The sequence below is a fragment of the Macaca mulatta genome, chromosome 1 (genome assembly GCF_049350105.2).
Source record: "Macaca mulatta isolate MMU2019108-1 chromosome 1, T2T-MMU8v2.0, whole genome shotgun sequence".
NCBI classification, from domain to species: Eukaryota; Metazoa; Chordata; class Mammalia; order Primates; family Cercopithecidae; genus Macaca; species Macaca mulatta.
Window position 1 is genome coordinate 114,965,647 of NC_133406.1, and position 144,179 is coordinate 115,109,825.

A 144,179-nucleotide genomic window follows, 5' to 3' on the forward strand; every position below is an offset into this window, starting at 1 on the left:
GAGGGAGTAAATAAGGAATAAACTAAGTATTCAATTCAATACGTTAGAAAACTAATACACAAAACAGACCTAAGAAAAGCACGAAATTAGTCAGCTTTTTAAAAGAAGAAAATCTGGCTGAGCTCAGTGGCTCACACCTGTAATCCCAGCACTTTTGGAGGCTGAGGCAGGAGGATCACTTGAGGGCAAGAGTCTGAGACCAGCCTGGGCAACATGGCAAGACCCTGTCTCCATATAAATAAATAAGAAAAGAAGGAAACCTTGCCATTTGTGACAACATGGATAAAGTTAGAGAACATTACAAATACTGTATGATTCCACCTATCTGAAGTATCTAAAATAATCAAACTCATAGAGGCAGAGAATAGAATGATGGTTGCCAAGGGCTGGGAAGAGGAAACAATGAGGAATTATTTTCAATAGTTATAAAGTCTCTGTTATGCAAGATGAATAAATTATAGGGATCTAGGTACAATATAATACTTATAATATAATATAATACAATACAGTATTGTACACTTTAAAATACATTAAAAGGGCAGGAGAATGGCGTGAACCCGGGAGGCGGAGCTTGCAGTGAGCTGAGATCCGGCCACTGCACTCCAGCCTGGGTGACAGAGCGAGACTCCGTCTCAAAAAAAAAAAAAAAAAATACATTAAAAGAACGTATCTCATGTTAAGTGTTTTTGCCAAAAATAAACCACAAAAGAACACAAAGAAATTTTTGGAGGTGATGGATATGTTCAGTGTGGTTGTGGTGATGGTAATCACGGTGTATGTATAGGTCCAAATTTATCAAGATGTATACATTAAATATGTGTGTTTTTTAATATACCAACTATACTTCAATAAAATTTGTTTAAAAGAAAAGCAGGAAAAAGAAGATTTTTTTTTAAGTAGAAATTCAAGAACTAGAAAGCAAGATATTGTGGCCAAGTGGTTAAGGCAATGGACTAAAAAATAGCCATGGAATCGATGAACAGGCCAAAGAACTCAAGACATTTAATAAACAATTAAAATAATTAACAAAGAAGAAAAGACTAGCTAGTTAGATAAGATTAGATAGATAGATAGATAGATAGATAGATAGATAGATAGATAGATAGATAGATGATAGAAAGATACATAGATACATAGATGTCTATATATCTACAGATAGACACATAGATACCAAAAACATCTAGCTACAAGTACAGAAGAATAGACTTGTAACAATTATTCTTAGAAAGATAGAACACAAGGAAAGGAAAAAGTCTGGGGGGAAATGGATGATTTTTTTAGAAAAATTAATTCAAAAGAAGTGTAATCATAACCAATTTTAAAAAGTTGTCAAATAACTACCCTCTTACCCTTTAGGCAAGACAGTTTCACAGGTGAATGTTTTCAAATATTCACGGAACAAATCATCCCTACACTACTATTTAAACCATATCAAAGAATACAAATATCAGGAAAGATTTACGGTTTTTTTCCAAAGATAGCACAGCCCTTAACATCAAAATTCCAAAGCTCCCCAAAACTATAGATGAGTCCTACATGTAAGTATAGATGAAAACCCCCGAAAGAAATACCCAAGAGCAGTTTTTCTTTTCACTTGGATTCTATGAGGAAACACTCCATGCTACCACATATGGTTCAATTCAGAAGATCCCAGTTCTCTAAGAGAAACCCATTCATGCAACTCATTCTGAACTCAGCAGAGGAGAAAGCCTGTACAATTAGCTCTATGGAGACATGGAATTTTAAAAATACATGTTGTATGTTTTAATTTAAAATTATGAAAGCACCAGGTGTGGCTGCTCACACCTGTAATCCTAACACTTTGGGAGGCCAAAGCAGGCAAATGGCTTGAGCCCAGGAGTTCGAGAACAACCTGGGCAATATGGTGAAAACCCATCTCTACAAAAAATACAAAATTTAGCTGGGCATGGTGGCGCGAACCTGTAGTTCTAGCTACTCAGGAGGCTGAGGTGGGAAGATCACCCGAGCCTGGGAAGGTCAAGGCTGCAGTGAGCCATGGTTGCACCACTGCACTCTAGCCTGGGCAACAGAGTGAGACCCTGTCTCAAAAATAAATAAATAAAATTGTGAAAGGAGAACTCTATTTAAAATCAACAATGATAAAACATAGCACTAATTTTAAAATTAAGAAATTTCCTTCATTCCACAAATATCTATGCAGCACCTACCATGTGACAGACAATGGCAGGGCACAGGATACACAATGATGAAAGAAACAGCTTTGCAGCTGACAGGCTAGTGAGGATTGCAATTAAGATTATAAACTATAAGAGTTATGCAGGAAAAGAGTGGGCACTATAAAACAGAAAAACAAGGAGAACAAAATTCAGACTGGAAAAGGGGATAACAGAAAGCCTGTCTGAGGATGTAACATAAGAACAAGGATATGTTCTGTGTCCACAGGATTTTTCACTAATGCTGAAAAAACAGAAAAGAAAGAAATTAGGTACACAAATTAGAAAGGAAGAGGCAAAATGGTCCTTGTTTAAGACACCGGTATTTCTACTGAGGACATCTAAGAGAATTGACTGAAAAGGTATGAGATCCAAAAAGTTTAGTAACATGCAGTTATAGAACAAACTTCCCTCAAAAAAGTAACTTTCTTATATACCCATAAAAACCTAATAATTAATATCAGGGAAAGATTCTGTTTATCACAATAGTAACAACAACAATATAATATGCACTTAGGAGTAATTAATGTGAAATATGCCTCTGATACAAACTGGTTTAAAGAACATAAAGGAAACTCCGATTATATGTTTCCTTGTTCTGTTCACAGAGCCATCTTCTTCTTGGATGGGAGAATTCACCGTTATAAGGATGTCAGTTATCCCCTTATTAGTCAATACCTTGAACAGGAACTGTATAGTAATGAAGTGTTTGGAACTGTATAAAAATGATTCTAAAATTTATCAGGAAGAATATACAGGCAAGAGTAGTCAGGACAATTTGGGGAAAGGTGTCAATAAAACGGCTCATCCTATTGTATATTAAAAGTATCCTAAGCTAAAGTCATTAACATACTGTGATAGCCGTGGTAATAGGAATGAGAGGAAAAGTCAGTGGAACAATTAAAAGGCCAGAAACATATCCAAGTCCAGCTGTGAGAATTTAGCATTTAATGAAGGAAATATTTCCAAATCTGGAGGCTCACTTTTTGCAGAAGCTTGGCTGGAAAAGAAGCGGGAGACCCGACATAGCTAAATAGAGTCAGGATAGGGGAAGTATGGCAGGCTGGCTTAGGGCCGTTTATTTGGTGAGAAAAATGCAATACAGAGCAGAAAGCGGAAGATAAGCAAAGGGGATCATTGATGAATGAAGACTGAGGAGCTAGGTGGGAGGGCGTGGGGTCCAGGGCCTTGGGGAGGAGCAGGTCCCCTCTGCAGTGGGAAAGGGAGTGCAAACGGCGAAGGTGCAGACAAGACTGGATAAATGTGCTGCACAGGGGCAGGGAAGAGCTGGAGGAGTCGGCGCCTAACAGCTCCGTCTTCCCTGTGGTAGAGCAAACAAGGCCATCCGCCGAGAGAGACGGAGCAGCGAGGAACCTGCTGAATCCTGAGGAGAAAAACACCTGAGTAGCCCTGAGACTTGAAACCACACTGGGTGGCAGCTTTATTCCCTCCTCACCCAGCCCTCTCATGCCTCCACCTGAGGCCGAGCCCAGCTTCAGACTTTTTGAGTCCCCTCCAAGTTACATGTGTCACAACAGCGTAAAAGATATCGACCTGCATTGAACAAAACCCAAGAATACGAATCTATTCTATGTCCGTCATTGCAATAATCTTCTGTAGAAGCCGAGGGAATGACATTAAACCTCAACTCGTTGAAGGAGTTTCTGGGGATTTGGGGTTGGTTTGGTTTAGTTTAGTTTTTGAGACAGGGTCTTGCTATGTCGCCCAGGCTGGAGTGTAGTGGTGCTATCTAGGCTCACTGCAGCCTCCACCAGGGCTCAAGCGATTCTCACACCTCAGCCTCTCCAGTAGGTGGGACCACAGTAACCCACCACCACCCCTGGCCAGGAGTTTCTAAAACACCCTTCAGGTGCGATCTTGTTCTCTCCTGTATTGCAGGAGAGTTGCAAGCATTCGTTCCGTAGATATCGTTACTCTAGTGAATGAATCCTAACTTCTGTCCCTGCCCGTGCTATGCAAACATTTTCCCAGCCGCTCCACGAAATATATCTTCACCAGGCCCAGCCAGCTCACCTGCAATGTAAGTAGCCACTCAATTCCCCATTAGCGGCCATCCGGAAAGAACCCGGTCTTGGAGATGTGCGGCCCTCCGAACTTCTTGTCCATGGCTTGTGCGCCACCTGGTGGTGACTGCCTGCAATGTCTCATGTAGACCCAGCTTTAGGCAATAGCGAGTGAAGAAACCTCACTTCACTGCCCTGGTCTGGGCTGATGGTGAGGGGTTAAACCTTGTGTTCCTTCTTGGAATTTATTTTTTTTAATTGAGGCAGGGTCCCATTGCATTGGCCAGGCTGGTCTTGAGCTCCTAGGCTCAGGCGATCCTCTTGCCTTGGCCTCCTAAATTGTTGGAATTACAGACGTGAGCCACCACACCTAGCCCCTTCTTGGAATTTCAAATAGACAGCAGATTCTCTCCTTCTCATGCTCATCTGTAACTTAGATTTTAAGGCAAAGAGTGCTGCACAAGCCGTAAACTCAGTTCCTTTGGGGATACGGGGTGGTGTTCCTACTGCATTGTTAGATTGTAAAATTGTAAGAGGCATCATCAATTAAAAAGGAGCAATTGAGGGCAGGGGGTGACTATTACATTAAATGAGCACTTCAATTTTAAGACACGCCTGGATTTCAGAAATGTCAAAACATATGAATAAATGGGTATTAGAATATGGCTTTCATCTGTGAAATCTGGATAGGAGTGCAGTGTCTAGTACACGTTTATTTCAGCATCAATTATTCTATATTATAGCTAGCTCTGGTAGGCAACTATTTCAAAAATCCCTACCCAGAGGAGTCCTCCTGCCAGCCATCCTGCTGAAAAAAACAAAAAGACCAAGATAGAAACTGTAAAAACAGGCTGGGCATAGTGCCTCACATTTGTAATCCCAACACTCTGAGAGGTTGAAGTGGGAGGATTACTTGAGCCCAGGAATTCAAGACCAGCTTGGGCAACATAGCAAGACCTCGTCTCTACAAATAATAATAATAATAAATTAGCTGGGCATGGTGGTGCCCACCTGTAGTCTCAGCTAGTCAGGAGGCAGTGGAATCACTTGAGTCCAGGAGGTCAAGTTTGCAGTGAGCCATTATCGTGCCACTGCACTTCAGGCTGAGAAACAAAGTGAGACCCCCATCTCAAAAAAGCTGTAAAAATAACTTGACCTTCCATTAATGGAGTTGTGCAGAGCTGACAGCTGGCAGTTCATTTGCTAGGGACCAGGATTGCAGACTGAGAATGGGCTACCATCTCCAGCCTGCAGTTTGCTGAGCGGGAACCCACGAGCCAAGAATGAATGCCCCTCCCCACCCCATCCCTGCCACAGGCACAGACTCAGGCATGTGCTTAAGAAAGGAGAAAATGTTATTAAAATAACAAACTGTCTCTTCTTACAGAGTAGGACTGCCCAGAAAAATGTCTTGACATGAGTTCAGGGTGGAGGGTGACACCTGGAGGACTCACACAAGCAGTGAAATATGACTGAGAAACTGCTAGTCATGGGAAGAGAGGAATCTGGGTTGGTGGACAGGGGAGGAAAAAAAATAAGGAGGAGTCCACAGCTGGTGGAAGGCTGTGTGAGGTGTGATATGACCCCATCCAAGACTCCCAAGTCTTTAACACACACACATACACACATATTTGCATGGTTTGTTTTTTTTTGTTTTGTTTTGTTTTGTTTTTTGGCGGAAATCTAAGAGAAGAGGCTTAATTATCCATGTCAAGCAGGGAGATAGCCCACACTGGGAGGAGACAGCCATGAGAATGTGAACCCTGGGGACCCACTGAGCTCACCCAGAAGGACTTGGAACTTCTACTGGCATGGATTTAGTGTGGGGATGATTCATATTAATTTTATTTACTCTTGAGAATCAGAGAATCTCTGGATCACACTTGGGTAATATACAGCATGGGCTTTTGCAAACTCTTTGACTTGACGCCTTTAAGCCAAACTGACCAGCCCACTGATCAAGCACTCAACAGCACTGCTGACACTAATTGACAGATATGGGTGGGACCTTCCTCCCCGCTTCGATCCTATTCCAGTTCCTCCTGTCTGTTGGCCTTCAGTTTGATCTCTTTGTTCTAAACACATTCCCGCCTCTTCGATTTGGTGTGGTATTTTCCCCAGCTCTGACTCCAGCAGTCCCCTATACCAACTTAAGCTCAACCCTCTGATCCATTCTCTAAAGGTCTAGTGTAGCTGAAACCACCTTACCCTGAGGGGGCTGTAACTCCCAAAGCCCCCACAAAGTGGAGCAGGGAGTTGTGACCCTATAAAGTGCTATTCTATCAGTCATACCAAAGAGCCTCACCATGGGCTCTGGTGACCACCTCCCTCATAATCCCCTGTTGGTGAGTGAGAATTATTAACCTGCAGACTCTTGACCTCCTGAATCAGAATCTCTGAGTGTGGTGTCCAAGGACCTGAATTGTTAACAAGCTCTCAAGGTGACACTTGTGCACACTGAAGTTTGACAACCACTACCCTAAACAAGCATGATATTTTTCAGTGTTGACACTTGCACAGTGAGGTATGGGATGCTCTTGGTCAATTTAACACTCTGATAAAATAGATTCCAATTACACCATGAAACCATTAAAAATGACAAGGTAGAAGAATATTTAATGACAAGAAAAGGTATTTATAACAAATAGTTACGTTAAAATAATCAAGTCTTATCCCACTTTAGAGTAAAATATGAATGTTTATATGCACATAGAACACAAGTCAGGAAGAACATACCCTGGAAAATTAACCTGCATAATAAAATTGTGGGTGCTTTATTTTTTTTTCTACCTACATTTTCTACATTTTGCAAAATGTACACAAGTACATGTGCATATTGTAATGTCCGTGGGAGCGAGACTTTGTACTGCTGTTGTTGTTGTTGTACTGCACTGTTGTTGTTGTTTTCAGTTTACTCACTTCATTTTTCCTTATATTACAATGTGTTGCTAAGGCTTCATGATCTCACCTAACAGTAAAAACCAAAATCTGTTCTCATGTTTGTGCAACAGGAAGAACTGCATCACATAATATTTTGCAAGAACCTGAATCATCCCATTTGGCTAAAAAGGTATGACATTATTCTTTATCTCTTATAATGTTTATGCACCAAAATTTACTTGATACAGTTTATAAGTTGATTAATGCTAAAGACAGGTGTGTGTTACAGGGTGATTAGAAAAAAATAGATGGCACAGACATAAAAGCATTCACTGGATTGGCCACTGTAATTAATGTTTGTAAATCCACAAATGAAATATTTTGCAATTATGGAACAAAGAAGGTGGTCATCATCTCTTTAACAAAATTATAAGCCATCAAAATTTTTTAAAGTATTGCATTTTAACAATGAAGATGCAAGAAGAACCAGAAGCAATGCTAAACTAGAACCTATTACAGATGTATTTGAAATCTGGAGTCAGCTATTTACAAAATGGATATGTGCCAGGTTCATGCATGACAGGTGATGAGCAGTTAACTGCATCAAAATACACACACACATACACACACACACACACACAAAATAAGCAAATATGTGTGTAGCTTCAAATCTAGGAAATATGGAGTAAAAATTGGGGTTTGCTATAGCTAAATTCTTATTTATTTTCCTTTTTTTTTTTTTTTTTTTTTTGAGACAGAGTCTTACTCTGTCTCCCAGGCTGGAATGCAGTGGCGCGACTTCAGCTCACTGCAACCTCCTCCTTCCAAGTTCAAGCGATTCTCCTGCCTCTGCCTCCTGAGTAGCTGGGATTACGGACATGCACCACCATGCCTAACTAATTTTTGTATTTTTAGTAAGATGGGGTTTCACCACGTTAACCACCAGGCTGGTCTTGAACTCCTGACCTCAAGTGATATACCCACTTCAGCCTCCCAAAGTGCTGGGATTACAGGCGTGAGCCACTGCACCCGGCCTGTTATTTCTAACACAGTTTTGTTTGTTTTGTTTGTTTGGTTTTTTACTATTCTTACTTCTATAAGTTATTTATAAGATGAATCAAAAGATAGATGATAGATAAATAGACAGATAACAGATAGATAATTAAAAGCGTCCATTAGACCTAAATGGTAAAAGGTGATTATTTTTCCTGGTATTCTGAGGGTTAAGGCCTCACATGATTCCTCTAACTCTACAAGTTACTTGTTAGTTGAGTAAACCTGAAAGAGATTAAGAATTCGGTGGCCTTTGTGAGGCACTGCCCCACCCTGCCAACCAGGCTCTGCCGCTCCAAGGCAACTCCAGACACCTCCTCCCTCTCCCTGCCCCCAGCTGGTGAAGTCACCAGAACTGCCACCCTCTGGCATTGTGGGGCAATGAAAGTGGGTGGAGGGAATGAGGCACCACAACAGTATTTCCCTCTAGCAGCTTCTGGGACTGGGTTTTCTGGCATTTCTATCGCCCCCAAATATCTGTAACAGGCGGTGTTCATATCCCTAAATCAGAGTTCTGGCTGCTGATGTAGCAGGACTCAGACCCTGAAGCCAGCAGCCTCTAGGCACTCCACTCGCAGGCACAGTCCAGGGACCCACCACCCCGCCCTCCTGCAAGATAAAGGAAGCAGCAACTCAGACATCAGGGTGGATGAGTCACTTCCTGGGCTGTGGCTCAGGGCCTCCACTCTGCTCCAGGCCTAAAACCCCCTTTCCGCACAGATCACTAAAACCACTCGTTTCCTGTCCACAGTTAGATTTCTTTACTGGCCAGCCTGGCTTGGAGGGAGGTGCAGAGCAGCCAGCCTTAGAGAGCTAAGGACTGAAGTCTCTACTTCAGGACTCCTCCCTATTCCCCCGCACAGGCGACCAGATCCCGAGGCTGCAGGCAGAGTGTGCCTTTCTGCTGCCCAGCGCCCCCTCAGGCCCAGCAGCACATACTGTGATCCTCAACCTGCTTTGTTTCAAGCTTGCCGTTTAAAACGCAACTTGCTCTAGAAGGGCATTTATTTGCCTCTCTTCCTCTAGACAGCGCCCACCAAACCACAAGGAGAGGACCTGAAAAGTAACTGGAAAGTCACAGACCGTTCTGGCAAGCGGAGTTGATGAGAAACAGGTAATTCCTGCTCATGGGGCTGACTGCTTTTGTGCTTTGGCTCCCAATCAAGAGGTGACTGAACACAGAGGGGAATTTTACCAGGCCCCAGAGACTCGGATTGGAGCGAGAGATCTCCATGGGCTCAGCTGGGAAATGAGGCACAAGGAGCCAGCCCCGGCACAGAGACCCCTCCAGAGGTGACGGCTCCAGAACCGCCTCTTGCCACAACATTCGATGCCCTGGCTTTGATGTTTTGTGTCTCAGCCGACTTGCTGACTCACCAACTTGGGAGGTAACTTGCTTTCCCTATCAAAAAGTACTAACCCCGTGTCCAAGTGTTCTCATTAATAAAAAGAAAAATAAATAAATAAATAAATAAAATTATTCTTTTTTTAAAAAAAAAAAAAGTACAAACCTTGAGGGGCAATTTCGCAACAGCTATCAACATTTTCAGTGTTCATAATCTGGACATCATTGATTCTGCCTACTTTCAGGGGTTTTTCCTCAGATATGCCCAGACATACACATGATTTCTGGAACATTAATTAGAGAAAAAAATTGATACCATCTAATTGTCTTTCATCAAGAACCCACTATTTGGCTGGGTGCAATGGCTCACACCTGTAATCCCAGCACTTTAAAAGGCCAAGGCGGGCAAATCACTTGAGCTCAGGAATTTGAGACCAGCCTGGGCAACATGGGGAAACCCTGTCTCTACTAAAAATACAAAAAATTAGCCAGGTATTGTGGCACACACCTGTGGTCTCAGCTACTCCTAGGCTGAGATGGGAGGATCACGTGAGCCTAGGTGGCAGAGGTTGCAGTGAGCCGAGATTGTGCCACTGCACTCCAGCCTAGGTGACAGAGTGAGACTCTACCTCAAAAAAAAAAAAGAACCCACTGTTAGATATTTGATAGTCCATCTGTATTATAGAATATTATGTAGTCATTAAGAAGGGAGAGCCGGGCACGGTGGCTCATGCCTGTAATCCCAGCACTTTGGGAGGCCGAGGTGGACAAATCACAAGGCCAGGAGATCGAGACCATCCTGGCCAACATGGTGAAACCTTGTCTCTATTAAAAATGCAAAGAAAATAAGCTGGGCATGGTGGCACACGCCTGTAGTCCAAGCTACTCAGGAGGCTGAGGCAGGAGAATCACTTGAACCCAGGAGGTGAAGGTTGCAGTGAGCCAAGATCATGCCACTACACTCCAGCGCGATACTCCAGAGGGATACTCCGTCTCAAAAAGAAGGAGGAAGAGGTGCAGGAGGAGGAAAGATATTCACTGGTGTACAGATCATTCCGTGAAAACAAAGCAAGTGGCAGATGAATGTATACAGTGTGACTCCATACATGTAAATCAAACAAAACAACAATCTCTTAACAACAGAGACACTTTCTGAGAAATTTTGTCATCGTGCAAACATCATAGAGTGTACTTATACAAACTTAAATGGTATAGCCTACTACACACCCAGGCTATATAGTATAGTCTGTGGCTCCTAGGCTCCAAACCTGTGCAGCAAGTGACTGTACTGAATACTGCAGGCAGTTATAACACAATGGTAGGTATTTGTGTATCTAAACATAGAAAGGCACAGTAAAAATATGGTATAAAATATTTAAAATGCTACACCTGGCATCACATGGCATCAGCTGGACTAGCTCTAGTGAGGCTAGAGGATCCACTTCCAAGACAGCTCTCTCATGTGGCTGTCACTTTGGTACTGACTCTTGATTCCCCTCTACTTGAGCTTCCTCGCAGCATGGCGGATGGGTTCCATGAGTGAGTGTCCGAAGGGAGAACCAGGGAGACATCATCTCACCTTTTAGCATCAAGTCTGAGAAATCATGTAGCATTATTTCTGAAACAGTCACAAGCCTACCTAGGTTCAAGGGGGAAAAACATAGAACCTACCTCTTGATGGAAAGAGTGTGAAGGTCACTTTGTAAGAGCATGTGGGAGGCAGATATTGTTTTGCCCATTTGGGGAAAATACAATCTACCAAGCTCCTCAATATCAATTCCACCCCCAAACAATTCATCTTAGCTAATTAAGGTAATTTCATCCCTTTGGCCAACAATTGGTTCAGGGCTAGGCAGGACTGAACAGCTTTGGACAGTGAGACTCAAGAGAAACTTGCTTAGGGTTTTTGAGAAAAAGAAGTAAGTTTCTCCCACTTGAACAAGGAAATACATGCTCCTTATGTGCCGCCTGCTTCTGGTAGCCATCCTATGATTACGAGGGAAATGTGGATCACAGGATAAAAAGACTGAAGAGCCTCGTCCCTGATGACATCACTAAGATGCTGAATCAATCAGCCCTGGTGACTGCTCTGCCCTGGGACCTACTTTTACGGAGAAAATAAATAATAATTTTATGAATACTTAACCCTATTTGAGTCAAGTTTCTATCCCTTTTATCCAAAATCTCCTTAACTTACCCAGTTTCTTCCTAACATTCTGAACATTGCTGAGCTAACCTGCCCATCCCCAGGCCTTCCAAGAGCAGGAGGTGAGATATGGGAGCTAGGGAAAGGTGAAACTAGAGGAAGTCTTATCGCACAAAAATGATAAACCATCTAAAAAGACCACAAGAACCTTTAAATTCTTCGTTTGTCACATAAAAGTCCTCATGCCTGGTACTAACCGATCATGTCCTTGCCCTATACCCGAAGTATGAATAAGAAGAAGGTCTTTGAATGCCCTCTAGAAGGTGGGTGGTGCCACTAACAAAAGGTAGGATGGAGATGCTGGAGCCTGTCGTTAAGGAGCTGACAGTTTAACAGAAAAAAAAAAAAGGCTATAATTCAAGATTCACTATATAATTCAAGATTCACATCACAAGAAAAGTGCAGATACAGTGCTACATATCAATGAAAGATACCAATGAAGAGACAGATTTTTTTAGTTGGAAAAGATGAAAGCCCCAAGATAAGGTGCTTTTTGAGTTGAGTCTTCATATGGCTAGAATTTGGATATAAGAAGATGGGGAGAACATTCCAGATGGAAGGAAGGAATCACAAGAATAAAAATCAATATATGGGAAACAGATTCCTAAAGGCTGGAAGATATTCAAAATGTGACCCAGCACTGGCCAATTAGAACAGTGACCAGTCTGCAGGGCTGAAGAAAGTCCTAGAGACCCTCTGTCAAACCATGCATTAACCCTTAATGTTACTTGGTTATGGGAATTGGGTGGACCAGGAGAGGGACTGGGGTAGCTGGGGCTTCAGGCGGGTGGCACTCAGGGGTCCAAGCAAGAGGCTATTTAGCAAGTGATAGAGAAGAATTTCAATATTTTAACAACCAGTGTGTGGCACCAGTTCTTCCTAGTGAGAACCGGCTAGATAATCAACCCTGCCTACAGGAAACAGTGAAAAGTTCCACTTCACTAGAGTTCACACTGAATGAAGGGAAATCATGAAAAAATAGCTGGAATTAGGCCACAAAGGAGTTTGAATTCCAAGATGAAGAATTTGGACAAAAAAATTAAGCAATACAGATCCACTGAGAATATTTTGATGACACATTCAGATCAGAATGGATTGAACGTGGATCTGACATGGTGTGGCTTCCTCAGAGTAGAAATTTAGCATATATGTGACAATTTGCTGTGGGTCGTTGTGAAAGAGAAAATTCCTCAGGTCTCCCTAACTACAGTGAAGGCCTAAAAAAACTGTAAGGGAATACTTTAATGACTTCCAACCATCAGCATGAAAGATATCTAGAAGAAAATGAAGAGAAATGTAAATGTGTGCAGACAGTGGCAGAAAGCAAATGGTTAACTCCCACCAGCAATCACAGGGACTCGGCTGTTCCAAGATGCCATCCCACAGAACACCTGAGAGAGCAGAGGGCCAGGAATTAGAGCAGAGGCAGCAGGAAGTGAGAGGCGCTTGAAGGGACAACAGTAATGACCCTCCACATTTGCAAAGTGCAGTTTACAAGGACACTTTCTTTTAATGCACAGGGCAATACTCTGAGTAGTAATTAACATTTGTATAACACTAAACCATTGAAAGAGCCCTTTTATATTCATTATTTCCTTCATTCTCCCCATCTTACACCTGAGAAAACTGAAGCCATTAGAAAACTGGAACTCAGGTCTTTAGATTCCTTGTCCAGCATTTCCATTTACGCTAGTGTGGCCTCAGGGACTCTGGGGACTTAATCTTACAAATGTGGCCTCAGTGCTTCAGGCAGCAGCTGTAGGTTGTAAGAGAAACCTAAGTATCTACCCTTACAGTTCTCCAAGGGGTAAACCTTCTATCCCAGGACCTAAATAGAAAGAGCCTCACCCTAGAGACTGGGTGCACACCTCCTGGTGCAGAGGGCTCAAGCAGTTTCTGGAAGGATCCCATCCCATCCCTATTTTGTTCATCAAATTAGATCTGGGAATCCTTAAAGGCAAGAATCACGACTTTTTGAAATCTTCATATCCTCAGACCAGTTTATGGTACTTAACAAATATTTGTTGAATAAAAATGAATATATAAGTGAATATACATACAATACCCTTGGAAATATCTTGAGATTCCCCCTCTGCCCAGAAAAACAATACAAAGAGCCAAACAATTCTTGAAGCAACAAGTTATTTAATATTAAGTCATAAGTTTTTATTTTGTTTTGTTTTTCCAGACAGCGTTTCCCTCTGTTGCCCGGGTGCGGTGGCACAATCAAAGCTCACTGCAGCATCGACCTCCACTGCTCAAGTGATCCTCCCACCTCAGCCTCCCGAGGAGCTGGGACTGCAGGCACACTCCACCACATCTGGCTAATTTTTTAATTTTTGTAGAGATGAGGCCTTGCCATGTTGCCCAGGCTAGTCTTGAACTACGGGGCTCAAGCGATGTGTCCACCTCAGCCTCCCAAAGTGCTGGGATTACAGGCATGAGCCACCGCACCCAGCTCCTCACAGCTTGTTAACCTCCTTCATGTCCACTCCACTTAAACTGGAGTCAGTTTAGCACTCATCATGCTTAGATTTTGTCATCATTTATAAGGGCTCTGCCTACAACATGTTAAACTCACTGAAAAAGTAGATTATACCAATAACTTCTCACACCCCAGCTCTCTCCATCCCTCTTTTCCACTTACCTTGCTCCTTGATTTTGTGGAGCCTTCCCACCACCCACCTTCTGTGTCCTTGCTCCTTCCTTCTTTGTCCTGCATGCAGTGCCAATCAAGTGAATTCCTTTCTCACCCATGCCCTCACCTCCTTCACCCCTTTATCCTTTGTTTACACCCATACGCACACCCTTAATCCTAAATTCATTCCATAGCCCATTCTCTTGAATCTGATGACTAAACTTCGAAGCACACCTGGAAGAAGCCATACAGCCACACAATCACACAACCATGTGGATTGAAGTCACCACAAAATGATGGCTCCCTAAGCTTTCATACCACTCAGCCATTTTGGGTCAGCTCCTCTTTCCATTTCCTCTGAGACCACAGGACCTCCTCCAGTCCCCTACTCAATGCCTATGCCTTCCGTGCCCTCTACCCAATGCCTATGCTCACAGATGCCTTACTTCCTGCCTCATAGCATCAAAAAGGGCATGGGAAAGGACACCCCTGTGCAGCCCAAACCTACAAGCTATCTACAGCCTCCCTCCCACTCTTCTCCTTCTCCACCTCTGTGCAGTAATTCCAGTCACCCACGGCTCCTCTGGGGTCTTGCTTTATTGTTCACATTCTTTCAATCTGGAATCTTTGACTTCTCATTCTGATAACTCCTTCTCCACAGCTTGTAAACCTATATGCTTTTAAATCTATCCTTAATCCTAGATCCCCTCTGGCTGCCACTTTCTCCTTTTCTTCATATTCAATTTGATCAAATGAGTAATCCATACCCCCATGTCTACTCTTTATCTCTCTTCCTCAGTCCACTGCTATCTGTCTTTCTTCCTACCACCTCTCTAAAACTGCTCCGGCAAAAGTCTCCAAGGATATGATTGCCAATCAGGTGAACATATCTCAGCCTCCACCATACTCTGCCTCGCTGAAGTCTTTCACCTTATTGACCACTCCCTGTATATTGGAAGTCTCTCTTTATGGACTTTGATGACACCAGAGAAGCCTCCTCCTGCTTCCCTGATCATCTCTCCTCTTTCTTCTATGTTGGATCATTTTCCTCCATTTGCTCTATAAATATTGTTTATTCACCTAGGTTGAGCTTGTCGAGCAGCATCTGAACAGAGACTTCATCTGTCTTGTTAACCACTACAGCCTCCGTGCTTAGATAGCTCTGCACGCATGAAGATTCTTCTTATATATCTGCTCAATGAATGAGGGAATGTTGGAAATACTGGAGTGAACAGGGCACCACCTCTGCCCTTAAGCAGCTTGGAGTCCAGTGAGGAAGATGATTAAGTAAACATAAAATAACAGTAGAGTATGATACGAATTATGATACAACGAGCTATGGGAGAACATAAGATAGACACTGGACATGCTTAATTCCTCTAGCATCGAATTGTCCCACTTACCTCAGACTCAATTTGATCAATATCAAACCATCATCTTCCCTTAAGCCCCTCAAAATGTTATTCAGTTTATGTTCTCTATCTTGGGGATGGTACCACTACCACAGGGCTATCAAGCTAGAGTCCTAGGATTCACCCTTGATGCCTCCTTCTCTCTAATGCTCCACAGCTCAACAGTGGCCAAGTTAGGTTGGTTTTGCCTTTTCAGTATTTGGCAATTCCTTCTCCCCATCTCCATGGCCATCTCACCTTGGTTATTGCAACAATATTCTAATATTCTTTGCCTCTAGTCTTTCTTCTTTCTAGAACATGTTTTTTACACTTCCAAAAGTGAAGGGGATCACATCACTGTCCTGCTTAAAAATCTTCAGTGTTCCTTGATACATAACCCTCAGGTTACAATCCAAACTTCCAAGTGTATCTCCTAATGAGCTGACCCTTATCTCTCCCATCTCACATCCCACAGCTTCTGCCTCACATTTAGCATCACCCCACACCCTAAAGTCTGGTTCTACTGAACCACCTGCAAGTACTGAGAACATGAACAATGTTTCATCCCGAACCTTAATTCTACACAAGCCACTATGTAAAACTTCCTCTGAAGACAGTGCTGTAAGTCCTAAGCATTTTACATGAATTAACTCTTAATCCTCACAACAACTACTATTCTCTCAATTTTACAGATGAGGAAACTGAGACACAGAGCCAACATATAACTTGCTAGATTTCATATCACTAATATGTTGTGACAGCAACATATTAGTGACGGGAATTTGAACCCCAGTCTCATGGCAGTCTGTGGCTGTAAATACTGTGCTATCCTGCCTGAGTTCACCTATTTTCACTACCATGTTCATCCACCTGGTGAATCCTTATTTACCCTTCAATACCCACCTCAAGCAGCACTTTTCCAGGACACTTTCCTTGCACTCCCGGAGTTAACCTGTCATTTCTTTCCTGGCATTGTCATTGAATCTTTGTCACACCCTTGCTATTGGGTTTGTCACATTGTACTGTGTCCATTTCAGAATGAACCCAATGATACACAGAGATCAAATTGCACATAAGAATTACCTTGAGGCATGGAAGTTCCTACCTTTATTTCCTGAGCAGCCCTTTTAATCATCTGTATATCATTTTTGTCTCTTGCTGTCAGTTTACCAGCTCTCACTCATCCTCAGCTCCTTGCCGGCTCCAGCCCTTCAGTTCAATTCATTGTTTGCCTACTTTGTCAAATCTACCTTGCCTGCTACCTTTCCTGAACTCTCCCTCCTTTGACTGGTAACCTAGAAATGAATCCCTTTCAGCATGACCCTGGGGAGCAGCTGTCAGGCAGGCAGCCCTAACTGGGTGGGGCTGATCCCCCAACCTGGCTCTGGACAAGTCATACTTACTTGGTTTAGCATTTTTTCTTTTCTTTTCTTTTTCTTTTCTTTTCTTTTTTTTTTTTTTTTTTTTGAAACGGAGTCTCTCTCTGTAGCCCAGGCTGGAGTTCAGTGGTGCTATCTCAGCTCACTGCAAGCTCTGCCTCCCGGGTTCATGCCATTCTCCTGCCTCGGCCTCCCGATTAGCTGGGACTACAGGCGCCCACCACCACGCCCGGCTAATTTTTTGTATTTTTTAGTAGAGACGGGTTTTCACCCTGTTAGCCAGGATGGTCTCAATCTCCTGACCTCGTGGTCCTCCCGCCTCAGCCTCCCAAAGTGCTGGGATTACAGGCGTGAGCCACCGCACCTGACCTAGCTTTTTTCTTTGGTTTCATTTAAGCTACTTCATGGGGCTGAAGAGTTATTGAAAGAACAAATGTCATAGAGAAAATAAGAAGAACTAACAACTAGGTTTAGGAAGAACAAAAACGCTAATGAAGTCAGACTGCAGGCTCTTCACTCCCAGTGGTTCACCGTTTTCACAACTCAGCGAACACCCAAGTAGCTTTTTCTTTAATTTACAGTTAGCAATTGGCTTACATTCCCCTCTGTGTATTTCTTCCAAATTTCATAGCTTCCACTTACTCATGATGTCTTCTCCATAATTTTTATTTGCCATGACTTCATGTTCTGTCTATGCAAATATTCAGCTTCGGCTCTTCTAAATGCCTAATTCTCTATGTGCTTCTAATTTCAGCTTCCCAAGAACAAGAAGCTTTTCGGCCCTAGTTCATCTTTCCGTGTTATGTCATGAAACATCTACTACTGGCCATCCTATAGATGGGCAGTGCTGGTGTCCAGAGCTAACCTCAACCCAATCCACTCTAACAGGGTCACAGTGTGTCAAATCATGCAAAACTTGGCCACCTGGGCTGCCCCTTGAGCAGAGGCTGTAAGTGAGGCATTTTCTCTTAAAAAGAACTGTAGTGGCTGGGCATGGTGGCTCTCACCTGTAATCCAAGCACTTTGGGAGGCCAAGGCGGGCGGATCACGAGGTCAGGAGTTCCAGACCAGCATGACCAACATGATAAAACCCGTCTCTACTAAAAATACACAAAAAATTAGCAGGGTGTGGTGGCACACACCTGTAATTCCAGCCACTCAGGAGGCTGAGGCAGCAGAATTGCTTGAACCCGGGAGGCAGAGGCTGCATTGAGCTGAGATCACACCATTGCACTCCAGCCACCCACCTGGGCAACAAGAGCGAAACAACATCTCAAAAAAGAAAAAAAAGAAAAGAACTGTGGTGTGAAAGGCCCCATGATTGAGTGATGGAGTAATTTAGACAAATGATTCCTTAATATTTTGGGATCATAAATGTTTCTGAGAATCAGATGAAAGATATGGATTCTTCACCAGAAAAATTTCTCTTATGCAGAAAATTTACGTATAACTTTAAGGTATTAAGGAACCCCAGCAGCCACTCACGTAACACCCACCACCACCAAAGGTTTGAAGTCTATTACCTGGCACTTGAAAAAAATTGTGAGTCAAAAAGGCATTTAGACTCAGTGGCTCCAATGCTCTCAAGCAGGGAAAATGGTAGAGTGATAGTACCCTTAGCAAAGAAGAAGAGAAAAACAGGTTTGGGGAAAATTAGTTATTCTTGAACTGTTGAGTCTGAAGTGCAAGTGGGACTCTCAAGTGGATTCATAAACAAGTAACTGAAAATGTGGGTCTGGAGTAGCTGAGAACTGAGATGGAGATTTGTCTCATGTGCTCAGGGCACCTGTGAGAGCAGGTGCGGGGAAGCAGTTCACACAACGCCTACAGCCCATTATCTTTCATTCGAATCTACTCTGCAGTTTTTGGAGACCTTTCTAAGCCCTCACTTTACTTGACAGTCCTAACAATCTTATGAAACAGGAAAGGCCTATCTCAAGACCTATTACACATAAGGAAATAGAAGCTCAAAGGAGTGACAAGTCTTGTCAAAAGTATTGCAATGAAGTAACAGACACAAGACTGGAACGCAGGGCTTTTGATTATTAATACAACTCCCAATTTAGTTGCAAACAGCACACAGATAAATGCCTTACTAGCACAGATCAATTTTTAAGTGCAGTAGTTTGGTTTTTGGATTTTGTCTTTGCGGCTGTCCTCAGTTTACAGAAAAGTTTGAGAGAGAGGGGTGGCAGTCGTCCCTTGACAATAATCCCATGGCAATTGATTTGGCAATACTCACCACTGTTTACTGTTAAATATCTTCTTAAATATCTTCCCTGTGGAGCAATAGACAGCCCCAACTCCTACAAACTTGTCTACAATTCTGACCCACACTCTGTCCTAATGCTCTTGCTTTTGTTTTTTGTTGTTTGTTGTTTGTTTGTTGAGACGGAGTCTCGCTCTGCCGCCCAGGCTGGAGTGCAGGGGCGCTCACTGCAAGCTCCAGCTCACTGCAAGCTCCGCCTCCCGGGTTCACGCCATTCTCTTGCCTCAGCCTCCCGAATAGCTGGGACTACAGGCGCCCGCCACCACGCCTGGCTAATTTTTTGTATTTTTAGTAGAGACGGGGTTTCAACGTGTTAGCCAGGATGGTCTCCATCTCCTGACCTCGTGATCCGCCCGCCTCCGCCTCCCAAAGTGCTGGGATTACAGGCCTGAGCCACCGCGCCCGGCCCACTATTGTTTTTAAAAGATACCTTTCTGCCTATCTAACCTAAATGCCCAGAATGAGCTCATGAAAGACCCACGGACATGGACAGACTTCCTGAAGACTACTGTGCAAAACTTGTAAATCTACAAAGTCAAAAATCTTCAAGATTCACAGGACGGGGTGGAGAGGGCCGGGGGGAAAGAGGAGGGAAAAGAGGGAAAGGAGGGAGAGTGAGACTGCTTAAATCTCTGGAGAGGACGGTGGGTTTGATTCTTAAAGCGCAGTTCTGTGGTTAGCGCAGGCCGCCGTCCCAGGCCCAGCCCGGGAGGCGGGGCGGGGCGGGCGCGGAGGCTGTCTGAGTAAGGCCTGGGCAAGGCTGGGCCGGGAAGGGCGTGGGTCGGGGAGAGGTTGCAGACCCGCACGCCGCGCGCACAGAGCTCTCAGCGCCGCTCCCAGCCACAGCCTCCCGCGCCTCGCTCAGCTCCAACATGGTAAGCCTCGCTTTTCTTCTTCTTCGTCTTCTTCGTACATGAAAAGAAAAAGAATTTTAAAAAACACACACATACTTCCCAGCCGACTTTATCTTTGACTTATGTGTGGACGTGGCAGGAAACAGCAGGAAAAATCAGCCTCGTGGGATGGAACTAAGGGAAGAAGGGATGGAAGGAAGAAGCCCTAAAATCATCCCTGTGGTGACAGCCTAGGGTAGCAGCGGAGGTTCTTTAGCCTTCCCAGTCACGACAAGGCCCGGGGCTGGGAAAGAGGAAGTGCTGGCAGCTCACCGCGCGGGGGCGGGGACCAGTCCTGGGTCCGTGCCTGCAGCCCCTCGCCCGTGCTCTCCCGGGAGCCCAGGGACGCCTAGGAGCAAGTTGAAGGCAAGGGGCTGGAAAGCTGCGAAGGGTCACTAGTTATTTCTGTAGACCAGAAAAGGGACATTTTAGAACTTGGTCGTCTAGTCCCAGGAAAAATCAAAGTTTCAGTAAGCAGCCGGCCGACGGCCAAGACCCAACGGGACTGAAACTTTAGCCCGTCGCCGCCGGCAGCACTGCGGCCAAGAATGTGGGAGGAACCCGGTCCCAGCTGAGCCCTCTCCTTCCTCTTCCTTTTACCCCACCATCTTTTTAGGGACTCACTCCGTAACTTATTTTTCTCTTCTTATCTCCTTTCATCTCCCGGTTGAACTCGTATTTTCCATAATTACACCTCCAAAATCTCTTTCTTTACCTCTCCTTAGTGAAGAGAGCCAGCAAACTTTGGCCTGCGGGCCAAGTCGGGTTTTCTGTTCTACCCACAAGCTAAGAATAAAATTTACGTTTGTAAATGGTTGAAAGAAATCAAAAGAAGAAAAATACTTTCTGACATGTGAAAATTATGTGGAAATCAAACTTCAGCGTCTATAAATGAAGTACTGGAACACAGCCACGCCCATTCCCTTCCATACTGTCTGGGGTTGCAGTCCTGCTACAGCAGGGACAGAAAGCTCCGGAGGGTGTTGGTTAAGAATGAGAAGACAATAGTTGAGGTTTTTAAAATTGCTACTTCCTTTTCATTGTATTTTTTTATTCTTTCCTCAAATGTTGAGCGCTTAGCATGCATTTTAAAAATTATTTCACAGTATCCGTTTATCATAATGTTTGCTCCTTGCTATCGCCATCCCCACCAAATAAGACTCCAAGAGTGCCATGAGGTGTGGCGAGCACCTGTTCTCTCCTTCAGCCACGGCTCCACCCTGGGCAGAGCTTTTCGGTCTCTGGGCGTCCTCAGGACCCATCTCCAAAGTGCCCTGGAGCTCTAAAGATTATGCCATTACATTTTAGTAATTTGATAATTGTATTTCTTTCTTTCACTTTGGAGAATTACCTCTGGGAGGAAATGCAAAGAGGTTTTAATTTTCTTGTGGCTGATAGCAACAGCAACAGTTTTCAAAAGAAGGTAATCTCTAAATTACATCAAGACTGATGTTAAGGAGAGAAAAATGTGTAACAGAAAGGCACTGTGAAACTGGAAAACAAAACTGTCTGCATTCTGGAAGGAAAAGGGGCAGGGGGAGAATCTGTAGTTCCAGAGAAAGGTGACAAAGCCCACGCTCCTCAGCCTGGTGTGGCCTGCCAGCCAGCCTCCTTCCTGTCATCTGATACCTTAGTAAGACAGGGAGATTTTAGGCCTGATATAAAGGGCATGTTGTAACAGAACAAACACATCTGTTTCTAGGCTGTGGTATTTTGTTTCTCCCCTAAAGGCCCCTGAACCTACCAACACTTTTCTTTTTTCTTCAGGAAAAGTTCAATTTAGGGCAAAACAAAAATAGTCATCCTCCAACCATGTGATTCTTGGGTAAAAGTCCACCACTGTTAGGGTTCAGGGGTTCTAATGCTGTAAGATGCAATGGGAGGCAGGATCTCAGCTAGGATCTCTGTAGCATAAAGGCTGTACAGGAAGGAGGGATCAATCTGCAGCTGTGTAGCTAAGGGCTCAGATCAGTTCTTAGCTCGTGTGAATTACGGAGTGAGAAAGCCTGTAGCTCTGAGCTCCAGGAAGTCCATCCTAAGAACAAACGAAAGGCTAAATGCTAAATTGCAAATGTCACCATCCAAACATAAATCATTGTTAATGCTGGGAGGTGAAGTCTCAGAGGAAGGGTGTGGTCAGGCCGGTTTCCCAGGAAGTCTGTAATTGCGGCTTCTATCCACCAGAGGGAGCCCAACAGCTCCTCACTTTTGGGACCCCAAGTCCCTGCTGGAATAACCGGATGACTGGGCCCTGTAGAATTTCCCTGAAAAATTCTGCTGTGAGGAAAGATGAGCCCAGTACAAGATTTAAATATCTTACATTGTAGATGCTGTGTAAGCAACAACCTGAGAGCTTCCTGGTTTGGAGTGACCTCCAGAGAAGCTCCACCTTCTCTGTCACTATTTCTCACCAGGAAGTGGAAGCCTGCAAGGCTAAGGACTGCAGAACGGGACTGAGAGGCCCAGATTCCAGGGCTGGCTCTGTCATATCCATTCCCTTCTCCTGTCCGTTTTCTTACATCTAAGATTAATGATTCCTAACTCTTAAATATGAAAGCCATTTTCAAACATCTAAAAAGTTCTCTCTCCCACTGCATACACAATGATAGCTATGCTTTTAGTTTTCTCTAAGGAAATGTGTGAGTCCCAGGAATTTGGTATTGCTTTAAAAAGAACTGACATTTCATTAATCACAAAAGCCTCCATACACTCTTGGAAAGTTGGAAATTATTAACCTATAGACAGTGCTTGGTGTGCATATGGATTTGTGGATATAGAGTTACACATGTATTTATCCACACATTCTAAAAGTATGAGTAAACCTTGTCACCCTCACTCTCATCTAGGCAGTCTACTGCTTTTAAACATGCCGACAATGCCCCACATTTACCCTCCATATATTTCACCTGGAATAAACATGTGGAGGGGGTAGGACGGAAGGTCACAGAGTGTGACTTTTTGTGGTTGTCTTGAACCCCTCAGCCCCCTGAAAAAAATGACTCACTCTTTTGGGAAACTGCTTTGACCTGAAATAAGATTCCGTGGAGTTTTCTGCAGTATCCAGCCCTTGACATCTTCCCTTGTCTGAGCCCTGCATTTTTTTTCTCCAAAGGCAAAAGTCTCCAGCCCTACAGAAACTGAGCGGTGCATCGAGTCCCTGATTGCTGTTTTCCAGAAGTATGCCGGAAAGGATGGTTATAACTACACTCTCTCCAAGACGGAGTTCCTAAGCTTCATGAATACAGAACTGGCTGCCTTCACAAAGGTACTGGTCCCTGTCTCCCCCACTTCCCCAAAATACCCACATCATGAAACGAGACCCTGACAGAATGGCCAGGAATGAAAGACCAGCAACTGACGCCCCACACTCTTGCTTCATTTTAACTCACTCTAAGCCAGGAGTTTTTCCATTTAGGAAGAGAGATATATGAAATGGTATATGACATAATGGAATTGTTTTCAAATTTTATTCTTACACCCCAAAGGTTCTAGGGCAGCCCTGTCCAATAGAACTTTCTGCAGTGGTGGAAATACATTCTATATCTGCTCTATCCAGTATGGTAGCCACCAGCCACATGTGCCCACTGAGCACTTGAAATGTGGCTAGTGTGACTAACAGACTGACTTTCTAAATTAGTTAATTTAAATGTAAATGTAAATAGCCATATGTAACCAGTGGCTCTAAGTGTGTATCTGCGTTGGCAGCTTGGGCAAGTGGAGGATGAGATGATTAGGCAGGGCCTGTGGCCTTTTTCCACCTGGACCCGTTGCACTTTTATGCAGTTTATCTATTGGAGTTGCATGCAACACTTGAAAGAAGTGTTCCGCTGGCTTTACAAAACTGAATAGCCCCTAATGTCATAGAAAGAGCCCTGGACAAGGAGTGGGAAAACCTTTGGTCCAAGCCCCAGGTCTGCCCCCTAGGCAGGTCACTTTACCTCTTTTAGTCTGTTTCTGCATCTGGAAAATGGGAATATTAATAATCCCTATCCTGTACCTTATACTCCTGTGAGAATAAAATGTGGCAGCATATTTGAAAGCACCTTAGAAGATGCAATATAAAGGTATAATTATTATCATCTCTGCAGAACCAGAAGGACCCCGGCGTCCTTGACCGCATGATGAAGAGACTGGATACCAACAGTGATGGACAGCTAGATTTCTCAGAATTTCTGAATCTGATTGGTGGCCTAGCTATGGCTTGCCATGACTCCTTCCTCAAGGCTGTCCCTTCCCAGAAGCGGATCTGAGGACCCCCTGGGCCTGGCCTTCAAACGCATCCCCTTCCTTCCAGCCTTTCTGTCATCATCTCCATAGCCCACACATCCCCTGAGCCCAGCATACCAACCACCTCATGCAGGCCCCACCTGCCAATAGTAATAAAACAATGTCACTTTTTTAAAACATGAACTGGAGAGTTGGTGAATTTGTGCATGGGAGGGTGGAAAGTGGGAGGAATATAAATTAGATTGATAGAAGCTGCATAGTAAATAAGAAAAATGCATCTTGGGTGTATACATAATCATGACTAATAGTACAGCCAGATTCATTTCTAAATTGTTGACTGATGGAGAGATGTCACTTATTGTCATTGTTTACTCACTGCTACCCCTGTTGGCACTGTCAGATCCTGAGAATACAACCAGCAAGACAGACAAGGTCCTGCCTTCACTGAGTGTAACTTCTAGTTGCAGGAGGAGAGAACAATGACTAAATAAACAAAGGACTATCAGAGTATAATAAATCCTAGGAAGGGCAGATTACAATTATGTTACAGATTCATGGGGACAATGAGAGGGCACTATTCTGAGGACATGCCATTTGTGCTGAGATAAGAAGAACTAGAAAGAGCAAACATTTGAAAAGAAGGAGAAGGCATTTAAAGAGAAGGAATGGGAAGGGCAGAGGTCCTCCAAAGATGAGAAGGATCTGGGTTGTTTGTGGAATAGAAAGGAGGCTCGTGTTGCCAAGGTCTTCATGTTTGGCTTAAGCTAGTGTTAACACTAGTTTTAATTTTCTAAACCCTCTGATAAAGCAGCAGGGAAAGAGAGCCCAGAAAGAAGGTAAGAAGACTGACCCAGGGTTAAAGATGACAGATTAGAGGAGAGAGAAAGGGGCAGGTTTGTGCAATGTGCAATTATTCCTAAGAAGCACAGGGAAGAACTGATGTGTTTCCCGAAAACTTCTGATTCCTTATCCATTTATATGAGTTTTAACTAATTGGCAAAAATTTCTCTAGATCATGGTTTATTCCTTCATAAATTCAGTGAAATGGATTAGACCACATCTGAGGTCATTTTTGGCTCTGACATTCCAAAATGAAGGCCAGCGCCTTAGGGTGAGCCACTGCCTCAGCCGTTTACAGTTGTCTCAGCTATACCTGCAGCAACTGCAATTATCTTCAGCACATTTGAATCATCAAGTCTTTGAAAAGAATTCAATTTGACTTTCATAAAGATAAAAACTATCTCTTCACACCCATATTTTACTGGTTTATGGGATAATTAATTAAATTATACCTTACAAGAAAAACGGACCGGGTGCGATGGCTCACGCCTGTAATCCCAGCTACTTGGGAGGCTGAGGCAGGAGAGTCACTTGAACCCAGGAGGCGGAGGTTGCAGTGAGCCAAGATCGCACCACTGCACTCCAGCCTGGGCATCACAATGAGACTGTCTCAAATAAATAAATAAATAAACAAACCATGTTGTATTTGAGATGTGTTCCTTGTGTGTGCCTGCTCCTTGTTTTTGCAGCATCCATCTCCCCTTCTTCCTGAATCAAGCCCTGCTCTGCACTCCCCATCTCTTGGTGTTCTTAGTTTGGGTAGGGTTCTTCCCCAGTTCTAAGAGTCAAGGACACACCTATGCCGAAACTAATGAGTGCCCTGCATTCCTTTGGACACAGCAATTGGCCGAGGGTGGTCTTGTGATCTAAGCTGGTCAAAATAAAAGGAATCTCAGTACCTTCGCTGAAAATTCTGGGATAAAGGCAATTGCTTATTCCTCCTTCTCGGTGGATTGTAATCTGAGAGTTTGTAGCCTTAGACATGCCAATAGCCATCTCAAGACAACAGGGAAGGGATCTAAGAGTGGAGCCAACATTGGAGAAACGGAGCCAAGAAATTTTAAAAAGATACCAACTCCTAGTGCTACGCTAAGACCCTTGACCCACAGAAACTGTGAGACAGTGAAATTGTGTTGAGTAATTAAGTTTGTTGTAATTTGTTACACAATAACAGATAGCTAACACACAGTTGTAATTCTTAAGCTGTGCTAAAGCTAAAGCTGTGCCTTGACTGTGCAGCTATATGAGTCAATATGTCCCTGCTTTTGCTTAAAATAATTTAAATTGAATTTTCTATCACTTGCAACAATAAAAATCCTAGTTATGGGATATTAGGTCAAACAGATGAACTGGGAATTTGAGAAAGAGAGAGCCGAGCTGGAGATATAGAATAGTATGTCATCTGCACATAGACCAAAGTCATGAGTTTGGAGGTTACCCAGGGAAAATGAGCAGAGAAGAACTTCCCAAAACATGGTCTCTAATCCACCTGCATCAAAATCGTTTGGGGGGAGGGTGTTTTAAAGGTCAAATCAGGAAGTAAAGGCAGTACAAGGTAGTCTACTCCTTTGAAAAGGTTGTGAAGTGATGAGAAGGAAGAAGGTAGGATGTAGGGGTGGGACGGTATCTTCATAAATTTCTTCCAGTTCCCATTATGTCAGTGTTCCCATTCTAAGAGCTATCTTTACTCTTAAATTCTTGCAATACAGCTTGTGGTGAGCGAATGCTAAGATAACCCCCAATAATCCCCCATTCTCATATTTACATTCTTGTGCAATCTCCTCCCCCTGAGTGTGAGCAGGACACGCTTCTAACCATTAGAATACAGCAAAAGTGATGGTATGTCACTTCCACAATTTGGTTACATAGGACTGTCTTCCATCTTGCCAGCAGGGTCTCTATTCCCTTCTCAGCTTGTATGTTTTAATGAAGCAAGTCTAGAGAGGCTGACATGGCAAAGAACTGAGGATGCCCCTGAGCAACAGCCAATTACAAGCTAATGTTCCCAGGCTAACAGCCCTCGAGGAACTGAATCCTGCCAACAACTATGTGAGTTTGGGAGCGATTCTTTCCCAGTTGAGCCTCAGGTGAGACCCCAAGCCCTGGGCAACACCTTGACTGCAGCTTTCTAAGATACCCTGGGCTGTAAGCCCAGTTAAGGCATGCCCAGACCCTTGACCCACAGAAACTGTGAGACAGCGAAATTGTGTTGAGTGATTAAGTTTGTAGTAATTTGTTACACAATAATAGATAGCTAACACACACTTGTAATTCTTAAAATACATTCCCGATGATCCCCTAATAATTCCTGTAATGAATGTTATATTCCTTTACATTTTAAATCATCTTAAATTTATACTCTTCCTTAAAGGATTATCTGCTCTCTGCAACCAAAAAAGTAAAACAAAAGACTCCTCAACACTTCCACACCCTCGATTTGCTGCCTTAAATATTTCCCTTTCGTCAAAATTACTGCGCTTTTGTATGTATCTACACCAAAGGCTTCTATTTGCTTTATTACCACTCAGTCCTGAACCCCTTGAGTTCTAACACTTGCCCTCAGCATTCTACTGAAACGTTTCCCCTACTAGTCACTGGCCCAGCAGCCTTTGTTCATCCTTCCTGACCATTGCATCATGCAATGGATATTTGAATCTCTGTAATGTTTCAGACACTGTGCCAGGGCAAAGCAAAAAGAGTATGAGCGTTAGGAAGCTGCTGCAGTATCCAGATCAGAGGTGGTGGTGGCCAGGAGAGTGGGTGGCTGGGGATGGATTCAAAGGATATTTGGGTGAAGCGTCACATGGGCTTGGGGATTTGTTTGGATGTGAGGCATGAGAGAAAAGAGTCTGATGTCCAAGGGCAGGAGGAAAGGAAGGAAGCATCTAGCATGGGAAAAAGATGAAAGCCACAAGACTCAGCAAGCCAGTTTCTTCGTCCCGCTTTGTTCTAGCCACGCTGGCAGCCGAATGGATGATGCCAACCCACATTGAGGGTGGGTCTTCCTCTCCCAGTCGACTGACTCAAATGTGAATGTCCTCTGGCAACACCCTCATGGTAACACCCGGAAGCAATACTTTACCAGCTATCTAGGCATCCTTCAATCCAATCAAGTTGACACCTAATATTAACCATCACACTACCTGGTCTCTCTAATATGGGCACATTCCCAGGCCCTCATCTCTCTCTTTCTCTCTCTCTCTCCCTCTGCTTCTCAAGCTAGATCTTCTCTCCAAACTCAAACTGTGAATGCCCACTGGGCATTACTAACAGGACCAACACGATGTGCCCTCACTGGGCTCATTATCTCCTCCCCAAACCAACCCTTCCTGCTGGTGTCTCTCTCTACTACTCACTTTGCTTATAGGAGGTACTCCATAGGGGGTTGTTGATCTGAATCTTGAATTAGAAGCTTAGTACCATTAGATCTTACTTACCAAAACTTGAGGGCCCAAGTAAAGGATTTCTGGTTAGTTCCCTTTAGCCTGGTGTCTTAAAGCCATGGCCAGTGATTTCTTTTTTTTTTTTTTTTCCCGAGATGGAGTCTTGCTCTGTCACCCAGCCTGGAGTGCAGTGGTGTGATTTTGGCTCACTGCAACCTCTGCCTCCCAGGTTCAAGTGATTCTCCTGCCTCAGCCTCCCGAGTAGCTGGGATTACAGGCATGTGCCACCATGCCCAACTAATTTTTGTATTCTCAGAGACAGGGTTTCACCATGTTGGCCAGGCTGGTCTCAAACTCTTGACCTCGTGATCCACCCCCCTCGGCCTCCCAGAGTGCTGGAATTACAGGCATGAGCCACCGTGCATGGCCCAATTTTTTGTTAAAGTAGCAAACAGACCAGTAGGGTGCCTGATATTTTTCCATCTCTTCCCTAGCTCGCTGTTTTTTGGGGATAGTGATACTTCTTTTTTTAATACAGGGTGCACCTGCTAAAGGAATAACATGGAGACTTAACGACTCCTGATTTTTTCCTTCTTGCGCTGCTAATGAATTAAGGAACACATCCAAACCGTAGCAATAATTGTACTAAAATCCACTGTGAGTGTGATTTATGCAAGAAAGATAATATAGCAAAATTTTGATAAATATACATGTTTTAAGTTAAAGTAAATATTTTAAATATCCCTTTTATAAATATCCATTTTCACCAATATTTTTAACTTAACCAAACCAACTACAGGTCCCTACCCTTTAGAAAAGAGGACCGCTACCATTTTGCAATAAACTATCTTAAGCTTCTCCCTGTCCAGTTCAACCTCTTCCACTCCTTTCTCCACCCTGTGATCAAAGAAAGTTTTTAAAGGCAAATGTTCTGGTATCGCTCCCATGTGTAAAACCAGGCATTGGATCTTCTGAATATACAGGATCCCCTAGAGCCCTCAAGAGCCTTTGTGGTCTGCTCCCTGCCCACCTTGCCAACCAAGGCTAGAACTGATGTCACAGTGATGTGCCTCTGTGCTTTGACACACGCTCTTCTTGCTGCCCTGAAAGCCCTTGGCCCCCTTTCCATCTGTTTCTACTTGTCCTGTAGAGCAGTGTAACTATCATCTCCCCAAGAAGGCCTTTCCTAAGACCCCTATCCAAAGCTGATTTTAATGCTCTTACTCTATGCTCCAGAGCACTCCATTCTTGCCTCTATCATAGCACTTGCCACTCTACTTATAGTGGTTTTACTTGTCTGTCTTTTCTGTCTTGACTTTGCGTTCAAGAACAGAGACCTAATTAAAGGCATCTTTGTATTGCTAGTACTTAATGTGTACTACAATTACAGCCATCCTACAATAATAGCCATCCTAATGAATGTGAAATAGTATCTCATTTTGGTTTCCTTTCACATTGTCCTAATGATTGGTGATGTTAAGCATTTTTCAATGTGCTTATTGGCCATTTGTATATCTTCTTTGGAGAAATGTCTATTTGAGTCTTTTGCCCATTTTGTATTGGGTTGTTTGTTTTTTGTTGAGTTGTAGGAGTTCTTTTTATATTCTGGGTATTAAGCCCTTATTAGATATGTGATTGCAAATATTTTCTACCATTCTGTGGGTTGCCTTTTCACTCTATTCATAGTGTCCTTTGATGCACAAAAGTTTTTAGTTTTGATGAAGTCCAATTTACATGTTTTTTCTTACATTGCCTGTGCCTTTGGTGTCATATCCAAGAAATCATAGCCAAATCCAACGTACATTTTTTTAATGAAGAAAAACAAGAAGAAAAAAATCAAGCAAATATCTATCTCTTTTGATGGAGATTTGGGCCACAGTGGTAGGACTTCTGCCAAGATTTAGCATGGAGCAGCTATAGAAAGCCCCTTTCCTACCACAAATAATGCTGGATAACATAGAATCTTCCCCTTCCCCTCAAAAAGTTAAAATACTTGGTCAATCAAAAGGCAGAAAGAGAATTATTCAGGTGCCAGAAGCACAAAGGGAACTGATAGCTGTCACAGTGCCCCAGAGTGGAGGCCACGTGGCCCAGGCCGTGGTGGAGAACTAGAACTGAACTCTCAGTGAAAGGAGAGAGCTACTAAAGAGCTGCCCTATCACTGATGGAGACTGGAAAGCTCAATCCATCACCTCTTAAGACACAGAATGAGCCCTGGGGCGAGGCAAAGTCATCTGAGAGAAATCAGAGCACTGCACCTGTGTTCCCAGAAGGCATGGGGTACAAATACACACTATTAAAGAAATTAACCAAAAACTACCCCAGCGTTGTAAGGGCCATAAAACCCTAGACAAATGCAAAGCCACCTTGTGGAGACGCCTCCAGACATTTGGAGATGTCCACAGGAGATAAATACACTTAGAATGGGCTCACAGGCACACGAGGGATGACAAGTACATACAACAGACTAGAGATTTCGCACCGGGTAACAAAAGGGAGAGCAATCTGGAAGGATGTCAGCATAAGTGTGTTTAAAATGGTCAAATAAATAAAGCAATAGATCGAATGCATAAAACAAGAACAAAAGTATATGAAAAAAAAAAAGAACCTAGTAGAGACTCTATAATTGAAATATACAGCCATGCAAATGGACCCCGAAGCTGGGCATTCCACCACCAGTTTGTGGCCCAGCTCCAGCGATAGGGAAGAGATCTCTCCCTGCCCCACTGCACCTCAGGAAGACCTGGGTGACTCACTGCACCCACCCACCTTACAATGACCCTATTGTACCATCCAGCAACCTGGTGAGAGGTGTGTTGGGAATTCAGGCAGAGAGACTGAGAGGACCACACCTGTGCAGCAACCGTGATAATTCATGCTTTGTTTCTTGGCCCTCATTAATCTCCTAAATCTCTCCCAGTCACCACCAAGAAAGAAGACTGGGAGGGAGAGGCAAGTCTGCACTGGCTGCAAACTGGATTCTGAGTGATTTGAGCTGCCTGTAAGGTTAGACAGTGAGGGCGGAGAGAAGCTGCAGTAGTCCTAGTTCCTGGCCCCACCTCTCTCCACCGAGAGAAACATTTCTGTTAGCAGATTCATATTTTATCCTCACAATGACTTAGTGTCAACATTATCATTAAACATGATCTGCAGAGTCACTAGGGATTCTGGTAGGAATGCAAACAAAGACAATGACTCAGGAACGTTACAAGTCCAGTCCATAAAGAGACTAACTTCTGGCAAGGGAAGAAACACAAATGTGAAAGTTGGGGAAAGTATAAATATCATGTAGGAAGCGAAGGTTGCTTCATAAATGCTAGCTCACCGTTCTCCTCATTTCCTCACTACTAAGCATCCTCAGCTGCCTGCAGCAACGCTTTCTCCTCCCCATTGCTAAAATTGCTTTCCCCAGAATCAAACAAGTCCTTACCTACCTTATAGCCAAATCCAGCAGGCTGTTCTCAGCCGTCATCGTCCTTGATGCTCAGCACTGGTAGATGTGGTTCACAGCCCCACCCTCTTGATGCCTGCAGAGGTAGGCTCCGTGCGGCAGTGAACTGAGGATTGCTCACAATGGGGACCCTAGCCCAGAGAAGGGCCTTGCACCTAATAGCCAGCCTATGAATGCTCAGTGAAAGAAGGCGTGCACCACAAGGTCCTGGGGAACCAAGAATTCCACTGTGGCCCATACATTTTAAGTCCTAGAGGATCCTAGAATGGGAGATGTAAAAAGCCTTCAAAAAGGCCACTCTTTTAAACCATTATACTGGCAGCTGAGCCATGTTTCCCCATCATGGACACGTCTAGAGGGCAACGCCTAAAATCATACACATCTCCTCACCCAGGACAGGGCAGGGGCCTTAGCCTGGGGCATATGGGTGGGCAGAGGGGGATGAACGATGAAAGCTGAAGAAGAGAAAGCAGGTGGAAGGGGGCAGCAGGGTGGGAACAGAGAGAGAAAACAAAGGGGGCCAGGGAACAGGAGGGCAGAGGGGAGAAAGAGAGAGAGAGAGAGATACAGATCTAGCCACTGAAGAAAAGGCCAGAAGAGAACACTGTCCTCTACTGAAGTAAAATAACTTCCACTTGACCACGGCACTGCAGGTCCTGGGCAGCACACGCTGGCCATGCTGCAATGTTTAGGACCTATGACATCTTCCCTTCACATCCAAATCATAATAGAGAGAGGACTCTCTGTCCTCATTGAGCCAGCAATGCCTTGCAATTTTTACCTTTTGTATCTGGTAACTTTCTACGTCTGCCCACTTTGTGGGAGGTGGCCCTTGGTGCACCAAACCAGGAGGAATCAGTGTTAGAGCTATGGAGACTCCACTGAAAGCCCTGGACTCTGGGTGTGAGCAGCGCCCCCATGGTGTAGGCCAAGAACTTGCAGCACTGAGGCTACAGACACTCAGGTAAGAGTCAATCTCTTGGTGAGCAGCTAGGTCCCTGCAACCTTCATCTAGGTCTAAATGGGCATAGGGGTAGCTTTTCTATGGACAGGCCCTAGCCAGGTGTCCCAGGTGCCAGCTGCATCCTAGGTAATCCATTGCAGACCATAGGATTGCACCAATACTAATGCTAGTCTCTTTAGTGTTTTTAGGTGTGGCTTTTACTTCCCAATAGGCTGACTTCTGGTTGCAGAAATCTCACAGGAAGCAAAGACCACATGGTAAGGAGGGAAAGGCAGCAGCAGAGTGGATGCACCTGGAGTCCCACAAACCTTTGGCTCTGAACCTTCAGCTAAATGGGGGAATTTAGTGCTTTTCTTTGGATCTGGCCTGGCCTGGCCTCGCTGCTGCTCCCAGCTCCTGGGACCATGGGAATCCTTGTGCACCGCCCTCAGGGGCCACAAGAAAACAGCATGGTCCTTCCCCATGGAACTCCCCTGTAGAGAAGTGGGGCACCTGGAATATTCAAGTTCCCAGGAGACTGGGGGCCAGTTGTTAGCCAGGGGAGACTGGTGGTTCCTGACTTTTGGTCACCCCATATCCGAGCTTGGCCTAAGGCTCGTGCTGCCCTGGCCCCCAGGATTGGCTGTGGAGGTTCCATCCTACAGCTGGAGCCATCTTACTTGGTCTCCTCAAAAACAGATCCTAATCACATAGAAATACAATTATGCTTCTCCTACTGGTGTAAAGTCTCTCTGAGCAGACTGGACTGCTGATTTATGTAGAATTTGTGGAAAGTGTGGGATTCAGAGACTGGTGAAGGGCTCAGACATAAGTGAGCTGGTGTTGATTGGTTGGCACTCAAAGCTGCTCATTGGACTGAGTTGCTTTCAACTCACTGACTTTCAGAAGTGAGGGGCTAGCACCGACTGAGGGGCTTGCAGAAATTTGTTCACCGAAGTGAGTGGCTGCATTAGGAAAAATAAACTCCACTACAGGTGTCCAATCCTATTCCCTGGAACCTGTGAATGTGTTACTTTACATGTCAAAGAGACTTTGGAGAGGTGATTAAGTTAAGGATGTTGTAACAGGCAGATTACCCTGGAAAGCCCAGTGCCATCACAAGGGTGCATAGAAATGAGAGAGGGAGGAAGGACAGTCCATGTCAGAAGGATGCCATGTGACAATAACTTGAGTGTCCATGGCTGCTGTTGAAGGTGGGAGGGCTACCAGTCAAGGAATGTGGACAAACCCCACATGCTGGAAAATGCAATGACACGGGCCGGGCGCAGTGGCTCAAGCCTGTAATCCCAGCACTTTGGGAGGCCGAGACAGGCGGATCACGAGGTCGGGAGATCGAGACCATCCTGGCTAACACGGTGAAACCCTGTCTCTACTAAAAAATACAAAAAACTAGCCGGGCGAGGTGGCGGGCGCCTGTAGTCCCAGCTACTCGGGAGGCTGAGGCAGGAGAATGGCGTAAACCCGGGAGGCGGAGCTTGCAGTGAGCTGAGATCCGGCCACTGCACTCCAGCCTGGGCGGCAGAGCGAGACTCCGTCTCAAAAAAATAAAAATAAAAAATAAAAAATAAAATAAAATAAAATAAAATGCAATGACACAGTCTCCTCACAGCCTCCAGCAAGGAACGCAAACCTGTCAACAACACATTCACTGTAGTGCAGTGAGACTTCTTTTGGACTTCAGATCGTCAGAACCCTAAGATCATAAATATGGGTTATTTGAAGAAGTTGTTTGTGGTCATTTATTACAGCAGCAATAAGAAATTCATGCAGGGCGGGCTTGGCAATTCATGCCTGTAATCCCCAGCACTTTGGGAGGCTGAGGCAGGCGGATCACCTGAGGTCAGGAGTTCAAGACCAGCCTGACCAATATGGAGAAACCCCATCTCTACTAAAAATACAAAAAAAATTAGCCGGACATGGTGGCACATGCTTGTAATCTCAGCTACTCGGGAGGCTGAGGCAGGAGAATTGCTTGAACATGGGAGGCAGAGGTTGCAGTGAGCAAGATTGCGCCATTGCACTCCAGCCTAGGCAACAAGAGCAAAACTCCATCTCAAAACTCCATCTCAAAAAAAAAAAAAGAAAAGAAAAGAAAAGAAACTCATGCAGTGGACACAGATGAATTAAGATGATATAAAGATTTAAAGCCAGTTCTGGTGGCTATTTGTAACCGTGGCTTCAGAATAATTACCCTTTTTTCCAGGCATATAAACTTTAAAATTTTTTAACTGTCATAATAAGTAATTAAGATGACACTGGAGATTGTCCCAACTGTCCCTGTACAAGGAGTCTAAGCCCTTACCCTCTGCTCAAGGCATCACAATGTCTGGTAGTGTCTGAGGATAGGTTTTGCATGGGTGATGTTTGGGGGCAGGGTTAGGGGAGCTCAGTCACTGGATTTATCATGTTCCCCACAAGGATGGCTGCACAGTGTTAGGAAGATGAGTGTTCTTTGTCATCTAGGCCATCTTGTTTCTGATGTCTCTTTCCATGCATGAGGAATTTCCCATATTCCAAAACTATTAGGATCACATACTTGCTTTCTCAGCTTCCCTGGGGCCTGAGATGTGGGTAGATTACTAAGGTAAATTGAAAGAGCTACTCCAACTTTTGATGTGAATTGAGAGATTAAAGGAATCAGCACTGGGGAAATTCATTTGGGTCCCTGCAACCTAATAATCTCCACATCCCAAGATCTTTAATAACAGTGTCCAGGGCTGCAGACGCAGAGAGAAAGGCAGTGAGAAGGAAGGAGAGAGGTGAGAGATGAAAGGGAAGGAGGAATGAGGGGATGGAGAAATGGAGGCGGGAAGGGAGGTATGTAGATGACTCTCCCTAAAGTCACCTGGCGCTGAGTTCACCTCCAGGCACCCGCTTGATTCTTTTGAAGAGAATCACCTTCCACTTCTACCCAGTCTCTTCAAGGATCAAGTTACTCCACTCTCCATTCTGAAAATATAAGTTGGCTTTCTCATCCAGCCTCCGTCCTCCCAGCCCCCCGTTCTAACCCAGTCCTGAGGTTAGAGAGAGAGAAAAAAAAAACCCAAAATCTCAGTCTTAAATCAAACACCTCATCTTCTGTTGTACTTTAGCCAGCAACTTCTTCTCCTGAATTTTCTTCTCTTGTATTCTGTGTGGCAAGGAAAATTTAAAAATGGCCCTTTAGATACTATGAGAATGTAGAAGGAATGATGTACACAGAGTACACAGCAACTGGTACTACGAGCAGCAGCCCTGAGAAGCAGCCCCGAAGCTATGTATCTATATGCATCACACATGCTTATACTTTTATTTTGTCCATATAAATGGTATACTTTGCATACATTGTTTTACATCTTTTTTCTGTAAAGTTTTGCATTGGTGCAGCAGACAATCCTAGAATCCCTCTCCATGGTGAGTAACCTGGGAGAAAGGTTAGGAACACAAGAAGAAGAGAAAGATGCGTCATTATCCTGCCTAAGATACCTGGGCACAAGTGGAAAAGGATCATGACATCACCGGCTGCGGGTTGGCCATGTGGGCTGAGTGAGACTGAGAGGCGGGTGGGGGCGGAGGATGGGTTCGAGGGAAAGCAGAAGCCCTCGACGTCATCAAAGGGGTTTGTGTTATGTTGATGAGGCAGCGCAGGGGTTATCATTTAGCTGGCCACCTAAAGGCAATGTAATCCCCAGTGTTGTTAAGAAGAATTGTGTGGAATAGGATTTGGGGTGAGGCTTGGAAAGAGGGAGACCTCTGCGGAGAGTCAGGCAAAGTGACCAAGTGTGTACCACGACAGGAGTTTGAAGATGTGCTGTGGCAAAAAGTAACCCCACATTTTCCTGGTGGGGGAGATACTATGGTCAGTGAAATGATTTTTCCAGTTTAAGATTTATCTATTACAAATCCGCTTTCTTAACACCTTGGGTTTCCACAACGTAGGAAATGCAACTGAAGGACTTATATTTGGGGTTTGGGGGGTTGAATTCTTTCTCTCCTCTAGCAATCACTTTTTTCACATGGCACGCATTTCTTTCAGTCCACCTTGAAACATCTCGTGGATATGATCTGCTCAACTTTTGTTTGTTGTGGTTGCTTTCAAGGTTTCTATAACCACTCTCCGCACCCTACTCTAACACACATACGCATCTGTGCTACCCTCCTGTGAACACTTCAGCTGTGAATACTTTAGCGCCTGCAGATTCTGTCTCGCTGACTGGTGGCTTGCAAAACTTTGCTAACTGCAGCCAGGTTTTTCACATATCTCTCTTGCCCTCTTCTTCTTCCTGTTCCTCTCCTTCTCATCTTCTATCCTGGGCACAGCAGTACCACTAACTTACAGGCAGTACCTAGTGCTGTTTCTGCTGCTTTATACTCACATTTTTTTTTTCTGACAACAGAGAAAGAAAGATCCTCTGAATGGAACACTTTCCCTTTCTGAGGCTTCTTGTGGAGCAAGAAGGACCTAGGAGAGGCTCTGGAAATCTTTGGCCCTGCTTCAGGGCCTGGGTTGCAGCCACAGATCTAGCAAAGGTGGTATCACTCTCTTGCTACCCAGGGAGAAGTCAACTTGGGCCCGGTGTTACCCCTTAGGTCCCACTAGAGCTAACAGAAAGCTGAGACTTCCCACCTGGCTACTTTGATGTCATTGCCCGTCCTTACTGCGGAGGACCTTTGGAAGAGTAACCAAGATTAAGGCTAACATCTCATAGAGAGACACATCTCCCGAAGGACAGGTTTTCACCACAGACCTCACAGGAGCATCTGCTCAGCTCCTGGGGCAAAGGGTGATGGGCCTCCTGCACTCCTCCACATAGGGTCAAGCAGAAACTGTTTTTATAACCAGTAAAGTGCCTTTTAAATACAAGAATTAAGGGTTTTCTTAGTTCATGGTTTCACACAGTACAGAATTGTCCGGAGCCGCACGCCCCGGCCATAGCGAATAATAATTAAAGATTAAACGCCTGAGCTATATTCATTTCCACCCCACACCTTCTCCCTAGATTTACCTTCTTCCCTGTATTAATACCGCCATTAAAAGATGGCGCTCTTCCTGCTTCTTCTTCATTCATTTTTCCCGCGCCCGCGAAAAGACTACCTGACTGCGCAGGCGCAACATGACGTCTGACCGGAGAAACCGAAGCCTATCTGGCCACGCCTTCTGCAATGAGGTCATTTCCGCCTTAGCCCAACCCCTTCCCCTCCAAATGTATATAAGGCATTGCATTACCACCATTAAACGAGACTTGATCAGAGCACTGTCTTGTCTCCGTTTCTCGTGTCTCTTGTTCCCCAAATTCCCACCCCCTCCTCCAGGGCCTACACTGACTATCCCGCGGGCCGGGATACAGAATATATTCTGAATTCTCTAAAAGTTCCTATTCGGCATCTAGACTGACTTTTTCGTACTTTGATTTTTAGAAACAGGGGTGCTGCAACCTCTATGAAGTAACAGGAATTAGATTTTACTCTCCTACCAGGAATAATAAAGAAAAAAATAAAACAGACAAAATACACAAAAAGAATACGTTCAAGATCCTGGACATAAACCCTGAGACATGGGCACCTATCAGGTGAGCCCTAAATTGTTCTAACTTACTGCCTTGAGAGGGTTTCCAAGTTAGGCACAGGAAGGGGAAAGTGAAGAGAAGCTCAGTGAACCTTTTGAGTTGAGGACCCTGAGCTGAGAGTCCAGGGAAGTTACGGTATCATAGAGTTCACAGGAAGAGCACTAGGGAGGAGAGAGCTGCAGAGAGTAAATCGGGGTAACTGCAGAACATGACCCAGCACGCAGCACAGTGCGGGTCCATATGAGGGAGGGAATCAGGTTCAGAGGAAAACGCATTTGAAAAGATTAGAGGGAACGGTGCCTGGAGCTCATGCAGAGCTAGAATCATGCCTGTTTCCAAAAGGCAGACTGAAAAAAAAAAGGGCCTCAAAATTCACAAGGCATAGGGTAGAGAATTCAGGAAGGTTTTGTCTCTAGTAAGAACAGATTACCCCAGGACAGAGCACTGCTGTAGCCCTCTTAACAAATCATAAAAGCAAGACCGGAAATGATCAAGCTGTTTGCCAGCAACTTGACTGCATCTCTGAAGAAACCTCAAAATTTATAGGGACACAAAAATACGCAGCAACCAACAAGGTAAAATTCACAATGTCTGGCATTCTACCAAAATGTTTAGCCATATTAAAACAGGGAAATGACAATAATGAGACAAATCAATCATGTTAAACTGACTCAGAGCTGACACAGGTGTTAAAATTACCAGAGAAGAACATTAAACCAGGTATTATAATTGTATATCATAAGTCCCAAAAATTAAGGAGACAAAAGGAAGATACAAAAAGATCCAAGCTAGCATTAAGAAATAAAAACGCCGGGCGCGGTGGCTCAAGCCTGTAATCCCAGCACTTTGGGAGGCTGAGACGGGCGGATCACGAGGTCAGGAGATCGAGACCATCCTGGCTAACACGGTGAAACCCCGTCTCTACTAAAAAATACAAAAAACTAGCCGGGCGAGGTGGCGGGCGCCTGTAGTCCCAGCTACTCCGGGAGGCTGAGGCAGGAGAATGGCGTAAACCCGGGAGGCGGAGCTTGCAGTGAGCCGAGATCACGCCACTGCACTCCAGCCTGGGCGACAGAGCCAGACTCAGTCTCAAAAAAAAAAAAAAAAAGAAAGAAAAACTAGGGCTGGGTACAGTGGCTCATGCCTGTAATTCCAGCATTTATGGAGGCCAAGACAGGAGAATTGCTTGAACCCAGGAGTTAAGACCAATGTGGGAACATAGTAAGGCACCATATCTACAAAAAATAGAAAGAAGTAAAAACTGTGATATCTGAGAAGAAATGAACTGCAAGGGATTAACAGCAAACCAGAAAATATAGAAGAAAAAAATTGGAAATATTAAGGCATAGCAAAGAAAAGTAGCCAAAAAGGAATGCTGAGAAAAACATAATAAAGGAATAAGCATCAATGAGCTGTGGAACAATTCAGCTGACCTCAGATATGGGTGACTAGAGTTCATCAAAGGCAAACACAGTGGCAGCAGAAAAACTCTTGGAAGAAATACTAATCTAATACTTATCAAGCCAGGTGTGGTGGTACGTTCCTGTGATCCCAGTTATTCAAAGGCTGAAGCAGGAGGATCATTTAAGCCCAGGAGTTTGAGACCAGCTTGGGCAACATAGCAAGACCTTGTCTCAAGGGGGAAAAAAAAGCGACCTCCAAAGAACAAAAAACTAATCTTGTCAAATGTAATAAAACTATAAATCCACAGATCCAGAAAGCTCACCATAATCAAGCACTAAAAATATGAAGAAATGACACCAAGGTATATCATAAATTGCTCAATGATAATAAAGAAAATCTTAAAAGCAGTCAGAGAAAAAACACATGTGATTACATTGAAACAAAGATAATATAAGGATGACATCAGATTTTTCACCAGCCACAATGCACACAAGAATACAGTGGAGCCACATCTTTAAACACTCAGAGACTGAAATTGTCCACATAGAAATCTATACCCTGCAAAATTAGCTTTCAAAAAACAAAGGTGAAATAAAGACACATTCAAACATATAAAATGTGAAAGAATTTGACTGGGCAGGGAGGCTCACACCTGTAATCCCAGCACTTTGGGAGGCCAAGGCGAGGGGATCACTTGAGGTCAGGAGTTCAAGACCAGCCTGGCCAACATGGTGAAACCCCATCTCTACTAAAAATACAAAAATTAATCGAGTGTGGTGGTGTGCACCTATAATCCCAGCTATTCGGGAGGCTGAGGCAGGAGAATGGCTTGAACCCCGGAGGCAGAGGATGCAGTGAGCCAAGATCGCACTATTGCACTCCAACCTGAGCAACAGAGAGAGACTCTGTCTCAAAAAAAAAAAACAAAAAACAAAACAAAACAAAAAAAAGGGAAAGAATTTATTACCAGCAGACCTGTGCTCCAAAAAATGTTAAAGGACATCCTTCCTACAGAAGGAAACAGGTATGAGATGGAAATCTGGGTGTCCACAAAGGAATGTCAAGCACTAGAAATGGTAACACATGAACAAATATATACATTTCTTTTCCTTATTAGTTAAAACTCTTTAAAAGGAAATTGAGGCCATGCCTGGTGGCTCACACCTGTAATCTCAGTACTTTGAAAGACTGGGGCAGGTGGATTTCTTGAGGCCAGGAGTTAGAGACCAGCCTGGGCTACATGATGAAACCCTGTCTCTTCTAAAAATACAAAAATTACACAGACATGGTGGTGCACTCCTGCAATCCCAGCTACTCAGAAGGCTGAGGCACGAGAACCACTTGAACCCAGGAGGTGGAGGATGCAGTGGGCCAAGATTGTGCCACTGCACTCCAGCCCGGGCAGCAGAGCAAGTAGATTCCTAAAATTCATGTGGAACCAAAACAGAGCCCACATTCCAAAGCAAGACTAAGCAAAAAGATCAAATTTGGAGGCATCACATTATCTCACTTCAAAATACACTGTAAGGCCATAGTGGCCAAAACAGCATGGTACTGGCATAAATATAGGCACATAAACCAATGAAACAGAATACAGAACCCAGAAATAAAGCCAAGTACTTACAGCAACTGATCTTTGACAAAGCAAACAAAAACATAAAGTGGGGGAAAGACACCCTATTCAACAAATGGTGCTGAGAAAATTGGCAAGTCACATGTAGAAGAATGAAACTGGATCTTCATCTCTTACTTTATATAAAAATCAACTCAAAATGGATCAAAGACTTAAGTCTAAAACCTGAAACCATAAAAATTCTAGAAGATAACATTGAAAAACCCTACTAGACATTTGCTTAGGCAAAGACTTCATGACCAAGAACCCCAAGGCAAATGCAACAAAAACAAAGATAAATAGATGAGTCTTAATTACATTAAAAAGCTTCCACACAGTAAAAGAAATAATCAGCAGAGTAAACAGACAACCCACAGAATGGCAGAAAATCTTCGCAAACTATGCATCCAACGAAGGACTGTGGAATTTATGACATAAAAATAAAATTGTTGGCCCAGTGCAGTGGCATGCCTGTAATCCCAGCAAATTGAGAGGCCAAGGCAGGTGGATCACCTGAGGCCAGAAGTTCAAGACAAGCCTGGCCAACATGGTGAAACCCTGTCTCTGCAAAAAATATAAAAATTAGCCAGGCATGGTGACACACACCTCTAATCCCAGCTACTCAGGAGACTGAGGAACAAGAACTCCTTAAACCCAGGGGGCAGAGGTTGCAGTAAGCCAAGATCACTCCACTGCACTCCAGCCTAGGTGGCAGAGTGAGACTCTGTCTCAAAAAAATAAAAAAAGAAAAGAAAAGAAAATTCTTGTAACAATAGCACAATGGCAAAGAAGGGACATATGGAGATATAATATTCTAAGGCTCTTACTCCATACTTGTTTCTTTGTTTTTTTAAAACAAGGTCTTGCTCGGTTTCCCAGGCTGGAATGCAGTGACATGAAAGTGGCTCACTGCAGCTGTCACCTCTTGGGCTCAAATGATCCTCCCAGCTCAGCCTCCCAAGTATCTGGGATTGCAGGCATGCACTACCACACCTGGGTAATTTTTAAGCTTTTTGTAGCAATAGGGTCTCACCATGTTGCCCAGGCTGCTCTTGAACTCTTAGGTTCCAACAATCCTCCTGCCTCAACTCCCGAAGTGGTGGGATTACAGGTGTGAGCCACTGTGCCCAGCCCTACTCTATATTTGAAGTGGCATAATATCACTGCATGTTAGACAGTGTTAACTAAAAAAATATATCATATAATCCCTAAAGCAATCACTACAATGACAAAACAGTGATGGGTAATGGAAATAATAAAAAAATGGAATAATAAAAAATACTAGTTTAAAGCAAAAGATGACAGAAAAAGAAGGAAGAGAAGGGACAACTTGAAAATTGAGAGCAAGCTAAAACTGAAACCTAGCCCTTTCAATAATTATACTAAACGTAGAGGATCTAAACACACCAATTAAAAAACTGAGATTGTCACACTGGATAAAAACAAGATTAACTATATGCTGCTTACCAGAAATGCACTGTAAAAATGAAGCTACAAATACATAAAAGTAAAAAGATGGGAAAAAATATTCTATGCTAAGCATAGTCAAAAGGAAAGAGAAGCAGCTATATAATACCAGGTGAAGTAGATTTCAGGGCAAACCATATTTCCAGGGATAAAGAGGGTGATTTCATAATAATAAAGGAGTTAATTCTCAAGAAGATATAATTACCACCCCCCATGACAGAACTTGAAAACATATAATGCAAAAACTGATAGAACTGAAGGAGAAATAGATAATTCACCATATTGTCAGAGATTCCAAAGCCCCTCTCTTACTAATTGATACAACAGGTGGACAGAAAATTAACAAGGTTATAGCAGACATCAACAACACCATTAACCAACTTGTCCTGAATAATGTCTGTAGAACACAGCACCCAAAAATAGTATAAGACATATGTTACTCAAGTACACATGCACCACTGATCAAGACAGACTATATTTTAAGCCACAGAACAAGCCTCAAAAGATTTAAAAGAATTCAAGTCATAAAGATGCGTTCTATGATACCAATGCAATTTAGTTAGAAATCAGTGGAAGAAAGACTTTTGGAAAATTCCTCCAAATATTTGGAAAATGGGTAAAATACTTATAAATTACCCATTGATCAAAGAATAAATCAATAGGGAAATTAGAATTTTTTTGAAAAGAATAAAAGTGAAAACACAACAAATCAAAATGAGGAAGGAGGATTCATAGCATTAAAGGTCTATATCAAAAATGAAAAAAAAAAAAATGCTTTCAAGTCAGTGACCTCAGCTTCTACTTTAAGAAACTAGAAAAGAGCAAATTAATTTTCAACTCAGAAGAAGGTAAAACAAAGGTAAAAATGAAAATCAATGATACAGTTTTGGGGGTAGGGACTATGTTGTCATTCCATACTGTTAGCATACAGGTTCACAGTAGTTCTTCTCTGTGGTGCCTTCTGTTAATCAAAAGGTTGCCGGTTTGAGCTCACCTAGGAGCAGAACCTACTCAACCTATCAAAGAGTTTTGAGCAGCTTTTATGTTTCAAGCAGCCACTTCATCCTGCAACCCTTACTTCCTCCTCATGATTTCCTCCTTTCATCACCCAGGGTGTTCATGAAGCTTCTCCCTGCAAACTCATTTCCCCAGATCTTTACATAGTTCCACTGCTCTCCTTGCACTCCCTAGAAGGCAAAGGCTACCTTCACTCACCCCATCTACCCTCCAGATTCCAGGGGAACTGCCAGGGTCAGAGGCTGAAGGCACAGGCACTGAATCCCTTCCTCAAGCATGTGACATCAGAAGTCACCTTCTAAGTCACCATTTGCTCTCACTCCAGGTTGTTGCATCTCAATACGCAGTGTTCATCACAGGATCACAGGACACCACAACCCTTTGATTTAGGGCTGTCTTGTCCTTACCTTCTTCTTTTCAATTAAATTTACATACAATAAAATTGACCCATTGTAAATATATGATTCAATTATATGGAGTTTCTCAACCTGTACTACAGTCCACTTTTAGAACATGTCCTTTACCTTCCCAAATTTTTCCACTGCCACTGTAGCAAATCCCACTCCCTCCACTAGGCTCAGCCAACAATTTTTCTATTTTGTCTGTAAATGTATCTTTTTCTAGATATTTCATATAAATGGCATCAAACAATATGCAGTCTTTTGTGACTAACTTGTTTTACTTAGCACAATATTTTAAGATTCATCCATACTGTAGCAGGTGTCAGATTTTTGTGCTTCTTATTGCTAAATAGAATTCCATTGTATAGATAATACCACATTTTATTTATCCATCTACCAGTGATGGACATTTGAGTTGGAGCTAATTTTTGCTATCATGAATAATACTGCCATGAACATTTTCGAAGAAGTTTTCCGTGGACCTGTGTTTTCATTTCTCTTGGATAGAAATGAATTCTTTTAAATCTGAACACACCAATTAAAACGATTTGAATTCTTTTAAATCTTTTGAGGCTTGTTTTGTGGCCCAAAATATAGTCTGTCTTGATCAGTGGTGCATGTGCACTTGAGTAACATATGTCTTCTGCTATTTTTGGGTGCTGTGTTCTACAGACATTATTCGGGACAAGTTGGTTCATGGTGTTGTTCATGTCTGCTATATCCCATTCTAGGGATGGAATAGCTGAGTTTTATGGCAAGCTAAGGTTTAACTTTTTAAGATACTGTTGAACTAGGTTCCAAAGTGGTTTTATCATTTTACAGTCTTCCCAGAAATATATGAGGGTTCCATTTTCTCCACATTCTCAGTAACATTTGGTGTTCCCTGTATTTTTTTTAACATAGCCACATTAGTGGGTATAAAGTGGTATCTTATTGTTGTTTTAATTTGCATTTCCCATGCAAATCAAAACCACAATGTGATACCACCTTACTTCTGCAAGAATGGTCATAATAAAAAAATAATAGACATTGGTGTGGATGCAGTGAAAAGAGAACACTTCTACACTGCTGGTGGGAATGTAAACTAGTACAACCACTATGGAAAAGAGTGTGGAGATTCCTTATAGAACTAAAAGTGGAACTACCATTTGATCCAGCAATTCCACTACTGGGTATTTACCCAGAGGAAAAGAAGTCATTCTATGAAAAAGATGCTTGCTCACGCATGTTTATAGCAACAAAATTCACAATTGCAAAAATGTGGAACCAATCCAAATGCCCATCAATCAACGAGTAGATAAACTGTGAGAGAGAGAGAGTGTGAGAAAGAGAGAGAGAGATCTCACAGTTTTATGTGTATATAAATATCATATATAAATATGATATATAATCACAGTTTTATATATATAACTTATATATAACATATAAATTATATATATATCCTATATATATATGAATGATGGAATACTACTCAGCCATAAAAAAATGAATTAACGGCATTCGCAGCAACCTGGAGGGGACTGGAGATTATTATTCTAAGTGAAGTAACTCAGGAATGGAAAACCAAACATCACATGTTCTCACTTATAAGTGGGAGCTAAGCTATGAGGATGCAAAGATGTAAGAATGACACAATGAACTTGGGGGACTCAGGGGAAAAGATTGTAAAGGGAGTGAGGGGAAAAAAATCTAAAATTTGCATTCAGTGTATACTACTCAAGAGATAGGTGCATCAAAAACTCACAAATCAGCTGGGGGCAATGGCTCATACCTGTAATCTCAGCACTTTGGGAGGCCAAGGCGGGCGGATCACGTGAGGTCAGGAGTTCAAGACCAGCCTGGTCAACATGGTGAAACCCTGTCTCTACTAAAAATTCAAAAATTAGCCAGGCGTAGTGACGAGTGCCTGTAATGCCAGCTACTTGGGAGGCTGAGGCAGGAGAATCTCTTGAACCTGGGAGGCGCAGGTTACAATCAGCCAAGATCATGCCACTGCATTCCAGCCTGGGAAACAGAGCAAGACTCTGTCTCAAAATATAATAATAATAATAAAGTTTGCATTTTCCTATTAACTAATGACATTGAACACCTTTTCATATGGTAATCAACCATTTATTTGTCTCTTTTGTAACAGGCCAATTCAAGTCTTTTGCTGACTTTTAAAATTGTGGGTTTTCTATTTTTTTTTTTTTTTTTTGAGACAGGGTCTCACATGGACTGCAGTGGCACAGTCTCAGTTCACCCCAACCTCCGCCTCCCAGGCTCAAGTGATCCTCCCACCTCAGCTTCCCTAGTAGCTGAGAGAGACACCTGCCACCATGCCCATCTAATTTTTTGTATTTTTGGAAGAGACGGGGTTTTGCCAGGTTGCCCAGGGTGGTCTTCAACTCCTGAGCTCAGATGATCCACCAGCTACAGCCTCTCAAAGTGCTGGCATTACAGGCATGAGCCACCACACCTAGTCAGTTGTGTTGCTTTATATCTTTAGGTATTGTGATAGAAGTCATTTTATTAAACATTTAATTGCAAATATTTCCTCCTAGTCTTTGGCTTATCTATTTTTTTCTTAATAGTATCTTTTGAAGCACAAAATTTTTAAATTGTAATAAAATCCAACTAATTTTTTTCTCTTATGGCTTATGTTTTTTGTGTAGCGTCTTAGGATACTTCGCTTAACCCAAAGATTTTCTTCTTTGGATTCCTCTTGAAATTTTATATTTTACGTCTATCATTTAGGTCTGTGATCCATTTTGAGCTGATTGCTGTGTATGTGTGAATTTAATCCCCAAAGTCCCCTTGGGGAGTTTTGTCCAGATGTTGGCAGGGGAACTTGGTGGTAAGTGAAGTTTAAGAGTTATACTCCCCTAGCCCAGGGAAACAGATTTCATACCCCTGCACCTGTTAGTGATTGGCTAAGTGCCTTGGGAGAGGAGAGATGAATGGGACGTGTGGGTCCCTTACTCCAAGGTATGTCTCATTCTTTGGGAACTGGGTAAGGGGTTAATATCCAAAATATATATGAAACTCACACAATTCAATAGCCAAAACAACAAATAACCTGATTAAAATATGGGCAAGGGATCTGAATAGACATTTTTCCAAGGAACACATACAAAATAGCCAACGGGTATATGAAAAGGTGGTCAACATCAGTAATCCTCAGGGAAATGCAGATCAAAATCACCCTGATGATATAACCATTAGGGTGGTTATTATCAGAAAAACAAGTAAATGTTAGCAAGGGCCTGGAGAATCGGGAACTCTTGTATGTTGTTGGTGGGAATGTAAATTGGTGCAGCCATTACGAAAAACACTGTGGAGGCTCCTCAAAACATTCCAAACAGAACCACCAAACAACCCAGCAATCCAGCTTCTGGGTATATAATCAAAGGAAATTAAGTCAGTATCTCAAAGAGGTATTTGCACCCCCATGTTTATCACAGCATTCTTCACAGTAGCCAGGACATGAAAACAGCCTAAGTGTCTGCCGATGGTGACTGAAGGGTCACCTCAGAACTTACACCCACTAGGAGGGCATGTTGAAAGCATGCCCACTTGGCCACTTTTACAACTTTCTTCTGATCAGAAAGGCACCACCTCAACTGTCCAGTGAATAACTGCCTGGGAGCAGGGTGACCCCTGTGCTTGCTCACTTCCCCATTTACCTAATAAAAATATCCACTTTTTGCGCCAATAGTGAATTGACACATTTAAAGCGGGATGTTTTGTGCTTCTTCCCCCAAGCTACCTTTGGAAATAAATTGACTTTTTTGTAGCAGGCCTCATGCTTAATTGGACTCTACATGCGGTGAGCGACTAACCTGCTTTTGGTTACAGAATGAGTTTTAGAGATCTGATGTACAGCATGAGGACTATTGTTAATGCTGTATTATATACTTGAAGTTTGCTAAAAGAGATCATTGGTGTTCTCACTACACTGAAAAAGGCACTATGTGAGAAGGTGAGTATGCTAATTAGCCTGATTGTAAACACCCTACTATAGGGGTAAATAGAAGCCCTGAAGGGAGCGGAGCCATTAGTTCATTATATATATGTATATCAAAGCATTATGTTGTAGACTTTAACAATATACCATTTTAATAAAAGATTTCTTTCAACAAACATTAACAATACCATTAAAAAATATGAACTACATAGCAAAAGATGTGAACACCTGTACACTGAAGACTACAAAATATTGCTGAGAGCAATATAAGATCTTTGGAGGCCAGGTGTGGTGGCTCATGCCTATAATCCCGTCTAGGAGGCCAGGGCAGGTGGATCACTTGAGGTCAGGAGTTTGAGACCAGACTGGCAAATGTGGTGAAACCCCATCTCCACTAAAAATGCGAAGAATTAGCTGGGAGTGGTGGTGGGTGCCTGTAATACCAGCAACTCAGGAGTCTGAAGCAAGGGAATCATTTGAACCCGGGAGATGGAGGTTACAGTGAGCAGAGATCATGCCATTCCACTGCACTCCAGCCTGGGTAACAGAGTAAGACTCCGTTTCAAATACAAATTTTAAAAATTAAAATAAAAAAGATCTTTGGAATAGGAGTTATTTATTCTTATTATTCAAGACTCTTTTTGCTATTTGGGGATACTTGCAATTTCTTCTGAATAAAAAGTTCTGGGTTTTTTTTATTTCTGAAAAAACAGGCCACTGGAATTTGAATAAGATTGCACTGAATCTGTAGGTTGTTTTGAGCTGTATTTCCATCTTAACTATATTAAATCTTCCAACCATGGACACAGGATGTCTTTCCATTTATTTAGTTCTTCTTAACTCTCTTTAAGCAATGTTAGGTAGTTTTCAGTGTACAAGTATTTCACCTTCTTAAATTTATTCCTAGGTATGTTATTCTTATGGGTGCTATTGTAAATGAAATGTATTAATTTTCCCTTAAGATTTTTTCATTGCTGAGGAAACTGGTTTTTGTTGGCTTATTTTGTATACTCCAAGTTTGCCAAATTAGTTTATTAACTCCAGTGGTGTGTGTGTGTGTGTGCGCGCACGTGTGTGTGTTATTTGGTATTTTCTCTATATAGGATCATGTCATCGTCAAATTGAGATAATTGTTTTTTCTTTCCAAACCATTTTTGCTCACCTTCATTTCTGAAAGATATTTTTAGTGGGTACAGAAATTCTAGGTTGACTTTTGTTCAGTACTTTAAAGCTATTGCAAACTTCTTGTTTGTAATGTTTCTGATGAGAAGTCGGATGCCATCCTTACATTTAGTCCTCAGGATTTAACATGTTTGTTCCCCTTTTACTCCTCTTAGGATTTTCTCTTCACCACTGGCTTTGATAAATTTGAGTGTAGTGTTCCTTGGTGTAGTTTTCTTCATGTTTCTTGTCCTTAGGATATATTATGTTTCTGGGATATTTGTGGCTTACGGTCTTTATGAAGCTTAGAAAGCTTCCATCCAGAATGCTTTAAATATTTTTCTAGCCATCTTACCCACTCCATTCCCCTCAGGGATACCATTTACCCCTACAGTAGGGTGCTTAAAGTTTTCCCACTGATGGGCTTTTTATGTTTTCAATTCATTTTTCTCTGTGTGTTTCATTTGTGTTAGTTTCTACTACTACTCCTTCTAGTTCATTAATCTTTTCTTCTGCAATGTTTAATCAAGTGTATTTTTTTTAACTTCAGACTGTAAATTGTAGTTTTCACTTATGGAATTTGATATTAAAAATATCTCCCACATCTTCAATTAATCAAAGTTATAAAAACTGCCCTATTGTCCTTGTCTGCTATTTCTAATATGTGAGTCATTTTCAATTGAATTATTTTATTCTTCATTATGTCTCATGTTTTCCTGCCACTTTGCCTGTTTGAGATTCTGAGATTTGATGCCAGACATTTGATGTCACTGCCCAAATGGGTCTAGTGACACAACTCGGCCTCAGTGTCTGTGCACACCAAAGCTTGTGCAGCAGGAGAGGCAGAGAAAGCAGAGACGAGTGTGCCACACATGGGGGTAGGGAGTACCCCACTTGTGCTTGGGGCTTTCTTCTTCCTCATTGAAAAAATATGTGTTCCTTTTCTTTTCCATATTTCAAGCCCTATCCCTCCAATGATAGGACAGTCCTCTCTCCAGTCTCATCCCCTCCAATGGATGGACAATGGTTCAAAACAATTCAGGGGAGAAAGCATTGTCTTGTTAACAAATTCTGCTAAAAAAAAAAAAACAAAACTGGACATCCATAGGCAAAAATAGAAAAAAATCCACAACAGATGCTGGCAAGGCTGCATAGAAAAAGGAATGCTTTTACACTGTTGGTGGGAGTGTAAGTTAGTCCAACCATTGGGAAAGACAGTGTGGCTATTCCTCAAAGACCTACAGGCAGAAATACAATTTGACCGGTAATCCCACTACCAGATATATACCCAAAGGAATATAAGTCATTTTGTCATAAAGATACATGCTGGCATGTGTCCATTGCAGCACTATTCAAAATAGCAAAGACATGGAATGATCCTAAATGCCCATCAATGATAGACTGAATAAAGAAAACGTGGTACATATGCACTATAGAATACTATGCAGCCATAAAAAGGAACGAGATCATGTTCTTTGCAGGGGCATGGATGGAGTTGGAAGCCATTATCCTCAGCAAACTAACACAGGAACAGAAAAAGAACACCACATGTTCTCACTTACAAGTGGGAGCTGAATGATGAGAACACATGAACACATAGTGGGGAACAACACATAATGGAGCCTGTTAGGAGTCAGAGTTGGGGGGAAAGAGAGCATCAGGAAGACTAGCTAGTGGATGCTGGGCTTAAAAACTAGGCGATTGGATGATTTGCGCAGCAAACCACCATGGCACACGTTTACGTGTACATCCTGCACATGGACCTCTGAAATTAAAAGTTGAAGAAAAAAACAACAAAAAATTTAAAAATCCACTTAAACCTCCATACTTGCACTAAAAGTAACTCAAAGTTGATTACAGAACTAAATGTAAACTGCAAAACAAGAAAACTTACAGTAGAAAACATGAGAGAAAATCTTCATAATGTAGATTTAAGGCAAAGTATTCTTAGTTATCACATCAACACAAACTATTAAAGAAAACATTGATAAATTCAGCTTCATCCAAATTAAAAATTCAAGGTCAGCACTAGACACTGTTAATAGAATAAAAAGATAAGCTACAGATTGGGAGAAAAATGTGAAAAGCACACACATCACAAAAAGTTGTGTGACGGTTAAAAATTGTGTGGATCACTGTGACTGAGCCCCAGGGTGCCAGGACATTTGGTTCATCATTATTCTGGGTGTGTGCTGGAGGGTGTTTCTGGATGCCATTAACACCAGAATAGGCAGACGAAGTGAAGCAGATTGCCCTCCCTATGGTGGGTGGGCCTCATTCAATCAACCAAAGGCCAGAGGAGGAAAAGGCCTAATAAGAACGAAATGTTTTCCTGGGTATCCACCTTTCCATCTTAGGAATTTCCGCCTCCATAATCTCATGTCCAAATTTATATATACACACACACATACATGCCATATACATATACACACATGTATATTAACATATATGTACATACACATTACATAGGTTAAGTAGGAAGTTTTGTAGTTTTAAAAGTTCAGCTATTCAATGATCATTGTTGAAGCTGGCCAGTGATTACAGGGGTGCTCTATTATATAATTCTGTCTCCTTTTTTATACTATTGAAGTTCTGCCTTCGAAGAATTAGGATAGGATAATAGCTGAATTTCTCCACATACATTTCAAAGCCCTAAGGATTAACACAGAGTCAGAAATCCCACCCATAACCCTGTCCCCCAACAACCAGGGCTAGGGAACACTGTGGCCCTCAGATGATTTTAGTTAGCCAGGTCTGGGAGCCACACAACAGCAGAGGGAGCAGGAAATACTATTCAAATAAAGGCCAGGACAGCGGGGAGGGCCTGTTCATGACAGAACACAGGAAAAGTCATCCACAGAAAGAGAGTGTGGAGAAACACAGACCATGCCTGAGACCTGGTAGATTAGAGACCTGCTGCTGAGGAATTGAAAGGAAGGGAAAAGGAAGGGGAAATGTCAACCAATTAGGGGTGTAGTTTTAAAAGTTCAGCTATTCAATGATAATTGTTGAAGCTGGCCAGTGATTATGGGGGTGCTCTATTACATAATTCTGTCTCCTTTTTTATACTATTGAAGTTCTGCCTTTGAAGAATTAGGATAGGTTAATAGCTGAATTTCAAACTAACTCTTAAAACTTAACCAATTAGGGGTTTCCTAATTGAAAGTAACAAGTGCAGAGGACCACAGGTGCCAACCTCAGAAAGGCAGAATTGCAGGGAGAGGGAAGGAGAGGCCTGGACAAAGGAATCACCCTCTGGAGACTCATAGTGAAGAAAGTGAATGAAGTAACTGGCAGAAATTAGAGGTCCTGGTAGAACAAAGTAGAATCCCAGAATGAGAACACACCTCATGCCTGTACCCAAAGCAAGACAATATTTCCTAAAACCTCAAGAAAAATCATTTTTGGCAAGTACCTTAAATCCAGTGATGCGATCCATGTACCAAGGTAGCGGGAAAAGGTGATTAAGCAAAACTCAGCGAGACCTGATTCCCTGATGAGGACTCTGTTAAGGATGAATTCCTCTCAACAAGTGATGCCTAGGACATGCGCTTTTGCATAGCTCGTGAGCATCTATTTCGTTGTGGATCTAAACCAAAAGCCAAGGTGGAGACAAGGTGGGAAACACAGGCTGTCACTGGTATATGCTTGGGTTGAGCTAACACTATAAGAAATGGCAGGTAAAGAGGTCAGAGAAGAGGAAAATAATGTCTTTGATTGTCATAGTGACAAAGATTTGAAGATGAAAGATATAATTTAACATTTATAAACCATATATTAGTAGTGTGTCAAGTTAAAAGGGGACTAGTGACGTTAAAATGTTTTTAGTGCACTGTTAAGCATGCGCTATACAACCCTTCCTAAATAAACAAAAGGCACACACACAGACACACAAACACACACACAAAGAAAACAAATCACATCAACAAGGAAATACAGTAAATACACTCTACAACATATGGTAAATATAGACAAAAATATGAAAGAGTTTAGATATAAACAGGGAAATAAGAATGTTTTTATTAATCCATATTTTTATCCACCAAAACCAAACATTATAGTAAAAGCTTAAAATATTATATGTAAAAAATCCACCAGGCCAGAGTGATAGGCAAAAACCTTTTAATTAAACAGATTTAAAACTTAAATATTCTTTTTTTTTTAACAGCTGGTAATCAATTTATTAAAATAGTTGACTTAAGCATCTGCAATGGTGACTTCCGCCTCAACTTCTGGCTCAATACTGACGGAAGTAATCTGCTTAACAATCTCAGAAGGACTCTGCAAGTCAATGAGTTGATTGTGTATTTTCATCTGGAAATGATCCCATGTCTTAGAACCTTTACCACAAGTAGTTTTTCTTGTAATGATTCTCAAAGTCTTGGGAGGCATTCGAACTGGTCATTTCACTTTGAGATTCTTTGCCTTTGCTCCTCTGATCAAGTCAGCACACACCTTCTCCAGGGATTTTACATTGCAGCTGATTAGAGTAATTCGAATTTGGTGAATTCCACCTCCAGCTCCATGGGTGTTTTTCCGGTCTTTAAAAGCCATGGCTGCTGCGCGGCTTCCTTACCGACTTGTTCCTGGGTGACAGCAAACAGCGGTGAGCCAGGAGCAGGAGCATGCAGATCAGGGATCTGCAACACCTATGACCGCGTCTTCCTCAAAGAGCAAAACTTAAACATTCTAACATTAACAGACTAAAATTAATTTGGGATGAAAGTTAAAATTTGTGCAGGGAATATTCTTTTTATGACAGAATGCCAGCAAAAACAAGTATATACTAATCATTGAGATAGAAAATTTCCAATGTACAAACATAAATATAATAGCTGACACAGGCAGGGATGATTGATGATAAACTGTTCAGAGGAAGATCGTTAGAATACACAATATTTATACTTTTTCATGCCACTTTCCAAATTAATTATAAATAAGGTGCCTTTACAAGCGAAAGATCTCCTAGACCCCTCCTTAACCAAGTGACCAGTCCTAGTATCACGATAATGGCGATGGACATACTGGATCTTCCCTGCCCGCAGATGGGCTGAGGTAGGAAACTCACAGTAGTGACTCTGCAGTGTTCCCAGCAAAATATTTAGGCTGAATTTAATCATGAGGACATTTTCAGATCTCAGAATGTAGAACATTGAGCCAGACAGCTGACCTGTCCTCTACAAACAAGTCCATGTCACCACAATCAATGACAACAACAAAAAGATGAGGAGATACTTTGGGTTCAAAATAACTACAGAAGTGTAGCTACATTATCTTTCTATTCTTTTTAAACCCAAAATGTCTCTTCTCCTTTTTGTTGTGTGATTAGTGGTGACATGGACTGTGTGAAGGAGACAGGTCAGTTGTCCTGCTCAGTGTTCTACATTCTGCAGTTGTCTGGTGATTACCTCCTAAGAAACTCAGGCTAAGCATTTTCAGCAAGAACACGGCATTGTTCATACTCTGCACTGGCAGAGTCCTAGGTGACACACTGTCTCCTGCCAGGAGCTCCTGAGTCCTGTTCTCTACAGGATAGGAATTGAGAGAAGCAGGGTTACGGCCTCTCAATGCTGTTTGTCCATCTGGGCATTGGTCTCCTTAGATACTGATCACAATTGATCACAATTGGAGGGGGAAGGGCTGTGGCTTCTCAAATCAAAGGGGCCCAGTGGGTTAAAATCATCAATAGCATTTCATGGTCTTAAGTTCACTCCTCAGCAAAGGATCCCTGCAGTGTTGTGTTTGATCTTGAACTTGCTTTGCTGTTTTAGTCTTTTTCAGCAAGTGAAAAAACTACTTTGATGACATCTTTTCATCCTTTTCATCCTTTCAAGTAGTATTTGGTACCTGTAGGGGAGAGGGAGAAAAAAATCAAATGAGCATCTTTGTCTCATCCTGTCTGGTTGAGTCTGGAGGGACTGCTAAGTGGTGATAACCCAGGGGCAAACTGAGCTCCGCTGGGAGGACCAGCTGAAGGCCAAGCCTCAGGCTGGCTGAAGTGGCAGGTGCCATCCACAAGTGAGAAGAAACACCCCAGAACTTGCAGTCAGCCTGGGGTGCAGAATGTAGGGACCCCACCAGCAACTGGTAACATCAGTACCTTCCTTCCTGATTAGCTCTGTTTGGAGCAAAGTGATTGCTCTTCACACTTCCCAGTGAGGATGTGCTCAGCATCAACCATGCATGCTCAGAAACAGAGCACTGCAGAGGGAGAGGACCCTTTGCAGAGAAACCTACCCCCTTACAACACCATGTCCCAGTCTTTTAAGGGAGGAGTGGGAGGGGCCCGGAAAGAATCCTGGATGTGAGAATTAGCAGGGACCTCAGACCACATCTACGTCCAGTTCTGCTTTTCACAACACAGGAGCAGTGATGCCACAGGGCTAAGATTAAACTAAGGCCACATGGGTTGCTATTAACCACCTGGGAACTACAGCCCAGCCTCAGGCCCTTTCAATAGCGTTTGGAAGGAGGGAGAAAAAAAGCTCCAGTCTGGAGGTCTCAACAGTCATGAGAGGCTGTTGGGTCACCTTGGCTAGGACAGGAATAAAGTTTTACAAAGAAATATTATTTCATTGCTGCTTGTTTGGTTGGTTACAAATAAAACATGAAAAAAGAGAAATATAATCATAAGTATTCTTTCCAAGGGGCTCAGGAAAGAAAGGAAAAACAAGAGAGTCTACATGAAGTTAGCAAAGAGAGAGTGAGGATTGTAACCTTGGCCCAACTTATTTTCCCAATTCCCTGAAGTTGATTCCACACCTGGTTACACCTTAAGCCATTTTAGCAATATTCTCAATATCTAGACCAACAAAACTCTGAAGCGAGAGGGACTCCCAAGACAGTAGCAGTGGGAACAGAGCAGAGTTCAGAGAGCAAAGAGCAGATGGAGATGGGAATGGAAGGTCTTGGCAGGGTGGCAGCCCATGAGACACAGAGGTAAGACCAGTCAGACGTGATAGCAGTTGCTGGAGAGAACAAATAGGGAAGAGAAAAGCAACAGGAGAATGAGCTGTCATCATAGACAGAAATAAGGAGCGAGTGCAGCTAACAGCCATAGATGTGATTACCTTCGTACCCTAAGCTTGCAGGCCAGGGAATCTGCATGCCAGTCTCCACTTGCTGAACAGCAGTTTTCTTTTGATCATCTTTGGTTTTAGGACACTTGCAGCATGAATGTGGCCAATGACTTGATGCTCATGTGTGTTGTCAGCTGAGCCTTCAAGAGCATCACCTTCTAGCTGGGGAGGGTTCTTCATTCCAAGGGAAAGCTCTAAACCCAGCTCTGAAAATGAAACCACACCCAACAGCGTTCACTGTCATCCATGATCTTACTGTGACTTTCTCTTCCACCCAAGAGGAACATCAGAGAAGGAAAGTGGCCTTGGGCAAGAAAGTCCAAGGGGTAAAGGGAAGCCAAGGAATACATTTTTGTATTTTCTGTATTGTTGATTTTTCATGCATCACCCAGTAATGACAAGATTGCCAGGAGGAAAAGGTGATCCCAATTGACAAACATATTCAAGAAACTTAGGATTAATAAACACAATAGCTTCCAGGTAGATACGGCAAAGGCAAGGAAATCACACTGGAAACAGGCTGTGTTTTGGGAGGGAGGAGATTCGAAAAATCAAGCAAAATCAACGTTAAATGAATATATGAGAGAAAAGAATTGGGAAGGCTAAACGTGGGATATTGATGAAATGATCATACGTATATTGCATATATATACATTTTATTAAAAACACATGCCAAATATGCATAATGTATATGACAAATGACATAAATGCATATATTTATATATAAAAATCTATTGGAAGAAATTACACAGGGATGTGGAAGATGTTGAATTAACATTATAATCACTAACATTATAATCTGGTCCATTGAAATTCAAAAAACTTTTAGAAAAATAAGACGAATGAGAGAGGGAAGACGTGGTGAGAAACAAATGCCCTATTAGACAGCAGGGAGAAGTCACCAGGTAAAGGAGAATGAAACAAAAGGCATTCACTCTGTCCTCTTGCCTGGAGCCTGGTTAGTGCTCTGGACTCCTGGGGAAGCCAGCAGGTGAGAGTGTTGGAGCCAGAGGGATGAGTCCTGACTGGGAATCCATGGAGAAGCAAAAGAGACATCAGTGGGAAGAAATCAGTTTAAATACTAGAAGTTATCAGGGCACGTCAGGGACTATGCATCCCCCGACACTCACTGAGCATCTTCCGTGTGTCCTCTGCAGGGACCCAGATGGTGCTCATTACCTCACGTGACCCTCCCTCCTCCTGAGGACTTGGGTCTCCTTATTCCTCAGTTGAGGGCATTGCCTGACAGATGAGCACAAGGCAGCCTCGGGGGCTCCAGGAGGAGATATTGAGTAGGACAGAGAGTAAGATGAACGCGACCCGGGTTTTAAGGAAATCTGAGCAGAAGTGGATCCCTGTGAGAATGAAACTGAGGATATGACTGTGGACATGAGTGGAGATGATGAACTAAATGGAGTTTCAGAAAAGACACAGATTTGTACACTTTCCATGAGAAGATTGCCCTTTTATTCCTTTATTTCAAAATGCGGGGAAGAAACAGAACAAGAAGCTGGATATGCCAGGCAACTAACTTGCGGGCCCAGGGTTTGAGCTTTTACTGAATGTGCCTAATATGTTGTTATTGAAAGTGCTCGATAGCGGAAAATTGACTTAAAAAGGGATGCTGACGAAGAGGAAGAAAACTGGCAAAAGAGAGTTTCTAAGAAAACACAGGAAGGAGGTCCCTAGAAAGTAGAGATCCTAACAGTTACTCCTCCTCAGATGAAACTGCATGTGAAGTCATGTCCTAAATGCTAATTTATCAGAAAGATAACAGAATTAGATAACATGTATTCATAGATTTATTGAGTAATTTTTATTGAATTAGCCCTTTGGTAATTATCATAATTAATGCTATCAACAATGATTGAATGTAGATGTTATTTTTCAGGCCTCTCAGATGACAGAACTGAGATGTAAATGCCAACACCACAAATGACTTGGCCGAGGTGAATAATGAGTAAGGGTTAAACCCAGGACCTGAGAGCAGATTTGATCCTAAACCCCCAGGCTCTTGCTCACCTCACTAGGTTGGAACATTGTGGATTTCTACCTGACTCTGAGGGAGCACGAAGAGACCCCATTGCCTCCTCCCCTCACAGCACCATGATCACCAACACCCAGATTAGAGCTTCCTGGTCCCCTTTCCTTCCCTACCTTGGAAGGGCCATTGCTTCCCAGCATCAGCGTTGGCTGTGAAGCTGCAGGTGGCGGAGGAAACGCCCCGCCTGGCTAAGCCATAGCCACAGTCAAACCCTTGATCCAGCTGTGGTCGCAGACAATTGGGCACCAGGGTTCTCGGCTCCAGCTGTGCCTGTGAAGCCTGCACTTCTGACAGGTGGTGGCTCAAGTCTCCACTCCAAGGCCCGTAAGGACAGGCCGCCTGGGTGGGAGCTGAAAGGAGAAGGGGCTTCAGTAGGAACGCTCTCAGTTTTCCCTTTCTTAATCATGCCCAGAACACCTATCTCTTGTGTCCCTGCCTCTGAGGTGAGCCACCCAGTGGCCCAGGCCACAAAGACAGACATCATGTAAATGGGTGATGTCACTTCCTGTCTGTGCCTGGGGATGCTGAGATGGAAGGTACCCAGGCTGGATGTCCCTGAAGTGAAAAACCCCCACTTCAGCCCAGAGGGCTTTGGATTGGCTAACAAGACCATGCCGATTATTCTGTTATTATTAATCTCCATCCTGCAGCCTGGAAAGAATGTTCTGGAGAGCCTTCAGAGCATAGGAAATGCTGTTTTTCTCAACACACAGGAGTATAAGAACAGGGGAGGACTCAGAGCCTCCAGGCTTTGGGAAGGAACCATAGAAAAGGGTTTTGGGACACTGTAGACCACAGTCTCCAAGCTTCTTTGCCCCAGGGACTGGTTTCGTGGAAGACGATTTTTCCACAGACCAGGGGTGGTGGACGTGAAAAGAGGGGGATCATTTTGGGATGAAACTGTTCCACCTCAGATCATCAGGCATTAATTAAATTCTCATAAGGAGCGCACAACCTAGATCCCTTTCATGCACAGTTCACAATAGGGTTTGTGCTTCTATGAGAATCTAATGCCACCACTGATCTGATAGGAGGCGGGGCTCAGGCTGGAATGCTCGCTTGCCGGCTGCTCATATCCTGCTGTGTGGCCTGGTGCCTAACAGGCCCAGGACAGGTAGCTGACCACAGCTCCAGGGGCTTGGGGCCCCCTGCAACAGACCAAATACTACATGAGGCAAACTTTTTAGAGTTCTGAAACATTTTGAATTTCCATTGCCTATAATTACTTTACCACCTGCCCACACATATACATCTTGTTGCCATATAGTGGGTGTCCGCAGCCATAAGCAATGTTGTAGAGGGACCAGTCCCCTCACGGACACTTAGGGGCCACAGGTATTACCGATCAGCGTGTGTGGTTCTGTAGGGAGATAACACCGAGCACAGTCCTCATCTTACCTGCTCCTCCAGTGGGGTCCGGGCAGCACCCCTCATAAAAATTAGCGCTATTTCCACAGGAAGGGGAGATCACACTCTCAGAAAGTGGACTAAGGAAAGACTTCCGGTGGCCTCACGCCAGTCCAGATCTGCCTCAGCAGAGGGATGGGGCCTGCAGGGCTTGATCCACGTTGCTGCAGGGCTCCTCTCTCTCCTCCCCTCTGCACATCCTCATTCTCATCAAGGTTTCTCTAGGCTTTCTTAAAAATGCCTTCCGTGTATCTGTTCTCCTTCATCTTCCTGAGAGCACAGTGTATCAGACTCATTACTGATGCCTGGCTTCATACATGCCCCCAACTGCTATCTCTGATTCTGCCATCTTCACACTAGCAATTGTCTCAGTGATTTTATTGCCCAGAAGTCCCATTCTTTCCACGTCCCTACTCTGCTTCTGAAAACTCTCCACTGCACACCGTGCAACTCTCCCCCCTTGCCCTGCCTTTGTGCTCCTTCTAACTTCTGTCCCATGTTCCTATCCAGCATCACCTCTCACCACTCCCTCATACAGACTCTTCCCTGGAGTCAGGCTGGCTCCTCCCCCGCACAGCCCTGCACGGTGTTCCTTCCAGCATCTGGGACTTGGTGCCCCTGAGCCCTTCACTCCACCTCATGTGGCTTCCTTAGCTGCTCAGGGCACAGTTTACTGATCATTAACCATCACTCAGGACACTCAATGCGACTTCATGGTAGTTCATATTGGGCAGTCGGGGAAACATCTCAAAAGGACAAATCTGGTTGGGGAAGGCTGGTCAAACCCAGGCTTCCCATTCTTGTCCTCTGCATGTGTGATTTAAAATCAATGTCTAGGAATGTTTTTAATTCTAACTACTTAATTTCGTTAGGTCCTCTTATCTCTCTTTTTCAGAATACTAAGTCTTCTTAAAATTATACTTTGAATATTGTTTGCATTTTCAGGAGAAAATGAAAAACATGTTCTCAAACTTCTGAAGTACTCTACATATTATTAGCTGAGCAGGTGGGGAAAAGTCCTAATAAGTGATCAAGTTATGATTTAGGTTGTATTCTCGCTGATTCTACTGTGACTTTCCCTGAAGCGAGAGGATGGGTGGAGCACATCAACTCCAGCACCACTGCTGGAGTCACAGCTGTGAACAGTACAGACTCTTCACAGGTTATCATCGGAACCCACACACAGATGCCTCCTGGTATAATTGAGACAGTGCATTCATGCATCTCAGCCTGTCTGCATGGATGAATATGGCCTCTCCTGGCCCATGTTTCATGATGCCCTGGCAGAGCTGGCCCATATCACAGGCATCTCACTTCTGAGACATGTGTCTGAGCATTTCTCTTCCTCCTCATGGGAGCCTGGTCCTGGCTGGGGTCTGAGACAGAGCCCAGTAACTTTACAAGGGCTCCAAGACTGCCATGTTAAGAGCAGAAACCCACATGATACAGGGTAGGAAGAGACCAGCACCTTTCATTCCCTGAGAGCCTTCTGGAGCTGTAGGTCCCCCTGGAGGGACTGGAGGAGCCACCGGTTCTGCTCACAGACAAAGTGCACCAAGGTATTTATCACTGGGTTACGCACGTGAGGGGCTACAGAAGTTCTTTGTACCAGACCAGCAAATTTTGTGTTTCAGCTTGAAATTATTTCCAACAAATTTGCTACAAAGGGAAAATGCTTGAGCAATCATCCTAGCTGAGTCTCTGAGAGATCCCACTGTAGAGAAATGACAGCAATTGCACCATGCAGTCACGCAGACATGGGGCCCATGTTCTCCCTGTGACTAGTAGGGGCATCCTGGGTGAGCAAAGAGAACTTGCTGAGCCTCAGCATCCTCAGCTCTAACATGGAGATGCCACCACCCACTTGCGAGTGCCCCATGAGCACTGAATGGTTTATAGCAAGGACAGAGCTTGCTTGGCCAGGGGCAAGGCATATAACAGGTGCAAGGGCGATGTGTATTTTATTTCATTTTATGAATTGCTGTGGGCCAGCTGCGATGGCTCACACCTGTAATCCCAGCACTTTGGGAGGCCGAGGTGGGTGGATCACATGAGGTCAAGAGTTCAAGATCAGCCTGGCCAACATGATGAAAACCCATCTGTACTAAAAAAATACAAAAAAAATTAGCCTGGCATGCTGGCAGGTGCCTGTAATCCCAGCTACTTGGGGGCTGAGGCAGAAGAATCACTTGAACCCAGGAGGTGGAGGTTGCAGCTAGCCGAGATTGTGCCACTGCACTCCAGCCTGGGCAACAAGAGTGAAACCCCGCTGTCGTGGGGTGGGGAGAAGGGGGAGGGATAGCATTAGGAGATATACCTAATGTAAATGATGAATTAACAGGTACAGCACACCAACACGGCACATGTATACATATGTAACAAACCCGCACGTTGTGCACATGTACCCTAAAACTTAAAGTATAATAAAAAAAAAAAAGAGTGAAACCCCATCTCAAATAAATAAATAAATTGCTGTGATCCTACAAAAGCCTTTGCTTATTTGAAACTCAAGGGGAAATGAAAAACACGAAAGAGGATGGTTCCAGCAGGAAAGGTGTTTACTGACCAAAATAGAATGGAGGACAAAAGTTTCGGTCACTACTCTCATGACAAAATATTCAGATGGGGGACACTACAGAGTTACTTGCTCTTTCTACAAGAGTTTTGATGGGTAAAACTAATAATCCACATGAAATTCCCAGAATAATGGTACAAAAAAAACCAGAATGAATGAGAAGAAAAGAAAATTGTTTTTTTTCTTACACACCCTATGAAACAGCGACCTCAAGGGGCACTTGCTCACGGGAAGGGTTTGCCGGAGATCATGGGGATGAGAACCACTGTGCTTTGCTCATCAGTTAAGCCAGCACCTGACCAGGGACACTAGCTGTTGATGGTTTACATGAGAACATAGCACTGAGACAACACATGATTGAAACCACAAACCCACACATGAAAGAAACCACGGGGCTCTACAGAGGATGCAAGCCATGGCCATGCACGGAGGAAGGGACGCTAACTGCTTCAGTGGAGGGAAGCCACCTCAGAGGAGGTAGTAGAGAATCTGGCTTGAAACATAGGAATCACGAAACAGCCCTCCAAAATAATGGGGGAAAACTGCTGGCACAGGTGGATGGCCAGAGAGAAGGGCGCTGTTCAGGATATGTGATGAGAAGGGCACTGTTCAACATAATGTCTGAAAAGAGAGATGCCCTATCTTAAGGAATGAAGTCTGTTATATAAAATTCTCCAGGTGAGCTGTTGTGGCTGAGAGTATGCAGTGATCCCTCATCATTCCCCTCTCTGGCCTGTTTTGATACCTACCGCCTGCTCTTGTGAGAAGGGGTCGGGTGACAGAGGAATCACCTGCCACAAGAGAAAGGGGTTCCACCCATTGAATGTCTAAGCTTAAAACTGGATCCAAGAACCAGATTCAAAACACTCTGAATTTACAGGGCCTGGTTGCAGAGATGATCCATCTCACCTGCACAAGTTACAGGAAACAGAATATATAGAGGCTGCCTGGGAGAACAGTGGAGCTTTGTGACCTTCAGGCTGGAGTACTCACAGGCTACATCGAGAGCAGAGCAGGCGAGCTGATCCTCCAATGAGCACAACGTGCTGCTGTAAGGCTGCTGCCAGTCAGAGAGGTCATGGGGAAGGGAAGGAGTCAAGTAAATTTCATCCAGAGAGCCCTGCGGGACGTCCTGCTCCTCCACCTCTGGCAGCTCTGGGCTCAGCCTGGTGGGTGAAGAACACAGAAGATAAACATCAAAGGGAAGAGAAACCACAGTGCCCAGCTAGTTCTACAGAGAGGCCAAAGGAGGGGCCAGAGGAAGCAAAGGATAGTCCCCTCAGAGAGAGAACAATCCTTCTCTATCTCCAGCAGGAGAGAGAGCAGCAGGTGCTCAGTGTCCTGGGTAGACAGTGAGCTGGAAAGGAAGGAGACGGAATGATCCCAGTACCAAAGAGCTGTGACATGGCACACGCAACAGGCCCCTGTGTCTTCATAGACTGATAGAGTTACTATGACCTCAACATCTCTTGTTCTCAAAATTTTAGCATGATATAAATTGTTCGTATTTACATTCCTGCTCCCAAATATTTGCAAATATAAAGGGAAAGAGGCAGATATCAGATGAGCATCTCGAGTTCACTTTAAGCCAAAAAGACTTAAAGTGAAAAGGAAACTGCAGAAAATGTGATTGAGCGGTTCAACCAAGTCAACTGAATAAAGATTAGTATAATTTTGAAGGAATTAACAAGAGAAACAAATACAGGTGTAAAATGAAAAGAGGTCACTTCATTAATATTCACCAGTAATATTAATTTTAACTAATAATCCTGCTTAATAATTATTCCACATTGACAATCTTAACATTGCTAATATGGCTATTTCATGGTTGGCTGAATGAATGAACAGGTATGTTCTGTTTTCCCTGGATCTGGCATCTCCAGATGTCAACAGTAAGTTAAATGTCCACAATTACTCAAAGTTACCTGGGGCATGGTGAGTCTTGATCTTCTTCCTCTTCTTGATCCTTTTCAATTTCTGCAATTAGTCAGACAGGGATAGACACATTAAGATGATTCCCCTATTCATGTAACAATCCACTGTCCAATCCTAAAACAGGAATATCAGTCTCCTTGGCATGAGAACAGGACACTGTGACAGATATACTTTACGAGGCCTGAGGGTCTGTCCTGACAGAGATTCCTTTGTTTTCATCCCTGAGCCTATGGGTGAAGTATTCCTATTCTGGTACATCGTTATCCCAATATCGTGTGTCCCAAATTTGTGCAAAGGGTTATGCAATATTTTTCCAATCAATTTAAAGCAAATGCCCCAAACAATTTCTAGGAGAAAAACTGCAGTATTCAGCCCTGTCTCATCAAATACCCAGCTTGTTCCTGGTTGCAAGGATTTTAGACACTGAAACTAGAACAAAGGAGGAAATCTACAAATCCATGAGTCAAAATCACAATTGTGTGAATTTGTCACATCTGCCTGGGTCCAATGTCTTGAGAGTGGGCACAGGTGTGGTGGTGAACACTTGTGGTCCCAGCTACTCAGGAGGCTGAGGCAGGAGAATCACTTGAATGCAGCAGGCTGAGGTTGCAGTAAGCCAAGATCATGCCACTCCGCTCCAGCCTGGGCGACACAGTGAGACTCCGTCTCAAAGAAAAAAAAAAAAGAAAAAGAATCTGCAATGCTACAAAGAAACATCACATCAGCCATTGATGGGGTGGAGAACCAGGGCCCAGCCTTACTTTATGGAAACATATCAGCAAGGTAAAGAAGAAATGTTTCCGTCCAGGTTTCAAGGTGACTGTGCAGCTAAGCAAGTTAACTTAAAGGAAATCAAGACTGAAGCTGAGAACACTGAAACCTGGGGAACAATATCTCCAAATACAAAGGAAAGGCTGCCAGTTTCCTTAAAAAGGAATAGAAACTCCATGGACATTGTTTAGGGACAGATGAATAATTACACGTGATGACAGATACTGAATAAAAACTGGGAAGCCTGACAGGTACTTCCTTCACACCTCCTGCACTCAGGTGAGTATGAGTTTGTCACACTTGCCTGGGGTCCAGTAACTTGATACTGGGCCCAGGGAGACAGAGGCATGACATGGGTGGAGCAGGAGAGGAAAATTCCCTGGTAAATGTATTTAGTATCCCATCCTAGTTTTTGATTCAAACCAATTTGTGTGTATAGAGCCTATCTTCAGAGTTGATCTTCCTCAGCCTAGACAGAGGTACCAGGGACAAAGAATACAGAGGCTACCTGGGAGAATGTTTAGAGCTTCCTCCGCTTCATCATGAGAAGGTTCACTGTCTACAACCAGCGCAGAGTCAACTTGGTCTTCCTCAAATGTGATTTTGGTTTTCCTGTGAGGCTGGCTGGAGTCAGAAGGGCCGTGGCTATTTGAACAAATGAGAGCACATTCCTCCAGTAAGTCCTCTGGGAATTCCTTCTCTTCAGCCTTCTGTACCTTCCTGATGAGCCAGGTGACACAGACATGACAGAAGATTAAATAGAGAGGGATTGGACTCCAGGGAGTCCTAGCTAGTTTTGACAGGAGGCATAAGAGAGTGGTCCCAGAAAGCAAACAGGAGGTTCCCTTTAAGAGGGAACAGGCACCCCTCCACTCTCTGCAACAGAGCATGGCTGCTATGGGAGCCAAAGAGGAAGACAGTAGTTGGTGTTCATTGTACTGGGCAGATAGGAGCTGAGGAGGATGGAGACTCAATTATCCCTGTATGGTACAGGCATGACACTCAGCACATACAGAGAACCATAACAGCTGCCACATCCTGTGTCTAAGCTGGGTTGAATTTAACATACTGTGGCCAGGGGAATGCAGGCTTTTGGCCCATTGTAGTTGCCAGAGAGGGTGTGCCTCCTAGACCTTTTTCATATTTTACCATCCATTATTTACCGGGGGAACCCACCCCCGATAGTCAACGTGGGTTCTTTTCTATTTCCCTAAGCATAGGCTGGTCTGAGAAATAAAGGGAAAGAGTACAAAAGAGAGAAATTTTAAAGCTGGGTGTCGGGGGGAGACATCAGATGTTGGCAGGTTCCGTGATGCCCCATGAGCTGTAAAACCAGCAAGTTTTTATTAGCAATTTTCAAAAGGGAGGGAGTGTATGAATAGGGTGTGGGTCACAGAGATCACATGCTTCAAGGGTGACAAAAGATCACAAGACAGGAGGTCAGGGCGAGATCACAAGGTCAGGGTGAAACCAGAATCACTAATGAACTTCCATGTCCAGCTGTGCACGCATTGTCATTGATAAACAAGGTTCAAGAGCAGAGAACCAGTCTGACTAGAATTTGCCAGGCTGGAATTTCCTAATCCTAGCAAGCCTGAGGGCGCTGCAGCAGACTAGGGCGTGTTTCATCCCTATCTACATCTGCATAAAAGCAGACACTCGCAGAGCAGCCATTCAGAGGCCTCCTCTGGGAATGCATTCTTTTCCCAGGGCTGTTAATTATTGATATTCCTTACTGGGGAAAGAATTCAGCAATATTTATCTTACCTGTTTTTGGTAATAACAGAAATATGGCTCTGTTCCACCTGGCCCACAGACAGTCAAACTTTGAAGTTATCTCCCTTGTTGCCTAAAAATCGCTGTTATCCTATTCTTAAGGTGTCCAGATTTCATATTGTTCAAATACACATGCTCTACAAACAATCTGTGCAGTTAATGCAATCATCACAGGGTCCTGAGCTTACGAAGATGATGGGATTAAGAGATTAAAGTAAAGACAGGCATAGGAAATCACAAGAGTATTGACTGGGGAAGGGATAATGTCCATGAAATCTTCACAATTTATGTTCTTCTGCCGCGGCTTCAGCCAGTCCCTCCGTCCAGGGACCCTGACTTCCCGCAACAATTATTGCTCGTGATTATTCAGTGTTACCTGGGGGCGCATGATTCCCGTACTTTCTCAGCCTCCTCAACGTAAACATCGTCATCCACATCTTCATCATTTTCTGTGAATACAGAAGTGTTCGTTCAGATATTTCCTACTTCACACTCTGCAAGCACAGTCAGCCCAATGTGCACAGAGACATGAACATCTAGGCATGGGTCACCATTCAACTGAAAGCTCTCATGTTTTATCTTTAACAAAATGCCCTGGCGTCGTTTCCTGATCCATCAGGCAATGCATTTCTGATCTGGAGGGCCACCATCAAGATGTGGCCAAATATTGAAAAGACCTTTTGGTCCCCATATCACTGGAGGCTTGTGCAGCCTGTCTCTGGACTTTGGCAGCTGTCTCCCCCATCCCGCCACAGATCTGATTCCCAGGCACGGGCTTGGTGTCCTGTCACAATTCACATTTAGAACCTAATTCTTTCTCTTAGGAGAGGACAAACAAACTTGTCCCACAATCTTCTATACATCAGGGTACTTCACCGGCCCTCCAAGTGGCTTCTGCTGTGTTATTCAGGGACATTCTCTGCATGGGGAGTGCTCCAGTCTGAAGCCCTTCCTACCACCAAATGCCCCCACATCAAGTGCCTTCTCCAACACCACATGGCGAGGGGCTTCACCTCATTTTGAAAAGCAGTTGTGGCCGGGCGCGGTGGCTCAAGCCTGTAATCCCAGCACTTTGGGAGGCCAAGACGGGCGAATCACGAGTTCAGGAGATCGAGACCATCCTGGCTAACACGGTGAAACCCCGTCTCTACTAAAATACAAAAAAAATTAGCCGGGCGAGGTGGCGGGCGCCTGTACTCCCAGCTACTCGGGAGGCTGAGGCAGGAGAATGGCGTGAACCCGGGAGGCGGGGCTTGCAGTGAGCTGAGATCCGGCCACTGCACTCCAGCCTGGGCAACAGAGCCAGACTCCGTCTCAAAAAAAAAAAAAAAAAAAAAAAAAAGAAAAGCAGTTGTAAGTGTTCCCACATTTGGATGCTTCAGGCCCTTGCAAGAGACAATTTGCCTGCCTTTGCAGATGGAGAGAAACCCAGGGAGGATAAATCAATCATTCACCAACAGTTACTAAGGACATTGCTGAAGATAGAGCCTGGGAACCTTCATTCTTAGTCCAGAGCTCTTTTCACTCTAACAAGTGCCTTCCCATCACAGCCTCCTTCCTGTCCTTTAAAACTAGACAGATACTGCCTCTTGTTCCAAAGACTACCTTCCATCAAGGAAGGAGGGATATTTGCAATACTGTGACCTCCAACCCCATGGGTTTCCCAGCTCTGTTCTTACCCAGGAAGTCCTGGTCATGTCATGGCCACATATGTTTAGTGGAAAAAAACACCACCAATACAACTGTCATTGTGGAGGTCTGGAGGTCTGGAGTCTCTCATAAGCCTGGGGTTTTGGGTCATCAGGGCCTGTGGCCACCTTACCTGCGCTGAGTTTGTGGATGAGGTTCTCTGTTAGCCTGCAGCCCTCAGCCAGCTGCTCTCGGAGATCCTGCCCCTGGGAGTTGTCAGGCTCATCCAGAGGGAGGAGGGCCTGGAGATGCTGATTCAATGAGCAGGAGGCATCTCTCCCTTCCCGTAACTTCTCCCTTAACCGGGCCAGCTCTCGTGACTGAGAGTGAACCAGGACTTTATATTGCCTAAGGTAACACAGTAGAGAAAATTTAGTAGTGGAAAGGGATGAGTGATCAGTTCTAATACTGCAACAGAGATTTCTGAGACAATGTCCTCAAGGAGACCTCCAAGCAGAAGGTCAACACATGTTTGGGGAAATGCCTGTGACCAAGAGAAAAAAATTTTTTACAGGTTTCCTCTATATCAGAGAGTGCAACTGAAAGATCCTCGACAATGCTGCATTCATCTTTCTCTTTTGTAAACAAAAGTAGGTCTTTCTAAATCAGTTTCAAAAAGACATCCTTTCAGTTCCTCACCCTGGCCACGGACATTTATTTCCATGTGAAAATACACATAGTGCATCTTGCGGCGATTAGATACAAAGCCATGTACAGAAATGAGGCCGGGTGCAGATGGGGCAAATTGAAAAGACAAAAGAAGAAAAGAATGACAGGGTCAAGAAGGCAACACTGATTGAGTGAAAGAATGAGACGCCGCAGTCAGTCAGGAGGTACTTGTGACTAAGGGTAAGTGGGGTGGTGATGGCACACTATTTTGAGTATACTGAATGCTGCTGGGTTGTTCTACTCCTTTGGTTAATTTCGTGTTATGCAAGTTTCACCTCAACAGTTACTTGTTTGAAAAAGAGAAAACAAGGTTCTGAGAAAAAACTGCAACCCATAACTTATTATTATCCTGTTCTCTGATAAATATTTGTGTGTCGTGAGCCTGCCATGGCAATTCCTGCCCTTCCTCTGGCCTAGCTTAGCTCTTACTTCTCCCCGCCGAGCTGCTGTACTTTAGAGATTTACACACCTGCCCACCTGCCTGCCCCCACAGGGCCCCCTCACCTGAGCTCCTCAGCTTGCCCAAGCTGCTCTACAAGCTTCTCCTCCTTGACCTGCAGCTCATCCCTCAGCATAGATTGTATGAGGTCTTTGCATTCTTCATACTCTGAGAAAAGACAGACACGCCTGCCTCAGTGGAAGGCTGGACATGCTGCTGTGGTCACTGCCTACAAGGCAGGAGGCAGGTCCATCCCAAGGACAAAACTGTCCCCAGTACCCGGCTCTAGGCAGGGATTTCCACATCTTTACTCTTCGGTCTCCCGACTTTCTGGCATCTGATCCTCCAAAATTTAGAGATGAAGAGAGAGAAACTCAAGGGCACACCAACTAAGTTGACAAGATGATTCAGCCACAATGAAGTGGAGTCAGAATTCACAGCCCCTGAGGTCTGACTCTGAATCCTGGGCCACTTTCCCAAGCCTTCAGCCTCTCCTGTAAACACTGCACTGGGCCATGAAGTGATTTTCCGTAGAGTCGGGAAGGCCCCTAGGACTATGGGACTGATGGTTTCCCTTTTACTGGGAATTTCAAGCACAACTATGTCAAAGATTTTAAAAATACTATCTGGATAAATTGCATAAAATATGAAGCATAAGACCATAAAGCCATGAAGGAAGTATGCCCAAATACTAATCAAGTTTCTGTTAAGTTACAAACAGTAGAATGAAGAACTAATAGTGCTTACTCTGTGCCAACAACTGTTCCAGGAGGTTTACAAGAAACAGGTCATAAATCATTGCAGCAACTTATAGAGGTAGGTATTATTATAGTACACTATGGATGGATGAAGCAGCTGAGGAACAGAGAAGACAAGCAACTTGGATGGAGCCCAGGACACTGGCCCAGGGTCCCTGCTCTACACACTGCTACCTTCACAGAGTCTTGGGTGCCATCTTTCTTCCTCTTTAGGAACAAGAGCCAGGGCCCCAGGAAGCAGGACTTCCCTCTCACCAGGGTACTCCCGCCTCTTGATGCTGTCACTTATAGATACCACAGGTTCCATTAGGAGCAGAGTTCTCTTTAAGCTCCTCAGCAGGAGTACTGTGTACTAACACCACGTTTCCCCCAGGGTCCCCAGAACAGAGCTTTGCCTATTGGGCCTCAACAGAGACTTGAACTGAATGGAAGTTCGTGAGTCCCAGACATTTAGACCAACAGACTAGATGCTACTTGTCTGCAGAATCTTTTATGGTACAGAGAGGATTCTAGTAACATGATTTAGCCTCTTGCTGAGAAAACAGGTGGTGCTGTACAGGTGTCAGAAATCAATAACTGGGATTTGAACTCTAGTCCCACCGCCACCTGACTGCAAACATGGAAAGTTGCTAAATAATTTGGTACCTCTGTCTTCCAACCTTAACAAAATGTTAAAATTCCCATTTCTGTTTTCCTAGAAGTACGGGAAGGAAGAAATTATTTTTGATAGAGCATTTAGTTTCTCAGAGAGAAGACAGGACGTCATTCATCACTTTCGTGACAGTGAGCCTATAGATCTTACTGTATTTGTTCTGCCGGCTGGCCAGGAAGCAGGCCACTTGAGTTACAAGGAATTTCTCTTTGATGTTTTTGAACTGCTGTTTCTTCTCTGCCAGCTGGGGTCGCAATTTCTCGTTGATTTCTAGAATGTTCATCTCTGCCTTCTCACTGGACCAAGGGCCAGCAGATACCACCATGCTGACGTTTGTGGCAGAAGAGGTGGAGCCAGGGACTGGGGAGAAGAAACGCAAACACATGATGGGTTAAAAACTGGTGAAATCAAATAGGTATAATCAGGACTGAGAGATGTCAGTAACTGAACTTCTTAACTTACTGTTGAGAAAAACGTGATCACTCCCCACAGCACTTTAGAGTCCTTAACTGCAAAAACAAGGTTTGATGAGCTCAGAGCTGAAGGCACTGCCTGTAGCTCAGACTCTGACAAGAGTGAGGGAGGTAGCAGCCAGCGTGCCAGGTAACGGTCTGCAGTTGCAATAACAGAATTAGAAGGTGGGGGTGTCATGGAATCTTAGGAGCCCTGTGTTCCAATTGCCCAGGCTTTGCTGAAACACAGGCGCCATGGTCTCACCTGAGGTCACCACCGATGGGGATCAATCCTTCAGCATTCACTCTCAGTATATGTGTACCCTTGTGACAATGCCACAGACCCATCTCTTTCCCAGTACATCTAAGCATATTCCTCATTGTTCATCTCTTGTGTGTATAAAATCATCAAGGCAGAAATAGTTTCCCAACAGATTATATTTTCTACATGGTAGTCATGAAGTCACTCACTCCACCTTCTCTTATGTTAAAATAGAATTTAAGGCTTTTCCACAGTGTAAGATATCAAACTTTTAGACTGCCATGATATCCTGTGGGTCTTCTGCAGTTTTTTCTGTATTCACTAGAAAGTGAATGAATAATTCACTTTTTTAAAATGTTTTATTTCCTGTCTCAGTATTCTTCTTGCTGCATCCCATTGTTGATTTCTTTTTTCTTACTGGGGCACCACCTTGGCTTTTCATTACATTTAAGACCAGTTTGACATTCCTATGTCCAAAGCTCTTCCTCTGTGTAGGATGATTTGTTTTTTAATGTGACTGAACACTACATTTCATACTTGTCACTTATGGATGTCATTCTGGGCCCACGAGAGCTCTTTTCAAGGTATCAAGTGATCAAAATCATTTATACAGGGATCTCCTGAAAACACATGTGACCATCTATCTTGGGAAGTCTTGCAAACCTGATACTATTTTGTTGTTTTCATTCAGTTTGCCCATATATTGAAAAGAACAGGGCCATGAGCAGTTCTTATGGAATACTGCTTGATATATATTTTTCTGAGTTGGACTAACACCACTGATGTGTGGTTGCATTCCACTAACAGAACATGGCAACATCAAGGTCATGGTCTTGGTGATAGTAGTTGGTAGTTGATGATCCTCAGTGTTGCTGTGCAGTTAGGTGAGTTTGAGGTGAGAGGAACGAGTAGGAAAGAGTGGTCCCTGAACCACTTTCTCAGCTTTCATCCCCACCTAGGTTTTGTGAGCCTGGAACTTGGGAGACTGTTCTGTAGCCCGAGTCTCCTCAGTTTGGCTGCTGGACTAGCCTGAGTTGAAGGTGCAGTGGGTGTGACCCTGGGCTGCCCAGCATTCATGTGGAAGTGAAGGAAGGAGGACTGGATCAATCCCATTTGAAAGCATCCCTCTCTGCAGCCCCCACCATCCTCCGACTACACTGTGTAAGGATACTGCTTTGAGATCTATCAAAGGCTTTAAGTCAGTGTATTTTCTGGTGTCTGGGAGACCTGACATTCTGTGGCAGAATGAAAATCTGTCAAGTTTTTTCATTTAAAAAATAATGAAACTGCAGGTTCACAAAGTTACGTGGCTTACTTGAGGTCACACAGGGATGAATTTTGAGCACTGCCAATAAAAGCAATCACAACAATTATTCAGTAATTACTCATGGGATACATAAATTCAGTAAATATTCATATAATTATTCAGTAATTATTCATTGACCAATTCGTACCAGGCATTTTGCTCAAAACTGCACATATTTGGACATCGTATCTTCATCATAATCCTTAAGGTAATGCTATTATCCATAAGAATCAGCCAAGAAACCTGAAGAAGAGGGATAGCAAATCATGTATTTGGCCATATTTCCCTTTTTTTGGTTTTTGTGATGCTGGAAGAATGACCAGAATGAGTCACGGGAAGAATATACATTCCCGTATTATTTTCCAAGTCAGAGATGTGCCCTCCTAGAGTACTGGGACCAAAATTCAGAAGTGTCTGCAACCTTTCTTTAACAGTATGGGAAATAACCTCTATCACCTGGAATTTCCCTGGAACTTTGGAATATACAATAGAAGTATGAGACCTGGGTCTTCCCTTGACTGTATTTAATTTACTCTTCTATGGAATACCAATGATTTTCACTAAGACTTTTGCCTTTTTATAATCACAATGTATGTTTTATGAAGAAGATTTTACTGTTTGCTCTATTTAGAAAGAATAAATATAAGCTATGGTTTAGGTTTTATGCCCTGGACTTAATATTTTTGTGATTTCTGTTTTGAGATTAAATTCTCATGTAAATAGAAAAATACTTGTTATTATTTATAAGAGCAAATTATTGGTTTGAGTTTTTGAAGTCGAAGCACAAACTTTTGATTTTATGTTTGTTTGTCCTCATCAGTGCCACTCATTGTCTCTTGGTATGACCTGGTTGTGCCCCTGCACTTACCTTTGTTCTGCTGAACCATTTCCACGAACTGTCCAATTCCATCAGTGATTCGGGCTCCTCCCAAGGCTGCCTGAAATGGGCACAGGGATCAGGACGTCAGACACAGTCCAGACACAAAGGCAACCCATACTGTAGAGCAGGCAGCTGTGTTCCCACTTCCTGGAGTTGGCAGCGATGTCCTAGGACAGGCAGGAATGCTTTCTCTTTTAATAGGCAGTCCGTTCTTCATGTCTCAGTGCCTCTCATCTAGTGAACACAACTGTCCTGAACATGAATGAACTTGCTAACTTTCTGGTTTCTTGCTAGGAGGCTAGAATAGATTTATAAGACTTCCTTATTTACCCATGTCTGCTGAAGTCTGAATTCTTAGCAGTATGATTCCTTTTCTTGTAAGGATCAGCTTAAGGAAGACTGGCCCCATTGCCATGCGAAAGAGGTAAAGTTAATTTCTACTCAAAGCGTACTTGAATTTGAAACTAGGTCTTCCACTGTTTCAAAGTCAGACTGTCACTGCTTCAGGCATGTGTCCTGAAGGGCTTGTGTCTCTGCTGTACTCAGGATAAAGTTATTTATCATCATGGCAAGTTATAATTAATTAGCCATAATATAATTAATTATCAAGATAAAGTTGTTTATCATAATGGCAAGAACAAATTTAGAAGACTTATTAAACTTACTTCTTTATTTCCCCAGCTGGCCAGGAAGTAGTCAGTAGCTACTGATATCATTAGTGTCCTCTGAATACCTTAGCTGTGTTAACTGCTTTGACTCCACATGGAGCTGAGGTGTTGGCATACTATACCTTGAGATGCTGAAATATGGCTGAAGTCCAGGATCACTGGCCCAGGACAGGTCATCCAGCTGTTGAAAACAACCAGAAGGGAAACCAGGCCATCCACTGAGGTCATCTCATGTGGCATGCATGGGCCACTGGTTCCAATGAACCCAACATCACTACACTTCTCATGACTCACTGGTCACTAGACTGAGAATTCTATGAAAGCTGGGATCCCATTTTACTCATCTCTCTGTTCACAGTTCTTAGCTAAGGGCCCAGCACGGAGGGGCCTCTCAGCAGTGTTCATCAATGATTGAATAAAAGTGATTGCAAACCTCCAATCCTCTCACCTACATTTTCTGTCCCAAATGTCTTGTAAGGGATGCTCTTTCTCTCAGGATGCTGCAAATCCCCTTCCCTGGAGAGGCACCTGCTTTACACCATCCATGCCCCAGGATCATCCCCTGTGGAAGCTTAGAGAAAGACTGGTCTGTCCTGAAAATTTTCTCTTATGGTTCCCCCTGTCATTAGGAGCAATGCCCTTTGGCATACCCTCCCATCCTCTGGGCTGCTACAACACCTCAGTTTGGTAGAACTACCATATTTTGTTGAAATGATCTGCTTGTGTTCTCCCACTCACTGGCTTGAGATCCTCTGGGGAGACATTAAATATCTGACTCCCAAGTACTTAGCACAGTATAAAGAAAATTAAATACCCAGTAAATATTTATAAGAAACCTCCCTCAACTGTAAGGACAGAAGAATATTATTAGTATCAGTGATTCATATACAAGCAAGGGACAGTTACTCTGGCACCTGACCTAGGGCAGAGCTGTTTAATGTAAGAATGGATGTCTCCAACCCTTCTCCCAGCATGGTTATTCTCTCTAACCCACACTGACCTGAAGAGCATCCACTGCTACGGCAGCCCCAGGCTCAAGGCTCCTGGGTCTGGGGCGGGGGCTCATGGTGGCATCCTCCCCGTCTTGAAGTTGCTGCTGCCCTTCACTATAAACCAGCTCTGAGTCAAGAGAGTAAGTTTCTCTCTCAGTCCCACTGCTCAGCTCACACTGCTCCCTGACAGCATGGATGATGGTGGGCATTGCCCATTTCCCCTGAAGCCTCTGACCCAATTTGTCCTTATTCTCCCCTTCTTTGGTTTTCATTTACCAATGGCTTGTGGTTATTCTCTTCCCTTAAACCTGCTGACTTTCTTTCTTCCATCTGTTCCCTCAATTCTGGGCTTACAGGGTGTGGACTCAGCTCAGGCCCCTGCAGGAGACACACAGAATCAGGTCTCAGCTTCAGGTCCTGGGCAGCATTAAAAACCATCTCTGCTCCTCAGAAACTCAGAGAAAACACAGCAGGAAGGGACCTCAGAGAGGAACAATAAGCCCCTACTTTACTGACAAGGAAAGTGAAGTCAAGAAAGACTAAGACTCTCCCAGGCTCCGTCACCACATGGTGGCAGCAGATTGACCACACAAGCCTTGGCCTCAGCCTCCCTGTCCAAAGCACCTAACTCACCCTCCAGGAACTCACTGCTGCATTTCAGAAAACTTTGGATCAAAAATAGCAATTTCCACTGTGAAAACAAAAATACTAAAAGGGCATTTCCTTGGACAAACCCTTTATCACTGTTCTGTAGTCCTAGTACTTATACTTGGTCAGTTGTCTTTCGCTGGCTGGTAGATTGGGGCAGGGAGCACATAAGGATTAAATAGTGCTTGACACAACCTGCTTTCCCGGCCTGGGATCTCAGCCCCTCCATTCTTTTTCAGAAACTTTCCTCTGCTGTAACTGCTGAAGAGTCCAGGCCCTCATGTGGGTCATTTCTCGATGAAGACCCCTGTTACTTTCTTCCTCTCTTGAAGGGCAGAGATTGGTTCTGGGACCCTACAGTCCTAGGTTTTCTTCTAGGCCAGCCAGATCAGCTGAAAGCAATCATGACTGAGAGAGGTCAGGTCAGCAAAGAGAGTCCCAGAGGAGCAGGGGGTCACAAGGACAGCCCCTCATGGAGATGGTCAGGACCATGACATGGGCAATATCTGACCAATTCTGCTAGGGAAGATGCGCCAGGGATTAAGGGGAGGATGCTGCCATAAGGAGAAAGGTGAAGAACCAAAGGAGTGCCAGAAGAAGGAAAATAAAATGATTTGAATAAAGATAGAAATGCAGAGCCCAGAGGCAAAGCCCCACGTCACACACAGAGGGTTAGTTCCAGGCTGTGGATCCTAATCAACAAATTCCTGCTGGATTTTGCTTAGCCCCATTTCAAAATGATTTTGGATCAGTGACTTTGTTCCTTCCACTTTCCTTCTTTTTGAACAAGAATCACTAGTGTTGTTATTCTATGACTGTCCCACCATTGCACGTTGAGGGCAGATAAGCTTTGTTCAGTTTCACAGGTCAGCAGAGGTAAGGGAATTATGTCAAGGATTTGTACTTGGGCCAGGTGCAGTGGCTCACACCTGTAATCCTAGCACTTTGGAAGGCCAAGGCGGACGGATCCCCTGAGCTCAGGAGTTCGAGACCATCCTGGCCAACAGGGCAAAACCGCATGTCTGCTAAAAATACAAAAAAAAATTAGCTGGATGTGGTGGCACATGCCTGTAATCCGAGCTTCTCGGGAGGCGAAAGCAGGAGAATTGCTTGAACCCAGGAGGTGGAGGTTGCAGCGAGCCAAGGTTGTGCCGCTGCACAGCATGTGCAACAGAGCGAGACTCCCTCAAAAAAAAAAAAAAAAAATCTGTACTTAATGGACAGAAGCCTCATTCACGCTTGGTGTAGATGATTTAGATGAGATTTTAAACTTTTGATCAGATTAGATCTACATGACACTTTGAACTAATGCATTAATGACATGAGACTTGGGAACCTTAGGTGAGAGGGTAAGCGTATTTTGCATCTGGGAGAAACGTGAATGTGTGGGGATGAAAAGTTGAACTGTGATAGGCAGAATTTCTAAAATGGTCTCCAAACATGCTGTACCCTTATCTCTGGAACCTGCTACGGTGATGAGACATCATTCCTGTGATTATGTTGTTACATGGCAGTTATATGACCTTAAAGAGTGATATGGTTTGGCTCTGTGTACCCACCCAAATCTCATGTTGAATTGTGATCCTGACTGTTAGAGGTGGGGCCTGGCAGGAGGTTATTGGGTCATGAGGGTGGTTTCTAATAGTTTAGCACCACCCCCCAAGTGGTGTTTCATGATAGAGTTTCCATGAGTTCTGGTTGTTTAAAAGTGTGTAGCACTTCCCCCTTCTCTCTCTCTCTCCTGCCAGCCATGTGAAGACCATGCCTGCTTCACCTTCCGCCATGATTGTAAGTTTCCTGAGGCCTCCCCAGAAGCAGAAGCCTGTACAGTCCACAGAACCATGAGCCAATTCAACCTCTTTTCTTTATAAATTACCCAGTCTCAGGTAGTTAATTATAGCATTGCAAGAACATACTAATACAAAGGCTGAGCTTTCCTGAGTAGGCCAGATCTAATCACATCACTCCGTAAGTGCCAGAGCTTTCTCTAGTGGGTAGGAGAAGATAAAGTCAGAGGACGGGAGCTTGAGAAAAATTCCACGAGCTGTTGTTGGTTGGAAGGTGGGAAAGACCAAGTGAGAAAGAATGCAGGTGGCCTCTGGAGTCAGGGTGTCTCCTGGCTGAGAGCCAGCACAGAAGAAGGGATCTCAGTCCTCCACCCACAAGAAGATGAATTCTACTAATACATCTGTAGTGAACTTGGAAGAGTAGCCTGAGCTCTAGATGACAGCACAATCAGCCCATAACTGGATTTCAGTCTCCTAAGACCCTGATCATAGAACCCAATCATTTCATTCCTGATTTCTGTGGTTTCAAACCACTAACTTGTTATAATGTGTTAATAGGCAGCAACAGAAAACTAGTTACAGATGCATATCTCCACTCTTTTTTTCTTTGAGACAGAGTCTCACTCTGTCGCCCAGGCTGGAGTGCAATGGCACAAACCCAGCTCACTGCAACCTCTGCCTCCCTGGCTCAAGCAATTCTCTGCCTCAGTCTCCCGAGTAGCTGAGATTACAGGCATCCACCACCACACCCATCTAATTTTTTGTATTTTTAGTAGAGATGGGGTTTTATCATCTTGGCCAGGCTGGTCTTGAACTCCTGACCTCGTGATCCACCTGCCTCAGCCTCCCAAAGTGCTGGGATTACAGGCATGAGTCACCGTGCCTGGCTTCTACTCTTGATTTTATATTTTCACATACTTATGCTAATCCTTGTAAGCACAAAAAAGTAAAAAAGTACAGGACTACAGTGAAATGTTATACTCACCTTTATGTGAGTACTGTAAGGGCTGTTCCAGAGCCCTTGCAACCTGAAAAGATAATGAAGGGCATTTCAGGCAGGTGAGTAGTGTCTCTTCAATGTTACCAACCAAATTTCCGAAAGAAAAAAGATGGTAAAATACTTAATTCCTGGCCGGCCATGGTGGCTTATGCCTGTAATCCCAGCACTTTGGAAGGCTGAGGTAGGTGGATCACCTGAGGTTGGGAGTTCAAGACCAGCCGGACCAACATGTAGAAACCCCATCTCTACTAAAAATACAAAATTAGCGGGTCTTGGTGGCGCATGCCTCTAATCCCAGCTATTCCGGAGGCTGAAGCAGGAGAATCGCTTGAATCCGGGAGGCAGAGGTTGCGGTGAGCCAAGATCGCGCCATTGCACTCCAGCCTGGGCAACAAGAGCAAAACTCTGTCTCAAAAAAAAAAAAAAAACTTACCTCCACATAACATTATCTGTAAATTCATCATCTACATTTCTAATAGAAGATTTTTTTTTAGCTCTTTCACTTGTGCTCACCAGATAAGGTATGAGAGCAACTATCAGTCACCAGCACGAATGAAACCATTCAAGGAGAGCAATAAACAGGACTACTATTAAGTTCCCCCAAAGAAAGTCCTTAGAATACAATATCTCTTCTAGTTGCCACAAAGTAAGACAATGGTCCATTATATAAAATTCCAATCTAATAAAAGTTTAAATTTAATGTTGTCTGTTTTCCAAATTTTTATTTTGTTCAGGCTCCGTCATGGTGACCAGGGATTAGAAAATGACTACAAGGAGGCTCTGGGGGAATTTGGGAAGGTAAGAAATGTATTCTAAGAGGGGATTGAGGTGATGGCTGCAAAATTCTATATATCTACTTAAATGATTAAATTCTACATTTACAATTAGTGACTTTTATTACAAGTGCTTTTTTAAATGAAATTTCCGGTTTCTACTCCAACATGTAAAAAGTTAGGAAGTCACCATTTGTCCTCACAATAAGAAAAAAGCTGAACAAACTGAAAATGATCAACCCTTCTTAGAGGGACTAGAGGAGAGGTCACAGGGCAAATTGCCATCCTGAAAACTAAAAAGACAGGCAAATACAGGGAATCAGAGGTTAGCAGGAAGAGAAGATGCTGAAGCCAGCAACTGGGAAGAGCACAGAAATGGTACTAACAGTTTACTAGAAGCTGAGGGTGACCTGGTTTGAGCATTAAAAACTCCTTGGGGCCCAGACTTAGGGGGATCTCACACTTTTCTAAATTTTACCACCAGGAGCCCAACCAGGTTCTCATAGTAAAGAGCAGAAAAATCCCCAGAGAACTGACACTGCCAACTTCAGTACTAATTATAAAGCTAGAGTAACCACAACTGTGTGGAATTGGTGAAGAAAGAAAAAACAGACAAATAGGTCACTGGAAAAGAATACAAAGTTCAGAAATAGACCTACATAAATAGTCAACTGATCTTTGAGAAAGGCACAAAGGCTATTTTACAGGGCAGGGATAGTCTTTTCAACAAATGGTGCTAGAATGACTAGACATCCACATGCGAAAAATAAATAAATCTAGGCACAGATTTTACACCTTTCACAAAATGGATCTTACACCTGAATGTAAGGTGCAAAACTGTAAGACTCGGGCCAGGCACGGTGGCTAATGCTTGTAATCCCAGCACTTTGGGAGTCCAAGGCGGGCAGATCACAAGATCAGGAGTTCAAGATTAGCCTGGCCAACATGGTGAAACCCCGTCTCTACTAAAAATACAAAAATTAGCTGGGCATGTTGGTGCACACCTGTAATCCTAGCTACTCAGGAGGCTGAGGCAGGAAAACTGCTTGAACCCAGGAGGCAGAGATTGCAGTGAGCCGAGATCTCACCACTGCACTCCAGCCTAGGTGACAAAGCAAGACTCTGTCTCAAAAAAAAAAAAAAAACTGTAAAACTCCTAGACAATAACATAGGGGAAAATCTAGGTGACTTTGGGTTTGGTGATGACTTCTTAGATACAATGCCAAAAGCACAATCCAGGAAACAAAAAATTGATAAGTTGAACTTCATTAAAATTAAAAGCTTCTGCTTTGTGAAAGACACTGTTAGGAGAATGATAAACAACTTATAGTAAAAATATTTGTAAAATACATATTTGATGAAAGACTGGTGTCCAAAATAGATAAAGAACTCTTAAAACTCAATCATAAAAAAGCAAACAACCCAATTTAAAAATAGGCAAAAGATCTGGACACTTCACCGGAAAAGATATATGAATGGCAAATAAGCATATGAAAAAGATGCTCAAAATCATTTGTTACTAGGAAATTACGTATTAAAACAATGAGATACTACTATACACCTAATAGAATGGCTAAAATCCAAAGAAGGGACCATACCAAAGGCTGTCAAAGATGCAGAGCAACAGGAACTCTCATTCATTGCTAGTGGAAATGCAAAATGGTAGTCACTTTGGAAAACAATTTGGCAGGTTTTTTTTACAAAGCTAAACATGGTCTTGCCATACAATCCAGCAATGGCAGTTTTAGGTATTTACCGAAGTCATGTGAAAACATGTTTGTTTACTCAAAAACTCACATCCAAGTATTTAAAACAGTTTTACTCATACTTGTCAAAAACTGGAAGTAACCAAAATGTCCTTCACTAAGTGAATGGCTAAACAAACTGTGGTATATCTATCTATACAATAGAATATTATTCAGTGATAAAAAGAAATGAGCTATCAAGCCATGAAAAAACATGGAGGAACTTTAAATACATAATGCTAGGAAGAAACTAGTCTAAAAACTCTATACACTGTATGATTCGAACACTAGGACATTCCAGGAAAGTCAAAATGGTAGAGATAGTAAAATGATTAGTGACTGCCAAGCGTGGAGGAGGGATGAATTGAGTTGAATACAAGGAGGTTTTCAGCAGTGAAACTATTCTGTGTGATACTGTACTGGGGATTCATGACATTAGGTAATTGTCAAAACCCATAGAACCGTAAAACTCAAAGAATGAACCCTAATATAAACTATGGAGTTTAGTTAATAATAATGTATCACTATTGATTAATCATTGTAAAAATGTATCACACTAATGCACAATACTGATGATAGAGGAAATTGTGTGCTGGGGGACAAGGGAGAAATTGAGCTATACTATCTGCTCAATTTATCTGTAAACCTAGAACTACTCTATAAAATAATATCTATTAAATTTTATTAAAGTTAGGATGCAACAGCCCCAAATCAAAATTTTGGTGGCATCCTGTTATTGCGTGGTTAATACTGGGCGTTGAAGTGCACCAACCTGGAGTCAGAACAGTTGGAGATATCAACACCCGTGCCTTCAACCTCTGGCCCTGTGGGTGTCCCTGGAATCCAGAGAGCAGATCAGTTAGCTCGAGACAGCCTCAGTGCTCCAGACAGCACAGGCTTCTGGTAAGATCAGGGAGAAACCATCTCAGGGCAGAACTCGGTGAAGACTAGGAACCCCTGAGACTCAGCAGCTGCCCCAGTGATGCCCAGAGATCAAAGAAGAAGGAGGCTGGGAGGAGCTGAGGGCTATAGGATGAGCTCCCTGCCTGCCTAAAGACACAAGCAGTGTCCCTGCCTAAAGACTGGTAAATTTTGAGACAGAATCAGAAGCCAGAAAAAAAAAAAAAAAAAAAAAAACCTTAGGTTTCATTACAGAGTGGGCAAGAAAGGAAAGGGGGAAGGGGAAGGAAAGAAAAGGAGGTAGGGAAGAAAGGAAGGGTTAGGGAAGGGAGGAAGGGACAGACGGAGGGAAAGAAAGGAAAGAAAGGAAGGGAAGAAAGGGAAGGGAGAGAAGGAAAACAAACTTGAGTGAAGGCTAGAACATCGTGGGTGGGCTTAAACCACCAGAATTTTCCATAAATAACCACGTGCTAACCAATTATAGTACAGAGACACAATAATGTTAAACCATATACTGTTACCATAGGTTGAGAGGGGGCTCCCCAACCCCTCTATACTCCTCTGAAACACATTCAAAATCGGCTGGAGCCAGAGACATTGAGTTTTGCCTTTGGGCAAGTTTGGACATCCCCAGGAATGAGTTGGGGCACTGTGACAAGGAACACCAGGCCACGACTTTCCCTGCTGCTCCTCATCTGCCTCAGAAGCTGCCCCGCTGCAGGTGGGGGCCTCAGCCCTGGGTCTGGAGTCATCCAATTGCCTTTTTTTTTTTTTAAGACGAGGTCTCACCGTATCACCCATGCTGGAGTGCAGTGGCACTATCTTGGCTCACTGCAGCCTCAACTTCCCAAGCTCAGGTGATCCTCCCACCTCAGCCTCCCAAGGAGCTGGGGCCACAGGCACATGCCACCATGCCCAGCTAATGCCACGCTTCACAGCATTTCACTGCTTGCACTCGCTTCCAGTTCCCCAGGATGCAGTAGGCACGCACCTGGGAAGGACACAAACTGGCCGTGCCCCTATCTCTCTGCCCACTTTTGATCCCTACAGAGGTGGGCTCCATGGGGCAGTGACCTGAGATTTGCTTACAATGGGATCCCTATCACAGAGTAGGGCCTGGCACCTTATAGGCACCCCATGAATGCTCGGTGAAAGAAGGCATCCACCACAAGGTCCTGGGTAACCAAGAATTATTCAACTGTAGCCTATAAATTTTTAATCCTAGAAGATACAGGAATGAGAGACATGAGGGGCTTTCAAAAGTGGCCAGCCTTTTAAACCATTATACTGGCAGGTGAACCATGTCACTTCAGACTACGCCTTAAGTAGCCAGGATGTCTAGTTACATCTATATACAGATAGATAGATATTAGGTGATCTAGACATAGCCATATATATAGCTATGGAGTTACAGGGCTATAGATATGTCATCAAGTGTATTTACCAAAATATGCACAATGGTTGTCTCTGGATATCCTTTTTTTCTTTATATGTTTCTGTATTTTTCATTTTTCTCTCAGTGGACACTCATTAACTTCATAATCAGAAATATAAATATGTAAGTGTTAAACTTTCGATGTCTCCTCACCATACTCAAAAAAAGGCTCAAATGTCTTTACTCGGCATCGGAGGCTCTTAGTGATCTGGCCCTCTGTGGTTTCCATGTCCTGATCTCCAGCAGCCTCCGAACACATACCCCACGCACCTACAAACCTCCAAATCATCTGTATTGCTCCAGGGGCTTCTCCCTTACTTCATTTTCCTCACCTTCCTTGACTGGCTCTTACTTATCCGTCAAGATTATCTTTAAGTACCTCCTCCTCCAGGAAGCCTCCCTAACACCCACTCAGGTCCAGATATCTCTGCTTTCTGTTCTGCACTCCAGCAACAATCAGAGTCATCCCGGCCATGATAATAAGTAAGTGTTGCTTTATTTGTCTGCCTGCCCTGTTAGACTGAGATTCCCAAAGGCAGGGACTGTATCTTTATTTCTGTATCCACAGTGTTTAGGTAGTGCCAGGCATACAGTTGGCACTCAGCAAGTACCTGAATAAACACAGACAATCCCTAACCTACAATGGTTCAACTTAATGAAGACTTTTTGACTTTCTGATGCTGCAAAAGCAATACACAACCACAAAGTTTCAGACTTTAAGTATTGGTGATTCTTTACCAAAAAGTCTCTGGGCTGAATTTTCAATTTACGATACTTTCAACTTATGATGAGTTTACCTGGACATAACCCCAAAATAAGCTGCGGAACATCTGTATACAAAAAAAATGGATTTGTAAAATATAATGGGTTTCTCAAGTAGTTGTTATTATATATATATACATATATTCATATTCACTTTGAATATGAAGAAATAGGTGCAGTGAGGTTAGGTGACTTGCCTTAGGTCACAAAGCTAATGAATGGGAGAACCAGAGCTCAAATCAATTCTCTAATTTGCTTTCCACTTCACCATAGCTGCCACCATGAAATAGTAACAAGAAAAAATATGGACAGGTGTCTCATACCAGGAAGCTTTTCTATCAGGAATAGACCTTTACAATCGTCACGGATAATGTATTTACTGTTATGGTTTAAGAACAGATTAAGCTAAAAAGTTTGAATGTGTTTTAAAACATTTTAACTAATTTCTTTGCTGGAATAGATGATACATTTTAAGTCATGTTTTTCAAAAAAGAGAAACTGAGCATGCTCAAGCTGACGTGGGCTATAGGGATATTTCCATCATTGCACTCTTCCCTTCCTCAGATGCCTCAGGACCACTCTTTTTTATCATCCTGTGTTGATTACTGATTTATGGTTCCTGCCAAAATCCACTGAGAGCATACTCTGCTCAGAACACACAACACACCAAGAGAAATCTCTCCCCAAGGAACCAACAAGCATAAAGGGAGACAAATGAGCAGATAGGCAATTTCCCTACTCTATGATAAGAGCCACGAGAGGCTAAGGGAGCCACACCCAACCCCGGTGTAGGTGAGGTTGGGGAAGCTTCATGGTGGAAATCACATCTGGCCAAAACCTAGCAGCTGTCTGGTTCTACAATCTGTCCCCAGCCGGTACGTCTACCTTCTGGCCTCCTTTCACTGCCTTCCATCACGACTTGTCTCCTCGCCTGGAGTGTGAATTCCTCAAACACAAGGACCGTGCTGCCTTCATCTGTGCGTTCCCCACAGCACCCAGCCCAGCAGCTACAGCCAAATGACAGACTCCCAGTCTAATGCCCCCATCACTAGATGGCTGAGCCTGGCTGGGGAAACTATGCTGAAGCCAGGCATCCTGCCAGAGTTCCAGCCTGACTGTAAGCTGTGCAGGGAGCCATAGAGTGTTGCTCAGGAAAGAGTTATCTATGAACTGACAACAGAGAGGACCAGTGTCTACACACTCTTCCTTGCACGTCACCATGTCAGGGGTGGGGCAAACAATTTAAGACTAATCACAAAGCAGGTTGTTTTCACCTAAGAAACCCCACCAGCAGCTTGGCAGCTTGGCAGCTTAGTCTGCACCTTCCTTCCCAAACCAGTGCTCCTCCCTGCATTTGGCAGGCATCAGAGCACAAGGTGTCCAGGTCTGGAAACTGCTAGGCAGTTCTGCTCCTTCCTCTCCCTGTGGAGCTCAGTAGCAGCAGCCTGCAGATTCTTCCTGTTCTTTCTCTCAAATCTATACCTTCTCATCCACCCTTGCCACCATCATTCCAGGGCAGGCCTCCCTCATCTCCTGGCCCTCATTTTCTCCCAACTCCACCCCATTCTCACATCACAGCTGCTCCCTCCTCCACAGCTGGCCGTGGTTCCTCCCTCTATGATTTCACTGTGTCTACCATTTAAGTTTTTAGCCTGCAATTCAAAAGCATCAATAATCTAGCCCTCATCCCTCACCCAATCCCCCTTTCTAGCCACTCTTGCTGTTCCTCTAGTGTGTCCTGTGCATACTCCCTGCGGCATCTTCCCTCGTGTTACTCCTCCCTCAGGACTGCTCTTCTCTCAGCTCCTGTCCCATATGCTCAGTCAAGCCTATTAAATCTGACCCAACCTGCAAAGCTCACTTCAAATCCTATGTCACCCATGAAGTTATTCTTAAGGATCCAGCAAGCGGGAGCCTGCTGTTCTGAAGTCCCCCGTGCAGCACTGGCCACACACGCTACCTCCCCTCAGCGCTGGCTGTGAACACTTCTCATGTTCCTGCCCAGATTGTGGTTATGTTCCCAAGCAGCTGTCATCGCTGTGGTTCTACCAAGAGTAAGGCAGAGTGGGGTGGTGGCAAGAGGGGAGGCTTTGGGACTAAGCTTATCTGGGTTCCAATAAGACTATATCAACGCCCTTAGGGAAGTGATGTAGCCTCTCTGAGCTTCCTTTCCACATCTGAAAACAGACTGGGTATCTATTTCACAGGGCTTTTGTCAGCTTTACAGATAATATACGTCAACCACAATAAATTATTACTATAATCATAGCACTAATCCACCTAAAACATTTCTTGGAGTGATAATAAGAAACAAATAAGATAACATATGAGACAGAACTTTGTAGAATATAAAATTATTGTGTTAATTTTTAACTAGAAGACTTGGAGTACATTTGTTTTATTTGTTTTTTGTTTTTTGTTTTTGATGGAGTCTCGCTCTGTCACCCAGGTTGGAGTGCAGTGGTGTGATCTTGGCTCACCGCAACCTCCACCTCCTGGGTTCAAGTGATTCTCCTGCCTCAGCCTCCCAAGTAGCTGGGACTATAGGCATGCGCCACGACACCAGGCTAATTTTGTATTTTTAGTAGAGACAGGGTTTCACTATGTTGGTCTGGCTGGTCTTGAACTCCTGACCTCAGGTGATCCGCCTGCCTTGGCCTCCAAAAGTGCTGGGATTACAGGCATGAGCCACCGCGTCCGGCCCATTTGTGTTCTTATATCATATGACCACATGTTGGTCATATGACCATACGTTGGTCACATGATATAAGACCTCACAGATGCCCCACTAATTACCAGCCAGTGCAACCTCCAACAGCTAAGCACTTTGACTTTCAGAATATCTGTGCTCAAAGCTGTTAGAATGAATTCACTTAAAAGTCAACCAATAAAACTGGTGGAATCCCATGCCCAAACTGAGGTTTTGGTCCATATGGTACCAGACACTAGTTCAACTTAACATCTTATTTTCACCTTTTTTTTGTTGTTGTTACATTGTACAAAGAGCATTACTTTTCTCACTGCTGAAGCCCAGAGAAATGCTGCCAAAAGCAAGAGAAAATGGGGTAGGATGTCAACCTAAATCACAGCCTCCATCTCAAGCCAACTGGGTAATCTTTCCAGTCCCATATTCAATCCTCTGGTTTGCAGCCAAGGCTTCCTGCCTGGGCCACTTAAGAGAAAGCAAAACCCCACTGCCAAGCTACTCCCACTGTGGCCACCAGAGGGTCCCACAGCATTAGCTACAAAGCAAGAACACACCCTTTCCCAGTAAATTGTCCATTTTAATATTTCCAGAAAGCCTCACAGCAGCCTCCCCAGCTTCTAGCCAATAGGACTGCCCAGAAACCCCAGAGCTAGCTGCTGCTAACATTGTTGAGGCATCAGTTCATACCAAGCAGCCAGCATTTCACAAGGGGTTTGAGTCCCTGGGGCCCCACAGAGTCCAATTTCTGTGGGTCTGAGCCCTCCCCAGCCACATTCCAGTATCATCAATGAACAAAGAGTATATGTGGCTTCAGTAACTGTTTCCCTTTGACACAGCATCCGAATAGTTTCCTGGAACACCACTTGCTCTCAAGTTTTAATGAAGAAAGGAGAAACACACCTTATCAGTCTGGCAGACCACAGCCCATGATGGGCAGGTCACGTCTTGCAGAGTTCTCCCCCAGTGCCAGATCACTTCACTGAAGGTGCAGAGTAAGTCATCTCCTCCTTGGAAAACGACATGTCCAAGATCACACAGCTAATGGGCAGAGAAAATGTGATTTCCTCCCAAGCCTGTCTAAAACTCCAGAGCCTGCACTTATAACCACTATATGGCATAGTTGTTTTATTTTTTCCATTACCAACAAAAAGTGTTGACCAGATCCCTGTAGCTCAGTTGTACTCCCTCTCGGCCTCATCCCATGTCACACCCGCCTTGTTTCAGACACACTGGTGGTTTTTCAATTCCTCTAACAGACCCAGCTTCTCCTCATCTCTGGGCCTTTGCATGGGCTTTTCCCTCCCCTTGGGACACTTCCTCCCATCCCTCCTTTATTTGCAATCCTAGTTTCTCTTCCATCTCTAAGTCTGGGTTTATGTATCCCCTGCTCAGAGAAGCCTTTCCTGATTTCCTACCTAAAATGGGTCCCTTCAATTCTCTCACTCAGATTCTTGATTTCCCATGTTGCCACTCATTACAAACTTACCAAATTTTTGTATTAGTTTCATTTCCCCCTCTTTCTATTTTATTTGCCTTCCTGAGGTAGGAGGTGGGACTTGACGCCAGAGGCAGAGCTCAGACACCAGACCAGATTGAGGACTCGCTAAAACAGGGCTTAGGCAAAAGCAGCTTTCAATCAGACACACCCATTAGTGTGCCATGGCAATACCCGGGCAGTTACCACCCCTTTCCATGGCAATGACCCAATGACCCAAAAGCTACTACCTCTTCCCTAGAAATTTCTGCATAAACCACCCCTTAATCTGCATGCAATTAAAAGCGGGTTATATAAATATGACTGCAAAACTGCCCTTAGCTGCTGCTCTCTGGCTACTGGGTAGCCCTGCTCTGTAGGAGTAGTCATGGAGCTGTAACACTGCCTCTTCACTAAAGCTGTTTTCTTCTACCTCTGGCTTGCCCTTGAATTTCCTGGCCAAAGCCAAGAACCCAGTGGGCTAAGCTCCCCTTTGGGGGTTGCCTGCATCATTTCCCACTATAATGTAAGGCCTGTGAGTGCAGAAATTTGTCTTCGTCATTGACATATCTCCAGGACCCATAACATGCCAGAAATTAGCAGGTATGCAGTAAATATTTGATAGATTATAATTGTGAGAATTTGCAGCTCACCTGTAGAAAAAGACAGGTGGTTTTCAACCCCAATCTAAGAGCTCTCCTATGTTTTAAAAAAAAAAAATTAAAAATCTACACTCCTTCAGCTTTTGCAGCTCCAAGAGATATGTGAGCACAGCGAGCACAGCCTCGGTGGAGTCCTCCCTGTCCCCTAGATGGAAGTCTGCTCAAAGACGTTCACGAATCACACACACTAGAAACCCTGGGCGACAGAAAAGCCCTGTTTGGCTTCCTTACAACTGCCCCTCCACAGGGTGGGAGATCACACAGAGGAGGCGGGGATCAGCTTTCCAGAACCTGCTGCTTGCTGAGCTGGATGGCTTCATGTTCATTAGATGGTTCAGTCTTTTCCATCACCCCAGAAGATAGGTGGAGACCCAGGTTCATAGTGGTGAAATCAATTGCCCAGAGCCATGCCGCTAATAATGCCCTTTTTCACATTCTTCAGCGGCTCCTATTACCTTAGGAAACTCCTTAGCAGAATATCTCAGGCACCCCAGGAAAGACACCTTCTCTCAAGACTCATCCTCATCCAAGGCTCTAAAGGACGCTGCACTCTCCTCATGCAGAATTGTGGGCAGTTCCTGGCACAGACATAGTACCTCACAACTCCATCAGGCACATGCCTTTCCCTCCTGTCTGCCCCCACAGAATGGGGCTTATTCCTACTTGTCCCTTAAAATCCACATAAATAAATGAATAAAGATAGCTCCTGATAGAAACATATCATAAGGAAACAAACATGTGGGCAGATATATTTATTCAAAAGTAGTCTTTGACATATAGTTAGTTTTGACAGTAAAAAGTTAGTGTTCAAAAAATATGGGAAACGTTTAACAAATTATAGTATTTCCCTATTTGGGGGCTACTAATACAACCATACCTGGGTTGGTTGATTTGTCTTCCTTTTTGGATTGCCAGCAAAATGTCTTGACCAGATTACTGCAAATCAGTGATTCTCAACCGAGGAGGCAGGAAGAAGTGCTGAGACTCCTTCCCAAGGCATTGCAATTGGTAGGTAAAGTTTTTACAACTATGATTCAGGCTGTTGACGTGGTATCTGGGCAGACAGAATGTTGAGCTGGGTTTTCACAGGCTTCCATGTGGTACAGGGCACAGCTTGATACACATCAAGAAACAACGACACTATGCATTTGTAAGACCTGTGAGAACTTTGCTTCATGAGTATCTAAGAGAGTGACCAGGGCAGCAAGTAGTTCTACTCAAACAATGACACTATGCTGAGGTGTTGTCAGTTTAATAGTGTAATTACTACACATGCAAATTAATCCTTTCAAATGTGCTGCCAAAAATACTAGCACTCAATACTAGCACTTTGTTAAGGTTATGCTGTAGCAAATAAATACTCAAATTCCAAGGTTCTTTCTCACCCACATAGCTAGTCCAATGAGGATGTTGCTGCTCAGCAAGTGATTTTCCTCCATACGGTGATTCAGGTACCCAGGCTCTTTCCAACTACGACTCTTCCATCCTTAGAACCTTGGAGTTCTGGCAGGTGGAGAGAAAGAATATGGAAAAGTCACCTCTTTACTGCCTTGGCCTGCAAGTGACACATATCACTTCCAGTCCCATTGTGTTGGTGGCTAGTCACATAGTTCTACCTAGGGGCATGAGGTGGTAGGAATACAATCCCTAGCTGAGCGGCCAAAACTCTACACCATGAAAAGAGGAACACACATTTCTGGTAGATAGCCCACCTTCTGTGCCATAGCCACAAACCCAAAAAAGTTGAGAACCACAAGGTAACAGGATTTTGTGGCTGTGCCACATGGAGAAGTGGTAAAATACCTAGTACTGCCTAACTAGTGGATCAATCTCTCCAGCTCCCAGCATTTCGTACATTGGAACCTACCTCAGCCCTGGTAGAAGATTTGAACATTGCCTTCTCATCATTTCAGAGATCACATGGATGGGGCCTCTGCTCTCATTCCTCCAATGGCCATTCAGTTGGCTACCCTCCTGCTAGGACACTATCCTTGCTGGGCAGCTCGGGCTTAGGCACTGGTCCCTGGTGCCATCAGCTGTCACTAGGGAAGCAGAGCGGGCTTCGCTGTATGCATGTGGTTGACAAGGTATAACTACTTCCTGGAGAAAGAACTGCCTAGGACCCCTTTTCCTAGAGAGACTATAAGCATGGCTGATACTTGAAGCTTTATGGACCTGCCAGTCCATAGAGTCATTAAGAAACCACATGAGAACAGGAAGAGCAAGATGTGCTGACCATTTTCACCACTGTATTCCCAGTACTTAGCACAATGTCTTAGAAACCCTGCAGCATCCTCTTGGAGATGACTCAGGCCTCAGAGCCCTGCTGGCAGATTGGAGAAGAGAGAAGAGAGAAGCCACAGTACAGTACAATTGAACAGTTACTTGTCAAATAAAAAGGTGAAAAGAATCAGTAAATGAATAAACACATGTTCTTGATAAATATTTAGTAACATAGGAAAGAGTAAGAACAAAAGGAAAGAGTATGGGATAAAAATAGAAACAGTCAGATGTCACTTAATGATGAAGATACATTCTGAGAAATGTGTCCTTACACGATTTCATCCTGCAATCATCATAGAAGGTACTTGTACAAACCTAGATGGTATAGTCTACTACACATCTAGGCTGTATGGTACAGTCGAGGGCTCCTACTACCGGTACAACCCTGAATAGCATACTGTAGGCAATTATAACACAATGGTAAGTATGTGTGTACCTAAACATGGAAAAAGTGCAGTAAAAATATGGTATAAAAGATTTAAAATGCTGTACAGATAGGACACTTACCATGAATGGAACTTGCAGGACTGGAAGTTGCTCTGGGTGAGTCAGTGAGTGAGTAGTGAGTGAATGTAAGGCCCTAGGACATTACTGTACATTACTGTAGACTTTAGAAACACTGTACACTTAAGGTTACACTATGTTTAAAACAGTTTTTCTTTTATCAATAATAAAATAACCTGGTCAGATGCAGTGGCTAATGCCTATAATCCCAGCACTTTGGGAGGACAAGATGGGTGAATCACATGAGGCCAAGAGTTTGAGACCAGCCCGGCCAACACGGTGAAACCCCATCTCTACTAAAAAAACAGAAATTAGCCAGGCGCTGTGGGATATGCCTGTAATCCCAGCTACTCCAGTGGCTGAGGGACAAGAAGCACTTGAACCCGGGAGGCGGAGGTTGCAGTGAACCGAGATTATACTGCTGCGCTCTAGCCTGGGTGACAGAGGAAGCCCCTGTCTCAAAAAACCAAAATAATAATAATAAATTAACCTTAGATTACTATAAATTTATGTTATAACCTTGGAAATTCTTTTTTCTGCTTTTTTTTTTTTTTTGAGATGGAGTCTCGCTGTGTCTCCAGGCTGGAGTGCACTGGTGCAACCTCGGATCACTGCAACCTCCTCCTCCTGGGTTCAAGCGATTCTCCTGCCTCAGCCTCCCAAGTAGCTGGGACTACAGGCACGTGCCACCACGCCTGGCTAGTTCTTTCTCCGTAGAAACGGGGTTTCCCCATGTTGGCCAGGATGGTCTTGACCTCTTGACCTCGTGATCCGCCCGCCTGGGCCTCCCAAAGTGCTGAGATTACAGGTGTGAGCCACCGCACCCAGCCTAACTTGTAAATTCTTTAAATGTTTGACTCTTTTGTAATAGCACTTAGCTTAAAGCACACATTGTACAGCTGTAGAAAATGTTTTCTTTCTTTATATCCTTCTTCTGTAAGGTTTTTCTATCTTTAAAATTTTTGTTTTTTTATTTTTTAAGTTTTTTGTTAAAAACTAAGACACACACACACACAAAACTAAGACACAAACACATGTATTAGCCTATGCCTGCACAGGGTCAGGATCATCAATATCACTGTCTTTCACTTCCACATCTTGTCCACTGAAAGGTCTTTGGGGCAACACACATCTCCTATGATAACAATGCCTTCTTCTGGAATACCTCCTGAAAGACCTGCCTGAGGCTGTTTTTAAAACTTTTTTTTTAAGTTTTACTGTTTTTTTTAATAAGTAGAAGGAATACACTCTAATATAATGATGAAAAGTATAATGTAGTAAATACATAAAGCAGTAACATAGTCATTACCAAGTATTGCATACTACATATAATTGGTATGTGCTCTATTTTTATACAACTGGCAGCACAGTAGTTTGTTTACACCAGCATCACCACAACACATGAGTAAAGTACTGTGCTAGACAGCTACAAGGTCACTAGGCAAATGGAATTTTTTAGCTCTATTATGATCTTATGGGACCACTATTGAATGCATGATCCATCACTGGCTCAAACATTGTTATGCAGTGAATGACTGTACTTAATTTTATAATCAGTATGATCACAATTATGCAAATATTTGTTACGTATGCATAAAAAGACTAGAAAGAAATATGAAAATGTTTATCTTTGGCTCATGTATTTATAAATCATTTTTTATACATTATATATTTTCCAAGTCTTCTAAGAATGAAATCTTTGTACAGATTAAAAAGTTACAATAAGTGTTATTGTTGTTTTCAAATTTCTACCCAATGTTGCTTCCTGCAGAAATTATCCTGTGACCACTCCAAGAGGACTTGGAAGTCCCTCCTCAGTGTTCTCCTAGTATCCATAGTATCCTCTACCATTCACTGAGCACACTGGATTTTAATTGTTTGCTTATCTAACTCCCAATACTTGGAACTCTTCAAAGGAAGAGATCCCTCAATTCCCAGGCCTACCACACACACTAAAGCACTCCTAAGGTCTGTGGACCAGATGAAGAAATTAGATGAGTAGGGGTATGCAAACCCATGCATTCCCATTCTAAACCCAGTCGCACTGCAATCCCTGCAACAAAAGGGATTCAAGATTTCCTCCACTGGTGACTGTGACCTGGGGACTGTGAAGTACTGTATACAGGAAGATCTCGAAGAGCTGTCCCCTTGAATAGTCAGCACCAGGATCGCAGGGAAAGTAATAGCTGAAATCCAAGTTGGGTTTTCCTGGCAACAGCCAAGATTAGTCAGAGGTGGCACTTGGAGGATTCCCCAAGTCTGCTCATTCCTTTGGGATCACTCATTCCTCCCAAGGCCTCCCGTGGGAACAAAGGAAAACCCCAGAGTTTGGCACTGGGCTCTTTTCCACCAACAGCTGCTAGTAGTTTGTATTTAACCCTAAGTCACAATTAAAATAAAAGGGAGTGAGGGGGAGGGGCGAGGAGTTGGTAAGCATCCCCTAGGAAACACTTAGGTTTTCTCTTAATTTATTCCAGAAAATTATTCTAAAGGACTTTTAAGGACCACAGCATAATGCCTTGGAAACTTAGTTTTTAACTTTTTTTTTGAGACAGAGTCTCACTCTGTCGCCCAGGCTGGAGTGCGGTGGTGCGATCTCGGCTCACTGCAACCTCTGTCTCACGGGTTCAAGCGATTCTCATGCCTCAGTCTCCTGGTGGCGCGCACCACCACTCTCGGCTAATTTTTTTATCAGTAGAGACAAGGTTTCACCATGTTGGCCAGGCTGGTCTTGAACTCCTGACCTGAGGTGATCTGCCCGCCTCGGCCTCCCAAAGTGCTGGGATTACAGGCGTGAGCCACCGCGCCCGGCCAGTTTTTACCACTATTAGCCACACTGAAACTGAACTATTGATCAAGTGAAGCCACAAGAGGGGTAAATCCCCTGTTCAACAAAGGGTTTGTGACGCTCTGGGTGCTGACAAGCCAAACCGCACCCTCCCTGCGGCACCTCGCGGGCCGGCGGGGCCGGGAGCCCGGCTTCTGGGGAGGTGCCGCCCCGCCACGGGTGCAGGCCGCCGAGACCCCCGGACGGACCTCCTAGGGCTAATCTGATAGTGCCTCTGAGGTTGATAGGACTCCACGTGCAACTCCCTGCAGGGTCATCCAGCAAGTAAGTCCTAGACTCGTAGGTGCCCACAGAGCCGGTTACCTCTGGTTCTGCGCCAGCGTGCCCCACCCGCAGGACTGCCGGGTTCTTTGATTTCTACACTTCCTAAAACCAAACCCGAGAGGAAGGGCAGGCCCAGGGTGGGGATGCCCTGAAATATTCAAGAGCAGGACCGTTCCTACTGAAGAGAAGTTTACAAGAACGCTCTGTCTGGGGCGGGCGAGGCCTCAGCGAGGCTGGTCCGGTAGCGAGGGCAGGGCGTGGGCCGCGCGCCCGGGGTTGGGGGAGTAGGGGGCAGGAAGAGGGGGAGGAGACAGGGCTGGGGAGCGCCCTGCCGAGCGCCCGCCAGGCTCCACCCGCTCCCGCGCCACCTCCCTCTCCCCACCCGCCGCACGTACTAAGGAAGGCGCACAGCCAGCCGCGCTCGCCTCGCCGCCCCGCGTCCAGCTCGCCCAGCGTCCGCCGCGCCTCGGCCAAGGTGAGCTCCGCGCGGCCCACGCGCCCCTCCTGAGTAGTCCCCAGCCCCGGACCTGCTGCCCGGGGAAACCCCCGCACCCGGCTTCGCGGGGCGTCCCGGGCACCGCGGAGCTGGGTGGGGAGCGGCTGGTGGGGAATCCACTGCTTAGTGCTCCAGGCCACACCCAGACGAGGCCAGCAGCGCCCCTTCCCGGCCCGGGCGCGGCCACCCCCAGACCCACGCGGACCAGAGGAGGGGACACTTGTTCTTTAGGAGGGGACCGTGGTGAGCCCCTGAACCTCTTCCCTCCTCACTTTATGTTTGCCTTGCATTACTCCCACCTTTCCTGCTTTCCCACTCGTCTCTCGGGTTACCGAACCCCTCCTGCACGCCCCTGCCCTGGCTGGCGTGTTTCTTGGTGGGTTCCGCCCGCAGGCCGGGTCTGCACGTTCGTACGTGGTCCCGGCTGGACGGCCCAACCGGGCGCGGGTAGGACAAGTAGGCAGCTGGGGGCGTCCCTTCCGTACCCCTTAGTCCCTCGGCCAAACAGGCGTTTCAGGTTGGGGCTTCCTGTTGTCTGCTCGACGGGAAGGGTCTTCCTGCCGAGGGCGGGAGGTCCACTTGTTTCTTTCTAAAGCAGTTTGGCTGGGATGTGTGGGAGAGGGCCCTGTGTGACGTGGTTTCTCTGCTGAAAGGGTTCCCCTGCTCTCTTAATAAGTGGAACCAGAAAGAGATGGAGGAAGAGCAGTCTTGATGAAGGATCTTCCAATCATAGATTAATTTGGCCCGGCGCAGTGAGACAGACAGACGTGCCATTGGTACTTGGTTCACCACCTGTGCTTTGGCCGAAGGAATGGCGCTGCCCCTAGCCGTGGACACTGCTGCCCTGTCCAGCCTTGGTCCAGCTCTACCTAAGTGAAACCAGGAGTTCTGCCTTGTTGGCTGGGGGTGGAATGCAGAGAGCTCCAAGCCAGGCCAGCACAGGGGAGCCCTAAGCCAGATTCTGGGATGCATTAAGCCCACCCCGCCTTCCGCCCCCACCCGGTTCTGTCCCTGCGAGAGCTTCTGCAGGGCGTGGTTAGCACAAAGGGCTCCAGGATTCTCCTAGTGGTCTGAGGCCTGTGACTCAGCTGTGAGACCATGTGGGTGTGGCCGGTTGCAGATACTCTCGGTGGATGATTTGGACAGAACACTCCCTGAAGGAAAAGGAGAACTGTGCCATCTCAGAGGGCATTTTCCAAGAGGAAGTGAGTCACACCTGGACTGGCCGCCAGTCTTCAGGAGAGGTTTCTTGACTGAATTGCGGGTGAGGGCAGATAATTAGATCTGTAGGGCCTTGGCGAAACCGCTTTTCGTTATCGGCCAGTATGCGCCTGGCAGCCTGCCTCAGCCTTACTTGGGAGGTAGCCTTTCCCGTTAAGAGGTTTGCTGTTGTTGCGGGTATTTTTCCCCAGAAGCTTGAGTTTCAGTCTCCAGGAGTGAAGTTTTATGTTGTGTGTTTTAGGTGAGGCCAGGCTCATGGAAACACCCAGGCAGTGATCTTTGCCTCCAACATGTTACAGCAAATTGCAAAAGATAATGCCAGGGGTTGGAGTGGGAATGAGTTCATATAACTTATTGGAAGTTTCTTAATCGGCCCTGCCCCCACAGATTCCTATCCAGTTTCTGTTTAATCATCCCTTGCAAATGGTGTATTTGTTCCTTCACAGCCAGAGGGTAGTTTCTTCACTGTGGCCCTTGATCCACCATTTGGAGTTTCTTATATCGGTTCTTCCAGTTTTTTGGTCTACTGGGCATGAAGCAATTTTTGGGTCTCACCCTGCTTTCTAGGTGATGCTCTTCCTAGCTTTTCTCAGGCATATCAGATAGGCCCCTTTCCTCTAGTGTGCTGGCCTCTGGCCAGCCTCCTAAGCAGCCACTCCAGTGAGGTCAGGCCTGAGCTGGGTGGAGCTGAGACTGTGTGCCTCCCTGCTTTCTACTGACAGTTCAAAAAATGTGACTTTTGTAGAGCACAACCCACTTGGTATACCCTTGGACACAGTCCAGTCTTTTAAAGCGTAAAGTTGAGAGAAACAATGGAATTCTTTCAGGGTTATAATGTATAAATTAGCACTCAAAGTGCTGAGAAAGCTGGACTAAAATTTTAACATCTTAAGTTTCTCATTTTTCTGGGGACTCAACAAATTTAGGAATCTCACATCAAAAGCAAAAAGAGAATTTACTTCTTTTAAACAATTTTCAGCACTTTCTATCCCTTTACTAAATATGTACCACCCATCCTACCAAAGGATTTAACAGCAGTTGTGACAATAGCTATGTTGGCTGATCAAGATGATGCCTGAGCATTCTTTAAGGAAAAATTGATGTACTCGGTTAGATTGGAGGAGGTTTCTTCCAAGATCTTTCTTCCTATTGAATTGCATCTGAAACTTTCCTTTGCTGCCCAGTTCTTTAGTGGGCAAGTTTTATTTGGTGAGAGGTGAGAGAGACAGACTGGATCCAGATCCATTGCTTCAACTCATTTTTTTCTGAATTTCCTTCAGAGATCAAATTCAGGAATGCCTTCTGGGTTCAATTTTTAAAAATCCAAAATTTCCAAAGCGAAAGGAAGGAAACCTCAAACATTTTAAATAACAGATGTTTGTTTTTACTGATGCTCTGCCGTTTATTTTCTGGGTGGGCTGTAAGAAAACTAGGGTATGGACAAGATACAGAGGAGCAAAGAGTGAGTCCAACTCACTCTTCAGAAGTGTCCTCTTTGAAACTGCAGCCAGGATCTGGGCATAGGTCCAAAGCAAACATTTGAGATTGTTCAGGAGCAGATACTTTTCTGAGGAGGACTCCTGCTTCCCTGCTACTCCCAGGAAAACCAAAATACATTATTATCAATTTCTTAACAATTCATTGAGCAGGCTCTATGAGGGCTGGGGCACTGGCTACTGGGACCCTGCTCAGAAAACCTGCAACCTAGTGAGGAAAGAAACAGAAACACAAATAACTAGAATTCAGGCCAAATGCTTTAATAATATTCCGTTAGCTGGTGAACGCCTCAAAGGCAAGCACCATGGAGAGCTTTGTGTGTGTGCGTGGGTGCATGTGTGTGTGAACACCCTCATGCCTAACACCATGTCTGGGACATTCAAAGTAGGTGCTCAGGGTAGGAGAACCTAAAAATGGAAAATTGAATTCCTCCTATGGTAACTACATTTGTGGAGTCCAGAATTGTTTTCTGTAGAGAAAACTATGCAGAGAAAGATGTCAGCCTCCCTTCTTAAGACCTGTTGCTCAGGCAAACGTGTAGAGGGCATGTATAGGCATCAGAATAGAATAATTCAATAAAAGGTGAGTGGACAGCAAGGCTGTTATATCCTGTGGAGCTCAGCAGTGAGACAGCAGCACTAGAAAAGCATAAAGTAGAAGACAGGATGAATGAAACATGAGAAAACAGCAAGTGTTAGAAGAGAAGGAGCACAGTCATGTCATTCTGACTAGACCTGTTTAGCAGGACACGTATTTTTCCTTTTGCATATGGAATGTGCACTCCTGTGTACTCTGCTGTTCCGTTCATAGTTGAACACTTTTGGGGCCCCTTTCCTGGCCCTTCCCAGCTCTCACATTGTCCTCCTGAGCTCTGAGCTACAAGGCTTTCAGCCTAGTCCTGGGTAATGACACCTGTACCTCAGCTACTGCCCAAGGGATCGTGTGGTTCATTTATGCACATACCAGTTATATAGTGCTCCATGAATAAAAGCAGAATAATTTGTAGTTCTTGATCAAGAGAAGCTTAAATCTCAGTCAGACGAGTAAACAATTAAATGGAATTGAATGTTTCAGGTACAAGAGTAAGTTATTGGGAATAGAAAGGACACTGCTGCCTCTCAACCCCAGCCCCGAGCCCTCCTGTCAAAGTGTGTCTAACCAGGATGCAGGAAGCCCACATCTGCCCAGGAATAGAGCTTGCAGGGTGGCTAGGTGAGGGTGGAAATGCCAGATTGAAGTCCCTGAAGAGCTTCAGTTTTAGCGGCTAACAGTCAGTGTTGCAGACAGCCCTGCCCAGGCAAGCCCTACCCAAGAACGGAGGGCCAGGCAGGGCTGACTCAATCGGGTAACTGTTGGCTGCAGTCATGATTCATCCTCTAGCCAAGAGAACAGTTTTAATCACAACATTTCCCCCTTTACTTTGTCTTATTTTAGAGCCAGTGTGCAGCTCCTTCAAAACAGAGTTCCTTGCTGTGGCCCTGGTCAGTGCCCTTTGGGGCACTGGTTACTGAGGAGACAAAGGCTTCCCCCCTAGTTTTCAATGCTATTTTCACCTCCTGGCTAGCCCCTGCTCTGCATCCTTATTGCAGAAGGTCTACTGGACACATAGGGAGTCAGCTGGCTGCAGTATTCATAACCCATCCACTGAATAAAACAGCTGGGGGAGGAGGGGAGGGGAGGACACAGTGGGAGAAGGATGTAACTTCAGAGAGGGAAGCTCCATCACTTCGTAATGGCTGTGGGCAAGAGAGACATGGGACTGAGTGACTTCAGACCTGAGCACTCACTTGCTCTCTTGAAGAAGATACTCAAGGGTGGCCAGGATTTCCTCGACTGACAACTTGTATTTCTTAGGAGCTCCTAAATTCGCCTTTTTAAAATTTAGAGGTCCTTACCCTGCTGCATTCCCTTTCTTAATTCTGCACTTTCCTTCTGCCCTGTCATCTGAAAAAGGTAAACTAGGTACCCCACCCAGTTCCAATTTCTGGGATCTTTGGGAATTGATCCTGAAGTGCTCTGCTGCTCTGAACTTGAGCACAGTTATTTTTAAACCTCTGTGGTGTCTGACTCCTTTCCTGAGTTATTTAAGAACTGGGGTGAGATCTCATGTCCTTCTCCCAGAGGTGACTCGCCCAGGTCAGTTCTCTTAAATTGCTGGACTTGGAGTACCAATCTAGGCAAGGCAGACTCTCTGTAAGCCCACTGCCATCTGAAGCCCATATGAGGGATGGGGGATGAGCCAGATCTGAGCTGTGTCAGAAGAGAAGGAAAAGGGTGTGGTTCCCCTGGAATTCATCTCACAGCAGACCCTGAAGCATTAATTTGCAGCTCTCTCCAAGATAACTAACTGCCTTTCAGATGACTCATGCCAGATTTTGATTTATAGCATTCTTTGGCCTGCTGGTTCCCATACTTTTCTGGAGATTAATGGGTAGAATTTACAATTCTTAAGTGTTAATTGCTCAATCCTCATGTTTACCAACTCCACCTTCTCCTCTGTAAAAGAAAGCATTTGAGAATCAGTGTTGAATAGGCATCTCTCAGAGACAGGAACCAGACCAAATTATGTCTCAGGTTCCTGTTAGAGTTCTTCAGCAGAGGAATTTGCCAGCCCTTCAATCTAAACTCAAAGCGTATTCTTGTGATTTATTTATTTTTATTTTTTAGTGCTATATTACAGTCTCCATTTGTGTTCACCTGTTTCCTATCCAGTAGTGATTTTAGATGATATTAGCCAAAGCTTATCTGTTCTGGCCAAATGATTCCTTCCAATTAAGCCAAAATTCACTGAGGTTCTATTAAGTACCACATACTGGGTCTTGATGAGACATATACCCCTAGTTCATTATGCCTGAATGTAATGATCTGACATGTTTCCTTTCCTTTCTTATAAATGCTTCATGATGAAAGCTCTTGCTCTCCCAGTGTACCCCAGACTGTGAGAGCAGCGCATCTGTCTAGTGTCACTAAAAACATAGAAGACCCTCAAATGAGTTAGGTTATAGTATTACTTGTTGCTTCTCAAGTGAAGTAGACAATGGACTTTGAGTAGTTTTTTTTATTTGGGTAGATCAACTGCATTTTACTGCCAGAGATGCAGCTGTCTTTATTGCAATAAATAACAAGTTCAGAACTTTAGTAAAGAATACATATATACCCAGCAGATAAATTCATTTGTAAGCAGATTTCTAAACCCTAGAATCAGACTGAACCAAGTTACCACGTTAAGCTTAGAAGGTTGAAGTTTTCATATTCACCAGGCTTGACTGTGTGTATTGTTAGTATCAGCCATATCTAAGAATCCCATTTACTAGTGCCAAGAGAAATTATGAACTATCTGTTCTTTCAGTAGGTGCTTTGTCAGTAAAAAGAGGAACACTGGGCTGGGCGCAATGGCTGACGCCTGTAATCCCAGCACTTTGGGAGGCCGAGGTGGGCAGATCACCTGAGGTCAGAGTTTGAGACCAGCCTGCCCAACATGGCAAAACCCCATCTCTACTAAAAATACAAAAAATTAGCCAGGCGTAGTGGCGGGCGCCTGTAATCCCAGCTGAGAGATTACAGGAGATTACGGGAGGCTGAGGCAGAAGAATCGCTTGAACCTGGGAGGCGGAGGTTGCAGTGAGCCGAGATCACACCACTGCACTCCAGCCTGGGCAACAAGAGCGAAACTCCATCTCAAAAAAAAAAAAAAAAAAGAGGAACACTGATCTTGCTTTTCTAAATGATTAGAGTTTCTGTTCTTTATTAGGTTATTTATGCAAATTAGCTGGAGTTAGATAAACCCCTTTATTTACAGCACCAGTACCTGAGGTGTCTATTTCTACCAACAAGAGACCCAGACTAGGGTGGTCTGGCTCTTAGATTCATTCACTGAATTTTAAAGCTGGAGAGGATCAGATGAATGATCTCATCTCCATCATTCCAATTATCCTAAAAAGGTTGGCAATACATATGGCTTAAAAGTTAATGTAAACCCACCTAGATGAACCTGGAGGACATTATGCTTAGTGAAATAAGCCAAGCACAGAAAGACAATTACCAGATGATCTCACTCATGTGGAATCTTAAACACTGAATTTCATAGAACTGAAGAATAGAATGGGCTGGGGTGATTGCACTGGAGTGATGTTGAGGCAATGTTAGTCAAAAGATACAAAATTTCAGTTAGGAGGAATAAGTTTAAGAGATCTACTGTACAACAATGTGACTGTAGTTAATAACAATGTATTGTATTCTTGAGAAATAGTTAAGAGTGGCTAAGTGTTCTCACCACAAAAGTGCTAACTATGTGAGGTAATGCATATGTTAATTAGCTAGATTCAGTCATCCCACAATGTATATATACCTCAAAACATCATGTTGTACACGTTAAATACATACAATATTATCTTTCAATTTAAAAAAAAAATAAATTCATTCATAAAGTCTGCCAAAAGAAGTTAATGTAGACCCTGTTTCTTTACATCCTTTAATAGGCTTCAACAGACCACACCAAAATGCCGTCTCAAATGGAGCATGCCATGGAAACCATGATGTTTACATTTCACAAATTCGCGGGGGATAAAGGCTACTTAACAAAGGAGGACCTGAGAGTACTCATGGAAAAGGAGTTTCCTGGATTTTTGGAAGTAAGTGTTGAAAGGCTTACAAAGAACCAGACATAAAAGTCAGTGCTTCTAGGCCTTGGTTCCTTTTCCTTCTTGTTTCCATCCCTTCCCTGTGGAGGTCACCACTAGTGAATGAATGAATGTAGTCACCTGAAGGAAGGAAGGAATGAATGAGGTCATTCATTCATTTATTAAATAATATTGAGTACCTGCTATTTGTAAGATACTGTTGAGGAAATAGAAAGTAATGAAGACACGGCGCCAGCCTTCAAGGAGCTTACAGTCTGCAGGTGAAATAAGACTACATACAAATAACTACGATGTGAGCTGTTTGTTGGAAAATCCCATCTGGTTATCTGTGTCTGTTGTGATGATGTTGGGGACAGAGTTGGGAGAAAGAAAGCTTTTCACAAAAGAGTAGTCAACCAGAAAATGGCTATCTTCAGGTCCAAAAACCTGGTGGTGGAGATGCCACATCCTGGTCACATTCCATTTCGAGCAACTTGAATCTCACTTCTTAAATCTCTTCAGATAAAGGGATTGTTTTTACTTTTTCTAATACTGAAAGGAGCAGCGTCAGTCATCTACTGAATGAGAGGCACATGTCACTCCAGAAATAACTGCTTTTCACGTAATAATGCTCTGACAGCACAGGAGCAGTTTATGTCTCACCTTTGACAGACTGAGAGATGCATGAAGACCGAGAAGAGGACTCTGCCATTAGCTCAGATACATGACTCAGGACATGGGGCCACAAGGCACAGTTGTCCTTTTATGTTCCAGGTTCTTGAGAGATGGCTGTTGGATTCAACTGAAGGTGAAACACTGCATGACAAAATAGTAGGCTGAAATGCAAGCCCTTCTTTCCCTACCAAAATGGTAGTTACCTGAAAAGATTGTTTCTGTGCTTGGTGTTGAGTAATGCATTAACCTCTAAAGGGTGAGAGGAGATACGGTAAAAGGTTGGGTCCTGCCTCTTGTCATCTGCCTCGTAAATAGCACGTTAGTCAAGCCCCCCTGACTCCTGCAATCAATAAACACGAGGCTTTTTAGTATACTATAATTCACATAGCATCAATATCAGTTAAATAAGCAGATATAAATAGCCTAACTACTCTCTCAGAGAGTTATTACCTAATGCTATCCCAGAATGAGCTGGAATATGCAGGTCCTCTGCTTTTGTAGAGTCCTGTGATGTAGCCCCAGACCAGGAGTTAGAAGATCTGGCTCTGCCTTAACTAACAACGGGCAGGTTGCTTCAGCTCTCTAGTCTTCAGTTTCTCCCCTGTAAAATTGGAGAAGGCTGGACATAATTATCTGCAAGGTCACTTTCACTTTCTATGATCAGTCAAGACAAGCATTTAAGACGCAAGGACAAAATGTGCTCATTGTAAGCCTGCCCGTCCTATGGACAAAGGCATTCTCAGTATGCTAAACACTTGTTAAGAGTGTTGTTAGAAGCCCGAGTGAGTATCACATAAGACACAGACCCTTTCTTCCTAAAGGTTTTGTGGCATGAGACACATAAAGGGTATATGTAGTGTGGAGCACTAAACATGGCAGGGTGATTTATTCCAGGCACAGAGTCATAATTCCGGAAACACCTACACTCACTGCATTAACAGAGCGTTTTGTTTCTAAAGTAGACCCCTTATGTCATCCAGATTGCACTCATTCTGACCATAGCCAGGAAGCTGAGGGTGAAGCCAGAATTAGCCGAAACCCACCAAGAGCTGCATAGAGCGGGTTTAGCTAGAGTAGGAGTTTGCAGTGCTTATGTGGGAAATGCTGCTGCTATACTTTTAGGAATTTCCGAGTGCTATTTAGAAACATCTAGTGCACTCTTGAAACACTGTGTATCATTTCTCTCACTCATGAATATAGTCATCAGAATTCATAAATACTTTACCTGAGCCCTTTAACAACCTAAACAGGCCATATTTCTCTCTCTGGTTGATGGCATGGACCCTACAGGAAAAACCACAGCTTACCACTTCTGACCAGCATCACTACAAAAACGAGTGATGAAGCCAAAAGCCAATCACCATGGAAGCCAGATAAAATCAAAGGGGATCTTGCCTTCCCATCTCTGTCCCACACATTCTTACTAGGCACTGAGAGCCATGGGGAGTTTAAGACTCCATCACACATACTCCTTTTGAAACTGGTCCGATGTACAACGTCCGGTGAAGAGTATAGGATGGCATAGACTTACCAATTCAAAGAATGGAAGGATTCTAGAAACATTATAGTCCAGCCTCCTCAATTCATCGTTGATACACAACGGCCCACTAAGTGGTTCACTCAGCATGACGTGGCTAATACAATATGAAGCCACACTAGCTTGGCCTCAGCTGTGCCAAGAAGAATGAGAGCTGTCTTCTCCAAACCTAAAACAATCCATGGCATCATTAGCACTTCTTTAAAATCCATAGGACAGTGATCGAAAACTTACTCCCTAAATCCAAAATATCTTTTCATAAGGAGTTTCCTTTGCAAGGGATTTGACCATGCTATTGGGAATAAAATTTTAATAAGAGAATGTAAGTTTAAACCACAAAATGAGGAACTTAGGGTGGTTCTTAGGCAGAATCTAACTATGAAATTTCTGAAATGCTCCCTCAAGGCAAAAAAAGAAAAATACATTTAGATGACCTCCAAAGGTTGCTTATGACCTAAAACAAGAGCTCAAGTAATTGGGAGGTATGTACACAGTTCTCAGCAGTACAAATCAAATAAGCTCATCATTGCAACCTTCGATATTTCTTGCCTTTGTTCTTTGTTTTTCAGAATCAAAAAGACCCTCTGGCCGTGGACAAAATAATGAAGGACCTGGACCAGTGCAGAGATGGCAAAGTGGGCTTCCAGAGCTTCTTTTCCCTAATTGCGGGCCTCACCATTGCATGCAATGACTATTTTGTAGTACACATGAAGCAGAAGGGAAAGAAGTAGGCAAAAACGAGCAATTCCCTCCTCCCTGATAAGAGCTGTCCCAAAGGGTCGCTTGAGGAATCTGCCCCACAGCTTCCCCCATAGAAGGATTTCATGAGCAGATCAGGACCCTTAGCAAATGTAAAAATAAAATCTAACTCCCATTTGACAAGCTGAGAAAGGAAAGTTAAATACCAGATAAGCTTTTGATTTTTGTATTGTTTGCATCCCCTTGCCCTCAATAAATAAAGTTCTTTTTTAGTTCCGAATTTGAGACAGAATGTTTGTTGCTCCCTCAGAAATGCTTGTTCCCCAAGAGGCAGCTTGCCAGCACACAGCAGAGCTCTTCTCACAGAACTGGCAAAATGAGAAAACACTCTTCATTCAGGCTTGGAGTCTGACTTCTCTAATTGTTCTACCCTTGTAGCTGTGTCTATTTGAAGGATTGGGAGAAGGCTCTACAGGAATATGTTCTAAGTTTATAATTACTGGGCACAGTTTTGCCCAGTTAAATCAGTGCTTTTCTAGCCAGGACTTTGCATGCCTGCAATGTCTGAATCGTTTTTCATAGCAAAGTGTCAGCAAACCTAAGGCAGAACTAGGAGAACCAATCGAGGAGAGGGTGTAACTTGACACCTTGGTAATAACATCACATTAGCATCTATTAAGTCAACTCTCAGATGTCAGGAAATGCGGTAGGCATGACTTACATACGGGGCAGTGCATTTTTTTTGAAAATGAAGTGTCAGTACTGATGTCTTGATAGACAATGCAAAATGTTTCTCCTAGCCCTTTTTTTGTGCCTGTTAGGCACAGGGTATATGTGCATCACATGCTGTATGCTTATGAATAACACAGTACTGTATGCTTTTATGGAGAAGTGATACATGACTTCCATGAATTGGCACATAGCATTGTTCCAAGTAAATTAAATAGGTCAAAGAAGATGGAATATTTACTTTTTTTTTTTTTTTTTTGGAGACGGAGTCCTGCTCTCTGTTTCCCAGGCTGGAGTGCAGTGGTGTGATCTCGGCTCACTGCAAACTCCGCCTTCCCAGGTTCACACCATTCTCCTGCCTCAGCCTCCCGAGTAGCTGGAAATACAGGCGCCCGCCACCATGCCCAGCTAATTTTTTGTATTTTTAGTAGAGACGTGGTTTCACCGTGTTAGCCAGGATGGTCTCGATCTCCTGACCTTGTGATCCACCCACCTCAGCCTCCCAAAGTGCTGAGATTACAGGCGTGAGCCACCGCACCAGGCCTGGAATATTTACTTTTATGATTGGACACATCAATATAACTCTGGGAAAAACTTCCATCTCACTCTGGGAAAAAGTGCAATATAAGGTTATTGATAGTCACAAGGAAAAGCATGCAAAGAGAACAGGATAGTTCAAAACTAGCTTGGTAGAAAGAAATCCATAATAAAATCAAAGTCAAGGAAAACATTCCAACGATTTTATCTCCGTCAACAAATGAACAATGTAAAACAAATGATAGCTTTGCAGCTGAAGCATTGTATCAGCAAGTTTACAAAGGGGTTTATTACAAGAGTATTAATGAAGGAGGGGAGTTGATAAGTTAAAGGAAGTGACTCTGGATTGACTCCAGGAATGACTTCCAAACCCATGCTACAGAACTGGGCCGCCAAGGAGCTGCTGGCTCAGGAAGCTGCCTGCTGAATGAGGAGCCATCGCCATAGCTGGCTGCTCCAGAACCACACAACCATGGCACAGTCTGCACAAGCAAACGCACATCTCATCACCCTCCCTCTTTCCACATATGGCTGGGCTCTCATATCCAAGTCTCAACCAGGTGCAGATGCCTCAACCACAACAAATTCCTAACCGCAAGGGACTCGGGGAAATAAAGTGCTAACATTTTCCAACCTTTGCACACCAGCGACTGATTCTACCACAGTGACAATTCCAATCCTACGCGAAGTCTTCCAACCTGGAAGTTAAAGAAGTTGTGGCTCTAAGGAAAGGAGGATCTGGAAGATAACATCTGTAATAGATACAGAGACAAGAAAACAACAACCTGGCCCACCACAGTAAGGCAATCTCACATCCATGAGAATTTGTGTCAGTCCAGATTCACCCCTTTGGCTTACCTGCCTCCTGGGCAACTATGTTTACTGGGTATTAGGAAGATTAGTGGTCAACTCACAAATGAACAGGGAAAATTATAAGAGGGAGATATTATTATGCGCTCACATGTCCTGAAATCTATAGCAAACTTTCACACTCTAAGCCTCTTTTACCTGAAAACAAAAACACAACTATCCCAGGAGGAGGGAGGCTCTCAGTGTAGGAGAAAGGAAGCATCAACTCCTCTTCACAGTGGGTATGTAGATTCACAACAATTCTGAAGCAATGTGTTATTCCCAGCAGATTACCCCAGACTCTCATTCAGAAAGGCGCCCAGTGCCAGGGAATGATCTGAGTCACTGTATTTGGGACGGATGTGTATGTGTGTTTAGGGGAAGGGTTATGACACCTTCCTCGCTTTGGCCTCATTGCTCAAAGCATTTAGTACGGAGCTGTATGAGGAAAATAAAGATGGTATTTATGGCTTGAAATCCCACATGGCTCTTTGTGCCAACAAAAACACACGGATCCCACAATCTGACCTGCTGAAACTGCTGTCTAGGCTTCAGGGGTTGCAGCCCAATGGCTCCCAGGGGGAAAAACTGCCATTATGCCAACAGTCATCGAGAGGAACCATCTGGAAAATTCCACTCATTCTGCTACATGGCTGAGTTGTAAAAAGTAGATCCCGCCCCTCCCCACACCCAGTTATGAAAAAAGAATGAACAGCAGTGCAGAAAGTCAGTTTCAAACCCGCTGCAGAGCTGACCCTGAAAAACATCCTTTTTCTCTCTTGGACCCACTCCCTTGTCCAAGTCCCCTGAACAGCGGCCAACTACCTGTGATTTCATAGTTTTCTGCCTAACCCATCTCACTAGGAGACCGAGGACAACTCTACAAACCTCTCTCTTTCAAATTTGACCAATTTGAAAGTGATTGTTCAAGTCTTCTCCAGCTCTTAACCCCACAGGGATAGTTGTGAGTAGAAATTCATTCACTTGGCAAATATTAACAAGGGCTACTGTGTGAATGGCACCAAGCAATGTTCTGTATAAAAGGCAGGTACGAAGAAGCAGATGACCACAGTGCCTGCTCAAGAAGATTACACTCTAAATTGAAAGATAATAGATAAAGCAGACAAAAAGTTAACTAACAACACAACAGAGCATTGGCAAGGGAGACGTGATGGGCACCTGTGGTCACTGTTGATAGGTATGTAATTTACACAACCTTTCAGAAAGGCAAAAGTTGGCAATATGTACCTGAATCCTTTAATGTGTTTTCTTTGACCCAGTATTTCTATTCCTAAGAATTTATCTTAGCAAAATAATCAAAAATACATATGATATTCATATACAAAGCTATTTGATGCAGCATTATTTAGAATAGCTAAAACCTAAAGAAAACCTCAGTGTCCAACAATGAGGCCATGGTTAAATAAGTTATGTTTAGATTGTTTAGATGTACATGGGATGCTATATGGCCCATCAAAACCCTCACTTTGAAAAATATTAAATGAGATGGGGAAATGTCTATGTAAAGTAAAGCAGACTGCAAAATTGGTATATAATAGAATTCCTTTCTTTTCTAAATATGCGTGTCTGCTTGAGTGCATGCCTGCACACACACACACACACACACACACACACACACAGAGAGAAAGAGAGAACGCGAGCGAGAGAGAGAGAGAGAGAGAGAAACTAAAGGGAATACAGCCAGCTGTGTTTAGTTTCCAGAGTAGGAGTTACTGGCTGGGGAAATTGTTGCTCCAGAAAGATGTTTATGAGACTATTATAATTTTCTTTATATACAGTGCTATATTATCTTAATTTTCTATGCAGTTCTTTCCTAGCCCACCTATATGCACTTGCACTTTCACAATCCATAAAATTTTAAATAATATACTTTGAAAGAGCATGTATATTTATTGAGGGTCTACTATGAGTCAGGACCTGTATGAGATACTTTTTAAGCATTTATCTTACTTGGACCTCACAATAACCCTGTTAAGGTATTATAATACCCGTTTTACAGATGACAAAACTGAGACTTAAGTAACTCCCTCAAAGTCCCACAGCACTTACTGTTTTAAGATTTAAACCCAAATATCAAGATAGTCTCCTTCCTTCCTTCCTTCCCTTTCTTTCCTTTCCTTCTTCTTCTTTTTTCTTTTTTAGAGTAAAGTGAAAAGCAAGGAAAGGAATAAAGACCGGCAACTCCATAGGCAGAGCAGCCTGTATTCTGCAGTTGTCTCAAGGTGCTATTTGAATAAATTAACTATCAACTGTGTTATTCTTTCAGAAGAGTAAGAGATTTCATGGGTTAGATGAGGCTAGTCAGAGAAGATTTTGTGTAAGAGATAAGATGTTATCTGGTCTTTGAAGATTGGAAGAAATTTAAATTTGGATACCAACACTGAGTTCTTACTACATTGCTGGCTCTGTTCTAGTGCTTTACAAGTATTAACTTGTTTGTTCCTTCCAACAACTATGAAGTCGGTACTATTACTGTTCCCACTTTACAGGTGATTTGACCAAGGTGGAGGCAGGATTTGAACACAGGTGGTCTAAGATTTTAACCACTCTTCTCTGCTGCATCCCTGGACATAGTAATGATGGAGCAAAGGAATGTCCAGGACGCAGAAAACTCAAGAGGCCACGTAGAATCCAGCATGTCTAAAGTGGCATGTGTTCACTGCAGAAAGTGTGTGTAGGTGGGATAGGACAGGTAGGAGGTGTTAAAGGAATGATAAATGGAAAGAATCAAGGATATGTTGTGGGCGAGGTTGCTCAATAAAAATCTCTACAGGTCCTAGGTTTGGGTTATTACTACTCCTTTGGGAAAAAGAGATGCCCTTGTCTAAAAGGAGACAATCAGACAGTATGTTCTTGTGAATGTTCAACCCACTGTTCTCCATTGCTCACATTCCAATCACATTCTGCCTACAAAAGATAAAGCAGGGTGGGGATTCACTTTTATCTTTCTAAGAAGCTCTAAGTACAGAGGAAAAAAATTTGACCTCTGGCAAGTCATGCCAAAATTGAAAGGGAAGAAAAATCAAGATGATAGGGCCACAGCATCTAGGTGAGAAAGGCATCTGATACAACATTAGTTCATCCAGTTTCCCACTGAGATTCCAACTCATCTGAAAAATGCTATGTTCACTCTAACGGCAGCTATTGTATGTTTTTTTAAATGCATATTACAAATTTACATTTTTTTTAAAAGTGGGAATTAGCCGGGAGTGGTGGTGCAAACCTGTACTCCCAGCTACTTGGGAGGCTGAGGCAGGAGAATCACTTGAACCCAGGAGGTATAGGTTGCAGTGAGCCGAGATCATGCCACTGCACTCCGGCATGGACAACAGAGCAAGACTCCATCTCAAAGAAAAAATAAAAATAAATGCATGAAAGTGGGCAAAGTCTGGAAGGGGTTATATAACATGAAAATAAATTTCATAACATGGAAATAGTCATGTTATCAATGTTTTCTTTAGCATCGTTACGTTGTCCTTTCAATAAGGGGGGAAATAATTTCAGTTAGCTCTCAACACAGAACTTGACCTGCTCAGTGTAAAAATCATATTTGCCATGTTACCCAAAGCAGCTAAACAACAAGCAGCCCCTGTATTGCCGGCTCTTCCTGCAAAAGCTCAGGCTACTCCCTTCAATCTCTTCTGGGCATTGCCATTAAGGCCCTGATGAGCATTAGAAGCACTTAGCCTCAAGCCTGTTTTTCTAGGAGGAGAGGGTGATTCAGCTTTGCTCTCTGCAGGGAGGACTCTGCTTTGTCCTGCCCCACTCTGGGATGGGACGCCACAGTGAGTCAGTCCACAGAGACATTTGTGTCTTGGTCATATTACAAACTTACAAATTAAAATTTCCCTTCAATGATATGATTTAAAGCACCATAGAAAGTAGCAAATTACATAGGAAATGTGGTCACTGACATACAAAGTTTACAGTCTCGTGGAATAAGACTTCATTTCAAAGCAACAATACTTAACAATATATGTGAGTTAAAAGAATATCAGTGAGTGGTAAATGTTGGTGTTAGCTCTGCAGGTTAGGGGTTGTGTGAAAGAAGGATTCAGGTGGGAAAGAACAGAGAGGAAGATCCACTATGGGCAGGGCAGTGCTGGGAGGACAAGGCATCTGGCCTGGGGAGTTCATCTGGCCTGGGGAGTTACTTGAGCTGAGGAGTTCAAGGCTGCAGTGAACTATGATGGCACCACTGCACTCCAGCCTAAGTGACAGAGCAAGACCCTGTCTCAAAAAATACAAAAAACAAATTTAATAAAGTTATAATTTTAACATAATTCATAGCTTTTAAAAATTTTTTTTTTTTTTTTTTTTTTTTTTTTTTTTGAGACAGAGTCTCGCTCTGTCGCCCAGGCTGGAGTGCAGTGGCCGGATCTCAGCTCACTGCAAGCTCCGCCTCCCGGGTTTACGCCATTCTCCTGCCTCAGCCTCCCGAGTAACTGGGACTACAGGCGCCTGCCACCTCGCCTGGCTAGTTTTTTGTATTTTTTAGTAGAGACGGGGTTTCACGGGGTTAGCCAGGATGGTCTCGATCTCCTGACCTCGTGATCCGCCCGTCCCGGCCTCCCAAAGTGCTGGGATTACAGGCTTGAGCCACCGCGCCGGGCCGCTTTTAAAATTTTTTTTTTTTTTTTTTTTTTTTGAGACGGAGTCTTGCTCTGTCGCCCAGGCTGGAGTGCAGTGGCCGGATCTCAGCTCACTGCAAGCTCCACCTCCCGGGTTTACGCCATTCTCCTGCCTCAGCCTCCTGAGTAGCTGGGACTACATGCGCCCGCCACCTCGCCCGGCTAGTTTTTTGTATTTTTTAGTAGAGATGGGGTTTCACCGTGTTAGCCAGGATGGTCTCGATCTCCTGACCTCGTGATCCACCCGTCTCGGCCTCCCAAAGTGCTGGGATTACAGGCTTGAGCCACCGCGCCCGGCCTAAAATATTTTTAAGAACTTTTCTATGTTTAGTAAACAAGCGTTGTTTTAATAATTATATATTAATGTGATTTTTAAAGGTTTTAAGTGCATATGGTAGTAATCCATGGTAAGAGAAGCTAAAGTTCGGATGAGAGTACTAAAAAAGGAATGGAAGAATGAGATAGATGAAAACGTCATCTCCAGGATCCCTTAAGCCCAGGCTTATCTATGGACAACACATTCTGCTGAGCTCTTAACATGCTTTATCTCATTTGATCCTCACAGTGACTCTTTGAGTTGAATATTCTTATTGGCCCCACATTACAGATTAAGAAACTGAGCTGTAGAGAAGTAATTTGTCGAAGGCCACACAACTTTTTAAGTGGTGAAGTGTGGTTCATATCCAGGTCTGAAATTAAAGTCTATGCCTTTAGCCAAACAACTGTTTAGTCCATGGGGAAGAAGTTAGAAAATCAGAATTGAGAATCAAGTCTAGGCATTCTCTTCACCAGAGACTAATTGTCCCTGACTGAGGGGCAATAGCATAATTGTTTAAGAGCATAGACTCAGGTCAGAAGCCAGATTTCTGGGTTCAAATTCTGACTTTGATATTTACAAGCTGTGTGATCTTGAGCAAATTAACCTCTCTGTGCCTCAATTTTATCCTCTGTAAAATGGAGATAATAATATAATTAGGATTAAGTTACTATCCTAGAGCACCTAGAATAATGTTTGGCATATAGTTGGCACTATATAAATATTGACTAGATTAGTCCTGTAACTGTTTCTAAGTTCAGGAAGTTGAAAGAAGAAAGACATAATCCTGGGAGGCAAGTTATCTGCCAGAGGATATTACAAAGCCTCATAATTAATGCTCCAACCAGCAGATCCTTTCCTATCCCCAAGCTACCTGAAGCAATGCTTTGTTGAAAGAACAAGTGCTTTGGAGTCAGAAATATTTGAGTTTAAATTCTTGCTTCACCACATACCCTGTGGCCTGAGCAAGTCACTTGACCTCCTTAAGCCTGTTTCATTTGTAACGCAGATGTAAGAGTATCTGTATGGCAGGATTGCTTGGAAAGGCTAAGAAGATAATTATATAAGATGTCCATGTTGGCGCATCTCAGTAGCACACAGAGGCAGACAAGCGTATTTATTTTAGCAGGCGTACTCAGGAAGAAAAGTCAGACCTAGGCCGGGCGCGGTGGCTCAAGCCTGTAATCCCAGCACTTTGGGAGGCCGAGACGGGCGGATCACGAGGTCAGGAGATCGAGACCATCCTGGCTAATATGGTGAAACCCCGTCTCTACTAAAAATACAAAAAACTAGCCGGGCGAGGTGGTGGGCGCCTGTAGTCCCAGCTACTCGGGAGGCTGAGGCAGGAGAATGGCGTAAACCCGGGAGGCGGAGCTTGCAGTGAGCTGAGATCCAGCCACTGCACTCCAGCCTGGGCGACAAAAGCGAGACTCCATCTCAAAAAAAAAAAAAAAAAAAAAAAGGAAAGTCAGACCTTTGGTACTGAGTTAGTCAAACATTAATTGAGGGCAGCTTCTTTCGCTAGATCTCTACCAAATGGCACTGCATGTTTGCTCCAGTAAAATCTCTTTGCATTCTAGCTTATCAAGTCATAAAACAAGGACCTAACTAAATTCCAGTCATTTTCAGGGCACTCCCTATAGGGAACTCAAGCTTTTAAAATATTGCAGGTAAGTGAGCATTACACTTTGAGCTCAAAGCAAGCATTAATCTTGGGGTCACACCTAGGTTCTCCTGTGTGACTTTGGGCAAGTTACCTCACTTTTCTGGGCCTCCACTACATCACGCGCAAATTGGGGGAAACAATATCCACCCTCGGAGAGCTGTGTAAGGATTAAATAACAATATATAACCTACACTCGTCCTTTCCTGCTTTTCTTCTATTAAAAAGAACTAGAAACCCTTATTTTCCTCTAAGGTTAATCCCTCCTGCCGTGCTCTGATCTCATCTCCCGGCCTTCTGCAAGATTTCACTCCACCAATCATCTGCTTGCTTCCTTATCTTCTTTCCATTGCTCCCGCTACCAAGTCATTCTACTCCTTCCCATTAACGTTTTATATATGTTTAAGTCTCTTCCATTAGAAGAAGAAAAAGAAAGCCGTCTCTCAAATCCATATCCTGCAAATCTCTTGAAAGAATTGAGCTTACCGGTCGGGTGCAGTGGCTCACGCCTGTGATCCCAGCACTTTGGGAGGCCGAGGTGGGCGGATTACGAGGTCAGGAGATCAAGACCATCCTGGCTAACACAGTGAAACCCCGTCTCTTCTAAAGAATACAAAAAATTAGCCGGGCCCGTAGTGGTGGGCGCCTACAGTTCCAGCTACTCGGGAGGCTGAGGCAGGAGAATGGTGTGAACCCAGGAGGCGGAGGTTGCAGTGAGTCGAGATTAGGCCACTGCACTCCAGCCTGGGCGACAGAGCGAGACTCTGTCTCAAAAAAAAAAAAAAAAAAAAGAATTGAGCTTACTTGCTACCTCCATTTTCTCACCTTTCTCAATTATTTCTGATCTGTATTATCCTTACACTGCTTCTTTAAAAATGCTTTCACCCAAACTATCCAGAATCTCCTTCTGATACACCATTTTTAGCCCTTAATTTATTTGACTATTCTGCAGGGTTTGCTCTTTTTGGCCATTCTGTCTTTTAAAACACTCTTCCCTTGGGCTCCATAAGGTTGCATTTTCCTCCTGCTTCTGGGGCTTACTCTTATTCTCCCTTGTTAGCATCTCATCCTCCTTAAATGTCAATCTTTCTATCGCTTATGCCCTCTTCTCTACCCACATTAACTCTATCCCTGGGGAATCTCATTACCATCACCCTCACCCCATTCAGTTATCATCACTAAAGTAACAACCCCATGTGGATGTTCCACAGGCCTCTCACACTCAACATCAAAGCGACACTCATCTTCCCCACCCTACCTCACTGAACATGTGAACAGGCCGATCTTCCAGGGTCCTTGGTTTCAAACAACAAAATTTGCTCAGGCTTATTTAAGCAGAAAGGAATTTTATTAAAATACTCCTAATTCATCTGTCTACTTTGTTTTGCCCACTCCAATCCACCCTGCCCATTCAGCCAAACTGGGTTTCCTTTTTTTTTTTTTTTTTGGTTTGAGACGGAGGCTCACACTGTCGCCTGGGCTGGAGTGCAGTGGTGCAATCTCAGCTGACTGCAACCTCTGCCTCCCTGGTTCAAGTGATTCTCCTACCTCAGTCTCCCAAGTAGGTGGAATTACAGGCACCTGCCACCATGCCTAGCTAATTTTTTGCAGTTTTAGTAGAGACGGGGTTTCACTTTGTCGGCCAGGCTGGTCTCAAACTCCTGACCTCATGATCCACCTGCCTCAGCCTCCCAAAGTGCTGGGATTACAGGTGTGAGTCACCACGCCCGGCCCAAACTTGGCTTTCTAAAATGCATTCCAACCCTGCAGTAGATTTCATTTGTTCTAAGGACAAAGTTTAGACTCTCAGAAGATGCTGTCGGAGTCCTGCCCACGTACCCTTGTCTCACCCTAGGTGTCACTTACAGACCGTTTCCTTACTTACAATGTCTGGCTGTGTCTCATCTCTTAGCCTGAGGGCATTCTCTGAAGAGTTCAGGGCAGGCGAGAAGTGCGGGGGAGTTAAGGTCCCCAGAAGGTACCCCCAGCCAGTGAGGGATGAGAGTGCTGGATAAATGCCCCCACTTCCTCACTGGGTGCAACCACTCAGAGGCATCTTCCAAATAATCACCTTCCAAATAAACTACTTCCATCCAAACCCTTGCTTCAATTTCTGCTTTTGAAGTGCCCTAACCTCAGACAGTCTTCTTTTCTTTAACTTTTACTTTAAGTTTAGGGGTACATGTGCAGGATGTGCAGGTTTGTTGCATAGGTAAACATGTGTCATGTGGGTTTCTTATACACATTATTTCATCACTCAGGTTTTTTTGTTTTGTTTTGTTTTTTGAGATGGAGTCTCGCTCTGTCACCCAGGCTGGAGTGCAGTGGCGCAATCTCGGCTAACTGCAACCTCCACCTCCCGGGTTCAAGCAATTCTCCTGTCTTAGCCTCCCTAGTAGCTGGGACTACAAGTGCATAATTTTTGAATTTTCAGTAGAGACAAGGTTTCGCCATGTTGGTCAGGCTGGTCTCAAACTCCTGACTTCAGATGATCCACCTACTTCCCAAAGTGCTGGGATTACAGGCATGAGCCACCGCACCTGGCCATCACTCAGGTATTAAGCCTAGTATCCATTAGCTATTTTTCCATTAGTTATTAAACCTCTCCCCCTCCCACATTCCACCTTCCAATAGGCCACAGGGTATGTTGTTCCCCTCTATGTGCCCATGTGTTTTCACCATTTAGCTCCCACTTATAAGTGAGAACATGTGGTGTTTGGTTTTCTGTTCCTGCATTAGTTTGCTAAGGATAATGGCCTCCAGCTCCATGTATGTCCCCGCAAAGGACATGATCTCATTCTTTTTTATGACTGTGTAGTATTCCATGGTGTATATGTGTCCCACATTTTCTTTATCCAGTCTATCACTGATGAGCATATAGGTTGATTCCATGTCTTTGCCATTGTGAATGGTGCTGCAATAAGCATATGTGTGCATGTGTCTTCACAATAGAATGATTTATATTCCTTTGGGTATATATCCAGTAATTGGATTGCTAGGTTGAATGGTATTTCTGTAAGACAGTCTTCTTTTTTTTTTTTTCTTTTGAGATAGGGTCTTGCTTGGTCACCCAAGCTGGAGTGCAGTGGCGCAATCTTGACTCACTGCAACTTCTGCCTCCAGGGCTCACGCAACTCTCCTGCTTCAGCCTCCTAAGTAGCTGGTTTTACAGGCATGCGCCACCACACCTGGCTAATTTTTGTATTTTTATTAGAGATGGGGTTTCACTATGTTGGCCAGGCTGGTCTCAAACTCCTGACTTCAAGTGATCCGCCTGCCTCAGCCTCCCAAAGTGCTGGGATTACAGGCGTGAGCCACCGTGCCCAGCCTGTAAGATAGTCTTCTTAGCATGGCTCATAAGTCCCTTCATCATCAGGCCCCTGCTTCCTTTTCAAACATTAGCCCTTGCGTTTCTCGGTTTGTACTTTATTTTCAAGGTACATAGAACTTCTTTCTGCCCCTTTCATGCTCTCCCTCCTCCATGCCTTTGCACATACTATCTTTCTCCTCCTAAAACCAATCCCCTAGTCTTCATCTAACTCTTCTTCAACCTTTTTATATCTGCTTAAATCTCACTTTCTCCAGGAAGTCACCCTGAATTCCCAAGTTCACGTTTTATGTTCCTTCTGTCTGCTCTCAAGGCATCCTGTTCTCCAAAAGTTTCCTTAATTCTCTGCCTCCACCAGCACTCTGTTAAGTTTCAGGAGGGCAGAGACCATCTCTTTCTTGTTCATTATCGCACCAGAAAAATTTAGCACAGTTCCAGGCACAAAGTAAAACATAAATAGGCACAGTACGTATTAGGTGCCAAAAATATTGTGGAAGTTAAAAGAAAATAACTGAAACAGTGCTAAAAACAAGTTATAGCATAACTTAGCCAAACTGGAAGGAGAAGGAGCATGAGATGCTATGGCTCAACTTTCTCCTAGTTTCCACCTCAGTTACTCTGTGGAATATAGACCTCCAACTCAAGAAATCATGGAAGACCAGGTGTACCACATTTTCTTTATCCAGTCTATCACTGATAATCTTGTAATCCCAGCACTTTGGGACCCCGAGGCGGGAGGATTGCTTGAGGCCAGGAGTTCGAGACCAGCCTAGGCAACATAGCAAGACCTCATCTCTACAAAAAATTTAAAAATTAGCCAGGCATGGGTATGATGGCGCATGCCTGTAGTTTCAGCTACTTGGGAGGCTGAGAAAGGAGGATAGCTTGAGCCCAGAGGGTCAAGCCTGCAGTGAGCCGAGATCGCACCACTGCACTCCAGCCTGGGTAACAGAGCGAGACCCTCTCTCAAGAAGGAAAAAAAAAGAAAAGAAATCATGGAGATAGCTTTCAACAAAAATGATAGAAGCTATGTAGGTCTATGGATAATGTCGCTGCCAAAATAATTTATAATTCATGAACTGATTTAGAGTTAGCCTTAATGACTTAGCAGTAAGTCCTCAAAGTCTAACAACAAATTTATATAATTTGGCAACAGAACAGACAGGCTGTATCACAGGAGGTTAACTGCTGAGTCAAACAGCACTTTAAAGTTCAGTGAGTCTGGCGGCTCTCCTTCAAGTGGTGACTCAGAGACTTCCAGTCAGCAAGAGGGAGGGAGTAAGAAGCGGGGACAAGAAAGTGTGAAGGAACTCACATCGGCTACTTAATTGCCTTTCATTTATGTGCCACTGCTGAGAACTGGTGACATCTTCCTCTGTGACTACTTCTTTAAATCCACCCCCCCCACACACACACAACAATAATTAACTATTTTCTCCTTGGAGCCACCACTTTTCTTTGTGCATGCATTAATTATCACACTCATCACATTATACTACAATTACTTGCTCATACATCTGTCTTACCTATTATACTGTAAGTACAGGGACCAAGTCTTTCCACCGCTGTGTTTTCAGAGCCTACTATAACATCCAGGATGTACTAGGGGCTCTGCAAATGTGTGATGAAGAAATTAACACTCATATATGCATGCGAAGGAATTGCCAAGTCATGCAGAGCAAAACGTGAATGGTGACATTCTTTTGTTGCTTATGGAAGCCAGCAAATGAAGGTAATATTTCCAAGCCAATAAATATGCCTCTGGGGCATCTAATCTTAATGCAGCTGTGACTACACAATTTATGAACAATTTCATTCTAATTTCAGATTCAGGTGAGGAGTCAAAACAGTATTTTCTCATTTCTACTGATTCTTTTATAGCTATTCATAAGTTTAAACCCAACATGAGACACCCGGATAGAACAGCAAGCAGGAATAAGTTCCTGACCAATGAAAAATCAACACAATGATGAATTTATGCCCAGTTTATACAACTTTTTATGGCTGAGGATAGATTCAAATTTTGATTAATTTTTTATCTCCTTTTTATAACAGGGTAAAATAGGTAAACTGGTTTTGTAAAAGAGCTTTTTAGGGAGAAAATGTTGAATATTCACACTTTTTCTCAATCAAAATGTCAATGCTTACACCAAAAATAGAGGGTTTTTTTGTTGTTGTTCCTTTGTTTGTTTGTTTGTTTGTTTTTGAGACAGAGTCTCAGAGTCTCGCTCTGCATGCAGTGGCTCACTGCAACCTCCCCCTCCCAGGTTCAAGCGATTCTCCTGCCTCAGCCTCCTGAGTAGCTGGGATTACAGGCGTGTGCTACCACGCCGGGCTAATTTTTGTATTTTTAGTGGACGCGGGGTTTTACTATATAGGTCAGGCTGGTCTTTAACTCCTGATCTCGTGATCCGCCTGCCTCAGCCTCCCAAAGTGCTAGGATTACAGGCGTGAGCCACTGTGCCCGGCCCAAAAAAATGGAAGTTTTAAAGGAGCAGAAGACAATTAATATAACCTTTCCTAACCTGCCTGTTAAACTTTAAGTCATACATCGAGTTTCAGTGCTCAAGTTTAACTATATATTCGCAGTTCCATTCTTCGTGGCTCAATGCTGTTTATTTTATTAACCAGGAAGATACTGGGAATTAACATTTACTAAAGTGTAACATAAGGTACTATGTTAGATACTTTTTCTATGTCATCTTATTTACTCTCCCTAACAACTTCGTCAGGAGGTGCTATAGACCTTGGATGGGTTTTAGGCTGCCCAGCATCTGAATTCCCTTCATATGTTTGATGAATTCCCCATCTTTTGAGTCTTGTTGGGGGCAGAGTCTTCTTCCCCCTATAATGGCTGAAAGCCCAGGTAGTCAGTTCCAAGACTCCCTTACTACTAGGAAGTTAGCTCCAGGCCTAGGCCCCACCTATCAGGTAAATTGATCTAGACTTCAATCAGGAGCTAGTGACCCAGAGAAGCAAGTACTGGGAAGAATCTCAACTAATGCAATTATTACTGTGGTCACCTGGATCAATAATCCATGGAAGGGAAGTGTTGAGGGACAAAGTACATAGACCAACATGAACAACTTGAGAAATTCAAGGACTGTGGAATGGAGTGGTTTCCTCTAAAGTCACGGGACAGAATAACCTGCCGTCTCTGTACTTTTAACTAGAGTCAGATCTTGGCATGCCCCAAAGAGCCATTACAAAGTCAAGTTCGGGAAAAGAAGCCTACACACCTGGAGATTATTAAGACTCTACTTATATATATTGGAAAAAACTTGGAAGACTCTTCTATGAGTGAGCTATGCAAGTGGGAGATGCTGCAGTAGAAATGAACTCCCTGATTTCAACAATACTAGGATCCCAGGGCTGTAAATGCCAACTAGCAGGACTCTAGTGTCAGATTCCAACTGAACAAAACAGGCAATTTGGCTGGCCAGGTTATCAGAATAGTTTGTCCAAGGGGATCTTTGGTGGTGCCTTATTAATCATAAGGTCCCAAAGACTAATATAGTTCAACTATATCTGTATATCTGAAAATATTTCAGGTGTGAACAGAGACCTGACTTAAGTCTGCGTGGTAGAACGTCATTGCCTCTAAGCCAACTCCCACATCTGAGTCAATGCACAGACATCTAGCCCCCTCAATGAAGAGGAATTCAAGTACATTTGAGCAAGAACCCTACAATAACAGATCAAGCACTAGCATGCATCTTCTTCCAAGCTCTCCCCTGAGGAACCTCAGTCATCCACTAGGAAAACCATTGGGAAGTATCGGTCTTTAGCTCTGAGCTAACCCTAACTCCTGGAGACCTAAAATATCATTAAAGTCCACCTGCCAGAGTGAAATCTTATGGAAATGGAAGTAAGTACACTAATGATGTTTTTTCCCTTTTATAAATATTCATAACATATTTATTGAAAGTCCAGCCATCCTAGAGGCTGCTAAAGACAATTTTATCTTTGCTTTTAGTTTTTATTATAGAAAATTTCTAAAATATACAAAATTAGGTGTATTTAATATAAAAGTAGCAATGCACCCATCATTAGCTTTAACAATGATTAACTCAAGGCTAATCTTATTTCCTCTTTACTCCCTACCTTCCTCTCTCACATTATATTGAAACAAATTTAAACAGCAATGATTCTGTCTATAAATATTTCAGTGAGTACTTCTAAAAAACAAAGAACTCTACTTTTTAACCCCAAAACAATTATACAAAAAATCAACGCGTTAACCAAGTTTTAAAAAATAAGCTACTACATCTATCTTAGATACTTCAGCATACAAGAAAAAGGCTCAACACTTGGTGATTGTGTCAATTAGGATAAGTCAGGAGACAGAAATCACACAGTAATTTGAACAGAGAAAGTTTAATGTAAACAAAGACTAATTAGCAACAGGAAATTAATAACTAAAGGATAAAAAGAACTCTAAAGAACATAGAAATAGTAGATACAGGAAGAAGTTACTACATCTAGGCTTGAGGCCGAGTGCCTCTGGAGATAGAAAAAATATGAACCAAAGTGTTTTTATTATTCTTGCACTCAAAAATCAACACAGAATACTTCTGCGACCTCTGGTTACCAGAATGTGTAGGGATTCTTTCCACCAGCAACCAATTAATTTTGCAGCAAATTCTCCAGCAAACACCAGATGGGTGTCTTCTAACTCAATTCAGTTCTGATACTACGTTCCCAGAGATAGCATCAGATTCCACAAGTTGAGGGCTCAGTCCCACAAAACTGCCTTCCACTTCAGATGCCAGTTCAAAGCACAGGTTGTGACCTGTGCCTCTGACCAACTGGCTATAAATTAGGGCTCCCATGACCTCCTCCTGGGTTTGATTAATTTGGCAGAGGGGCTCACAGAACTCAGGGAAGCCCTTTACTTATGTTTGCCTGTTTATTATAAAGGATACAGATGAACAACCAGATAGAAGGGATGCATCGGCAAAGTATGGGGGAAGGCAGCGGAGCTTCCATGCCCTCTATGGACGCAGCATCTGAAAGCTCATCCAAACTCAGGCCTTTTGAGGTTTCATGAAGGGTTCATTAAATAGGCATGATTGATTACATCAATGGCCACTGGAGATCAACCTGACCTTCAGCCCCTTTTCCCTCTTGAGAAGTCGACGGGGGTAGGATGGGAGGTTTAAAGATTCCAATCCTCTAATCGAATGGTTAGTTTTTCTGGGTGACCGGCCCTCATCCTGAAGATAGCTAGAGGCTCCCAGTCACCAGTCATCTCATTAGCATACACAAAAACACTCATTACTCTGGAGATTCCAAGAGTTTTAGAATCTTTTTGCCAGGAAACTGGGACAACGACTAAATAAATGTTTGTCAATATCACAGTAACTAAGGAATTCAGAAGAGTCCCCCACCCCTGTATTGCCAGTAAGGCTGGTTAGGACTTCACTGGAAAGGGGTACAGCCACGGCCCATTGGAGGACATAGAATTTACTGAGGTACCACAGGCTGGGGCTGGTAACCAGGAACCTTCCTCCTAGGGTGCTGAAGGAACGTGGTGGGAAGCAGCTCACTGGAGTATTTGCAAGACTTTCTGGGTGTTTCTCAGAAACCTCCACAGAGATGCCAGTGTAACTCATTGGGAAGCCAACTTCTGGGATGCCAATGGAATCTGCTGGGCATCTACTCCCAGGGGTGCTACTGAAATCTGCTGGAGGGTGCCCCGCATGGTGCTAACTGCTGCATACTGCAGGTGCAAGCAGGAAGGAAGGCACAGTAAGCTCAGGAAGAGAAGCCCCTTTCACCTTCAGTGTTCCTCCAGCTCCCTCTATTGACAAAGCTAAACATTGTTCCAGGTGGCAAAAAGAAATATTTACAAGGTCCAGCTCCAATATCACAAAGCGAAGCAAAAAAGGGAAGGGTACCTTTGGGGCTAAGAGGGAACTCATTGATAATGGGCACAGTGATATTCTTTGGATGTAGGAGGCAATGCTTACCTCAATTAGATGTGCTGCTCTTTTCCATTTACAGAATAGCCCTAAAGACTGACAACTCTGATTGAAGCCCAAAGAGGCAAAGGCTCTCCAGCTAGTCCAGGCTATAGTGCAAACAACTCTGCCACATGTCCCCCATGACCCAGTGCATCTAATGGTGGAAGATCAAGATGCGGTGTAAAGCCTAGGGCAAGCTCCAATAGGAGAATCACAGGGGCATTCCCTAGGATTTTTTGGAGCAAACTCATGTTCTCTTTAGGCAGTTTTTATTATCCTTTTGAAAAAAAGTTATTGATAGCCTGACCACGTGTGGTAAGGCATGTCAGCCTTTCTGCTCCGATTCTTTGATTCAGCCCCATTATGCAGTAATGCATAAGATGTGAAAGTAGCCAAATCATAGAGCCGTTGTACAACAAGAAATTTCTACGATGCTAGTACATTGGATCCTTGAGTGCCCTATGGCATCATTCTGCAACCTAAAATGCTCCAAAAGGCAGAAAGCCTGTGGTTCTGGGCTCCTTTATCTCACTGAATGTCTTGCTCTGCATGGGCTTCTGAGACCACTGAACTTCAGGCACAAAGGAAAAAGGGAGGCACCAAGGAGCCTGGGAAAGAAAGTATCTAGTATTTCATACCACCATCCTCGAACTGGTGACTATCATGTGCTTTGCTTGTCTTCTGGTTCTGCAGTAAACTAAAATGAAAGTAATCTTGACCAAGTCCTAATCATCATTCCTACTAATCCTTGAAGCTGGCCTAGACTCTGTGGTTTGGTCAGACTCACCGTGGAATATCAGAGCACCATGTGATCCAAACTGCCAATCATAAACTTAGGTGTTATTTTATCCCCTTAGCCAAAAAATCAGAAGTGTTGTGGAAGAAATGAGGCCAGGCCCTAGAAAGCATAAATAAATTGCACTTTCTTTTTTTTTTTTTTTTTTGAGACGGAGTCTCACTCTATCACCCAGGCTAGAGTGCAGTGGCACAATCTCGGCTCACTGCACGCTCTGCCTTCCGGGTTCACACCATTCTCCTGCCTCAGCCTCCCGAGTAGCTGGGACTACAGGCACCCGCCACCACGCCTGGCTAATTTTTTGTATTTTTTAGTAGAGACAGGGTTTCACTGTGTTAGCCAGGATGGTCTTGATCTCCTGACCTTGTGATCCACCCACCTCGGCCTCCCAAAGTGCTGGGATTACAGGCATGAGCCACCGCGCCTAGCCATAAATTGCACTTTCCAGGGGCTCACACTTAGAGCACCTACTCCTGCCACAGTGTCACCTGTCCTTCAATCCTCCCCTGCAACCTCATGGAAAGTTATTTCCTCTTTTTGAGAAGGAAAATAATAAAAATTTAGTTCACTAATTACTGAACTGTTTCTTGACTTTGGGGGGGGGGAATTAGAGCCTAGTTTGTAGATTATTCCACACGACATGCTGACATCAACCAGAAGTGGAGGCAGCATCTCTTCAGCCCCTGTGGTGGCACTGAAGGATGATGGGAAAGAGAAAGCCTTCCTGAGCATGACGTTGAGCCGTACATCTCACCATCTACTTTTTCTGAAAAAAGAGATGGCCTCATGTAAATGCCTATGCTAATTCATGGTCAGTGACTAATGGTTTTGTCTAATGATCAGGAATTTTGACCCTCCCTGATGACAAGGGGGCTTGGGGAGAGGTGTGGAGATGGTCCTCTGAGAACGTGCTTCAAGTGTGTGACTGTATATCCCGTGAGAATGCTGACCAGAAGGTCTCCTCCATAGAGAAAGGTTTTATTAAACAGATGGGCAAGATATGACCTTCTCTGTGGCTATTTTTCCACCTCCTTATCCATCTCAGTGAGACTGAGTTTTGCTGTTTTATAGGTATTGATATCCAAAGGATCCTACCAAAAGAAGCAGTTTTTCAATTTAATTGGAAACTGAGACTGTCATTTTCAGATTTCTTGTGCCACTGGGAAAACAGGTTTTGTGCTTGTTACTGTTATTTGAGATGATTAATCATAAATATCCTGAGGAAATTGGGATGCTGCTACATAATGAACTGAGAAGAGTACAGCTGGATCCAGGAGATCCTTGGGGCAATTCCCAGTACCACCATGTCCAACGGCCAGAATTAAAAGGTATAGATATATAGATATAGTGTGTGTGTTTGTGTGTATCTAGAGAGAGAGAGACAGTGTGCAAAATTCAGTTGTATGATCCAGAAAAGGCCACTGATCAAGCTGCAGAAAACTGTATCTTAAACTGTTTGTTAGGGAAATATACCATAACAAATAGACAAAGAGCCTCTAAAGATCTTCACTTGGTCAACTAAAGAACCCATATGTTAGGGCAGTAGTGTTAAATCACAACGTTTATTTGGAATTGACTGCACATTTGGTAGCATTAAAAATTATATAAAGATAAAAATTTAAAAATGAAAGATATATTGGTAGAATTGCCAAGGACTTAGATCCCCCAGGAGTGAAGGTTTGGATAATACCACTGTGTGAAGAATATCAGCCAAGGTAAAGGTTGATGGTAAGGGGATGTGGGGTGGGGAATGAAGGAAGGAAATCTAAACTACTTACTTTGGCCTTGTGATCTGATGCAGCAGCATGGAATATAGCATCTATCAATATTTTCTTTCTTGCTATGTCATGTATGTATTTACAAATTTTAACTAATTTTCTCTTTCCCCCTCTATTTTATATAAGATATGCCAGTGATGGTTAACTCTACAATTCAGTCAACATTGAAGATGTTACACAACACTGAGATGGGATCATGTTTGTATTAGTCTGTTTTCACACTGCTAATAAAGACAAACCCGAGACTGGGTAATTTATAAAGAAAAAGGGGTTTAATGGACTCACAGTTCCACATGGCTGGAGAGACCTCACAATCATGGCAGAAGGCAAAAGGTACATCTTATATGGTGGCAGACAAGAGAGAATGAGAGCCAAGCAAAAGGGGGAACCCCTTATAAAATCACCAGACTTCATGAGACTTATTCACTACTACTAGAACAGTATGAGGAAAACCACCCCCATGGTTCAATTATCTCCCACTGGGTCCTTCCCACAATACGTGGGAACTATGGGAGCTACAATTCAAAATGAGATTTGGGTGGGGACACAGCCAAACCATATCAATGTCAGAACTGAAGGAGGAAATGGAGACCACCTAGAGACCCTCAATTTGGAGATGAACCCAATAACTGATGACACTGGTGTGTGCTCCTTGAGGAAGGGGTGAGAGCATTTTCAGTTACACAAAGCATAGTCACATCAGGTTGGATAAGAGAAACTTTTTTTTAAGTTTAAACACAGGGAAATGGAAATAGGACAATGTTGGACAACCAAAGGAATGAACTAGAGTGGAAATTTTTTTCTTCTCTTTTTTTGGTGATGGGGGAAACCGCCTGGCATCTGAATCTCCTTCTTATGTTTAGAAATTCTCCATTCCTAGGAGTTTTGGTAGATGGGAAGAGCCACCTCGCACTATAGAAGCTGAAATAGTAGATCCTCGCTTTCCTGGACTCCATCACTAATAGGAAATAGCAGATGACCTAAATCCTCCAAACAGACACACCCTGCCCCAAACACTGAATTGGAAATGAGTGCCTCTAAGAGACTTCAGAGAATCCACTGCATTGGCAGGCAGGGCAGAACGGCAGCAATCCTGAGTTCCTGAGCAATTCTGCTCCTGAGCAGAGGGGCCAGGAGTGCCAATGAGCATTAGTGTCCAGCTACGGGCGTTGCCATCTCCACCAGACCAGCTCTGTAACACCAGCTGCAGTCCTGGTGGCTCTCTGGCTTACGCTGTTCCTGTATATTTCCTTTCTAGAGACTCTGTGAGCTATCCAATACCCTATCAGTAAACTCCTATTCTGCTTAAATGTGCCTAATAAATGGGCAACTAAATGTGCAGCTGGGCCAGAAGCAGCAGCTCATGCCTGTAATCCCAACATTTTGGGAGGCCAGAGCAAGAGGATCACATGAGGCCAGGAGTTTGAGACCAGTCTGGGCAACATAGCAAGGCCCCAGCTCTACAAAAAATAAAAATTTTCACCCGGGCATGGGGGTACACGCCTGTAGTACCCATGGGGGTACACACCCAACCCGAGTGACAGAGCAAAGACCCTGTTGCAAAAAAAGAATATATATGTATGTATACATAAAAATAATATAATTAGTTATATGTGTATATAATTGGTTTCTTTTTTTTTTTTTTTTTTTTTTTTTGAGACGGAGTCTCGCTCTGCCGCCCAGGCTGGAGTGCAGTGGCCGGATCTCAGCTCACTGCAAGCTCCGCCTCCCGGGTTCACGCCATTCTCCTGCCTCAGCCTCCCGAGTAGTTGGGACTACAGGCGCCCGCCACCGCGGCCGGCTAGTTTTTTGTATTTTTTAGTAGAGACGGGGTTTCACCGTGTTAGCCAGGATGGTCTCAATCTCCTGACCTCGTGATCCGCCCGTCTCGGCCTCCCAAAGTGCTGGGATTACAGGCTTGAGCCACCGCGCCCGGCCTATAATTGGTTTCTGTTGTTATAAATTAAGAACTCTGGCTGATATAGGTGGATATTATGTCATTTCCCGGATGTGGAAATTGAGACTTTAGAAAGGTTAAGTGACCTACAAATAAGACATAGCTAAGGCGTGGTAGGGTTGGGTTTGAATTCAGGCCTGTTTGTCTCTCTTGTCTGTGCTCTTTCCTTAGCATTCTCCAATATCCAGAACTAAAATGTTTTCCTCTATGAAGAAAAATTGCTCAAGTCAACGATGCTGTCAAATTAACATAGAAAAACATCATGCACAACATTTTAATGGAAGATTGGGAAAAAATCATTTTTTTCCAACAACATTTCCCAAATTCTGCTTATCAAAGTCAACCACCAGAGTAGAAAACATTGGAATTCAATACTTCCATCCTCTTCAAAACAAAATCTGTTTCCTTTCTCTGCCAGAGCATGCTCGAAAAAAATGTTCCTAAGAGCTGCTAAGAAAATGTTAAAGGACAGTATCTTTTTTCTTTCTGCTATGAAGTGGAAACAATCCTTTAAATAATTAATTGACTAAAGGGGCATAACTCTAGGAAGAGTCAGGTTCCTGTCTTATTATTAAACAATTGAGGGAGGTGCACAAATTCCAAATGAACAAGGCCAGCTGTTTCACAGAACACCGAGTTGGCTAGGTAGCTGTTTTGATCAGAACACCACCCTACCTTGTCCTTGGAGATCTTCGGACTGCTTGATCTTACACACCGTAGGCACCCAATAAATACTTACTGAATGAATGCATTTTCACCATTCCTGTATTAAGAGTTCCAAGCTATCTAACATGGAGTTCAGATCAAAAGTAGATGGAGGATCTGAAAAGTAGAAATTACTTCCATCTTTTTAGAAGGCAAATTCATTTTTCTCAATGCCCCAAATTCCATTCCCTTATGTTGTCACTGCTGAAGATGAGCTGGACACAAATTAAGCATGACCAACAGGGCCAGACTTTCTTTCTAAAGGATCCCTAGAAAAGCAGAGAATTCTGTGGGACTGGGATTAAAAAAAAAAAGTCTGGCCCAGAAGAGAGGGTGTGTCAGTAACCGATGCCTGCTCTGAACGAATTCACACTAACAGAATTAGGCTTGCTATTTTCTTATCCCTGAACTAAAAAGAAGTGCAAGACCTAGAATTCTCAGTGTCTATGATTCTACTCTACTTACCCCAGGGAAACCATTTATATTAGATACATATTTTCATCTCTCCCAGGATCAATGTTCAGCGGCTCAGAAGACAAAATCTATGACTTACCTAGTACCACAAGCACCAACTCCTATTCTTTGTCTTTGAAAAAATCTTTCCCTGGAGGCATAAAGTAGGCAGACTAATACACCCCTCTCCCAAAGATGTCCTCATTCTGAGAGAATCTGTGAATATATTACCTTACACGTCAAAAGAGACTTTGCAGGCCAGTCGCGGTGGCTCATGCATGTAATCGTAGCACTTTGGGAGGCCAAAGTGGGTGGATCACCTGAGGTCAGGAGTTCAAGACCAGCCTGGCCAACGTAGTGAAATTCTGTCTCCACTAAAAATACAAAAATCAGCCAGGCATGGTGGCACCCTCCTGTAATCCCAGCTAGTTGGGAGGCTGAGGCAGGAGAATTGCTTGAACCCAGGAGGCAGAGGTTGCAGTGAGCCAAGATCGCGCCACTGTACTCCAGCCTGGGCAACAGAGTGAGACTCCGTCTCAAAAAAAAAAAAAAAGAGTCTTGGTTAAGGTGAAGGATCTTCAGATAGGAGATTTTCCTAGATTATCTGAGTAAACCCAATCTTGTCACTGTTAGTCCTTAAAAGCAGAGAAACTTTCCTGGCTGGGTTAGAGAGATGAGAGGGGAGACAAAGGAGAGAGTTGAAGGGTGAGAGGGATGCAACCTACTGTTGCCAATTCTGAACGTGGAAAAAGAAGTCATGAGTTAAGGAACGCTGATGGCCTTTAGAACAGCCCTCAGCTGACAGCCAGCAAGGAATCAGGGATCACAGCTGCTCAGCAGCAAAGAATTCAATTCTGCCAAAAACTGAAATGAGCAAGGAAACAGATCCTCCCTTAGAGCCTCCAGAGAGGAATGCAACTCTATGGACACCTGGATTTTAGCCCATTGAGACTACATCAGACTCCTGGTCTATAGAACTATAAGAAAATAAATGTGTTGTTTAAACTGCTCAACTTGTGTTGTTATCGCAACAATAGAAAACTAATTCAAGATATAAGCCTCCACCTGAGAGTTAATTATTCACTCCCCATTCAAGTTCACTTTAGAGACAAATATACAGGCAAGCCAAGGGAAGGGAGCCTGTTTCTGTTGTTGCTGTTTGATTTCTCATCTGTTTTCCTCACCACCTATTAAAGTCCCTGAGTCCCTCTGGAGTGACTGCTAGTACCATCTTTCCTGTGTGAAATTACTCAAGAATGAGTGGGCCACTGGGGTGTCGTATGTCAGTATCTGGGCTCACAAAGAGGGCAGTTTCTCGGAGAATGTAGGAACTAGTTGGGGTCCTTGAGGTCATCTAGCTGAATCTCCTTGTTTCATAGCAGAGGAAACAGTTGCTCAGAGAGTTCAGATGACTTCCCCAAGAACACACAGCAGGCTGTGTCAGAGCTGAGACTCTAAACCCAGTCTTTTGGCTTCCACTTCAGGGCTTGGTTTCCAACACACTGGTGGGTCGCAGCCCTGGATGTGCACTGAATCACCTAAGGAACTTTTTAAAAAACACCCAGAGATTCTGGCCTCTCCCCTAGAGATTCTGAATCACTTGGTCTGGGATGGGGCCCAAATCTGTATTATTTTTTAAAAGCTCTCCTATTCTAATGTGCTATACACAGTGTCTAAATTTTGGCTCGCTCTCAGCACACACTAAATTCTACTTAAAGGTCCAGATTAATGACAATAAATGCCCCATATAACAAAGAAATCAGTACCAGTTTTATTCCTGGTTACTATAGGCTTTTATTAGATGTGAAGTAAAAGCAAAATATCCCACTGAGTTTCCACATGTGCTTTCCTAAAAGAAGTTCTTTTCCGCGTGCTTGTTTACCTTGTGAGAGAGAACATTTTGCCACTTACAATTTCTGGCATCCAACTCCATTTCCTGCCCCTAGCCCTATGCTGTTAATGATTCTTTTTCCTCTCAGTCTTGTCAACCTAAATAACAGACAGAAAGAGGCTATCTAAAAGAAAAATGACACTAATTCAGAAATGGGCATTGCCATGAGAATATACATCCCATAGTAAACTGTGCGTATTCAGGGAGGTAAAAGAAGACAAAGATTCTTAAAAAATGGATTACATAACTGTTTTGAATCGAGAATCAATTAACCTTGGCTACAAGGATCAATAACAAGGGTGGCACCAGTGACCTCCACAGAAGTATTTGTGCAAGGTTGTGGTTTTTGCAGTATTTGGTGATAGTTCTTATTATCAGGCACCGGTGCAGGAGAACCCTCTCTTTATAGCCTTCCCTGGCTCAATTCATCAGGGTTTTTAACGAAAGGCACTTCATTTTGATTCTGACAACTTTCACATTTCCCCTTTTTAATCAAGATCTTTCTCCAAAAGCATTGCTGATCAGTTATCCTGTAGTTAGGTTTTGATTGTCCCCTCAGTGTGTCTCAAGTTATTGGTCTGGTCCTATGTGGGAGGGAGTGATTGGCAACTGGGAATCAGTGTCAAAAACCCTTTTAGACATATTTGAGCAATAAAGGAGGCTTGGAGGGAGTAGCTCTCAGGCTAAGTCTACCTGGAGTCCATTGCTAAGTTTAATTTTGTCTGTTCCATAGGTATTGGCTATAACCTTAAAATGCTGGGCCAGGCTGGGCACAGTGGCTCACACCTGTAATCCCAGCACTTTGGGAGGCTGAGGTGGGTGGATCACCTGAGGTCAGGAATTCAAGACCAGCCTGGCCAACATGGTGAAACCCTGTCTCTACTAAAAATACAAAAATTACCATTTTTTTAAATTGGCGGGTGCCTGTAATCCCAGCTACTAGGGAGGCTGAAGCAGGAGAATTGCTTGAACCTGTGAGGCGGAGGTTGCAGTGAGCCAAGAACATGCCATTGCACCCCAGCCTGGGTGACAGAGCAAGACTCTGTCTCAAGAAAAAAAAAAAAATCCTGGGCCAACATTATTCTGTGAGGAGTTGTACTTTTATAGAAATTTAACAAGTAGCAGGCACTAAATTTAAAAATAAAAATACAAAGTTAAATTAACAGTAATATGATCATCTCAGTTTGAACAATAGGTTTGAGCCATGAACCTAGACTTACAGGCAACCAATTGCATGAATCAAATGGCTATGGGGAGTTAGGTAAGCCCTGTTGTAACCATGTGGTCTATTTTCTTATTTTGTGTATATGGTTCTAAACTTTCTCAGAGAAATTTATCCAGATATAGCATGTAGTATTAGTAATAGTACAAGACATTTCACTATTTAACCAATAGATAATGTAAAATAATCTTACTATCTAGTATCCCACGACTGGGTTGAGCTAAAGCAGAGAGTGAGCAACAGTTGTATTAGAGATGCTGCCAGAGTTACCTACTAGGTAGACTAAAGAACCCCTTTGGTCAGGTTTTGTCAAGTTACCAGCAGAAGCCACTGATTGTGAAATTTCAATTACGCCATCAACCTGTCAAGTGAAAAAGCGGGATTAAGAGGGCATTAAGAGGGATAAGAGCATCATTATGATATGGATTCTGGTTCCAATGTCTTGGAGAAAGCTGTCTGCAGTGGGAAGCTGTCAACTTCTTGTCCTGCTTTGCAGTTTGAATGTCTCTGGTTATGGCTTCAGACAACTTGGAGGATTTTCTGTGTGGCTCATAAATCAGGCATGAGACTTGTCCCTTCAAATGTATCTAGTTTCAGCTTATAGAGCTTCAGGAAACGAACAGTTCCATTTTTAGTAATTCAGTGGAAGAAAGTTGGATTGGAAGAATCTAGAAGAATTTAGGATCCAGTCCAGTCTACAGGTAAATAATGAAAACTAAAATACAATGTACAGGGCTACAATAACAAGTGTATTAAAACATTTTTTAAGAAAACATAAACTTTTCTTTCCATAGTTATCCTGATCGCTACAAAGGTAATCAGAGTAAGACAAATTTGTTTATAAGAAAAATTTAGTTTTATCACATTTTTGTAGCATGAATAGTGATTGGTCACATAGAAATCTCAGATTTAAAACCTCTCAAGGTTAGAAAGCCAAACCAAGGCAGACTTTAGATTTTGCCTACTGTCCTAAGGTTCCTGGGCCTGCCAGGAAGTGACAATTTTTATTCACTCACTGTAAGGCTGGGAACTCTTGAAGTCAGGCATTTTATGTACATTCCCAAATAACGATATTCCATTGAAAGCCTTGGAATAACCAGTGTTTCCAATTGTATCCTGTTATAAAAAGAGAGCAAACTGTTATTGAACTTAAGCAAAGAACCATATTGCCATAAAAAAAAAAAAAAGAATATTCATGAATAGTTTCTGAATTGTGGAGGGATCAAGTAGAAAGAAAAAGTAAATGCTTTTACTTCTTTTTTTTTTTTTTTTTTTTTGAGACGGAGTTTCACCCTGTTACCCAGGCAGGAGTGCAGTGGTGCAATCTGTGCTCACTGCAAGCTCCGCCTCCTGGGTTCTCCTGCCTCAGCCTCCCAGTGGCTGGGTTTACAAGTGCTTGCCACCACGCCCGGCTAATTTTTTGTATTTTCAGTAGAGACGGGGTTTCACCATGTTAGCCAGGATGGTCTCCATCTCCTGACCTCATGATCCGCCCACCTCGGCCTCCCAAAGTGCTGGAATTACAGGCGTGAGCCACCGCGCCCGGCCAATGCTTTTAGTTTTGTTTAATAAAGTATACCTTGGCCAGGCACGGTGGCACACGCCCGTAATCCCAGCACTTTGGGAGGCCGAGGCAGGTGGATCACCTGAGGTCAGGCGTTTGAGATCAGCCTGGCCAACATGGTGAAACTCCGTCTCTACTAAAAATATAAAAAATTAGCCGGGTGTGGTGATAGGCGCCTGTAATCCCAGCTACTCGGGAGGCTGAGGCAGGAGAATTGCTTGAGCCTGGGAGGTGGAGGTTGCAGTGAGCCAAGATCATGCCACTGCACTGGCAACAAATGCAGCCTGGGCAACAAGAGTGAAATTCTATCTCAAAAAAAAAAAAAAAGTATACCTTGAAATTACTGCAAACTATAGATAATTTAGGAGAAAAAGTTTTCTTAAATGTGGAAAACAAAACATTTAAGTATTTCATTCAATAAAACATTTTTTAAAAATTTAAATAAAGAACGAACAATGTTTCAAATAAAACATATAAAAACATCTTTACCAGTTATTTAATCTCATGTATTAGTTTTCATTTTGCTTGATCTTGATTAGCAGTTTCAAATCAGTTTTTTCATTTGAGTTTTGGAAATTTTTACTTACTCCACTGGTAAGATCTTAAAGTTATCAGAAACGTGTATTAACGAATACTTGTTAGAGTCTTTTCCATTAATCTGATCATAGATGCCTTTAGAAAAAAATTAAAACAATGATTACAAATGACAAAAACCTTAGATTAGCCATGATTAAAAATTCGATGAGAGTTCATAATTGACAAGGAAATTTAGTTATTTTTGTGACATACATACATAATAGCCAGAATTATGGCTGAAGACATAGTAAATGTTTAAGAATTTTATACAAATTTTGAACATTCATATCAATAATATGCCCATAAGTGTAACTGAAAGAAGAATCCAGCATCACTTATTATTTGACAATGTTTTCCACATAATTCAGCGTCTCAAATAAGCCTGATTTAGTTTAATATTTCTCTTTTATAAAGCTTTGAGACGTTCCAGGGCTCTCTGAAACATCTCAACATTAGTTTGAGGTCAAGAAAGACTTAATTTAGAAATTGATCCTGGGGAAGCCTGCCAAAGATGCCAAAAGGTTTAAAATACCTTATCAAAACAGGATCACAGATTACTGTAAAATATTAGTCATTTATTTAACCAGAGTGATAATCAAAAGACTTCAAAAGCAATACATAAATTTACATGAATGCCAAAAAAACTCTTTTTAACCACAGTTCTCCTAAGTAATAAAAAGTAATAATAAAAGCAACATGAAACAGAAGGAATTATCTGGATAAAACATAAAATCTTTGTTTCTTGGGCCAGTTACCAAAAAGGTAAATAAAAACCTCCTACAATATGACTGCTTCTCCTTCTGGGAAGCTCATTTAGATAACCTGGAAGTCAAACCTGATGAAAAGGTGTTTTAATTTCATTGGACATAGGAAGAGTATGTGTCCAAGGTTATGAGTGTGCACCATATTACAGATGAATGCAGACAAGAATACCAGTACATTGAGCGTGGGAATACATGATTCTTAGTAAAAGCATGGAAAATCACCTGGTCACATGTAATAATTCAGACACAAGAGAAAAGCCAAGAGTACAGAATCAAGTTCTATTAAAGAAAACATTGCTGTAAACTGTAAAGTTGCAATCCAGAAGATGACTAAAAAACAAACAAACAAACAAACAAACATTTCAGATTTAAATTAAAACCTCTTGCAAATATTACTAAGAGCAGATTAATACTTTAAGAAAACCTTGATGTTTTAACATAGGGGACCAAATTTTAGTTTTGTATCAGTGTATTTATACATACTTGTAAAATCAGGCTGGGTGCAGTAGTTCATGCCTGTAATCTCAGCACTTTAGGAGGCCAAAGTGGGTGAGTCACCTAGGGTCAGGAGTTCGAGACCAGCCTGGCCAACATGGCGAAACCCCCATCTCTACTAAAAATACAAAAATTTAACTGGGTGTGGTGGCACGTGCCTGTAATTCTAGCTACTTGGGAGGCTGAGGCATGAGAATCACTTGAACCTGGGAGGCAGAGGTTACAGTGAACCGAGATCATACCGCTGCACTCCAGCCTGGGTGACAGAGCAAGAGTCTGTCTCAAAAAAAAAAAAAAAAAAAAAAAAAAAATCAAAGCTCAATCTTTAGAAAGACTTATACATAATTCCCTTTTAATTATAGCCAACTTTATCACATACAAAGTTTCTTTAATAAATTCATCCTTCATAAATCTTCCACATTAGTTTTGTCCTATACTTCCTCTTTTTTAAATAACCAGTCATTTTACTTTAGGACAAAATTTTACCATCGATGATTCTTTCTCATACAAAATTATTCTCTTTTATTTTTAACCTTCTTTACCAAAAATATGTCTTCATATTTGTAACTTTTTTTTACATCTGTGTCTCTCATACTTACTGGCTTCTTTTAATCTTGTTTTTATTTCTTTTTTAAACTTACTTTTTGAAACAACCTTAAATAATGTCTGAATTTAGACAAAACTACTTTTTAATAAACAACACATTTTTATACTTCTATTTTTTAATAAAAAATTAGAAAAAAATATATATGTATTGGATTTTTTTTTTTTTTTTTTTTTTTTTGGAAACAAGGTTTTACTCTATCACACAGGCTGCAGTGCAGTGGTATAATCACAGTTCACTGCAACCTCAACCTGGGCTCAGACAGTCCTCTTGCCTCAGCCTCCCAAGTAGCTGAGACCACCAGCATGTGGCACCACGCCTGGCTAATTTTTAAATTATTTATAGAGACAGGAACTCCCTATGTTGCCCAGCCTGGTCTTGAACTCCTAGGTGCAAGTAATCCTCTCACATCAGGCTCCCAAACTGCAGGTACAAGCATGGGCCACCATATCTGGCCAGAATTGTTAAATCTTAATAACATTAATTTTTAGCAAAAACCTAGGAAGCAAGACATTTTGAACTGTCACATACATTTTATAGACAAGAACCACCGTATAATTTTTAGAAACATGTTTTTCTATATATTAATAAGCCCAAATATATTTAGTCTAGTCTCTTTATTAAATTTTAAAAGCCAGCTGGGCACGGTGGCTTCTGCCTATAATTTCAGCACTTTGGGAGGCCCAGGTGGGCAGATCACTTGAGCTCAGGAGTTTGAGACCAGCCTGGGTGACATGGTGAAAACCCCGTCTCCACTAAAAATACAAAAAATTAGCTGGGCATGGTGACAAGCACCTGCAGTCCCAGCTACTTGGGAGGCTGAGGTGGGAGGACTATTTGAGCCCAGAAGGCAGAGGGTGCAGTGAGCTGAGATTGCACCACTGCACTCCAGCCTGGGTGAGAGAGCCAGACTTCGTCTCAAAAGAAAAGAAGCCAAGAACAAACTTATATTTATGTTCAACAATTTGTGTTTTAGTATTTTATCTTATCTGGAAATGACCCAGGCATTTAATGAATATGTATTACTTAATTTGATGTACCATAACTTTCAGATTCTAAATTACATGAAAAATTTATTTAAAAATGTTTATCCTATTATGTTTACCTAATTTAATTATTGTTAGCAATTATACCTAGATTACTTATGAAAACTGAGCTATTAGACAAAGCTAGTCATCATTTCAAGCTTTTGTTGTTGTCATTAACTACTTTTACAGTATGTGAATTTCAGGTATTCATCTAAGTAAGAACTTTACAGTTAAACATATGGATATTTTGCTTTTGCTGAGAACAAGATAACAAAAATTTTGCTGATAATAGCTGCTTTATTAAATTAACAATATTAAATTCATCTTACTTATTAAAGAGTTACATAAAGATCATTTTATTTTTAGACTAGATATACAGTTGTATAAACTTTGTGTCAAAACCTGACCCCTTAAAACATTTAGTAGAGACAAATATAAAACTTTCTAATCAGTACACTCAGTCAAAAACATATGCTGACAATTCTGAAGACATTTCTATTTTTATTTTATCAACAGAATTAAAACTAGCATATTTATCAAAGATTTATTTAAGTCACATGAACTAAAATGCATTTGGGTTAGTTACTATATATTTTAACAATTTATATGAGCATTCACTTATCTGAGCCAATCTGAATAGAATTTCTTAAGGGAATTCTACTGACTACATCAGGTTTTACCATGTAGATACAACACAGAAAATAATAAATGTACATATGTGTAAGCACACCAAAACACAAAGATTTTATGGCTTTTATTTTAGGATTTTAGTCATGGGACAGTAAAACATAGTAATACAAACCCACCCGTTATGGAGGAAAAGTTAAATATTAAATTTGAACTCAATTGAACATGGACACAAACAACAGTCACCAAGTCCTGAAACAGGTTGTGTGAGCCCCTTGAGGTTTTCACACAGAGCTGTTACAGAGAAATCTTTATTTTGATCTATTCCTATATGTTAGTTATTGAAAAACAACAAACAATCGCAAAAACAAGTTGACCTCTTTGTGTTCCTTGAGCCCAGTTGCAAAGGGCCCTCCTGACTCTTACAAAAAGAGATAGGGTCCCTGACCGCACCGAAGCTTCATGAGACCGCTTCTCGTCTGTGCACATGTGAGTGGCAAACTCTGGAGCCCAGGCTGTTGCTTCCCAGTCTGGAGGTGAATCCTCCACTGTCTGGTGAGTGTAAATATATATATATTTATATATCGTTTTCCTTCTCCCCTTCCCATTGCAATTTGCTTATTATATCAATTTACTTATTATATCATTTGCTTATTACATCATTTGTAAAATCTCTTTTACCCCCTTTTTTGTCTCAAATGAGTTTAGGGAGTTAAATTTTTAAATGTTTACATTTTAGCTAGAACTGGCTGAAGATTATAAGAAACCAAAATTTCCAAGCAGCCTTGAATTAGTAACAACCTATCTTTTGTTTGTCAGTCTGGTTAGCTTGAGTAGTTAATGTAGTTGAGGAAGCATTTTAGAAAAAGTTATTTGTAGGTTTTTTTCCTAGCTATTTCTGGCCCCTGCATGGCAGACTAATTTTTTTTTATGCCAGACAGAGTTACCTTATACTATTACTCAAGATTTTTACCTGTTCCACCTATGAGCCTAACTTTTATAAACATTTATTTAGTTCATTTCTTTCAGAATAGCAATCCTTCAATTAACTGTTTCATCACTCTAAGCAATTATTAGCCAAATTTACATTTTCAAAAGGTTTGACTCTTAGGTGTCTAGGTTATTTATTTCCATAGAGCTATTGTAATTTGTAAAGTCATTAATTTGAAAGTCTTTTAAGACTTCTTTTTTTATGCTGGCTGGAATGTCAAAAGCAGTGAATAATACCGGCAGAAAAGTCAGCAGATTCAAAGTAGGAAATAGAGAAAAAATAGAGAAAAAATAGAGAACTTAGAAGGCCCTACATGTTAGCTCTATAGTTGCTGGCAGTTTAAAAACTAAGCTTAGAGAGTTCAAATAATGTCCCTTGAGCTCTGAATTTTTCTTGATGTAATTTTCCATCAGTTTAAAAAATGTGCTCAGCCGGGCGTGGTGGCTCATGCCTGTAATCTCAGCACTTTGGTAGGCCGAGGCGGGCAGATCACGAGGTCAGGAGTTCGAGACCAGCCTGGCCAATATGGTGAAATCCCATCTCTACTAAAAATACAAAAATTAGCTGGGTGTGGTGGTGCACACCTGTAGTTCCCACTCCTTGGGAGGCTGAGTCAGAAGAATTGCTTGAACCCGGGAGGCGGAGTTTGCAATAAGCCGAGATCATGCCACTACACTCCAGCCTGGGCGACACAGCAAGACACAATCTCAAAAAAAAAAAAAAAATTGTGCTCAAAAATGAGCCATAAGTTTTGAATGTATAGCCAGCTGGAGTACTAAAGGGTTTGATACGCTTTTGAATCTTGAAGACCCTGTTCCATTTCTTATTAATCGCTCCAGAGCAAAGAAAATCTTATAAACCCTGTCAGAAAATACCAGGAGTTTGGACTGGTGCTTTGATGGTGGTGACCACCATAGTGGCTTTCCATTCCATCTTGTTTCCACCATATAGAATATTTATTTTTTGCTCTTGAAAGATGTTCAGAAATAGGAGTTAGGGGCTTTGGAGGCCGGGGTGGGAATTTAAAAGCCAAATCATTTACAGATACATATAACAAAACCAGATGAAACCAAAATAAAAGTTCTCACAAACACTTTAAGCCAGGCATGTCAACCAAACAAAATACTGAACCAAAATTGAAATAAAAGAACAAAAAATGAATTCACAAGAAAAGACACATCTCACAGACAGAATGTAATTCTGGTGAAGCCATAGTACTTTCCAAACGACATGGCTTGACAAGAAAGTCTTCTATAGTCCTAAGATGGATCCAAGGTCCTTTACTTAAAGCAGCCTTATAACCAAACAGATCCTGAATAAAGTCAAAAGAACCCACCCAGCCAGGCGTGCTGGCTCGCGCCTGTAATCTCAGCACTTTGAGAGGCTGAGGCGGGTGGATCACGAGGTCAAGAGATCAAGATCATCCTGGCCAACATGGTGAAACCCCATCTCTACTAAAAATACAAAAAATAGCTGGGCGTGGTGGCGCATGCCTATAATCCCAGCTACTCGGGAGGCTGAGGCAGGAGAATTGCTTGAACCAGGGGGTCGGAGGTTGAATCGAGCACCACTGCACTCCAGCCTGGCGACAGAGCAAGACTCCATCTCACAAAAAAAAAGAACCCATCAAAGGGAGGGAGTTTGATAATCCAAAAGAAAATTCAGCAGGGCAGAACAGGTGACTCACACAAGCAAAGAGCTCGGTCAGAACTGCACTGAATTCCAGAGTCTGCAGATCCATCTGCGGTGAGCTCGCTTTGGTCTTGCTTCTGGCACCATTTATGTCAACCTAAATAACAGACAGAAAGAGGCTCTCTAAAAGAAGACAAGGCCCACCTAGAAGCAGCTTCTCAGCTCCTTCTCGATCTCTATGTGGTTCCACTTGCCTGCCTCCACTTCTGCCTCCACCATGTCTGCCAGGGTGACCTGGAAGTCTTACAGGGTGTCCCCCTTGGCCCCAGGGCCCTCAGCAGCTGCTCCTACATGAACGGGCTGGTTCCTGCATCAGCTCCTGGAGCTCCTTCCAAATGGGCAGCAGCAGTTTCCGGGGTGGCTGGGCATCAGCATGGGTCTGGGTGGAGGCTATGCCAGGGCCAGTGGTATGGGAGGCATCACAGCTGCCATGGTGAACCAGAGCCTGCTAAGTCCCTTAAGCTGGAGGTGGACCCCAACATCCAGGCATGAGCACCCAGGAGAAGGAGCAGGTCAAGACCCTCAACAAGTTTGCCTCCTTCATCAACAATGTGGAGTTCCTGGAGCAACAGAACAAGATGCTGAAGACCAAGGGGAGCCTCCAGCAGCAGCAGAGGAGGCTGGGAGCAACATGGACAGCATGTTCCATAGCTACATCAACAACCTTGGGTGGCAGCTGGACACTTTGGGCCAGGAAAAGCAGAGGCTGCCGGAGGACTTCAAGAAGTAGGAGGATGAGACAGATAAGCCAACAGAGATGGAGAATCAACCTGTCCTCATCAAGAAGGATGCACATGAAGCTTAAGTGAACAAGGTAGAGCTGGAGTCTCGCTTGGGAGAGCTGACTGATGAGATCAGCCTCCTCAGGCAACTGTATGAAGAGGAGACCCCCAGACTCGGACACATCCATGGTCCTGTCTATGGCCAAAAGCCACACGCTGGACGTGGACAGTGACACAGCTAAGTCCCCAAGTGGAAGGAGATGACCAAAGCAGCTGGGCGAGGCTGAAAAGGCACCAGATCTAAGTGTGAAGGGTTGCAGACACTGGCTGGAAAACACAGGGATGCCCTGTGGTGCACGCAGAGATCTCCGAGATTAACCCAAACATCATTTGGCTCCAGCTGAGACTAAGGGCCTCAAAGGCCAGAGGGCTTCCCTGGGGGCCACCATCGCAGAGCCAAGCCGCGTGGGTAGCTGGCTATTAAGGAGCCAGTGCCACACTGGCAAAGCTGGAGGCTACCCTGCAATGGGTCAAGCAGGGCATGACATAGCAGGTACGTGAGTGCCAGGAGCTGATGAATGCCAGACTGGCCCTGGACACTGAGGTCACCACCTACGGGAAGCTGCCGGAGGACAAGGACAGCAGCCTGGAGTCTGGGATGCAGAACATGAGTATCTATACAAAGACCACCAGTGGCTGCTCAGGTGGGCTGAGCTCAGCCTACTGGGCCTCACAAGCTCTGGACTCAACCATGGCCTGGGCTCCAGCTTTGGCTGTGGCAAGAGCTCCAGCTCCTTCAGCCACACCAGCTCCTCCAAGGCCGTGGTTTTGAAAAAGATCCAAACCAGCAATAACAAGCTGGTGTCCAGCCCTCTGCTGTCCTGCCCCAGTGAACGGCCATGGCAGCCCCTCCCAGCCTCCTGCTCCTGTGGCTGCCCCAGAGCCTAAAGGGGAGGCCACTGTGTAAGGAAGCAAGGGGAACAGGAGACCCACCTGAGGCTCAGCCCTATTCTCCCCTGGGGTACCCCCTCTTGCCCATACTCCCAACTAAAAAACAATTCAATTGTTTTTTTTCCAAAATAAAGTAACAGCTAGCTCTGAAAAAAAGAAGGAGGAGGAGAAGGAGGAGGAGGAAAGAAAAAAAGAGAAGGAGGAGGAAGGGAGGAGGAGGAGGAAGAGAAGGAGGAGGAAGGGAGAAGGAGGAGGAAGAGAAGGAGGAGGAGGAGAAAAAGAAACAAATAAGGAAAGAGAAAAGAAAATGAGGTCAGGCAGTGAGTGGCTCACACCTACGGCTTCTAATCCCAGTACTTCAGGAGGCCAAGGCAGTAGGATTGCTTGTGGCCAACAGTTGGAGGCCAGCCTGAGCAACATAATTTTTCTACAAAAAAAAAAGTTTTAAATTAGTCGGGTGTGGTGGCACACCCTGCAGTCTTAGGTATTCGGAAGGGCAAGTGAGAGGATTGCTTGAGCCCAGCAGTTCAAGGTGCCATTGCACTCCAGTCTGGGTGACAGAGCAAGACCCTGTTTCAAAATAAATAAATTATATTATATCATATTTATTTGGGAACGGGCATTGCAATAGGAATACACATGCCATAGTAAACGTGCATATTCAGGGAGGTAAAGGAAGATAAAGATTTTTAAAGGATAAAAGAGGGGGATTACATATTTGTTTTGAATCAATAATCCTTG

At 43.4% G+C, this 144,179-nt stretch overlaps 3 protein-coding genes and 1 pseudogene across 8 annotated transcripts; 2 read left to right on the top strand and 2 right to left on the bottom strand.

The window, feature by feature from the left end:
* Positions 1-20,153: 20,153 nt before the first annotated feature.
* S100A11 (S100 calcium binding protein A11) lies at positions 20,154-24,638 on the top strand. Its single transcript, NM_001257530.1, is given in 3 exon segments — positions 20,154-20,255; positions 23,386-23,538; positions 24,362-24,638. Coding segments are annotated over 3 exon segments (318 nt in total). The 5' UTR covers positions 20,154-20,252; the 3' UTR covers positions 24,524-24,638.
* Positions 24,639-53,797: 29,159 nt separating this feature from the next.
* LOC717268 (small ribosomal subunit protein uS10 pseudogene) lies at positions 53,798-54,715 on the bottom strand (annotated as a pseudogene).
* On the bottom strand, positions 53,798-91,586 carry LOC717236 (NBPF family member NBPF4-like). 2 transcript variants are annotated; one of them, XM_028828867.2, is made up of 16 exons: positions 90,817-91,586; positions 79,467-79,509; positions 76,323-76,424; positions 76,055-76,173; positions 75,177-75,235; positions 74,375-74,444; positions 71,637-71,846; positions 70,142-70,244; positions 69,102-69,316; positions 67,656-67,728; positions 66,012-66,148; positions 64,723-64,774; positions 63,791-63,963; positions 58,929-59,165; positions 56,763-56,977; positions 53,798-55,539 (listed from the first exon to the last, which is right to left on the bottom strand). In XM_028828867.2, the coding sequence occupies exons 6-15, from the start codon at positions 74,391-74,393 to the stop codon at positions 56,772-56,774; spliced, it is 1,425 nt and encodes a 474-aa protein (XP_028684700.2). In that variant the 5' UTR covers positions 74,394-74,444; positions 75,177-75,235; positions 76,055-76,173; positions 76,323-76,424; positions 79,467-79,509; positions 90,817-91,586; the 3' UTR covers positions 53,798-55,539; positions 56,763-56,771. The 2 variants fall into 2 exon arrangements, with proteins under 2 accessions (XP_028684700.2, XP_028684696.2); XM_028828863.2 differs by lacking the exons at positions 79,467-79,509; positions 90,817-91,586 and having other exon boundaries at positions 66,012-66,223; positions 75,177-76,809.
* A 4,108-nt stretch (positions 91,587-95,694) lies between these two features.
* On the top strand, positions 95,695-106,867 carry S100A10 (S100 calcium binding protein A10). 5 transcript variants are annotated; one of them, XM_015150471.3, is made up of 3 exons: positions 95,695-95,838; positions 103,531-103,683; positions 106,453-106,862. In XM_015150471.3, exons 2-3 carry the CDS (start codon positions 103,552-103,554, stop codon positions 106,612-106,614), a joined length of 294 nt encoding a protein of 97 aa, XP_015005957.1. In that variant the 5' UTR covers positions 95,695-95,838; positions 103,531-103,551; the 3' UTR covers positions 106,615-106,862. The 5 variants fall into 5 exon arrangements, with proteins under 5 accessions (XP_015005957.1, NP_001265347.1, XP_015005974.1 ...); NM_001278418.1 differs by lacking the exon at positions 95,695-95,838 and adding an exon at positions 96,223-96,313 and having other exon boundaries at positions 106,453-106,867; XM_015150488.3 differs by lacking the exon at positions 95,695-95,838 and adding an exon at positions 96,235-96,577.
* Positions 106,868-144,179: the final 37,312 nt, after the last annotated feature.

Coding starts and splice junctions, on each gene's coding strand:
- LOC717236 (XM_028828863.2), bottom strand. Junction 66,224..67,655: donor CGGGAATCATGCGCCCCCAG/GTAACACTGAAT, acceptor CTGGCTCATCAG/GAAGGTACAGAAGGCTGAAG. Junction 56,978..58,928: donor GAAGCAATGGCCCTTCCAAG/GTAGGGAAGGAA, acceptor TTTCATTTTCAG/AGCTGGGTTTAGAGCTTTCC.
- S100A10 (XM_015150471.3), top strand. CDS start 103,552: ATGCCGTCTCAAATGGAGCATGCCATGGAAACCATGATGTTTACATTT. Junction 103,684..106,452: donor AGTTTCCTGGATTTTTGGAA/GTAAGTGTTGAA, acceptor TTTGTTTTTCAG/AATCAAAAAGACCCTCTGGC.